Source organism: Salmo trutta, chromosome 40 (genome assembly GCF_901001165.1).
Source record: "Salmo trutta chromosome 40, fSalTru1.1, whole genome shotgun sequence".
NCBI lineage: Eukaryota > Metazoa > Chordata > Actinopteri > Salmoniformes > Salmonidae > Salmo > Salmo trutta.
In genome coordinates, this window is record NC_042996.1 from 3442229 (window position 1) to 3586407 (window position 144179).

The 144179-nt window shown below is 44.4% G+C and overlaps 2 protein-coding genes and 1 long non-coding RNA gene across 8 annotated transcripts in view; 1 reads left to right on the forward strand and 2 right to left on the reverse strand.

Annotated features, from left to right (window-relative positions):
• Positions 1-13274: 13274 nt before the first annotated feature.
• Positions 13275-117375, reverse strand: chchd3a (coiled-coil-helix-coiled-coil-helix domain containing 3a). 6 transcript variants are annotated; one of them, XM_029742561.1, is made up of 10 exons: positions 117133-117375; positions 115412-115654; positions 114577-114700; positions 106410-106503; positions 83695-83875; positions 57922-57936; positions 57129-57212; positions 41504-41574; positions 20893-21028; positions 13275-14544 (listed from the first exon to the last, which is right to left on the reverse strand). In XM_029742561.1, exons 1-10 carry the CDS (start codon positions 117211-117213, stop codon positions 14521-14523), a joined length of 1053 nt encoding a protein of 350 aa, XP_029598421.1. In that variant the 5' UTR covers positions 117214-117375; the 3' UTR covers positions 13275-14520. The 6 variants fall into 6 exon arrangements, with proteins under 6 accessions (XP_029598421.1, XP_029598419.1, XP_029598418.1 ...); XM_029742559.1 differs by having other exon boundaries at positions 114577-114787; XM_029742558.1 differs by having other exon boundaries at positions 115313-115654.
• Positions 98635-100246, reverse strand: LOC115180459 (uncharacterized). Its single transcript, XR_003873079.1, has 2 exons — positions 99777-100246; positions 98635-99683 (listed from the first exon to the last, which is right to left on the reverse strand). It is a non-coding gene; the product is annotated as an uncharacterized LOC115180459 (long non-coding RNA).
• A 7318-nt stretch (positions 117376-124693) lies between the features above and the next one.
• exoc4 (exocyst complex component 4) overlaps positions 124694-144179 on the forward strand; it is a 283169-nt gene continuing 263683 nt past the window's right edge. Inside the window, 3 exon segments of the mRNA XM_029742408.1 lie at positions 124694-124815; positions 133352-133541; positions 137559-137753. Of these exon segments, the coding sequence (XP_029598268.1) occupies positions 124736-124815; positions 133352-133541; positions 137559-137753 (465 nt within the window). The 5' untranslated portion in view covers positions 124694-124735.

The following is a 144179-nucleotide window of genomic DNA, read 5'->3' on the forward strand; positions in this document are numbered from 1 at the left end:
AGTGATGTACTGGGCCGTACACACTACCCTCTGTAGCGCCTTACGGTCAGATGCCGAGCAGTTGCCATACCAGGCATTGATGAAACCGGTCAGGATGCTCTCAATGGTGCAGCTGTAGAACCTTTTGAGGATCTGGAGACCCATGCCAAATCTTTTCAGTCTCCTGAGGTGTTGTTGTGCCCTCTTCACAACTGTCTTGGTGTGTTTGGACCATGAGCATTTGTTGGTGATGTGGACACCAAGGAACTTGAAACTCTCGACCCGCTCCACTACAGCCCCGTCGATGTTAATGGGGCCTGTTCACCCTCCTTTTCCTGTAGTCTACGATCAGCTCCTTTGTCTTGCTCACATTTAGAGGTTGTTGTCCTGGCACCACACTTCCAGGTCTTTGGTTTCTAGGGGAAGTAGAGGAAGTAGGGGACACTGCCTTGGTTGGGTAATTGATTCAGGACCGGCCCTAGCCTTTTGGGGGCCCAAAGCGACATTTATCCACCTCGCAGGCAAAACACTTTAGTCAACCCCCTCTTGACAGCATAGAGAAAGTTAATTTCTGGTAATTCGACACATTTTGCCATGGGACATAAAGAAAATGTTACCTTTTTAAAGCAAGTTTCTTTGCAATTCTACACATTTTGCCATGGGACATAAATGAAATGTTACTTTTTTAAAGCTAATTTTCTGCAACTCTACACATTTTGCCATGGGACGGACAGTAATTGTTGCTTTTTTAGAGCTAACTACCTGCAACTCTACAAACAGCTGTAAAAAAAACAAAGCCTCGAAGCCTATGATTTGTTAATCCAGCCCTGTTACCATCTCACAGTCTCTGAAAGGAATTGTGTAGCTCAACTAATCAGTTTGAAGTTACTTTGAGATGATTTGGATATTACATTTTAAACATGCTAATATCAGGAGTATTCACTGTAGCAGCAATATTAAAAGCTAAAGCCAGATACAATGTTTGGGGCTGGTTTAGACTAGTCAAGGAAATGATCTTTCTGTCATTCATATTGGTGTAGCACAGATCCTCCAAACCCACTCATACACCCATTAGTTTGGTGAGTGGTACTTCCAGTCAGCAGGGTAATCCTCCTCCACATCCTCCTCCTCTCCTTATCCTCCTCTCCCATCATCCTCCTCCACCTCCTCTCCTCTCCCATCATCCTCCTCCACCTCCTCCTCCTCTCCTTATCCTCCTCTCCCATCATCCTCCTCCACCTCGTCTCCTCTCCCATCATCCTCCTCCACCTCCTCTCCTCTCCCATCATCCTCCACCTCCTCTCCTCTCCCATCATCATCCTCCACCTCCTCTCCTCTCCCATCATCCTCCTCCTCCACCTCTCCTTTCCCCTTATCATCCTCTCCTTTCCCCCCTCTCTTCTCCCCTCCTCTCCTTTCCCCTTATCCTCCTCTCTTCTTCCCTCCTCTCCTTTCCCCTTATCCTCCTCTCTTCTCTTCTCTTCTCCCCTCCTCTCCTTTCCCCTTATCCTCCTCTCTTCTCTTCTCCCCTTATCCTCCTCTCCTTTCCCCCTCTCTTCTCCCCTCCTTTCCCCTTATCCTCCTCTCTTCTCCCCTCCTCTCCTTTCCCCTTATCCTCCTCTCTTCTCCCCTCCTCTCCCTTATCCCCCTATCCTCTCCCCTCCCCTCCCCTTCCCTCAATCTCATAAGGAAGAGAGTGTGTTGAAGGTAACCTTGTCACGCCCTTATCTGTTTCGCATGTCCTTGTGCTTGTCTTCACCCCCCTCCAGTTGTTGCCCATCTTCCCCACTTATCTCCTGCGTATTTATACCTGTGTTTTCTGTCTGTCTGTGCCAGTTTGTCTTGTTTGGTCAAGTCAACCAGCGTTTTCTCAGCTCCTGTTTTTCCCCCAGTCTCTCTTTTCCTTGTCCTCCTCGTTTTGACCCTTGCCTGTCCTGACTCTGAGCCCGCCTGCCTGACCACTCTGCCTGCCCCTGTCCCTGAGTCTGCCTGCTGTCTTGTACCTTTGCCCCTACTCTGAATTACTGACCTCTACCTGACCTGACGCTGGGCCTGCCTGCCGTCCTGTACCATGGCCGCACTACTCTGGTTTATCGAGCCCTGCCTGCCTTGACCTGTCGTTTGCCTGCTCCTGTTGTTACAATAAACATTGCTACTTCAACACAGTCTGCACTTGGGTCTTACCTGAAACCTGATAACCTTGGCTTTGGGTAAATAAGCCATGCACGCCACACACATGCGCACACACCTTTAATCAATTCAAATTGTATTTGTCACATGCGCCGAATACAACAGTGAATACAACCGAATACGCCGAATACAACATTTCACCTTACAATGAAATGCTTACTAACAAGCCCTTAAAGCCCTTAACCAACAGAGTAGTTTTAAGAAAAATAAGTGTAAGTAAAAAATAGATAAGTTAAACATCTAAAATAACAGTATCAAATAATTAAAGAGCAGCAGTAAAAGAACAATAGCGAGGCTGTACAGGGGGTACCGGTACAGAGTCAATGTGTGTGGGGGGGGGGGGGGGGGTGTTCAGGAAAAAGGAAGGAAGGTGGCTGATAAATAATATTGGTGGTGATGTAGTGTGGTGATGTAGTGTGGTGATAAATAATATTGGTAGGGATGTAGAGTGGTGATGTAGTGTGGTGATGTAGAGTGGTGATGTAGTGTGGTGATGTAGTGTGGTGATAAATAATATTGGTAGGGATGTAGAGTGGTGATGTAGTGTGGTGATGTAGAGTGGTGATGTAGTGTGGTGATAAATCATATTGGTAGGGATGTAGAGTGGTGATGTAGTGTGGTGATAAATAATATTGATGGGGATGTAGAGTGGTGATGTAGTGTGGTGATAAATAATATTGGTAGGGATGTAGAGTGGTGATGTAGTGTGGTGATGTAGTGTGGTGATGTAGAGTGGTGATGTAGCGTGGTGATAAATAATATTGATGGGATGTAGAGTGGTGATGTAGTGTGGTGATAAATAATATTGGTGGGGATGTTGATGGGGATGTAGAGTGGTGACGTAGTGTGGTGATGTAGAGTGGTGATAAATAATATTGGTGGTGATGTAGAGTGGTGATGTAGAGTGGTGATAAATATTATTGATGGGGATGTAGAGTGGTGATGTAGTGTGGTGATAAATAATATTGGTGGGGATGTTGATGGGGATGTAGAGTGGTGATGTAGAGTGGCGATAAATAATATTGGTAGGGATATAGAGTGGTGATGAATAATATTGGTAGGGATGTAGAGTGGTCATGAATAATATTGGTAGGGATGTAGAGTGGTGATGTAGTGTGGTGATGAATAATATTGGTAGGGATGTAGAGTGGGGATGTAGAGTGGTGATAAATAATATTTGTAGGGATATAGAGTGGTGATAAATAATGTTGGTAGGGATGTAGAGTGGTGATTAATAATATTGGTTGGGATGTAGAGTGGTGATGCAGTGTGGTGATAAATAGTTTTGGTGGGGATGTAGAGGGGTGATGTAGAGTGGTGATAAATAATATTGGTGGTGATGTAGAGTGGTGATGTAGAGAGGTGATGTAGAGTGGTGATGTAGAGTGGTGATAAATAATATAGGTGCGGATGTAGAGTGGTGATGTAGAATGGTGATGTAGAGTGGTGATAAATAATGTTGGTCGGGATGTAGAGTGGTGATGTTGAGTGGTGATAAACAATATTGGTAGGGATGTAGAGTGGTGATAAATAATATTGGTAGGGATTTAGAGTGGTGATGAATAATATTGGTGGGGATGTAGAGAGGTGATGTAGAGTGGTGATGTAGAGTGGTGATAAATAATATTTGTGGGGATGTAGAGAGGTGATGTAGAGTGGTGATGTAGAGTGGTGATAAATAATATTGGTGGGGATGTAGAGCGGTGATGTAGAGTGGTGATGAATAATATTGGTAGGGGTGTAGAGTGGTGATGAATAATATTGATGGGGATGTAGAGTGGTGATGTAGTGTGGTGATGAATAATATTGGTAGGGATGTATAGTGGTGATAAATAATATTGGTAGGGATGTAGAGTGGTGATGTAGAGTGGTGATGAATAATATTGGTAGGGATGTAGAGTGGTGATGTAGAGTGGTGATAAATAATATTGGTGGGGATGTAGAGTGGTGATGTAGAGTGGTGATGTAGTGTGGTGATAAATAGTATTGGTGGGGATGTAGAGTGGTGATGAATAATATTGGTAGGGATTTAGAGTGGTGATGTAGAGTGGTGATGAATAATATTGGTGGGGATGTAGAGTGGTGATGTAGATTGGTGATGAATAATATTGGTGGGGATGTAGAAAGGTGATGTAGAGTGGTGATGTAGTGGTGATAAATAATATTGGTGGGGATGTAGAGCGGTGATGTAGAGTGGTGACAAATAATATTGGTGGGGATGTAGAGTGGTGATGTAGTGTGGTGATAAATAATATTGGTAGGGATATAGAGTGGTGATAAATAATATTGGAAGGGATGTAGAGTGGTAATAAATAATATTGGTGGGGATTAAGAGTGGTGATGTAGAGTGGTGATTAATAACATTGTTAGGGATGTAGAGTGGTGATGTAGAGTGGTGATGAATAACATTGGTGGGGATGTAGAGTGGTGATGTAGAGTGGTGATGAATAACATTGGTGGGGATGTAGAGTGGTGATGCAGAGTGGTGATGAATAATATTGGTAGGGATGTAGTGTGGTGATGTAGTGTGGTGATGTAGAGTGGGGATGTAGAGTGGTGATGTAGTGTGGTGATGTAGAGTGGTGATGTAGAGTGGTGATTAATAACATTGTTAGGGATGTAGAGTGGTGATGTAGAGTGGTGATGAATAACATTGGTGGGGATGTAGAGTGGTGATGAATAACATTGGTGGGGATGTAGAGTGGTGATGAATAACATTGGTGGGGATGTAGAGTGGTGATGTAGAGTGGTGATGTAGTGTGGTGATGTAGTGTGGTGATGTAGAGTGGGGATGTAGAGTGGTGATGTAGAGCGGTGATGTAGAGTGGTGATGAATAATATTTGTAGGGATGTAGAGTGGTGATGTAGTGTGGTGATGTAGTGTGGTGATGTAGTGTGGTGATATAGAGTGGGGATGTAGAGTGGTGATGCAGACTGGTGATGAATAATATTTGTAGGGATGTAGAGTGGTGATGTAGAGTGGTGATGTAGTGTGGTGATGTAGTGTGGTGATGTAGTGTGGTGATGTAGAGAGGTGATGTAGAGTGGTGATGTAGTGTCGTGATAAATAATATTGATAGGGATGTAGAGTGGTGATGTAGTGTGGTGATGTAGAGTGGGGATGAAGAGTGGTGATGTAGTGTGGTGACAAATAATATTGGTAGGAACGTAGAGTGGTGATGTAGTGTGGTGATAAATAATATTCGTAGGGATGTAGAGTGGTGATGTAGAGTGGTGATAAATAATTTTGGTAGGAACGTAGAGTGGTGATGTAGTGTGGTGATAAATAATATTGGTAGGGATGTTGGTGGGATGTTGTAATAAATAATATTGGTGGGGATGTAGAGTGGTGATGTAGTGTGGTGACAAATAATATTTGTAGGGATGTAGAGTGGTGATAAATAATATTGGTAGGGATGTAGAGTGGTGATAAATAATATTGGTAGGGACGTGGAGTGGTGATGTAGTGTGGTGATAAATAATATTGGTAGGGATGTAGAGTGGTGATGTAGAGTGGTGATGAATAATATTGGTAGGGATGTAGAGTGGTGATAAATAATATTGGTCGGGACGTGGAGTGGTGATGTAGTGTGGTGATAAATAATATTGGTAGGGATGTAGAGTGGTGATGTAGAGTGGTGATGAATAATATTGGTAGGGATGTAGAGTGGTGATAAATAGTATTGGTAGGGATGTAGAGTGGTGATAAATAATATTGGTAGGGACGTGGAGTGGTGATGTAGTGTGGTGATAAATAATATTGGTAGGGATGTAGAGTGGTGATGTAGAGTGGTGGTAAATAATATTGGTAGGGATGTAGAGTGGTGATAAATAATATTGGTAGGGATTTACAGTGGTGATGTAGAGTGAATATGAATAATATTGGTGGGGATGTAGAGTGGTGATGTAGAGTGGTGATGAATAATATTGGTGGGGATGTAGAGAGGTGATGTAGAGTGGTGATGTAGAGTGGTGATAAATAATATTGGTGGGGATGTAGAAAGGTGATGTAGAGTGGTGATGTAGTGTGGTGATACATAATATTTAGTAGGGATGTAGAGTGGTGATAAATAATATTGGTGGGGATGTAGAGTGGTGATGTCGAGTGGTGATGAATAATATTGGTAGGGATGTAGAGTGGTGATACATGTTATTGATGGGGATGTAGAGTGGTGATGTAGAGTGGTGATAAATAATATTGGTGGGGATGTAGAGTGGTGATGTAGTGTGGTGATAAATAATATTGGTAGGGATGTAGAGTGGTGATGTAGTGTGGTGATAAATAATATTGGTAGGGATGTAGAGTGGTGATAAATAATGTTGGTAGGGATGTAGAGTGGTGATGTAGAGTGGTGATAAATAATATTGATGGGGATGTAGAGTGGTGATGTAGAGTGGTGATGAATAATATTGGTAGGGATGTAGAGTGGTGATAAATAATATTGGTGGGGATGTAGAGTGGTGATGTAGTGTGGTAATAAATAATATTGGTAGGAATGTAGAGTGGTGATGTAGTGTGGTGATAAATAATATTGTTAGGGATGTAGAGTGGTGATAATATTGGTAGGGATGTAGAGTGGTGATAAATAATATTGGTGAGGATGTAGAGTGGTGATGTAGTGTGGTGATAAATAATATTGGTAGGAATGTAGAGTGGTGATGTAGTGTGGTGATAAATAATATTGGTGGGGATGTAGAGTGGTGATGTAGTGTGGTGATAAATAATATTCGTAGGGATGTAGAGTGGTGATTTAGAGTGGTGATTAATAGTATTGGTGGGGATGTAGAGTGGTGATGTAGTGTGGTGATAAATAATATTGGTGGGGATGTAGAGTGGTGATGTAGAGTGGTGATAAATAATATTGGTAGGGATGTAGAATGGTGATTTAGAGTGGTGATGAATAATATTGGTGGCGATGTAGAGTGGTGATGTAGAGTGGTGATAAATAATATTGGTAGGGATGTAGAGTGGTGATGTAGAGTGGTGATAAATAATATTGGTAGGGATGTTGGTGGGATGTTGTAATAAATAATATTGGTGGGGATGTAGAGTGGTGATGTAGTGTGGTGACAAATAATATTGGTTGGGATGTAGAGTGGTGATAAATAATATTGGTAGGGATGTAGAGTGGTGATAAATAATATTGGTAGGGACGTGGAGTGGTGATGTAGTGTGGTGATAAATAATATTGGTAGGGATGTAGAGTGGTGATGTAGAGTGGTGATGAATAATATTAGTAGGGATGTAGAGTGGTGATAAATAATATTGGTAGGGACGTGGAGTGGTGATGTAGTGTGGTGATAAATAATATTGGTAGGGATGTAGAGTGGTGATGTAGAGTGGTGATGAATAATATTGGTAGGGATGTAGAGTGGTGATAAATAGTATTGGTAGGGATGTAGAGTTGTGATAAATAATATTGGTAGGGACGTGGAGTGGTGATGTAGTGTGGTGATAAATAATATTGGTGGGGATGTAGAGTGGTGATGTAGTGTGGTGATAAATAATATTCGTAGGGATGTAGAGTGGTGATGTAGAGTGGTGATGAATATTATTGGTGGCGATGTAGAGTGGTGATGTAGTGTGGTGATAAATAATATTGGTGGGGATGTAGAGTGGTGATGTAGTGTGGTGATAAATAATATTCGTAGGGATGTAGAGTGGTGATGTAGAGTGGTGATGAATATTATTGGTGGCGATGTAGAGTGGTGATGTAGTGTGGTGATAAATAATATTGGTAGGGATGTTGGTGGGATGTTGTAATAAATAATATTGGTGGGGATGTAGAGTGGTGATGTAGTGTGGTGACAAATAATATTGGTAGGGATGTAGAGTGGTGATAAATAATATTGGTAGGGATGTAGAGTGGTGATAAATAATATTTGTAGGGACGTGGAGTGGTGATGTAGTGTAGTGATAAATAATATTGGTAGGGATGTAGAGTGGTGATGTAGAGTGGTGATGAATAATATTAGTAGGGATGTAGAGTGGTGATAAATAATATTGGTAGGGACGTGGAGTGGTGATGTAGTGTGGTGATAAATAATATTGGTAGGGATGTAGAGTTGTGATAAATAATATTGGTAGGGACGTGGAGTGGTGATGTAGTGTGGTGATAAATAATATTGGTAGGGATGTAGAGTGGTGATGTAGTGTGGTGATAAATAATATTGGTAGGGATGTAGAGTGGTGATAAATAATGTTGGTAGGGATGTAGAGTGGTGATGTAGAGTGGTGATAAATAATATTGGTGGGGATGTAGAGTGGTGATGTAGAGTGGTGATGTAGAGTGGTGATGAATAATATTGGTGGGGATGTAGAGTGGTGATGAATAATATTGATGGGGATGTAGAGTGGTGATGTAGTGTGGTAATAAATAATATTGGTAGGGATGTAGAGTGGTGATAATATTGGTAGGGATGTAGAGTGGTGATAAATAATATTGGTGAGGATGTAGAGTGGTGATGTAGTGTGGTGATAAATAATATTGGTGGGGATGTAGAGTGGTGATGAATAATATTGGTAGGGATGTAGAGTGGTGATGAATAATATTGGTAGGGATGTAGAGTGGTGATAAATAATATTGGTGGGGATGTAGAGTGGTGATGTAGTGTGGTAATAAATAATATAGGTAGGAATGTAGAGTGGTGATGTAGTGTGGTGATAAATAATATTGGTGGGGATGTAGAGTGGTGATGTAGTGTGGTGATAAATAATATTGGTGGGGATGTAGAGTGGTGATGTAGTGTGGTGATAAATAATATTGGTGGGGATGTAGAGTGGTGATGTAGAGTGGTGATAAATAATATTGGTAGGGATGTAGAGTGGTGATAATATTGGTAGGGATGTAGAGTGGTGATAAATAATATTGGTGAGGATGTAGAGTGGTGATGTAGTGTGGTGATAAATAATATTGGTAGGAATGTAGAGTGGTGATGCAGTGTGGTGATAAATAATATTGGTGGGGATGTAGAGTGGTGATGTAGTGTGGTGATAAATAATATTCGTAGGGATGTAGAGTGGTGATGTAGAGTGGTGATTAATAATATTGGTGGGGATGTAGAGTGGTGATGTAGTGTGGTGATAAATAATATTGGTGGGGATGTAGAGTGGTGATGTAGAGTGGTGATAAATAATATTGGTAGGGATGTAGAGTGGTGATGTAGAGTGGTGATAAATAATATTGGTAAGGATGTAGAGTGGTGATGTAGTGTGGTGATAAATAATATTGGTAGGGACGTGGAGTGGTGATGTAGTGTGGTGATGAATAATATTAGTAGGGATGTAGAGTGGTGATAAATAATATTGGTAGGGACGTGGAGTGGTGATGTAGTGTGGTGATAAATAATATTGGTAGGGATGTAGAGTGGTGATGTAGAGTGGTGATGAATAATATTGGTAGGGATGTAGAGTGGTGATAAATAGTATTGGTAGGGATGTAGAGTTGTGATAAATAATATTGGTAGGGACGTGGAGTGGTGATGTAGTGTGGTGATAAATAATATTGGTAGGGATGTAGAGTGGTGATGTAGAGTGGTGATGAATAATATTGGTAGGGATGTAGAGTGGTGATGTAGATTGGTGATGAATAATATTGATAGGGATGTAGAGTGGTGATAAATAATATTGGTAGGGATGTAGAGTGGTGATGTAGAGTGGTGATGAATAATATTGGTAGGGATGTAGAGTGGTGATAAATAGTATTGGTAGGGATGTAGAGTGGTGATGTAGAGTGGTGATGAATAATATTGGTAGGGACGTGGAGTGGTGATGTAGTGTGGTGATAAATAATATTGGTAGGGATGTTGGTGGGATGTTGTAATAAATAATATTGGTAGGGATGTAGAGTGGTGATGAATATAACCATCAGGCTAAAAGAGCCTTCAGAGCAGGCTGCCATCTGCCTGCCATTACAATAATGAACTGGCTACCTCTCTCTCTGCCACTGCCTGAAGCCCCAAAACTCAAGGAGCCATCGGCACAGCCTGCCACACCAGAACAGCCTTTCTTAAGTTTGTGTGTGAGTGAGAGAGAGTGAGAGAGTGAGAGAGTGAGAGTGAGAGAGAGAGAGAGAGAGAGAGAGAGAGAGAGAGAGAGAGAGAGAGAGAGAGAGAGAGAGAGAGAGAGAGAGAGAGAGAGAGAGAGAGTGTGTGTAACAGAGATGAAGCTACCCCTCCGAGCAGAGGTACGGCGGCGCAGTGGCAGACGCGTTACACATCATTGGCTTGCGAGGAGCGCCAATCACCACCCACCGGTCCGCCCCTCAGCCTCCCAGCCAGCCGGCCACTCAAAACCCTGAGCAGTGATTTAGAGAACAGGAGAGAGGGGGAAAGAGAGAGAGTGAGAGAAGCAGGAAGAAAGAGAGAGTTGGCAGCTGGGGAGGGTTAAAGGGAAAACTAACAGCAGGACATTCACTAATGGAAATGTGATTGGTGAGTCATTTTTGAGGATGCTGTTGCTTTCTGTTTGGCGGCTCTGCAAAGTGCTGCTCTGGATCTGAACCAACTTAAACTAGCACTGAAGTTGGCTAGCCGCAGGTTAGTGTCAATAGGCAATAGGCTAATGCCACCGCTATTGAGCTAAAGCGTGCGGCAGATCGTAGGGCAGTGAACATACAGCCAAGTGTAGGGAAAGACAGCAACCTCACAGAAGAGAGGTGGCCAAACTAAAAATGTGTGAAAGAAAGATCTAACATGACCAAGAGTACACTGACTCTCAAAAGCTGCCAGCTTCCCATTTGATCACAGAATAAAGACTGAAGATTGATTGATGGAAAAAGCTACACAGAGAGAGAGAGACATGGAGCAAGAGACGAAGAGAGAGGGAGAAACAAAGAGAGACAGATAGAACAAGAGTTGAGAAAGACAGATGGGAGAGAGAGAGAGAGAAAAGGAGAGAGAGAGAAAGAGCGAGAGAAAAAGAGAGCCAAAAATAATCAAATCAAAATTGTATTTGTGACATGCGTCGAATACAACAGGTGTAGACCTTACAGTGAAATGCTTACTTACAAGCCCTTTAACCAACAATGCTTTAAGTTAAGAAAAATTAAATAAGTGTGAAGTAAAAAATGTAAAATAGATAATTAAACAGCAGCAGTAAAATAACAAGCGAGGCTATATACAGGGGGTACCGGTAGAGATTCAATGTGCGGGGGCACTCTGTCGTGCCTAGTCAAGGTAATTGAGGTAATATGTACATGTAGGTAGAGTTAAAGTGACTATGCGTAGATGATAAACAGAGTAGCAGCAGCGTAAAAGAGGGGTCTGGTTAGCCCTTTGATTAGCTGTTCAGGAGTCTTAAGGCTTGGGGGTAGAAGCTGTTTAGAAGCCTCTTGGACCTCGACTTGGCGCTCCGGTACCACTTGCCGTGCGGTAGCCGAGACAACAGTCTATGACTAGGGTGGCTGGAGTCTTTGACAATTTTTAGGGCCTTCCTGTGACACCGCCTGATATAGAGGTCCTGGATGTCAGGAAGCTTGGCCCCAGTGATGTACTGTACACACTACCCTCTGTAGTGCCTTGCGGTCGGAGGCCGAGCAGTTGCCATACCAGGCAGTGATGCAACCAGTCAGGATGCTCTCGATGGTACAGCTGTAAAACCTTTTGAGGATCTGAGGACCCATGCCAAATCTTTTCAGTTTCCTGAGGGGGAATAGGCTTTGTCGTGCCTTCTTCACGACTGTCTTAGTGTGTTTGGACCATGATATTTGTTGGTGATGTGGACAGCAAGGAACTTGAAGGTCTCAACCTGTTCCACTACAGCCAAGAATTTCAACGCTCCCGGGTTAACACAACAGTTTCCCGTGTGTATCAAGAATGGTCCACCACCCAACTCAATATGAGGAAGGTGTTGGGTATACTCAGTGTAGAACCCTGGTACATTTAACCTGATATAGTGTCTATGATTAAGACAGGGAGAGTGAGGAGATGGAAGCCTAGAGGTCTAGAGGCCGGGTAACACCTGCTCTGGCCTGAACTCCCACCCCCTCTGAACCCCAGTCACCCCACCCCTTTGGTTCCCGCACCCCAAAAGTTACTCAGCCCTAACCCCCAAGTCAAACAGTGACTGACATGGAGGGATCAGACACAGAGACTTACTAATGCACGCACACTGCATTCATTCTCCATTCCACTGCAAATCTACCATTCCAGTGTTTTACTTGCTATATTGTATGAACTTCGCCACCATGGCCTTTTTTGCCTTTATCTCCCTTATCTCACCTCATTTGCTCACATTGTATATAGACTTATTTTTCTACTGTATTATTGACTGTATGTTTGTTTATTCCATGTGTAACTCTGTGTTGTTGTATGTGTCGAACTGCTTTGCTTTATCTTGGCCAGGTCGCAACTGTAAATGAGAACTTGTTCTCAACTTGCCTACCTGGTTAAATAAAGGTGAAATAAAAAACAAAATACAAAATTCTGTAGACTCTGTGTATGTGTACGTCTGTGTGTGTGTCTGACACGGAGTTGAGATAAGGTTCTTCTTAACATCTCCAGCTGGGATAATGAACCTGACATCCCAACAGACCAGTGGATCTCACACACACGCACACACCACACACAGGCACGCAAACACAGACGACACACACACACACGAACACAAACGACACACACACGAACACAAACGACACACACACACAGTGTCTGGTATAGAGTGCAGACGGCATTGTGAAGCAGTCTTGTCGCTGGTAGTATTAGTTTGTGTGTGGGGAAAGAGAGAGTGAGAGGAGCGGTAAAGAGATTTGTAGTCCTCCACTGAACTGGAGCAGCACAGAGGACTGATGAGATGTCTGAGAGGAAGGGAAGAGAGGAAGATACAAGTGTGAGGAGTGTTCCCTCTCTTCCTTCCCATCTCTCTCTCTCTGGGTGGGTTTCGCCATCTCTTCGTCTGCCAGGTGCGTTGTCGCCAGGCAGACAAGACGACTGCGGCTCCGTCGCTGAAGAACAGTCGTCCTTCTGATGTCACTTTCATAGAAATACACAACACAGAGACTACACAATAGGGAGTCTCTTTCACATTTAACATTGAAAGGAGTAATAAGCACACACACCCTCTCTTTCACATGTAATACTGAGAGACACATTCAACGACAACAAGGTCAATTCCGGTATCATTCTTTAATTTCCTCTGTCAGACGTGATTGTGACACGGTTGGGATGAAAACAAAACAAGCAGATGCATTATTAACACACTGAAACACACACACCGCTCAGACACAACGGTGTGTGTGCAGGACAGTGCACAGATATACAGTAGGGTGAAGCCTGGTGGATAGAAGTCATGTGATCATGTAGGTTTATATAGTGGATAGAGGGATACAGTAGGGTGAAGCCTGGTGGATAGAAGTCATGTGATCATGTAGGTTTATATAGTGGATAGAGGGATACAGTAGGGTGAAGCCTGGTGGATAGAAGTCATGTGATCATGTAGGTTTATATAGTGGATAGAGGGATACAGTAGGGTGAAGCCTGGTGGCTAGAAGTCATGTGATCATGTAGGTTTATATAGTGGATAGAGGGATACAGTAGGGTGAAGCCTGGTGGATAGAAGTCATGTGATCATGTAGGTTTATATAGTGGATAGAGGGATACAGTAGGGTGAAGCCTGGTGGATAGAAGTCATGTGATCATGTAGGTTTATATAGTGGATAGAGGGATACAGTAGGGTGAAGCCTGGTGGATAGAAGTCATGTGATCATGTAGGTTTATATAGTGGATAGAGGGATACAGTAGGGTGAAGCCTGGTGGATAGAAGTCATGTGATCATGTAGGTTTATATAGTGGATAGAGGGATACAGTAGGGTGAAGCCTGGTGGATAGAAGTCATGTGATCATGTAGGTTTATGATAGAGGGTGTGGTGATGGGGCGGACTAGTGGCTTTGTAAGAGGGGTGAGCTGGTTGGGTGGTGGTGCGTGTTGGTAATGATAGTGGTTCAGTCCGTGAGGATATCTTCAGCGCTGGGCCTGCATTGGTTCTGGTGGACTCCGCCTAGGCTTAAACTCTCCGCCTCTGCATGTATTCATGCGTCTCCAACATGGCGGACAGTTGCACTTCTCCTACTGCTGCTGGGTCATGGAGCTACTGCGCTGTACTCTTTAGGAAGTGCTACCGTTGTCCTCCTCCCTCTTGGTAGTAGAGATAGACATGCAGTGGAGTGGGGTGGGGAGGAAGGGGTGTAGGTACTGTAGGTGGGATCTTACGAAGGAGTAAAGGGTTTGGGGCTCAGTGGGGGTGTTGGGCTAAGGGGTGTCCATCTCTCTCTCAGGGTTGTCTGGTTGTCTTGTGTTCCTGGTTCAGGTCAGGTTGCGGTTCTGTTTCTACCTCGACTCGGGGTTGTGATCTCTTAGCCCCCAGTCCTCAACTTGTTCTGGAACAACAGAATAAAAAAAGAGAGACTGTAAGAGAGTGGATGAGGGAGGTAGAGAGAGGGAAAGAGGGGATTCCCCAACATCACCCTCCCTGTCAATCCCCAACACATCACCCTCCCTGTCAATCCCAACACATCACCCTCCCTGTCAATCCCCAACACATCACCCTCCCTGTCAATCCCCAACACATCACCCTCCTGTCAATCCCCAACACATCACCCTCCCTGTCAATCCCCAACACATCACCCTCCCTGTCAATCCCCCAACACATCACCCTCCCTGTCAATCCCCAACACATCACCCTCCCTGTCAATCCCCAACACATCACCCTCCCTGTCAATCCCCAACACATCACCCTCCCTGTCAATCCCCAACACATCACCCTCCCTGTCAATCCCCAACACATCACCCTCCCTGTCAATCCCCAACACATCACCCTCCCTGTCAATCCCCAACACATCACCCTCCCTGTCAATCCCCAACACATCACCCTCACTGTCAATCCCCAACACATCACCCTCCCTGTCAATCCCCAACACATCACCCTCCCTGTCAATCCCCAACACATCACCCTCCCTGTCAATCCCCAACACATCACCCTCCCTGTCAATCCCCAACACATCACCCTCCCTGTCAATCCCCAACACATCACCCTCCCTGTCAATCCCCAACACATCACCCTCCCTGTCAATCCCCAACACATCACCCTTCCTGTCAATCCCCAACACATCACCCTTCCTGTCAAGCCCCAACACATCACCCTCCCTGTCAATCCCCAACACATCACCCTCCCTGTCAATCCCAACACATCACCCTCCCTGTCAATCCCAACACATCACCCTCCCTGTCAAGCCCCAACACATCACCCTCCCTGTCAATCCCCAACACATCACCCTCCCTGTCAATCCCCAACACATCACCCTCCCTGTCAATCCCCAACACATCACCCTCCCTGTCAATCCCCAACACATCACCCTCCCTGTCAATCCCCAACACATCACCCTCCCTGTCAATCCCCAACACATCACCCTCCCTGTCAAGCCCCAACACATCACCCTCCCTGTCAATCCCCAACACATCACCCTCCCTGTCAATCCCCAACACATCACCCTCCCTGTCAATCCCCAACACATCACCCTCCCTGTCAAGCCCCAACACATCACCCTCCCTGTCAATCCCCAACACATCACCCTCCCTGTCAATCCCCAACACATCACCCTCCCTGTCAATCCCCAACACATCACCTCCCTGTCAATCCCAACACATCACCCTCCCTGTCAATCCCCAACACATCACCCTCCCTGTCAATCCCCAACACATCACCCTCCCTGTCAATCCCCAACACATCACCCTCCCTGTCAATCCCCATTTCATACAGGCTATAGCATTTGATGCCTCACAATGAAACATTCCAGAAGTGTGGTGAGAACAAATAGAGAGATGGGGAGGAGAGAGGAAAACAATGTGGGGAAGGGGAACACAGAACAGTGGCCCCAAAAATGTTTTACTTAAAAGAGGGAGAACAAAGGAGAAAAACACAAAGCGACTGAATACAGATAGAGGGAGAGAGAGGGAGGGGCAGTAGATAGATTTTTGTGTTCTAGATTAGATTCCTCCATGTCGATGCCTCCCTATAGCTGTCCAACACCAAGCGGATCAATTCATTCTACCCACTAGACTACACTCTATACTACCATGACACCAGTCATTACAGATGAACAACATTTACTCTGTCCAACCTAACAGGCAACAACAAGCAATGAGGGCTACAACAAGTCACATTTCTGAAGGCTGGGGCCTTATATAATGCTGTGATGTGACAGAACGGAGGTAGCCGAACTGAATAGATATGGTCAGAGAGCATGCTAACTGGTTTACAGCAGGATCACGTCAAACATAGAACAAGCTGTTTTAAACCCTGTTTAAACTCGGTGCAAAGACAGACAACAAAGAAGATTTATTTGAGATTTTTACATCCCAAAAAAGCTATAGCAGCTAGTAAGACCTCTGAGATCCAAGATGACTGGGGGAGGCAGCAAGGCAAGAAGTGGGCATGCGGCGAGAATATGCAATGAAGAGAGAGAGCGAGAGAGATCGGCCCCCATGATAAACGTTCTATTCATGGGCCTCTCAAAACAGTCTTCTTCCTCTTTATCTGTCCTTTCAGTTTGCCTCTATTCCCCCTCTTTCTATATAATAACCCCAGTCAGTCGCTATCTGGACCCGTTTAGCATTGTGTGTATTATAAAGTGACAGGGAGTGTGTGTGTGTGTGTGTGTGTGTGTGTGTGTGTGTGTGTGTGTAAGAGAGGCTATCAAGGTCTAAATATTATCGTGGGCCGATGATAAGGAATACTAGTAATTATCAGTCACAAAGGCCTGTCTGATGACAACCCTATAGTCTTTCCCCTCTCTTGGACCAGTCAATATTCAGACTGAGATTATGTCATGTCATGTTATTATGTGTTCAATGGTGATGGAGTGGACAATCCTATCTGGGGGTAATTCATTACGGGTCTGTTTAGTGGTTTAGTGGGCCGTTTGAAGCTTGAAGGGTGCTGGGGTTTTGTGTGGAGTGTGGAGTGTATCAGGGCTTGTGGAGGGCAAGTTTGTCTTTTATAGCTAAACTGGGGCTCCTTCTCAATTCATCATCTTCCGTCGATAAGCCTACTCCCTCTCCTTGCCTCCTTCCCAAAACACGTTGGAGAAGGTCAGAGGGGAGGGACATTGGGCTTTCTCCTTCAAGACGATTGAGAAGGATGCAAGGAATCACAGAAAGATGAATTGAGACACAGCAAAGAGTAGGAGCGAAGGTTGAGAGGCAGAGATTTAACCCCATCTAGGTCTTATCTGGTGCTTGATAAATGTGACCTTTTGACCCCTCCACATAGCTTCCTGCTCGGTTACTGTGTAACTACTCTACCGCATCTGCTATAATAATAATAATAATAATAATAAACTATTACGACCCCGCTTTCATTATTTGTATCACCTCTTCTCCTATTCTTTTAACTAGGTTATATTGTCCCTCTGCAGTGGGCTGTATCACCTCTTCTCCTATTCTTTTAACTAGGTTATATTGTCCCTCTGCAGTGGGTCACCAGCTGTAGAGCTCTATCAGGGCTCTGTTTTATCTCTCACCTGATGATTGTAACAGCTTTCTTACACAGATAACACTCTCTACTACGAGTGTATTTTGATTGCGGGAACCTGATCAACTCTGTGGATTACCATAATATTCCAGGCTGATTTCCACATTTACAAGATCAGAGCAGTGAATGTGTGCGGCAGGGAACACACAGCCTTGTGGGATTCCAAAGAGGCTACAGGTAGGTAGCACTCGTACAAATGAATAATACATCGTGTTATTTACATGATGTATAGCTTAAAACCTAGCCGCACCCAGCAGCCCTAGACGTATTACTAATACCCGGGGGAGAGCGGCGGAACACAGTTCTCTAGAAACTGTCAAATTGTAAAAGAAAAAATATAATAGAAAACCTATCTGAATATAAATTGGGTTTTGTCTGACTCCACTACTGTATATTGAAAAGTGCCAGAGGAGAGAGTGTGTGTGTGTTTACGTCTATCCTTGTGTGTTTTGTGTGTGTGTGCCATTAATATCAACGTTGAGACAATACCATTACCATATGCGTTTCTTAGAGGGCCTAAAACACGTCCACTTTCCAATGACTTGAGAAAAATAAAGAAGAACGAGAGGACAATGGTATCAGAACGGCACCGTCTGACCTGGTCGTCTGGCCTGGACCTTATTAAATTAAACACACACTTAAGCAGTGAAAGAAACCAGCCAGCGTCAGCAGGTATTATGGAAATAGATCTTTCCTCTGAACCTACAGTTTAGAGTGAGTTTTAGCAAGCGAGAAACACTATGGTCTCAAACGCAGGGGCAGCCAAGAGTGTTTGTTAGTGTGTGTGTGTGTGTGTGTGTGTGTGTGTGTGTGTGTGTGTGTGTGTGTGACCAGTCGAGCTATGAGAGTATGCATTTATTGACAGTGCTTTAAGATGTACATTTTTCAATGAGAGGGGTGAAGAGAGAAAGACGTGTATGTTTGGCCGGCAACAAACATGAACCTCTCTTGGGTAGGGGGCAGTATTTTGGCGTTCGGATGAAGAAGGTGCCCAGAGTAAACTGCCTGCTACTCAGTCCCAGAAGGTAAGATATGCATATTAGGATAGAAAACACTCTGAAGTTTCTAAAGCTGTTTGAATGATGTCTGTGAGTATAACAGAACTCATATGGCAGGCAAAAACCTGAGAAAAAATCCAATCAGGAAGTGTGGAAATCTGAGGTTTGTAGTTTTTCAAGTGATTCCCTATCCAGTATACAGTGTCTGTGGGGTCATTTTGCACTTCCTAAGGCTTCCACTAGATATCAACAGTCTTTAGAACGTTGTTTCATGCTTCTACTGTGAATGGGGAGAGAATAAGAGCCATTGGAATCAGATGACTGAGAAAATGACATGAGCTCAGTGGCGCGTGCTCCCGTGAGAGTTAGCTGTGTTCTTTTCTTTTTTGAAGACAAAGGAATCGTCTGGTTGGAATATTATGAAAGATTTATGATAAAAACATCCTAAAGATTGATTCTATACATCGTTTGACATGTTTCTACGAACTGTAATATAACTTTTTTGACTATTCGTCTGAACTAACTGCGCGAGCACAGTGGATTTGGATTACTTGACTGAACGCGCAAACAAAAAGGAGGTATTTGGACATAAAGGATGGACTTTATCGAAACAAATGAACATTTATTGTGGAACTGGGATTCCTGGGAGTGCATTCCGATGAAGATCATCAAAGGTAAGGGAATATTTATAATGTTATTTCTGAGTTTTGTTGACTCCACAAAATGGCGGGTTTGGTTTTGTGACTGAGCGCCGTACTCAGATTATTGCAAAGTGTGCTTTCGCTGTAAAGCTTTTTTGAAATCTGACACAGCGGTTGCATTAAGGAGAAGTGTATCTATAATTCTTTGAATAACAGTTGAATATTTTATCAACGTTTATGTTGAGTATTTCTGTAAATTGATGTGCTCATTCACCGGAAGTTTTGGGAGGCAAAACATTTCTGAACATTACCCGCCAATGTAAAATGTTTAAAAAATATATATAAATATGACCTTTATCGAGCAAAACATACATGTATTGTGTAACATGAAGTCCTATGAGTGCCATCTGATGAAGATCATCAAAGGTTAGTGATTCATTTTAGCTGTATTTCTGGTTTTTGTGACGCCTCTCCTTGCTTGGAAAATGGCTGTGTGGTTTTTCTTGTCTAGGTGCTGTCCTAACATAATCTAATGCTATGCTTTCGCCGTAAAGCCATGCTTTCGCCGTAAAGCCTTTTTGAAATCGGACAGTGTGGTTGGATTAATGAGAAGATTATCTTTAAAATGGTGTATAATACTTGTGTGTGTGAGAAATTTGAATTATGAGATTTTTGTTGTTTTGAATTTGGCGCTCTGCTATTTCACTGGCTGTTGGCAAGGTGGGACGCTACCGTCCCACATACCCTAGAGAAGTTAAGTCATGTAGGAAGGAAATTAACTGTTCTAGTGGTACTACACACAGTTACCTAAGTACACCTGGGGTTTGATGAAGCTACATGTCTAGACAACACTGAGCTACTCTACTGGGAGAGACAGATCCTGGAACAGTACAACTTACTTTCTAATGTCTGTAGCGGTTGCCCATAGCTACTCTACTGGGAGAGACAGATCCTGGAACAGTACAACTTACTTTCTAATGTCTGTAGCGGTTGCCCATAGCTACTCTACTGGGAGAGACAGATCCTGGAACAGTACAACTTACTTTCTAATGTCTGTAGCGGTTGCCCATAGCTACTCTACTGGGAGACAGATCCTGGAACAGTACAACTTACTTTCTAATGTCTGTAGCGGTTGCCCATAGCTACTCTACTGGTAGAGACAGATCCTGGAACAGTACAACTTACTTTCTAATGTCTGTAGCGGTTGCCCATAGCTACTCTACTGGGAGACAGATCCTGGAACAGTACAACTTACTTTCTAATGTCTGTAGCGGTTGCCCATAGCGGGGCAAGATCATTATTGCCATTCTTTTCAGACAACAAAATCATGCAGCAATATGGGAATAAACAGAAGCTTTCATTAGATGTAGAACTCATTCATGTTTCACTTTTGAGACAGTAGAGATTTGTAAACAAAACAACATGTCTTATAAATTACAGTAGATGGGGATAGACACCAACAAAAGTTATTCATACGTATCCCAAGGTATGCACACACACACACACACACACACACACACACACACACACACACACACACCCTCCCCGTGGGCCCACCTGTTTAGCTTGGTTGACACACTGCAGGTAGCGGGAGGCGATGGTGGAGCAGAGCAGCGTCTTCCCACTGTGTTCCTGGTAGCACTTCAGGATCTGCCCCTGCAGATCAGCACACACTGGACTCGCCTCAAACCGCCTGGAGGAGAGAGACTTTACTATTTAGAACCAATATCATACACTACACACATTAAAAACAATCACATCAGCCCTCACATACACACCTGCAAAACAAGCAATTACTAACATTCCCCATTTACTGACAGGAGGAGAGAGAAGAGAGCGAGAGACACACAAAAACATGAAATTGTCCTCCTCATTCTGCCCATTCCCCATCCCACAGCAGTGGTTCATCTGGGATCAGTCAGACTGTAGAAGAGATGGGGCCAAAGGTTGATCCAGCCAATGGAAGCAACCGTCAGCGCAACAGTGACGGGCATGCCAATCCATTCATTAGAGGCTCCCCACGTCAATGGAAGGGCCAGAGGACGTGTGAATATTGGCAAGCCGTGCTATTCTGTCACCAGGAGAAAGGTTCTATACCTGTCCCTCTGGAAACAGGAGATCTATCCAGGGTTTATTTTCTATGGCTAATTGTGTTCTCTTTTCTCCTCAGAAAACACACTGGCCAATCAAAGTCTAATACGGACACACCCAGAAAATAAACAGAGGAGAAAAAAAAAGGATAAAGAAAAAGAAAATGAACAACAATAAAAAGTTGTTGTACTGAGATAGGAAACCCCTCATCATAGTGATGAAGATGATGAAGACTCTCGTGGGTTTATTGACGACAGAACTGAGTATTGAATCAGTATTGATTGATAGAGCCTGCATGATTATAGGTTTCTGACTGTATTGACCCACCCTCTCCTATAGCTAGCTGTCCCATTGGTCGTGCTAAGTGGACATTTTTTGACTGATGATTGATTATTGTACTGCAATGTTAAAGGGAACTGGCACACAAGCATTTTCACTGCTCATTTTACACCTGTAAACCGTGTACTTGACAAATAAACATTTATTTGAGGAATACAGCACCCAAAGGGCTAGTCTTTACTTCTGACACCAAATAGCCATTGACACCGCGGCAACAACTACTGACACCGCGGCAACAACTACTGACACCGCGGCAACAACTACTGACACTGAGGTGTCAGTGTGTCAAACATCACAAGTGCGCTAATGCTAACCAAAACTGTCTGCATAGTTCAGTACTGTGGAGCCACCAAATTGTTCCACTTTCGTGCTAGCTGTACATCGCAATGCTTATCTTATGCTAAAGGATATCTTCAGTCCACAAATGGTCTTTCATCACCACTGCAATGCCATATGGGTCCCAAAGCTTTAGGGCCTTTTCGCTAACCTCAGCAGCAAGGACTATCAACTGCACCAATGATCTCATGCTAACAGCTAGCAGGATCTGTCTCTTGACAGTTAGCACACCCCATAAACCACCCATACTTAAAAAGATACACCTGCACATGTTAGGGCCATTATGCTAATGTTGGCATCATCCTTTAGCAGTTAGCACACAGAAGTGCTGATTTCGCCTGTCAGCACCTTTCTGATCCTTGGAGAGGCATTAGGGGCACAGCTGAGCCCCTCCAGTTCCAATCAGGTGTTGGATTTACTGTCTGTAGTGAGAATTCACCCTCCTGTTGTGTTTGGAAGGACACAACGGCCACATGGTTCATTACCCAGGGTGCAATGCAGGGGGGCTGGATGCATGGGACTTCTGAGTATGGCCGCCAACACAAGGCCACAGTACTATGGCCAAAGGGATGTCAGTCAATAATCCATCCTCCTCACATCTCTTGTCACCAGCCGCCACTGCATTTAACAGCATGTAGGCGAGTAAGGCACCTATTGCTACAAAGCAGCAAGTACTGGATGATCAGAAATAAATTCCTAACATTGTTAACCTTCCATTTAATGGATATTTCTGATGATACTGTAGGTTGTCACTATTCCTCACATTTGAGCAGCGATCGAACATAACGCACCATCTCATATACATAGAAGCTCTTCAAGCACCAAGAGAATCCACTCACTGCCTTCAGAGTGACATGCCCATTTCTCTAAGTCTCAGCGGTGAAGGACGACAGTGTGTCTCACACACACAGCAGAATTCTTCTCCTGCTGCTCCTATACCGTAGCATTCATTCCACTGCCTTTGGGCATCTTCAGGGACCAGGCAGCCACGTACACCCGCTAATTATTTTCTTAAGCGTTTGCGTTAATGCCAGGTGCAGCCTGCTGATACAACACAACTGTTTGTTTCTCTTAGAAACCATTACAGATGACACAGAGAGAGAGAGAGAGAGAGAGAGAGAGAGAGAGAGAGAGAGAGAGAGAGAGAGAGAGAGAGAGAGAGAGAGAGAGAGAGAGAGAGAGAGAGAGAGAGAGAGAGAGAGAGAGAGAGAGAGACCTTGAAGAGCAACTGGGAGATAAACCTCTGTTTTCTCGTTCCTTCCTTCTCTTTCCCTACTCCATAGAGAAACCTGAGAAAGTGTTTAGTTAATCAGGACAATAACATTGTCACACACACACACACACGGTCATTCATCATCAATCATTAAGATTAATATTAACTCCTTCTCACAGCCACGGGTAGAGGAGAGAAGAGAAAGAGACCGAGAAAGAGAATTTCTGCCTTCTCAATATTACATTAGGCTCTCCCTCATCAGTTACTATCACCTGTAATACAGTCAGCCTGTGTGCTACATAGCCACAGCACAGCAACCAATACAACCTCAGAGAAAGGTTTTGTAGTTTTGTTAGTACAGTAGTCAAGGGGAAGGTACTGTAGCACCACATAGACAGTTCCCTGGGAATGGTATTCACTATGATATACACTGCTCAAAAAAATAAAGGGAACACTTAAACAACACAATGTAACTCCAAGTCAATCACACTTCTGTGAAATCAAACTGTCCACTTAGGAAGCAACACTGATTGAGAATAAATGTCACATGCTGTTGTGCAAATGGAATAGACAACAGGTGGAAATTATAGGCAATTAGCAAGACACCCCCAATAAAGGAGTGGTTCTGCAGGTGGGGACCACAGACCACTTCTCAGTTCCTATGCTTCCTGGCTGATGTTTTGGTCACTTTTGAATGCTGGCGGTGCTTTCACTCTAGTGGTAGCATGAGACGGAGTCTACAACCCACACAAGTGGCTCAGGTAGTGCAGCTCATCCAGGATGGCACATCAATGCGAGCTGTGGAAAGAAGGTTTGCTGTGTCTGTCAGCGTAGTGTCCAGAGCATGGATGTGCTACCAGGAGACAGGCCAGTACATCAGGAGACGTGGAGGAGGCCGTAGGAGGGCAACAACCCAGCAGCAGGACCACTACCACCGCCTTTGTGCAAGGAGGAGCAGGAGAAGCACTGCAAAATGACATCCAGCAAGCCATGTGTCTGCTCAAACGGTCAGAAACAGACTCCATGAGGGTGGTATGAGGGCCCGACGTCCACAGGTGGGGGTTGTGTTTACAGCCCAACACCGTGCAGGAAGTTTGGCATTTGCCAGAGAACACCAAGATTGGCAAATTCGCCACTGGCGCCCTGTGCTCTTCACAGATGAAAGCAGGTTCACACTGAGCACATGTGACAGACGTGACAGAGTCTGGAGACGCCGTGGAGAACGTTCTGCTGCCTGCAACATCCTCCAGCATGACCGGTTTGGCGGTGGGTCAGTCATGGTGTGGGGTGGCATTTCTTTGGGGGGGCCGCACAGCCCTCCATGTGCTCGCCAGAGGTAGCCTGACTGCCATTAGGTACCGAGATGAGATCCTCAGACCCCTTGTGAGACCATATGCTGGTGCGGTTGGCCCTGGGTTCCTCCTAATGCAAGACAATGCTAGACCTCATGTGGCTGGAGTGTGTCAGCAGTTCCTGCAAGAGGAAGGCATTGATGCTATGGACTGGCCCGCCCGTTCCCCAGACCTGAATCCAATTGAGCACATCTGGGACATCATGTCTCGCTCCATCCACCAACGCCACGTTGCACCACAGACTGTCCAGGAGTTGGCGGATGCTTTAGTCCAGGTCTGGGAGGAGATCCCTCAGGAGACCATCTGCCACCTCATCAGGAGCATGCCCAGGCGTTGTAGGGAGGTCATACAGGCACGTGGAGGCCACACACACTACTGAGCCTCATTTTGACTTGTTTTAAGGACATTATGTCAAAGTTGGATCAGCCTGTAGTGTGGTTTTCCACTTTAATTTTGAGTGTGACTCCAAATCCAGACCTCCATGGGTTGATAAATTGGATTTCCATTGATTATTTTTGTGTGATTTTGTTGTCAGCACATTCAACTATGTAAAGAAAAAAGTATTTCATAAGATTATTTCTTTCATTCAGATCTAGGATGTGTTATTTTAGTGTTCCCTTTATTTTTTGAGCAGTATATTTACATGTAGTCAGAAACAGCAGTGATTCATCCTGTTCCCATGAAACCTGAACACTGGGGCATCCGTAAACATCCCCCCCCCCTCTCTCCCACCCCTCTATCGGTTTCTCGACCCCACAGGAATCAAAAGCACAAAAACGTTTCAATGCTGTGACCTTTGAGGAGGAAACAGTTGGTTGTGGTCTAAGATCAGACTTGTAGCTAATATGTTCTGATGTAATGGGTCAGAAATCTGAGGGGGACCATGGTTCATATTTGTTTTACAATGCTCTTTGTTCAGGGTTGGGAAGAGACCGAAAGGCTCCTCTGACCTGTCAGTCATATAGATTTGTCTGATCTCTCCCTCTCTCGGTTTCTCTCCTTCTCGGTTTCTCTCTCCCTTTCCGTTTTTCTCTCTTTGTCTCGCAGTTTCTATCCCTCTTTCTCCCTGTCTAACACAGACAACCAGATGATTCAGTCGCAGGTCAAATCCATCCGCTGTCAATCAAAAATCCCCTCTCACTGCATGGCCATCCCACCACCCTCCGAGGCGCCTGGGATATTTAATAAAACTTCAGAGAGGGAGAGATTGAAACAAATGGAGACGTGTAGCTGAGCGAGGTGAGAGAGGGAGGTGTGTGTGTACTGTACCTACGGAGTGGGGGGACAATACATCTCTCTGCTTATATAGGAGGCCATCAGTAAAGGTCTCCATGCCAACACAGCTCTATTCATACGAGATAAGTCTCTCTCTCTCTCTCTCTCTCTCTCTCTCGATCCATAGATAGAGCAGGAGAGAGGTGACGCTTAGGGTTTGTTTCATATAGCTACAGTATGGTTTATACACCACAGCCACATAAATCAAGCTGGAGAGGGGAGACATATGACAGACGGCAGGGAGCCGCATTGAGATGAGATGCTTTATCAGAGACGGGGAGAAAGAGAGAGAGGGGTGGGCAAGAGAGAGGCTGAAGAATATGAACATGTAAAAAGCGAAAGCACACAGAAGAGGGTGGCCGGAGAGGAGGGGGCAGGGGAGAGAGATACACAAAATAAAGCCAGTAGAAGATAAAGCATGGGAAAGAGGGTGAAGGAGGAGGGAGATAAAAAAGGATAATGAAGCACGTAGGTTTGAGGGATGAACAGAAAGTCGAAGGAAAAGAGAAAACAAAAAAGAGGAGGAAGAGAAGAGATTCTATTCTAAGCGACTAGTTGGTTAGCTATGCTGTGTTACTTCTAGAAACAGACTAACTAGATATGTCCCTCTATAGGGCGTAGAAACATAAACAGTCAGCTCAAAGAAAACCATCCTTTCGTCTCTCCTTCCCCTACACCAGTCAGCTCATTGAAAAAGCATAGCTATTCCACTGTACTATGAGTACGGTAGTCTCTCTAGCCAGACAAAAACTATCTTGACCAAATCGTACTAATGTATTGTATAAATATGCATGGACAGCAGTAATAGCAAATCATTGCTTCATTTTTCAAGAAAATAAAAGAGGCATACTGATATCTGACTTTCTCACTGTACAGTATTGTGTCACACATATAGGAGCAATACGTCTCCATCCATTTATCCAAAACCATATGTTGACCATAAACTGACACCCACAGTAGGATCTATCTTCCCTACATCCATGAGTATGGATTACAAGGCCCAGATTGAGTTCTCAAAAGGCACAAGGTCCATTTATCATCATTTACAAGCACTTGGGCTATAATAGGGTTAGGAGGTGAAGCTGGGGCCTCTTAAAAAGCCTTCATGTTCTCTCTGGTTAAGACCGGCTCTGTGACAGAGTCAGGCAAATAAATACAAATGATCCATTTAGAGAGAAAAATGACACACTTAACTCTCATCGCTTTTTACAGAAGACCTGGCTGACCCCCTATGGTGATACCCATCGGGGGGGGGGGGGGGGGGGGGGGTAGAAGAGAGATACTAAAAGTAGAGATTGAGAAAGAGTGAGACAATGAAAGGAGAGAAAAAGATAAATAAATGAGCACCAGGAGAAATAAATAAGAGAGTGAGATAATGAGAAGGAACAGAAGAAAGGAGGCCTGGGCCCCCCCACTGACACTCGTCCCAGGGGACATCTCCTGAGAGCGCTTGGAATGGAGTTTTGCTGTTTTTACCATTCACTATCACTTCTATACTATGGCTCTACCTTTGTCATCCCTTGCCAACGCACACTAACTAACTAATGTTTGGTATGACAATCAACACGACAGAGAAGGCTGCATTGTAGTTTAGTTCTCTCGACTACTCAGACCACTCATAGCACAGGAAAGGGCTTTATGTCATGTGAATTTCATTCACTTCACGCACAGAAGATTAACTGTCAGAAAATAGACTCTACGATTGTTCCTACTCTCTCGCTGCTCAGGGGATGGGTTGTTGAGGGAAAACTGAAACGTAGTCAAGATGTCCAGCCCTGTCCAAACCAGTGAAGACGAAACTGTACAGAACATCAGCAACAAAACAGAACTCTTAACCATGGCATCGAAGAACAACAAAGTACAACTATTGTATTCCTATGATACATTACTGTTAAAGTAGAACTATTGTATTCCTAAGAGAATTTACTGTTAAAACATCATTTGTAGTCCACACAGAAATCTACAGATTTTATGATGTGCCACAGTCTGCCCAACAGTCCTTTTACAATGTGTTCAAGTCAGTTATTCAGTCACTAAAAGGAGTGTGAGATCAGAGAGCAGAGAGGGAGGCTTTACAGCCAGTACTTAGGCTTTTAAATGTGGTTAAATGAGAGTGTGTGTGTGTCCGAGCAAGGACCATTTTACAGCCAGTACATAAAGGCTTTTAAGTGTGTGTGTGTGTGTGGGGGGGGGGGGGTTATTGACTGATGTCTGACTGCATTGACCACCATCTTGTACTGGGGGTCCAAGTTGCCTAGTTACGGACCTACGGTCTCCTGTAATGGCAGCGGGTTGATGTGCACTCGTCAGGCGGGTCAAGTCTTACCTCAGCGAGACTGCACACACGCTTACACACACGCTTACACACACCCCTCTGTGCCGCACAGATAACAGAGCCTTTAAATACAGACAGGTCAGCTTTCTCTCCCCATCACACATATCTGTGTTGTTAGGGGTGGCTGGAAGAAGATTCAATAGACTCTCAGGTTTGTTCTGTTCCCATTTCCTCATTTAATGACTATCAAAATGCAGAGTTGTGTTAGGCTTAATCACCCAGGCCAAAACTCTGCTCTAGGACTGTTTGGCTGTTGAATATGTATGTGGGGATAGAGGGACGGAGGGAGGGATGAGTGTGTCTCTTTCTCCAGCAGGGATGGGAGGAGTAGATGGAGAGGTGAAAGTCGACCTGTTGACCTGACTGCAAGGAGCTGAACATTATAAACAGTATACACATAGCTTAAAATGAAACCCGTTTTACACACACACACCTGTCATTCAGCTGTAACCAGCACAGTGCAACATTGTGCCCAGACACTAAGAGCCAGTGTGTTGGTAAAGGTTTCACGTACTGGACCAGACCGGACGACAGTCCATCTGGACCGGACGACAGTCCATCTGGACCGGACCGGACGACAGTCCATCTGGACCGGACGACAGTCCATCTGGACCGGACCGGACGACAGTCCATCTGGACCGGACCGTGTGACAGTCCATCTGGACCGGACCGGACGACAGTCCATCTGGACCGGACCGGACGACAGTCCATCTGGACCGGACGACAGTCCATCTGGACCGGACCGGACGACAGTCCATCTGGACCGGACCGTGTGACAGTCCATCTGGACCGGACCGGACGACAGTCCATCTGGACCGGACCGGACGACAGTCCATCTGGACCGGACGACAGTCCATCTGGACCGGACCGGACGACAGTCCATCTGGACCGGACCGTGTGACAGTCCATCTGGACCGGACCGGACGACAGTCCATCTGGACCGGACGACAGTCCATCTGGACCGGACGACAGTCCATCTGGTCTGGACCGGACGACAGTCCATCTGGACCGGACCGGACGACAGTCCATCTGGACCGGACCGTGTGACAGTCCATCTGGACCGGACCGTGTGACAGTCCATCTGGACCGGACCGGACGACAGTCCATCTGGACCGGACCGGACGACAGTCCATCTGGACCGGACCGGACGACAGTCCATCTGGACCGGACCGGACGACAGTCCATCTGGACCGGACCGTGTGACAGTCCATCTGGACCGGACCGTGTGACAGTCCATCTGGACCGGACCGTGTGATAGTCCATCTAGACTGTGTTGGATAAGTGGTTAGAGGGACGGCACACAGAGCAGTTAGGAGAAAAGACAGTCCTCTAGGGCCTTGATAACTACAGGTAGAGAAGACACAGTCCTCTAGGGTATTGATAATTACAGGTAGAGAAGACACAGTCCTCTAGGGTACTGATAACTACAGGTAGAGAAGACACAGTCCTCTAGGGTACTGATAACTACAGGTAGAGAAGACACAGTCCTCTAGGGTACTGATAACTACAGGTAGAGAAGACACAGTCCTCTAGGGTACTGATAACTACAGGTAGAGAAGACACAGTCCTCTAGGGTACTGATAACTACAGGTAGAGAAGACACAGTCCTCTAGGGTACTGATAACTACAGGTAGAGAAGACACAGTCCTCTAGGGTACTGATAACTACAGGTAGAGAAGACACAGTCCTCTAGGGTACTGATAACTACAGGTAGAGAAGACACAGTCCTCTAGGGTACTGATAACTACAGGTAGAGAAGACACAGTCCTCTAGGGTACTGATAACTACAGGTAGAGAAGACACAGTCCTCTAGGGTACTGATAACTACAGGTAGAGAAGACACAGTCCTCTAGGGTATTGATAATTACAGGTTGAATGTCAACAAGGAAAGCTCGTCAGAATTAATTCAAATACATACTCAGCATTATTGTTGTCTCTTCTCAACCTCTAACGGCTGTCTCAACCTCTGAATGCTCCGCTATGAAAAGCCAACTGACATTTACTCCTGAGGTGCTGACCTGTTGTACCCTCTACAACCACTGTGATTATTATTTGACCCTGCTGGTAATCTATGAACGTTTGAACATCTTGAAGAAAAATCTGGATTTAATGGCCATGTACTCTTATAATCTCCACCCCGCACAGCCAGAAGAGGACTGGCCACCCCTCATAGCCTGGTTCCTCTCTAGGTTTCTTCCTAGGTTTTGGCCTTTCTAGGGAGTTTTTCCTAGCCACTGTGCTTCTACATCTGCATTGCTTGCTGTTTGGGGTTTTAGGCAGGGTTTCTGTATAGCACTTTGTGACATCTTCTGATGTAAAAAAGGGATTTATAAATACATTTGATTCGGTTTTTGATTCGTATGATACTTGTGTGTGTGTGTGATTCATTATGTGTTTACCACAGGCAAGGGCTATTAACATGAATTGTGATGATGTGTGTCAGGACCTCAGGGCAGATTCATAGAAGCTGGGGAGAGGATGATGAAAACTGAGAAAGTATTAGTGGGAGCCAGGTGTGTGTGCGCAAAATGAGGTCACTCTTAGGTAGCGGCGTTCCGGTTGGGAGAGCTCCATCATGCTCTGCCAGGAATACAGCTGGAACTGCAGGAAACAGCTGCACTACCCCTGGACACACACACACACACACCTCTCTACAGGCATGTGTGCATAAACCACACAAACAAAAATTTTTACCCCTGCAGTGTCACTGGACTTACTACTACTACTACTACTACTACTACCACCAACACTACTACCACGAATACTACTATTACCACAACAAATACTGCTATTACCACTACTACTACCAACACTACTACCACGAATACTACTATTACCACTACAAATACTGCTATTACCACTACTACTACTACTAGCCTACTATTACTTCTACTACCAATACTACTATTACCACTACGAATACTACTATTACCACTAATACCAGCCTACTACTACTTCTACTACCACTACTAGCCTACTACTACTATTAGCCTACTATTACTTAGTCTACTACCACTACTACTTCTGGCCAATTACTACCCTACTATTACTTATACAACCCTACTACCACTACGAATACTACAATTACCACTATTACTAGCCTACTACTACTTCTACTACTATTACTTAGTCTACTACCACTACTACTTCTGGCCAATTACTACCCTACTATTACTTATACAACCCTACTACCACTACGAATACTACTATTACCACTACATATCTACTACTACTACAAGCCTACTATTACTTCTACTACCACAAATACTACTATTACCACTACTACTACAAGCCAACTACTAGCCTACCATTACTACTTCTTCTACTAGCACTACTTCTTCTACTAGCACTACTACTTCTACTTCGAGCCAACTACTACTACTACCCTACTACCACAAATACTACTATTACCACCACGAATACTACTAGCCTACTACTACTACTAGCCTACTAGTACTACTTCTTCTAGTCTACTATTACTTCTACCACAAATACTACTAGTACCACTACTAATATTACTAATAGCCAACTACTACTACTTCTACTAGCCTACTAGTACTACTTCTTCTACTAGCCTACTAGTACTACTTCTTCTACTAGCCTACTAGCCTACCAATACTACTTCTTCTACTAGCCTACTATTCCGACTTATACTAGTCTACTATATTACTACTACTTCTACTAGCCTACTATATTACTACTACTTTTACTAGCCTAATATATTACTACTACTTTTACTAGCCTAATATATTACTACTTCTACTAGCCTACTAGTACTACTTCTACTAGCACTACTTATTCTACTAGCCTACTACTACTTCTAGCCAACTACTACTACTGCTACTACTACTACTACCCTACTACCACAAATACTACATTTACCACCACGAATACTACTAGCCTACTACTACTACTAGCCTAGTATTACTACTTCTTCTACTAGCCTACTACTACTTCTAGTCTACTATTACTTCTACCACAAATACTACTATTACCACTACGAATACTACTACCAGCCTACTACTACTACTACTAGCCTACTATTACTACTTCTTAAATGTACCTACTAGTACTACTTCTTCTACTAGCCTACTATTACTACTTATTCTACTAGTCTACTATTACTGCTACTACTACTAGCCAACTATTAATGCTACTACTACTAGCCTACTATTACTACTACTAGCCTACTACTACTACTAGCCTACTATTACTACTAGCCTACTATTACTACTACTAGCCTACTATTACGGATACTTCATCTAGCCTAATATTACTACTAGCCTACTACTACCCTACTATTACGGATACTTCTACTAGTCTACTATTCCTATACCTACTACTACTAGCCTACTATTATTGCTATGAGTCTACTAATACTGCTACCAGCCTACTAGTACTGGTACTACTACTAGCTTACTATTACTGCTACTACTAACCTACTATTACTGGTACTAATACTAGCCTACTATTACTAATGTTTCTACTACTACTACTACTACTTCTACTACTACCCTAGTATTACTAATGTTTCTACAACTATTGTTACTGTTTCTACTACTACCCTAGTATTATTACTGTTTCTACTACTACCACCGTTTCTACTACTAATACTACTACCACCACCGTTTCTACTACTACTACTACTACTACTACTACTACTACTACTACTACTACTACCACCACTTCTACTACTACTACTAGCCTACTATTACTAATGTTTCTACTACTACTACTAGCCTACTATTACTAATGTTTCAACTACTACTACTAGGCTACTGTTAACAATGTTTCTACTACTACTACCACCACCACCGTTTCTTCTACTACTACTACTACTACTACTACTACTACCACCGCTTCTACTACTACTACTACTACTACTACCACCGCTTCTACTACTAATGTTTCTACTACTACTACTAGCCTACCATTACTAATGTTTCAACTACTACTACTAGCCTACTGTTAACAATGTTTCTATTACTACTAGCCTACGGTTACTAATATTTCTACTACTACCACCATTTCTACTACTACTACCACCGTTTCTACTACTACTACTGTTTTTTCTACTACCCTACTATTACTAATGTTTCTACTACTACTACTACCCTACTATTACTAATGTTTCTACTACTACTAGCAACAAATGTTTCTATTACTACTAGCCTACGGTTACTAATGTTTCTACTACTACCACCACCACCGTTTCTACTACTACTACTACTACTACCACCGTTTCTACTACTACTATTAGCCTACTAGATCCAAGATGGCATAGCAGTCAGACGTCCTTTGTCCTCGTCTTGTCGTGTCCCGTGTATGTATGTATGTATGTATGTATGTATGTATGTATGTATATATGTATATATATATATATATATATATATATATATATATATATATATACATACATATTTTCTTCGCATATCTACTAGCTATACATTTGTTTCTTCTTCTAAAAACTCAACTTCAAAACAGTCTCCTGCAACCCGCCTCACCAATTTAAAAAAAAAGTATTATTTGCCTCAAATCTGAAATCCACAAGAGAAGCTAGCCAGAAGTTAGCTAGAAGTTAGCCAGCTCACTAGCTAACGTTAGAATTTAGCTAACCACGGTTGGCAGTCATCAGCTATCCCTTAGCTCGAAAAGCTAATCGCCAGTTTTGTACAACTCGACTCAGACCAGAACATACCGGACCTATTTTCTCTCCATATCCCTGGATTACTACCGCAAGCTCTGGACATTTACACCTGGATCTTGCAGCTAGCTAGCTGCTATCCGAGTGACTATTGGCTAACGTCGGTCCCGGAGCTAATATCAATTGTTCCGGAGCTAGCCAGCTGAAGAGTTCCATCAGCCACTCCTGGGCTACAATCACCTATCCGGACCCGTTTTACTGCCGATGCAGAGCCCTATCGGGCCTTCACGACTGGACTACCGACGTTATCTGCCCGAGGGAGTTATCCAACTGGCCCCTCCATCGCGACGTAACCTGAACGCCCATCTGCGGCCAGCTAATCGTTAGCTGTCTTATCGGCTGCTATCTGATTAGGTCTAACGGCCAATTTTCTTGGGCCACTATAACTATAACACCAATTGGATTGGTCCCCTCTACCACACGGAACCCCACTAATCTATCGACGGAAACGCACGAGGTGGCTAATGACAGACCATCTTCTGCCAACTTGCTACCCATGGCCCGGCTAGCTGTCTGAATCGCCGTGACCGCAACCGACCTCACTACTCACTGGACCCCTTTGATCACTTGGCTAAGCATGCCTCTCCTTAATGTCAATATGCCTTGTCCATTGCTGTTCTGGTTAGTGTTTATTGGCTTATTTCACTGTAGAGCCTCTAGCCCTGCTCATTATACCTTATCCAACCTCTCAGTTCCACCACCCACACATGCGATATCATCACCTGGTTTCAATTATGTTTCTAGAGACAATATCTCTCTCATCATCACTCAATGCCTAGGTTTACCTCCACTGTATTCACATCCTACCATACCTTTGTCTGTACAGTATACCTTGAAGCTATTTTATCGCCCCCAGAAACCTGCTCCTTTTACTCTCTGTTCCGGATGCCCTTGACGACCAATTCTCATAGCTTTTAGCCGTACCCTTATCCTACTCCTCCTCTGTTCCTCTGGCGATGTGGAGGTGAATCCAGGCCCTGCAGTGCCTAGCTCCACTCCTATTCCCCAGGCGCTCTCTTTTGATGACTTCTGTAACCGTAATAGCCTTGGTTTCATGCATGTTAACCTAAATTTGTTTTATTCACTGCTTTAGAACACTCTGCCAACCCGGATGTCCTAGCCGTGTCTGAATCCTGGCTTAGGAAGACCACCAAAACCTCTGAAATCTCCATCCCTAACTACAACATTTTCAGACAAGATAGAACGGCCAAAGTGGGCGGTGTTGCAATCTACTGCAGAGATAGCCTGCAGAGTTCTATCCTACTATCCAGGTCTGTACCCAAACAATTTGAACTTCTTCTTTTAAAAATCCACCTCTCTAAAAACAAGTCTCTCACAGTTGCCGCCTGCTATAGACCACCCTCTGCCCCCAGCTGTGCTCTGGACACCATATGTGAACTGATTGCCCCCCATCTATCTTCAGAGCTCGTCCTGCAAGGTGACCTAAACTGGGACATGCTTAACACCCCAGCCATCCTACAATCTAAGCTTGATGCCCTCAATCTCACACAAATTATCAATGAACCTACCAGGTACCACCCCAAAGCCGTAAACACGGGCACCCTCATAGATATCATCCTAACCAACTTGCCCTCTAAATACACCTCTGCTGTTTTCAACCAAGATGTCAGCGATCACTGCCTCATTGCTTGCATTCGTAATGGGTCAGCGGTCAAACGACCAACCCTCATCACTGTCAAACGCTCCCTGAAACACTTCAGCGAGCAGGCCTTTCTAATCGACCTGGCCCGGGTATGCTGGAAGGATATTGACCTCATTCCGTCAGTAGAGGATGCCTGGTTATTTTTTTTAAATGCCTTCCTCACCGTCTTAAATAAGCATGCCCCATTCAAGAAATGTAGAACCAGGAACAGATATAGCCCTTGGTTCTCTCCAGAGCTGACTGCCCTTAACCAACACAAAAACATCCTGTGGCATTCTGCATTAGCATCGAAAAGCCCCCGTGATATGCAACTTTTCAGGGAAGTTAGAAACCAACATACACAGGCAGTTAGAAAAGCCAAGGCTAGCTTTTTCAAGCAGAAATTTGCTTCCTACAACACAAACTCAAAAAAGTTCTGGGACACTGTAAAGTCCTTGGAGAATAAGAGCACCTCCTCCCAGCTGCCCACTGCCCTGAGGATAGGGAACTCTGTCACCACCGATAAATCCACTATGATTGAGAATTTCAATAAGCATTTTTCTACGGCTGGCCATGCTTTCCACCTGGCCACCCCTACCCCGGTCAACAGCACTGCACCCCCTACAGCAACTCGCCCAAGCCTTCCCCATTTCTCCTTGTCCCAAATCCAGTCAGCTGATGTTCTGAAAGAGCTGCAAAGTCTGGATCCCTACAAATCAGCCGGTCTAGACAATCTGGACCCTTTCTTTCTAAAATGATCTGTCGAAATTGTTGCAACCCCTATTACTATCCTGTTCAACCTCTCTTTCGTGTCGTCTGAGATTCCCAAAGATTGTAAAGCAGCTGCAGTCATCCCCCTCTTCAAAGGGGGGGACACTCTTGACCCAAACTGCTACAGACCTATATCTATCCTACCCTACCTCTCTAAAGTCTTCGAAAGCCAAGTCAACAAACAGATTACCGACCATTTCGAATCCCACCGCACCTTCTCCGCTATGCAATCTGATTTCAGAGCTGGTCATGGGTGCACCTCAGCCACGCTCAAGGTCCTAAACGATATCTTAACCGCCATCCATAAGAAACAATACTGTGCTGCCGTATTCATTGACCTGGCCAAGGCTTTCGACTCTGTCAATCGCCACATCCTCATCGGCAGACTAAACAGCCTTGGTTTCTCAAATGATTGCCTCGCCTGGTTCACCAACTGCTTCTCTGATAGAGTTCAGTGTGTCAAATCGGAGGGCCTGTTGTCCGGGCCTCTGGCAGTCTCTATGGGGGTGCCACAGGGTTCAATTCTTGGGGCGATTCTTTTCTCTGTATACATCAATGATGTCGCTCTTGCTGCTGGTGAGTCTCTGATCCACCTCTACTCAGACGACACCATTCTGTATACTTCTGGCCCTTCTTTGGACACTGTGTTAACCTGTTGAGGACAGACGTTCCTGCGGAACCCCTAGCCATTGGCATCGCACGGCGCAAAATACAAAACCAACTAAAATACCACAATTACATTTTCTCAAACCATCAACTATTTTACACCATTTTAAAGATAAGACTCTCGTTAATCTAACCACATTGTCCGCTTTCAAAAAGGCTTTACAGCGAAAGCAAAACATTAGATTATGTTAGGAGAGTACATAGACAAATAATCACACAGCCATTTTCCAAGCAAGCATATGTGTCACATAAACCCAAACCACAGCTAAATGCAGCACTAACCTTTGATGATCTTCATCAGATGACACTCCTAGGACATTATGTTATACAATACATGCATGTTTTGTTCAATCAAGTTCATATTTATATCAGAAAAACAGCTTTTTACATTAGCATGTGATGTTCAGAACTAGCATACCCACCGAAAACTTCCGGTGAATTTACTAAATTACTCACGATAAACGTTTACAAAAAACATAACAATTATTTTAAGAATTATAGATACAGAACTCCTTTATGCAATCGCTATGTCCAATTTTAAAATAGCTTTTCGGCGAAAGCACATTTTGCAATATTCTGAGTACATAGCTCGGCCATCACGGCTAGTTATTTTGACATCCGCCAACTTCGGGGTCACCTAAACTCAGAATTACTATTAGAAAAATTGGATTACCTTTGCTGTTCTTCGTCAGAATGCACTCCCAGGACTTCTATTTCAACAACAAATGTTGTTTTGGTTCCAAATAATCCATAGTTATATCCAAATACCTCCGTTTTGTTCGTGCATTCATTTCACTATTCGAAGGGTAACGCGCGAGCGCATTTCGTGACAAAAAAATTCAAAATATTCCATTACCGTACTTAGAAGCATGTCAAATGCTGTTTAAATACATTTTTATGCTATTTTTCTCGTAAAATAGCGATAATATTCCAAACGGGCAACGTATTCATTCAAAGAGAGAAAGAAAAACATGGCAAGTTCTCGTGATCGCCCATCTCCAGTCTCACTGTCCTCAGGCTGACCACTTACAAACTCTGCTCCTATACTTTGCCCAGACAGCAGACACCCCATTCCACTTTCTGGCGGCTTTAGAGAGCCAATGGAAGCCTTAGAAAGTGTCACGTTACAGGACAGATGCTGTAATTTCGATAGAGATGTAACAGAAGGACAACAAATTGTCAGACAGGGCATTTCCTGCATGGAACCTCCTCAGGTTTTGGCCTGCCATATGAGTTCTGTTATACTCACAGACACCATTCAAACAGTTTTAGAAACTTTAGAGTGTTTTCTTTCCAAATCTACTAATTATATGCATATTCTAGCTCCTGGGCAGGAGTAGTAACCAGATTAAATCGGGTACGTTTTTTACCCGGCCGTGAAAATACTGCCCCCTATCCCAAAGAAGTTAACTACCCTCCAGACGAGCTTTAATGCCATACAACTCTCCTTCCGTGGCCTCCAACTGCTCTTAAATACAAGTAAAACTAAATGCATGCTCTTCAACCGATTGCTGCCTGCACCTGCCCGCCCGTCCAGCATCACTACTCTGGACAGTTTTGACTTAGAATATGTGGACAACTACAAATACCTAGGTGTCTGGTTAGACTGTAAACTCTCCTTCCAGACTCACATCAAAACATCTCCAATCCAAAATTAAATCTAGAATTGGCTTCCTATTTCGCAACAAAGCATCTTTCACTCATGCTGCCAAACATACCCTCGTAAAACTGACCATCCTACCTAACCTCGACTTCGTTGATATCATTTACAAAATAGTCTCCAATACCCTACTCAATAAACTGGATGCAGTCTATCACAGTGCCATCCGTTTTGTCACCAAAGCCCCATATACAACCCACCACTGCGACCTGTACGCTCTCGTTGGCTGGCCCTCGCTTCATACTCGTCGCCAATCCCACTGGCTCCAGGTCATCTACAAAACCCTGCTAGGTAAAGTTCCCCCTTATCTCAGCTCGCTGGTCACCATAGCGGCATGCCCTTCAGCAGGTACATCTCTCTGGTCACCCCCAAAGCCAATTCCTCCTTCGGCCGCCTCTCCTTCCAGTTCTCTGCTGCCAATGACTGGAACGAACTACAAAAATCTCTAAAACTGGAAGCACCCATCTCCCTTTTTGGTTCAAATACCCCAAAAGTGACATCCAAGCCTTCAGGCACTATCATGTACATCTCCAGTGATAACTGTGACAGTCTTGATTACATCATGTCAATTAATTTGATACCAATAGAGGCCAAACGCTTTCATGCAGGAGGCAACAGTGCTAGGCTATCAGTACAGTATCTATAGGGAAATACATTACTACAGTATTAGCAGGATATCAAACTACTGTTGACCAGAGCCTCAAATGTTATCAAACATTCTATTAATAAAGTCTGTGGGACCAGCGGGGAAATTAAGACGTTGGGCAGAAAGACATTTCTAACTTCATAAGCCCGATTATCATATCAAACCCATGTTAATTCAATCAATTATGTATATTCCTACTCTTTCCCATTTATCTCCAGGGCAGTTTCAACTTTCAGGAAATCAAAAGGCTCTGAGACTAAACATCTGAACGCCAGATACCATCTTATCTCTCTCGTTCATTCACCCTCTCTGTCGTATCGCAATAACGTCCATAGGGACAACTCAGAGACCTCCGTACGCTGCGCTGCACAATACTAAACAATGTCTTTTCACACTAATACAGATCATGTACACACACACACACGCACGCACGCACACACACACACACACGCGTGCGCGATGGCACCAAACACACCCAATGAAACCTGATTAGTGTCTACTAGCAGTAACCCTGTCCTCTCTCTCCCTGTCCTCCTGTAACACCAGACCCTCCCGCCATTTCATTAAACCACACACGCACTCACATCCTCCCTCCCCAGCCCCTCTAATCCAATCACAGCCCTGGTAATGCACCTCCCGTAATCCAATCAACCAATCAGGGCGCTTGCCACCGAGACTCCACCATCACGTGACCGCGCTAGACATGTGTTAGCAGTTAGCGCGCTTTGTCGCTCTAATGATATTCCAGCAATGCATTTCCTTAATGCGATTTGGGAAGCCTCAACCCCAGCTCTACCCTTAGCTAAAGCTAACCCCAGCGGATGGCTAATCAGTTTCTAGCATTTTGCAGGGAGACAATGATCCTGGCGTTAGCGCCGGCTAATGACAGGCTAACACGATTAGCGCCCCCTTCCCAGACAGAGCCATGGACTCTGGGCCCCGTTCGCCCCACCTCCTGTGGACTCCTCATCCACTTTGTTACATTACTATGGAGCCTAATGGTCCCTTATTAGGAGTTATGGAACAGCGATGGACTGGAAATGAGATGTTCTTTAGTTACATGTACGTGATGGTTAATAGGGCCTCTGTAAATCTCACGGACAACCTAACATACAGGGGGGCAAATTGCTAATAGCATTGATGGACAAAGTTGTCTGACACATACAAAGGCATGCTTGTTGAAATATTTTAAAGGATTAGATGCTAGCAAAAAGCATAAGCTGACGCACACCCAAAATATGTTGTGGAGGTGCTGACTAACAGAGTAAACTATAAAAAGAAAGTCGCACACTAATTATACCCCCAAACATTTAATGGGTATAGCAACCAACGTTTCAGGACGCAGCGCCTTCCTCAGGGTGCTGAAAGCACCTTTGTTGTTGGAATGACTAAGCTGGTTATAGTCTGATAAAGTAGGTGCTCACATAGACACACACCATGGCCGTCACTGCAGCCATTACACATCAGTGTACACCAGAGAGGGCTCCATTTGACCTGTAACTATCAGTGAGCCACATCATCAACATGAGCTAATAGGGTAGGCTAATCTGGAGCTGATTGAAAGACATGGGTTAGTTAGAATGTGGCTAACGGCAGTACTCTCAGTGGACTGATGAAGCTTTTAATGGTCACTAACAACACTGAAGGGTCGTGTACGGAGAAGAAAAAAAACAGGGAGGGACAACTTGAACTTATCCAATTGGAACGGCTTATTGTAGTTTTCTGATGCAAAACATTCCGTTAAGTTATGCTCTAATGAACAGGACCCGAATATCCAAACCGTACACTAGGTTGACCAACATCCTCTGGACACATCACAAATACAATTCTTAGAATTCTGTGGTGTTCTGTGGACCCCTTTGGAAGTTGGTTAGATGTGCTTGCAGTGTGGCCTACTTTTAAACTGACAGAGTAACCTTGGAAGAAAAGCGATACACTGTTAAAACTTTCATAGCCAACATCAGGTATTGAGCTCTTCATTGCCAACATTGGCCTTGAGGAGGAAGCATTTGAGATGAAAGCCTGTTCATTCTGCAGTGAATGGAGATATTGTCGATGGGGGGGTGTCTACATTCCTTTATTCAGGATAACTTGATACACTTCTGGTAATTAAACACAACGACGTGATTTTAACTTACTTGAACTTTGCGTTGATTCCGTCGGCAGCCTTGTGGTAGTTCTCTGTGGTCATCTTGTAGAACTGAGCACTCTGGAGGGAGGGAGAGACAGAGATATAAAGAGAAAATGTGAGGAAGAGAGAGATGGGAAGAGAGAGAATGAGAGACAGACAAATAAATGCCAAGTCAGAATCAGATTGGGCCACTTACATAAAACTGTTTATTCCCATCGTCCCTGGGCCTTTCAGGTGGCCTTTATTTGGCAAAAGGAAACACTCCAGCTGAGACAAGCCTTTTCCCCCTCACACACGCTTCCCAAATGGCACCCTACTCCACAGATTGTGCCCCTGATACACGCTGGTGAAATTTAGCACCCTATATAGGAAATAGGGTGGTATTTGTGACACACATCTGATAGGCATGTACCCTCCACTACTACACTAGCCCATTAAAACTTGATGGATGGGGATATTGAGGGGAGGAACACCATTAAGTAGTTGTGCAGGGGTTTATTTTTTTTAATCTGGCTGTATTTGAGGGAGTAAGCTGTGTGATCGTTCAGTTTGACGTGTGTGTTCGAGTGTGTCTGTACAGTACCAGTCAAAAGTTTCTTTATTTTTACTATTTTCTACATTGTAAAAAGTGTTAAACAAATTCAAATATTTTTTATTTGAGATTCTTCAAAGTAGCCACCCTTTGCCTTGACAGCTTTGCACACTCCTGGCATTCTCACAAGCAGCTTCATGAGGAAGTCACCTAGAATGCATTTCAATTAAACAGGTATGCCTTGTTTATTTGTGGAATTTCTATATTAATGCGTTATAGCCAATCAGTTGTGTTGTGACAAGGTGGGGTTGGTATACAGAAGATAGCCCTATTTGGTAAAAGCCCACGTCCATATTAAGGCAAGAACAGCTCAAATAATCAAAGAGAAATGTCCATCATTACTTTAAGACATGAAGGTCAGTCAATATGGAACATTTTAAGAACTTTGAAAGTTTCTTCAAGTGTAGTCGCAAAAACCATCAAGCGCTATGATGAAACTGGCTCTCATGAGGACCGCCACAGGAAAGGAAGACCCAGAGTTACCTCTGCTGTAGAAGTTCATTAGTTACCAGCCTCAGAAACTGCAGCCCAGATAATTTCTTCAGAGTTCAAGCAACAGACATCTCAACATCAACTGTTCAGAGGAGACCTATATGGTTGAATTTCGGCAAAGAAACCATTACTAAAGGAAACCAATAAGAAGAAGAGACATGATTGGGCCAAGAAACACAAGCAATGGATATTAGACTGGTGGAAACCGCTGTGTCTTTGTGAGACGCAGAGTAGGTGAACGGATGATCTCTGCATGTGGGGTTCCCACCATGAAGCATGGAGATGGTGTGGGGGTGCTTTGCTGGTGACACTGTCAGTGATTTATTTAGAATTTAAGGCACACTTAACCAGCATGGCTACCACAGCATTCTTCAGCCATACGCCATCCCATCTGGTTTGCGCTTAGTGGGACTATCATTTATTTTTCAACAGAACAATGACCCAAACCACACCTCCAGGCTGTGTAAGGGCTATTTTCCCAAGAAGGAGAGGGATGGACTGCTGCATCAGATCACCCAACCTCAACCCAATTGAGCTTGTTTGGGATGAGTTGGACCGCAGAGAAGGAAAAGCAGCCAACAAGTGCTCAGCATATGTGGGAAGTCCTTCAAAACTGTTAGAAAAGCATTCCAGGTGAAGCTGGTTGAGAGAATGCCAAGAGTGCGTAAAGCTGTCATCAAGGCAAAGGGTGGCTACTTTGAAGAATCTAAAATATATTTTGATTTGTTAAACCATTTTTTTTGGTTACTACATAATTCCCAATATGTGTTATTTCACAGTTTTGATGTTTTCATTATTATTCTACAATAGTAAAAACAAAAGAAAAACCCTTGAATTAGTAGGTGAGTGCAAACTTTTGACTGGTACTGTATGTGTAAAGTGCCCTCCACTAATACTGGCAAACTTGGTAAATATGAGAAAAACGGCTGTGAAAATTAAGTCTTTTATTCAAAATATTCACAAAAATGTAATCTTTAATTAAAGTAAAATAATTACAATAAAAAATTAATTCTTATCATAAAACAAATATTTTCCAAAAATATACACTACCGTTCAAAAGTTTGGGGTCACTAAGAAATGTCCTTGTTTTCCAAGGAGAGATGACTGAAGATAAACGTTCTAGAACACTAGTGGAGCAAGAGAGAAAAACACTTTTAAAAACATACATGAAATGAGTTGCAAAATGAAAAGGAAAAATAGTCAAGAAGTTGATAAGGTTATAAATAATGATTTATAATTGAAATAATAATTGTGTCCTTCAAACTTTGCTTTCGTCAAAGAAACCTACATTTGCAGCAATTACAGCCTTGCAGACCTTTGGCATTTTAGTTGTCAATTTGTTGAGGTAATCTGAAGAGATTTCACCCCATGCTTCCTGAACCACCTCCCACAAGGTTGATAAGCACCTATGTACCATATTTTTTATTTAACAAGGCAAGTCAGTTAAGAACAAATTCTTATTTACAATGAAGGCCTAGGAACAGTGGATTAATTGCCTTGTTCAGGGGCAGAACGACAGATTTTTACCTCGTCAGCTCAGGGATTCGATCTTGCAACCTTTCGGTTACTTGCCCAACACTCTAATCACAAGGCTACCTGCCGCCCCATATGGTCAACCTGCTCCTACAACAGCTCAATAGGGTTAAGATCCGGTGACTGTGCTGGCCACCCAATTATAGACAGAATACCAGCTGACTGCTTCTTCCCTAAATAGTAATTGCATAGTTTGGAGCTGTGCTTTGGGTCATTGTCCTGTTGTAGGAGGAAATTGGCTCCAATTAAGCGCCATCCACAGGGTATGGCATGGAGTTGCAAAATGGAGTGATAGCCTTACTACTTCCAAGATCCCTTTTACCCTGTACAAATCTCCCACTTTACCACCACCAAAGCACCCCCAGACCATCACATTGCCTCCACCATGCTTGACAGATGGCGTCAAGCACTCCTCCAGCATCTTTTCACTTTTGCTGCGTGCCACAAATGTTATTCCTTGCGATCAGAACACCTCAAACTTAGATTCTCCTGTCCATAACACTTTTTTCCAATCTTCCTCTGTCCAGTGTCCGTTCTTTGCCCATCTTAATCTTTTATTTTTATTGGCCAGTCAGAGATATGTCTCTTTCTTTGCAACTCTGCCTAGAATGCCAGCATCCCGGAGTATCCTCTTCACTTTTGACGTTGAGACTGGTGTTTTGCAGGTACTATTTAATGAAGCTGCCAGTTGAGGACAGGTGAGGCGTAAGTTTCTCAAACTAGACACGTCCAACCACCTCTCCATTTACTGAGGCCCCGTCCAACCACCTCTCCATTTACTGAGGCCCCGTCCAACCACCTCTCCATTTACTGAGGCCCCGTCCAACCACCTCTCCATTTACTGACGCCCCGTCCAACCACCTCTCACCAATAATCTCTCACTTCACTAGCAAATCTTCCAATTAAAAAGTAACTGAGTTGTCAGACCGGCTAAGAGTTCTATGTGAATGGCATGACTAGAACTTAACCAGTGTGTTTGAGATTTAACCAACGTTAGTGCAGACTATCCAGTCAGGGAACCATCAGTGGCAGTTTCCTCAATGTCACTGACATTAAGACTAGGATTTAACCAGTGTATTTGTCTGTGTGTGTGTGTAACAGCGGTTGCTAGAATGTGGTGTTGGTCTCTGTGTTGAATACTAAGTGACTAATAATAATAATAATAATAATAATAATAATAATAATAATAACAACAACAACTGGATAAATCATAGCGCTGCCACTAATCAGAACCCTAATCCATCAGGAAGCACAAACGGCCAGTGATTGCAGGGCCAGCTGGTGCACACAAACAAACACACACACACACACACACACACACACACACACACACACAAAGGCAGAAAAAAAGCAGACACACGCCTACAGCCTGTGCAAGGAGACAGAGTGGGAGACAGAGTAGCAGACAGTGTAATTTGTGAGGCTGTTGTGTGTGATTAACGAGTGGGGCTCAAATTGTGATTTCCTGCTGTCCTCCTAACTGATTTAGAGGGCAGCAGAGCCCCTCAATCAGTAGGAACGATAGGACATGACCACCCTCGGGTTGATTTGGGTGTAACACTTCACCAACTCCAAAATCGACTATTTTGGGAGAAAAATACCTCTATTATGATTCAGAACCAATTGGGCCTGATTGGTGTAACAGTAAACAGAAATAAGCAGTCTATTTTAGAATAGCCTGCTTCTTGTGGTTTCTAAGCTATAAATCGGTCCTTTTTGGTCTGCAAAACAGACTTCCTGGACTGTTCAAAGACCACCCTCATCCTTTTGATTTCTATTTACATCCCTGGGAGAGCTTTACCTTGTCTGGTGGTAAATAAGGCCGGTGGGGGTGTCATAGACAAATGAAGTCATTATGGCTAATGCACTCGGGTGATACAGAGAGGATAGAGAAGAGTAAGGAACAGAACCGGTGTGTCCAATTAAAAAGCCCTCTCCACCATTTTTAATGAGCAAAACAAAAGAACTTTGTTAATGGTTATCTGTTCCCTGGCAGGGAGGCGAGGTGAAGACCCCACTGCTTTGGACGGCCCAGCGGCTTGTTACTAAAGGAATGACTAGAGGGAGCGCCACCATATAAAACCCTGAGACTGGCAAACATGGGGAAACAGGGGGATGGCGGCCTGTTGAGTCCATCCCTCTAACATCCTAGGGACAGCGGGAGGCACCGCGGAGACATGATAGACGGCTAGCTCTGCTATGGTGAATTAAGGACTCCGATGAGCTTGTAACACCGCCAGCCGTTGTAACACCGCCAGCCGTTGTAACTTTTCCTAGCCACGTGCTTCTACATATGCATTGCTTGCTGTTTGTAGTTTTGGCTGGGTTTCTGTATAAGCACTTTGTGACATCAGCTGATGTAAAAAGGGCTTTATAAATACATTTGATTGACTGATTGTTACACTGTTAGCCATTGTTACACTGTTAGCCATTGTTACACTGTTAGCCATTTCACTTCAAAGGGGATACATCAGGGACATGTGTATGGAAGTTGGCTCCTAGGATGATCTGAATGCAGAACTTTTCTCTGTCAGGTTAGGCCCTTTGCATGTGTGTGTAGGCATGCATGTGTTCGACTACAGTACTTGCATCTCACACACTCTGAGGGTCAGTGTGTGTGTGTGTGTGAGAGAGAGTGGGGACAGCTCCTGCTGTGTTGTCCTATCTGCTGACAATGCTACAGTAATTAAATGAGAGAGAAAGGAGAGAGCGAGAGACACACACACACACACACACACACACACACACACACACACACACACACACACACACACACACACACACACACACACACACACACACGTCTGGCTCCCGCTGCTACACACCGTGACTGAAGGACCTGACTGATAATGTCCCCACTACACTTCTACTGCAGAGTCCTAATAATGTCACTTCTCTCACTGTGACTTATGGCTGCCAACACCCCATCAACTGGAGCTGGCCTACTGTGTGTACTTGTTGACTTGACCGGTTAAGGGAACATCCTGCCTGGCCTACTGTGTGAACTTGTTGACTTGACCGGTTAAGGGAACGTCCTGCCTGGCCTACTGTGTGTACTTGTTGACTTGACCTGTTAAGGGAACGTCCTGGCCTACTGTGTGAACTTGTTGACTTGACCGGTTAAGGGAACATCCTGCCTGGCCTACTGTGTGTACTTGTTGACTTGACCGGTTAAGGGAACATCCTGCCTGGCCTACTGTGTGTACTTGTTGACTTGACCTGTTAAGGGAACGTCCTGGCCTACTGTGTGAACTTGTTGACTTGACCGGTTAAGGGAACATCCTGCCTGGCCTACTGTGTGTACTTGTTGACTTGACCGGTTAAGGGAACATCCTGCCTGGCCTACTGTGTGAACTTGTTGACTTGACCGGTTAAGGGAACGTCCTGGCCTACTGTGTGAACTTGTTGACTTGACCGGTTAAGGGAACGTCCTGGCCTACTGTGTGTACTTGTTGACTTGACCGGTTAAGGGAACGTCCTGGCCTACTGTGTGTACTTGTTGACTTGACCGGTTAAGGGAACGTCCTGGCCTACTGTGTGTACTTGTTGACTTGACCGGTTAAGGGAACATCCTGCCTGGCCTACTGTGTGAACTTGTTGACTTGACCGGTTAAGGGAACGTCCTGCCTGGCCTACTGTGTGAACTTGTTGACTTGACCGGTTAAGGGAACGTCCTGGCCTACTGTGTGAACTTGTTGACTTGACCGGTTAAGGGAACATCCTGCCTGGCCTACTGTGTGAACTTGTTGACTTGACCGGTTAAGGGAACGTCCTGGCCTACTGTGTGTACTTGTTGACTTGACCGGAACGTCCTGGCCTACTGTGTGTACTTGTTGACTTGACCGGTTAAGGGAACGTCCTGCCTGGCCTACTGTGTGTACTTGTTGACTTGACCGGTTAAGGGAACGTCCTGGCCTACTGTGTGTACTTGTTGACTTGACCGGTTAAGGGAACATCCTGCCTGGCCTACTGTGTGTACTTGTTGACTTGACTGGTTAAGGGAACGTCCTGCCTGGCCTACTGTGTGTACTTGTTGACTTGACTGGTTAAGGGAACGTCCTGGCCTACTGTGTGTACTTGTTGACTTGACCTGTTAAGGGAACGTCCTGCCTGGCCTACTGTGTGTACTTGTTGACTTGACCAGTTAAGGGAACGTCCTGGCCTACTGTGTGTACTTGTTGACTTGACCGGTTAAGGGAAAATCCTGCCTGGCCTACTGTGTGTACTTGTTGACTTGACCGGTTAAGGGAACGTCCTGGCCTACTGTGTGAACTTGTTGACTTGACCGGTTAAGGGAACGTCCTGGCCTACTGTGTGAACTTGTTGACTTGACCAGTTAAGGGAACGTCCTGCCTGGCCTACTGTGTGAACTTGTTGACTTGACCGGTTAAGGGAACGTCCTGCCTGGCCTACTGTGTGAACTTGTTGACTTGACCTGTTAAGGGAACGTCCTGGCCTACTGTGTGAACTTGTTGACTTGAGCTGTTAAGGGAACATCCTGCCTGGCCTACTGTGTGAACTTGACCGGTTAAGGGAACTGGGATTGATACAAACTTGTTTTGAAGTTCCTATTATGTGATGGTTTTAGACAAGTTATTCAGATCCACTGGATCAGAGCGGCTGCTATTTAACTAATATGTCATGTGTTCACATCTAAAATGGTTTAGTTAGGGGAATGGGGAGATCATACATTTGGCTTTGGAGGGTAAAAAGTATCTAGAGCTCCTGTTACTGAGAAGGACCAGCCAACGCTTCTATACTGTGACAGTATGTTTAAGACCACACCAGCGATTCCAGCAGGTAACACGTTGTTGCTCTGTTGTCGTTCGTTCCACATACATTTTAAAAGTCCTTTAAAAAATTTGGTCTAGTCTCTACACTGCCTGAGTCTCAGTATGATGCAGACTCATAGAAGGCTGGGAGTCATTGAAAAGTAAAAGACACATTGTCATGCTACGAGTACAGATACTTCTGCTCCCAGTTAGAAAAAGTATTGATCAGCCGGAGAATAGGAGCTATTACTGAGACTAAACACTCCATCTCTGTATCTCTTTCACATAGGAGTTTTACTTTACTTGAAGGACTGTGAGGCGGCAATTGTAACGGTGATTGTCCCCCCAACGCGGGGCGAGAGGAAAATCCAATTCCATCAATAGAGATGGACTAGAGCGAGCAAAAGAGATGAACATGAAGAAAAAAAAAACGTGAGAAGAGCGAGAGAGAGAGAGAGAGAGAAAGAAAAAGGAATGAGAGGCTCATTCTCAACACGGGGAACAAAACTGAAAAACAGGGAAAGAAAAAGAGAAAAAAAACGCATGAAGTGCAGATTGTTAAATATGAGATTGTTTTACAGCAGATATTGAGTGAAAATGTAATCTATATATATATTGTTTTCAGAGTAAATTTGGCCGCTGTGGCCAATGAGCACAGCCATGGTGCGCTGAGCTGTCCAGGCCCTGGTGATGGCCTGTCACTAGGAACCCTCTGATGAATGGCTGTGTTGAATTGAAAGAGACATGTAATATATATCAGACTTTTATTCTCTCTGTGTGTGTTTGGTTCGGAGGGTGTGTGTGTGTGTGTGTGTGTTTGGTTCGGAGGGTGTGTGTGTGTACACGGGAGAGAGAAAGAGAGATGCTGTGAGCAGCCAGGAGAGAAAGAGAGAGAGAAAGAGAGCAAGAGAGAGATAGAAGGGTATAGTGAGAGAGGGCTAAAGGTTATGACAGAAGAATATGAGCGAGTGGCAAAGACAGCAGGAGAGAGGGAGATGAAAGAGGTAGGAGACCAAGACAGAGAAAAGGACAGAGCTGGACAGAGGTGGGAAAAGAAGAAGAGGCTGTTAATTAGATTCTAACCAACAGCAATTCCAGCAGTTTGCCTGAGCGATTCACAGCAAGACAACATGCAATACGCCCGCCATTGAGCCACAAGTCACACACAGAATAACACAAACTCTCATAACGACACACACAAACACACAATAGACTCACCTTTGTTTTTCTGACAGTTCCAGTCTAGTGTGCCACCATTTCAATGACTTTTAAATAAAAGACCCCCCAATGAAGCTATCCAATAAAGAGGATTGATGAACCAAAACAAGCATGTATGCTGCTTGTGCAGTGCCTCTGGAAGTATTCACACCCCTTGACTTCTCCCACATTCTGTTGTGTTACAGCACGTATTTAAAATTGATTAGATTCAGATTTTTTCCACACAGTACCCCATAATGTCAAAGTAGAAATATGCTTTTTGAATTTTTTTTACAAATTAATAAAAAAAGGTGAAATGTCTTGAGTCAATAAGTATTCAACCCCTTTGTTATGGCAAGGAGCCTCAATAAGTTCAGGAGTAAAAATGTGCTTAACAAGTCACATAATAAGCTGCATGGAATCACTGTGTGTGCAAAAATAGTGTTTATCATGATTTTTGAATGACTTCCTCATCTCTGTACCTCAGTCGAGCAGTGAATTTCAAACACCGATTCAACCACAAACACTTGGGAGGTTTTCCAATGCCTCGCAAATATGGTCACCTATTGGGAGATGGGTAAAAAAATATATCTAATAATAATCAGACATTGAATATCCCTTTGAGCATGGTGAAGTTATTAATTACACTTTGAATGGTGTATCAATACACCCTTCCGGAAAGGAAGGAAACTACACAGGGATTTCACCACGAAGCCAATGGTGACTTTAAACCAGTTACAGAGTTTAATGACTGTGATAGGAGAAAACTGAGGATGGATCAACATTGTAGTTACTCCACAATACTAACCTAAATGACAGAGTGAGAAGAAGGAAGCCTGTACAGAATAAAACATATTCCAAAACATGCATCCTGTTCACAATAAGGCACTAAAGTAAAACTAAAGAAATGAACTTCATGTCCTGAATACAAAGCGTTATGTTTGGGGCAAATCCAACACATCACTGAGTACCACTCTTCATATTTTCAAGCATGGTGGTGACGGCATCATATTATGGGTATGCTTGTCATCGGCAAGGACTAGGGAGTTTCCCAACAGACACTGGGAGACAAATTCACCTTTCAGCAAGACAATAACCTAAAACACAAGGCCAAATATACACTAGAGTTGCTTACCAAGACGACATTGAATGTTCCTGAGTGGCCTAGTTACAGTTTTAGCTTAAATCAGCTTGAAAATCTATGGCAAGACTTGAAAATGGCTCAGCTGGTAGAGCATGGCATTTACAACGCCAGGTGTGGATTTGATTCCCACGGGGGACCAGTATGAAAAAGGAAGGAAATGTCTGCACACAATGTAAGTCACTCTGGGACAGACCGTCTGCTAAAGCGACTAAAATGTAAACAACCAACTTGACAGAGCTTGAAGAATTTTTTAAAAGAACAAATGTGAAAATATTGTACAATCAAGGTGTGCAAAGCTGTTAGACATACCCAGCAAGACTCACAGCTGTAATCACTGCCAAAGGTGATCATAGCATGTATTGATTCAGGGGGTTGAATACTTATCTATTTAAAAAAAAAGTTTTACCTTTATTTAACAAGGCAAGTCAGTTATGAACAAATTCTTATTTTCAATGACGGCCTAGGAACAGTGGGTTAAATGCCTTGTTCAAGGGCAAGACGATTTTTACCTTGTCAGCTCGGGCATTCGATCTTGCAACCTTTCGGATACTGGTCCAACGCTCTAACCACTAGGCTACCTGCTGCCCCAGGATAGCCTAGTGGTTAGAGCATTAAATAAAGATGGTGTTGAATTTTTCATAAATGTTTTACAAATGTTAGAATTATTCTTCCACTTCAACATTGCAGACTATTGTTTGTAGAATGTTGAAAAGAAAAAGCCAATTAAATCCCACTTTGTAACAACAAGACGTAGGAAAAGTCAAGGGGTGTGAATACTTTGAAGGCTCTGTATGTGACAGGTCCGTTAAATGGAAGCAAGCATTTGGGGCCGGTGACATTTATCATATCTATCATATTAATACTGTTCTATAAATGTATAGGACCGAAGCTCACTGGTGTTCAGCACATCCACTCCCCTGTCCCCTCTTCTCCCTCCAGCCCCCTTTCACTCTCTATCCATCCCTCCCTCTCTCCTCCCTCTCCCTTTCTCCTCCCTCCCCTCTCCCTACCTCTCTCCCCCTCCTTCTCCTCTCCCTGTCTCCCTCTCCTCATGATGTGTGAAAGTGATTTGTTGTCACAGTGTGGGGATATTGAGCTGGGACCATATAGCTGATGGATGGCCACCTGTTGGGTCAATAAGAGCTTACATTAGCAGTAGCACTAGTCTCAGATCAGTTCTATGATCACAGCTCCCACTGGATCCTACACATAGCAGCATGGCACCAACTGTTCTCCAGCCAGCTGTATTTCTCATGACTTTCATCAACTCATCTCTGCTCATGTCTTTGTGCCATCAGCATTGCAAACCTTTACTGTGTACTAGTTTTATAGTAATCCAACAACCAATCGAACCAACATTATTCCAATGTTTTCAATCAAACATTGTACCAGATAAGGATAGTCCAAAATGGCCTTGTGGCCTTAAAATAAAGCTAAAACCATTTCTTCTGTGGTCACTGTGAGAAAATGTCTTCCTCCCTAACAGCTTAATTATGTTTTCTCTTATTCCTGTACCATCACATGGATATGGGCCTATAGTATTTCTAACTGCTGGTTTATTATTCTGTTGCTATAGTATTTCTATCTAGTGGTTTATTATTCTGTTGCTATAGTATTTCTAACTGCTGGTTTATTATTCTGTTGCTATAGTATTTCTAACTGCTGGTTTATTATTTTGTTGCTATAGTATTTCTATCTAGTGGTTTATTATTCTGTTGCTATAGTATTTCTAACTGCTGGTTTATTATTTTGTTGCTATAGTATTTCTATCTAGTGGTTTATTATTCTGTTGCTATAGTATTTCTATCTAGTGGTTTATTATTCTGTTGCTATAGTATTTCTAACTGCTGGTTTATTATTTTGTTGCTATAGTATTTCTAACTGCTGGTTTATTATTCTGTTGCTATAGTATTTCTAACTGCTGGTTTATTATTTTGTTGCTATAGTATTTCTATCTAGTGGTTTATTATTCTGTTGCTATAGTATTTCTAACTGCTGGTTTATTATTTTGTTGCTATAGTATTTCTAACTGCTGGTTTATTATTCTGTTGCTATAGTATTTCTAACTGCTGGTTTATTATTTTGTTGCTATAGTATTTCTATCTAGTGGTTTATTATTCTGTTGCTATAGTATTTCTAACTGCTGGTTTATTATTTTGTTGCTATAGTATTTCTAACTGCTGGTTTATTATTCTGTTGCTATAGTATTTCTAACTGCTGGTTTATTATTTTGTTGCTATAGTATTTCTATCTAGTGGTTTATTATTCTGTTGCTATAGTATTTCTAACTGCTGGTTTATTATTTTGTTGCTATAGTATTTCTAACTGCTGGTTTATTATTCTGTTGCTATAGTATTTCTAACTGCTGGTTTATTATTTTGTTGCTATAGTATTTCTATCTAGTGGTTTATTATTCTGTTGCTATAGTATTTCTAACTGCTGGTTTATTATTTTGTTGCTATAGTATTTCTAACTGCTGGTTTATTATTCTGTTGCTATAGTATTTCTAACTGCTGGTTTATTATTTTGTTGCTATAGTATTTCTATCTAGTGGTTTATTATTCTGTTGCTATAGTATTTCTAACTGCTGGTTTATTATTTTGTTGCTATAGTATTTCTAACTGCTGGTTTATTATTTTGTTGCTATAGTATTTCTAACTACTGGTTTATTATTCTGTTGCTATAGTATTTCTATCTAGTGGGAGAGAGGTTACAGGTGAAAACAGTGTTGATATTGATCTGCTATTCTTTGTTAATGATTTATTGATGGCCAGACTTGTCAAGCATCATTAAATAAGACCTCTCCACTCTACTACTTCACAGAGACACTACCATACTCCAAGTAACTGTCAACTGTCCCAACTGTCCATAGGACCAGGACTTTTCATATGTACGTGAAGGGACCAGGAACAACACCTGGCATTTGGTAAACAAATAGTTTGACCACCACCTCCTTTAGGGTTGTCCTTGGGTGCTGTGAGGGTGTTGGTACATCCATTGTTGCGCTATTCTTACCCAGCTTGAAGAGATGTCTTATGCAGTAGAGTGAGCTTGTCGGTAGGCAGGCAAATCTTTTTGCAGACAAAGTGTTTGATCCCTGTTCCCACCACTACGATGCAGATTATGTGTGTGCGTGCATGTGTGGGCTTTCTTATTCATTAGAGTGCATATCTGACTTAAATCAGTATGACACTGTACATAAGGAGACAAACAGTTTGGACCCCTATACCCTTCATTACGACACTAACCCAACTGGGAACAGTGTGAAGACTAATTGTCAGATTATTTTAGGGGACAAACTTATACAAAGCAAAGTATCAGACCTCTCCTCCCTATCTAAAGGGGACAACACATTGGGAAACAGCTTGGGGGTGTCAGTTTAAGTGCACTAAACAAGGTATTTGACCCCTCGTACCCTCCCTAGGGGACATATCTGACTGAGAACAGCAGCATGGTCTGTCTGTACGGGCCAGATCTCACACTGTGTTTACGGTGGGTCTCTCTCTGTGTGTGTGTGTGTGTGTGTGTGTGTGTGTGTGTAAGAGAGAGATTTGACCTCTCATCTTTAGCTGGAGGGGGAGAAGAGAGCGCGAGAGATCACACTGGCAGCAGCATGAGGTTTTCACTTTGAGGACGGATACCAAGGCCAGTTGGACAGCAGTGGCAGAGAAAAAGGGAGAGAAAGTGTTGATGTTTCCCCTCATCTTTAGTCTGATAACACCGTAGGGGCTTATGGTGTAGAGCGAGAGGGGGGAGCGAGCGAGGAGGGAGGGAACGAGGACGCAGAGCTGCAGAGAAAACAGTTTCTCGATCAAATGTTCCCCTCAGGCAGCAGAGATGGTGTGAGGTGTGATGCAGACTCCGTATGGTGTAGTGGTGTTACAGTGTAATGCTGAGTGGTGTGAAACAAGCTGTTTTAAGTAGGGTGTATGCTGATGAGATATAATGTGCTGTCTAGAGCACTACTGGATAATGTGCTGTATAGAGCACTACTGGATAATGTGCTGTGTAGTGGGCTGTATAGAGCACTACTGGATAATGTGCTGTCTAGAGCACTACTGGATAATGTGCTGTGTAGTGGGCTGTATAGAGCACTACTTGATAATGTGCTGTGTAGTGGGCTGTATAGAGCACTACTTGATAATGTGCTGTGCAGAGCACTACTGGATAATGTGCTGTCCAGAGCACTACTGGATAATGTGCTGTGTAGTGGGCTGTATAGAGCACTACTTGATAATGTGCTGTGTAGTGGGCTGTATAGAGCACTACTGGATAATGTGCTGTGTAGTGGGCTGTACAGAGCACTACTGGATAATGTGCTGTGTAGTGGGCTGTACAGAGCACTACTGGATAATGTGCTGTCCAGAGCACTACTGGATAATGTGCTGTGTAGTGGGCTGTATAGAGCACTACTGGATAATGTGCCGTTTAGTGGGCTGTATAGAGCACTACTGGATAATGTGCTGTGTAGTGGGCTGTACAGAGCACTACTGGATAATGTGCTGTATAGAGCACTACTGGATAATGTGCTGTGTAGTGGGCTGTACAGAGCACAGAGCACAGTGGGCTGTATAGAGCACGACTGGATAATGTGCTGTCTAGAGCACTACTGGATAACATGCTGTGTAGTGGGCTGTACAGAGCACTACTTGATAATGTGCTGTGTAGTGGGCTGTCTAGAGCACTACTGGATAATGTGCTGTGTAGTGGGCTGCACAGAGCACTACTGGATAACGTGCTGTGTAGTGGGCTGCACAGAGCACTACTGGATAATGCGCTGTGTTGTGGGCTGTACAGAGCACTACTGGATAATGTGCTGTATAGAGCACTACTGGATAATGTGCTGTGTAGTGGGCTGTACAGAGCACTACTGGATAATGTGCTGTGTAGTGGGCTGTATAGAGCACTACTGGATAATGTGCTGTATAGTGGGCTGTACGGAGCACTACTGGATAATGTGCTGTGTAGTGGGCTGTACAGAGCACTACTGGATAATGTGCTGTGTAGTGGGCTGTACAGAGCACTACTGGATAATGTGCTGTGTTGTGGGCTGTACAGAGCACTACTGGATAATGTGCTGTGTAGTGGGCTGTATAGAGCACTACTGGATAATGTGCTGTGTAGTGGGCTGTACAGAGCACTACTGGATAATGTGCTGTGTAGTGGGCTGTATAGAGCACTACTGGATAATGTGCTGTATAGAGCACTACTGGATAATGTGCTGTGTAGTGGGCTGTACAGAGCACTACTGGATAATGTGCTGTGTAGTGGGCTGTATAGAGCACTACTGGATAATGTGCTGTGTAGTGGGCTGTACAGAGCACTACTGGATAATGTGCTGTGTAGTGGGCTGTACAGAGCACTACTGGATAATGTGCTGTCTAGAGCACTACTGGATAATGTGCTGTGTAGTGGGCTGTACAGAGCACTACTTGATAATGTGCTGTGTAGTGGGCTGTCTAGAGCACTACTGGATAATGTGCTGTATAGAGCACTACTGGATAATGTGCTGTGTAGTGGGCTGTACGGAGCACTACTGGATAATGTGCTGTGTAGTGGGCTGGTCGGAGCACTACTGGATAATGTGCTGTGTAGTGGGCTGTATAGAGCACTACTGGATAATGGCTGTGTAGTGGGCTGTATAGAGCACTACTGGATAATGGCTGTGTAGTGGGCTGTATAGAGCACTACTGGATAATGTGCTGTGTAGTGGGCTGTATAGAGCACTACTGGATAATGGCTGTGTAGTGGGCTGTATAGAGCACTACTGGATAATGGCTGTGTAGTGGGCTGTATAGAGCACTACTGGATAATGTGCTGTGTAGTGGGCTGTATAGAGCACTACTGGATAATGTGCTGTGTAGTGTACTAAGTAGTACGCTGGGTGATAGCGTTCCATTACCCTGTCCTCCAGCCTGGCAACCTGTTCCCTGTAGAAGGCATCCTGTTTCTTCAGTTCCTGGTCTCTGAGCTCCAGCTGCTTGGCCTACACACACAAAAGAGAGAGGAGAGGGGAGAGAAGAGAGATCAGAGGAGAGGGAGGCGAAAGAAGAGAGGAGAGAGAAAAGGGGAGAGAGAGAGGGGAGACATTACAAGAGCATTCAGTCAACCATAGACAAGGGACACACTCGGGATAACTCAGTCAACAGCAGTTACAGAACACAAAAAATGGACAACACACTTTACATTACCAGAGCCATGAGTGGATGTGGACGTGGGGTATTGGGGCATGGGTTATTGGGAAGTGATGGGGGATGCGGGAAGAGACAGCCCTCTCCCTCATTGCCTTCTGCTACTTTCAAGGATATCGGTGTGTGTGTGTGTGTGTGTGTGTGTGTGTGTGTGTGTGTGTGTGTGTGTGTGTGTGTGTGTGTGTGTGTGTGTAGCCACACTACAGTCTGACAGGGGAGATAGCATCAGACCAGGACAATGGAAGGCCTGCTCTCTTTATTTATGACCCTGTGATACCAGTACTGCTCTTTTCTACAGTGACCTTCAATAAACACCCATCTGATCTCCCCTATGATACCAGACTGTCAGCTCTGAGGAAATCAACCTCCCAGCCTACACAAGACCCTATACACTAAACTGCCAGAGGAATATGAGAGAGAGAGAGATGGGGTGCAAGAGAGAAAGAGATGGGGAGCGAGAGGGAAGGAGAGAAAGAGATGGGGAGCTCCGCGCTCCAGTCTTACCTTCCGTGTAATCTCCTGAAGACAGGAAGCATTTAAAGAGAACAAGAGGGAGAAAGAAAGGCAGAGAGCAGAGTGCTGATAAAACGTTGAACATCTCCAAAATGACATTTCAATTGGTTTAGTATTCAAAAGCTGGGAGTGACTGACCACCACAACGCTTTATGCTTGAGCAAACACAAACTCATGTTTACTCCCTCTCTCTCTATCTTTCACACATACAGATGTAGGATCTTAATTTGATCTATAGTCACAGCTAAAATAATCCAGCAGCAACATGATTTGAACGTTTAGTCCATAATGTTGCTTGATCGGTGGTTAGGCTATTAGCTGGACAAAAGTTGGCTACATAAAAAGTGCAATACTGTTAATATAACCGTGTGTTAGCGTGGGTTTTCAGTTAAAGCTGCAATAAGTAACTTTTCCTGTCTACACCAGGGGTATTCAACACTTACCCTACGAGGTTTGGAGCCTGCTGGTTTTCTATTCTATCTGGTCATTAATTTCACACTACTGGTGTCCCAGGTCTAAAATCAGTCCCTGATCAGAGGGAAACAATTAAAAAATGCAATGGAACGGACTTCCAGAGTTGAGTTTGAGAGCTCTATAGTATACTTGCTCGTTTTGTCACATAAACTGAACTTAGGCGTACTATGAGAATTATAGCAACCAGGAAATAGTGGAGCAATGTCTGCATAGAGCATCTTTAATTTATGGAAATCACAAAACTCATCTGCATTTCCTGCAAATTCTCAGCAACAAAAGAGTGATTCAATTAAGATCCTACATCTATATACGCATTCAAATCCACATTCAAAATAACACACACACACACACACACACACACATTCCTCCTTCACAATTCTCCACTGTAACCATCACCAGCCCTTAGGTCAAGTCAAAGCCAATATAACCACTGTACCTATTGAGTCCTGTTGTGAAGGTGAGAGCTACTATTCTACTGAGGGCCGTTGTGAAGGCGACAGCTACTATTCTACTGAGGGCCGTTGTGAAGGTGACAGGTACTATTCTACTGAGGGCCGTTGTGAAGGTGAGAGCTACTATTCTACTGAGTGCCGTTGTGAAGGTGACAGCTACTATTCTACTGAGGGCCGTTGTGAAGGTGACAGCTACTATTCTACTGAGGGCCGTTGTGAAGGAGACTGCTACTATTCTACTGAGGGCCGTTGTAAAGGCGACAGCTACTATTCTACTGAGGGCCGTTGTAAAGGGGACAGCTACTATTCTACTGAGGGCCGTTGTGAAGGTGACAGCTACTATTCTACTGAGGGCCGTTGTGAAGGTGACAGCTACTATTCTACTGAGGGCCGTTGTAAAGGTGACAGCTACTATTCTACTGAGGGCCGTTGTAAAGGTGACAGCTACTATTCTACTGAGGGCCGTTGTGAAGGTGACAGCTACTATTCTACTGAGGGCCGTTGTAAAGGTAACAGCTACTATTCTACTGAGGGCCGTTGTAAAGGGGACAGCTACTATTCTACTGAGGGCCGTTGTGAAGGTGACAGCTACTATTCTACTGAGGGCCGTTGTGAAGGTGACAGCTACTATTCTACTGAGGGCCGTTGTGAAGGTAACAGCTACTATTCTACTGAGGGCCGTTGTAAAGGTAACAGCTACTATTCTACTGAGGGCCGTTGTAAAGGGGACAGCTACTATTCTACTGAGGGCCGTTGTGAAGGTGACAGCTACTATTCTACTGAGGGCCGTTGTGAAGGTGACAGCTACTATTCTACTGAGGGCCGTTGTGAAGGCGACAGCTACTATTCTACTGAGGGCCGTTGTGAAGGCGACAGCTACTATTCTACTGAGGGCCGTTGTGAAGGCGACAGCTACTGAGGGCCGTTGTAAAGGTGACAGCTACTATTCTACTGAGGGCCGTTGTGAAGGTAACAGCTACTATTCTACTGAGGGCCGTTGTAAAGGTGACAGCTACTATTCTACTGAGGGCCGTTGTGAAGGTGACAGCTACTATTCTACTGAGGGCCGTTGTGAAGGCGACTGCTACTATTCTACTGAGGGCCGTTGTGAAGGTGACAGCTTCTATTCTACTGAGGGCCGTTGTAAAGGTGACAGCTACTATTCTACTGAGGGCCGTTGTGAAGCTCAGGGTCAGTCAGAATTCCACTGCATATAATAGTGAAGCCACAGTCTCAATAGCCTATAGGGGACCTATTCTGAATGACTAAAATACAGAGTGACTTTACTGACTGACTTTACTGACTGACGGACTTGACTGACAGACTAGCAGACGCGACTGACTAACTGACTTGAAAGACATACAGACTAACTGAACTAAATTGACTGACTGAGCTGTGCTATGCGTGACTGTTAGAAGACACGCGCCATGAAATCTAACAGTGTACTGGGCAGCCCAAACGGTGACCCTGTGTGCCAAAAAACTGTCTCCCTTCCACAGCTCAATCAAGCTTGAAACAGAACATCTCTGAGAGGGGCGGGTAGGACTTTGTATCACCATGATTACAGATGGAGAAAGACAAAAGAAACACACACGCCCAGACACAAACATGGCTCAGACACGTCAACACACACACACACTGATCCCAAACACACACACAGCACACACACCCGGCAGAGCAGCTGTACTCACAGAGGAGGTAGAGAGAAATGCGTAGTAAAAGGGAAACTAAAGGGACATTAAAAAAGGGAAGCAGCGACAGAAATGTGTCCAGGGACTTTGATTTTCTTCTCTGTGTGTCTGATTGTGTAGCAGGTGTTAAGAGTTTCTCTTTGGACTACAGTAGTTCATATGGCCTAATTCAGACAACACACACACACACTGCACGCTGTCAGGATTACTTCCCACTGATTAACCCCATTCAGTGGCCCTAAAGATAATCTAATCATACCAAAGCCCAAACAATGGGACAGACTTCCATGACCACCGATATACTTTTGTTCCCTAATAAAAAGGTTGTAGGGGGAGGGGGGGTGAAGTGGAGAAAAAAAGAAAATGGAAGCGAACTCGAAAAAGGGAAGAGAGAGGGAGAATGAAATGGGTGGATAAAAGGTGATTTATCACAGTGAGCCGTCAGGCTGGCCAACGCTTCTCTGACATGTGGCCCTCATAGTGAGCCGTCAGGCTGGCCAATGCTCCTGACATGTGGCCCTCATAGTGAGCCGTCAGGCTGGCCAACGCTCCTGACATGTGGCCCTCATAGTGAGCCGTCAGGCTGGCCAACGCTTCTCTGACATGTGGCCCTCATAGTGAGCCGTCAGGCTGGCCAATGCTCCTGACATGTGGCCCTCATAGTGAGCCGTCAGGCTGGCCAACGCTCCTGACATGTGGCCCTCATAGTGAGCCGTCAGGCTGGCCACCGCTTCTCTGACATGTGGCCCTCATAGTGAGCCGTCAGGCTGGCCAACGCTCCTGACATGTGGCCCTCATAGTGAGCCGTCAGGCTGGCCACCGCTCCTCTGACATGTGGCCCTCATAGTGAGCCGTCAGGCTGGCCACAGTTCCTCTGACACGTGGCCCTCATAGTGAGACGTCAGGCTGGCCACTGCTCCTGACATGTGGCCCTCATAGTGAGCCGTCAGGCTGGCCAACGCTCCTGACATGTGGCCCTCATAGTGAGCCGTCAGGCTGGCCACCGCTCCTCTGACATGTGGCCCTCATAGTGAGCCGTCAGGCTGGCCACCGCTCCTCTGACATGTGGCCCACATAGTGAGCCATCAGGCTGGCCACCGCTCCTCTGACATGTGGCCCACATAGTGAGCCATCAGGCTGGCCACAGTTCCTCTGACATGTGGCCCTCATAGTGAGCCGTCAGGCTGGCCACTGCTCCTCTGACATGTGGCCCTCATAGTGAGCCGTCAGGCTGGCCACAGTTCCTCTGACATGTGGCCCTCATAGTGAGCCGTCAGGCTGGCCACCGCTCCTCTGACATGTGGCCCTCATAGTGAGCCGTCAGGCTGGCCACAGTTCCTCTGACATGTGGCCCTCATAGTGAGCCGTCAGGCTGGCCACAGTTCCTCTGACATGTGGCCCTCGTGAGGAACAGAGAAAGGGGGGAAGTTGTGAGAACAAAGAGAGCAAGAGAGAGAGAAAGAAATAAAGAGAGAAAAGTAAAGACCAAGAGGCACTAAAAGAGACATATCCTCTCATGTTTGGGACCATGTCCAGGGCTGGTTTCCCAAAAGCATCGTAGCACTAAGATCATCTTAATTACAACTAAACTAAATGGACGAAAGGTGATCTTAGTGCTACGATGTGTTTGGGAAACCAGCCATGGACATTACACCAAAGGTACTGTAGTTACACAAACTTTTCTCATAACGTCTCCATACTGTCTGCATCTGGCTGACAGAGCAGGCCTTAAGAGACCCTATCGTCAGATTAAACACATCGTTTAGGGGGCTGAACGTCTCGCTGAATATCAATTAGCTGCTGGCGAATAAATAAGAGGCAGCCATGTTTTTTAATTAGCAGAGTGCTGCAGTTTGGCTGCTGTGTGAAGGGGGCAAAAATGCAAACAGTGTGTGTGTGTGTGTGTGTGTGTGTGTGTGTGTGTGTGTGTGTGTGTGTGTGTGTGTGTGTGGCACAGGCACAATGTGCTGTGTCAGGAGCCGACTTTCATTCCAACTCCCTCACTCTTTAAAGACTTCTAAAGGAAGGTAAAGAGTGGGAATAAAAATAACTGCCGCATTGAGAGAGCTTAGAGCGTTAGCGAACGTGATGATGGAGAACTGCATTACCTCATAAGCATGTACACACAATTTCTAGTCAGGATTCATACGCTCTCCCAACTTTTGCACACCCTGAAAGATAACTCACTCGGTTTAGTTACAATTACAGAACTAATTAACACATGGCTTTGATGACATCCTTGTATATGATGGCATTGCAAACAAAGCACACTAAATTGGAACCACTTCTTCCACAACCTTCTCTCAGTCTTTGACCACTGCTGAGCCTGTCTATGACTGGCCCCATCCCTCACTACTGAGCCTGTCTATGACTGGCTCCATCCCTCACTACTGAGCCTGTCTATGACTGGCTCCATCCCTCACTACTGAGCCTGTCTATGACTGGCCCCATCCCTCACTACATCATAATCAATGCTCTCTCACTCAGGCAGCCCATCTAAATGACCGGTACAACACACAGGTCAGAGTTGCACGGTGGGGCCCATACATCACGGAGCTGCTTGACAGGGCCCGGTGACAAACTAATTCTGATGCGGTACCCTGTCCGCTCCAGCAGGAAAAGGGTCAGGGGTCAGGCCAATGTGACCGCTGGCTGGTGTCAATTGGCTGAGGAACAGAGGTGGTGTGTGGGAAGTGAGAGATGGAGGGAGGAGAGGGACAGAGAGAGATTAAGGGAGAGAGAAAAAGAGGGTGTCCAGTGCAGGTCAATGAATATGGATGAACATGGTGGAAAGAGAGGTGAATTTGAGTTGTCAAATTTGGACGAGGTGAATATTTGAAGACTAGTCAATCAATAACAAACGAGCAGTGCCGGCAAACAACTTCACTACCACACACACACTTCATTCACCATGCACAGATATGCATATATACACACACACACACACACACACACACACACACACACACACACACTTCATTCACCATGCACAGATATGCATATACACACACACACACACACACACACACACACACACACTTCATTCACCATGCACAGATATGCATATATACACACACACACACACACACTTTCCCACACTCCATTCACTAGACATACACCCACCCACCCATACACACAAACCCCCTCCTAAACCCAATACACCACATCATCCACCACTATCTTTAATGGTATCATCCACAGATCAAATCAAAATGATGGCAGAGGATACGATGTCTCTCTTACTGGCAGCATTACAGCAACATATTACACTAAGAGTGGCTCTTAAACATCAGGAGAGAGCAGCCCTTCTGTTAGGAGTCCATTGGCTCTCCCCACTAAAGTCATTCCACCACCTTGCTAATTAGACTTAAGAGGCAGAGTTCTACAGAGGAGCGGTGAAGTTCATCACCAGCTATTACTCTCTCTAGGACAGGTTCTATAGGACACCTATAATGATGGCAGATATACGATGGCCGGTAATCAACGGAAACTCCCTTTGCCCCTCACCCCACACACACAAAGGAGAGTTACATTTAATTCATTCAACTTTCCCGACATATGCAAGCACGCCACGGATGCTGCACGCACACACACTTGAACGTCATCGAGGTGTGGCTGAAACCCACAGGCCTAAGTGTCTGTCCCACCGTGTGTGTGTCTGGAGCAGTGAGTAATGGATAAGGATGCCTCTGGAGGTCAAAGGGCAGACCTGGGCAGGACAGAGGGCGTTTGTGCTTTTGTGTGTGTGCTTGTTTAAGGACAGTGAATAAAAATGAACAGTCACTAGCTCAATGGCAGTGAGTAGAGCTCACATTAGGCCTGGTCTACAGCAGCTGTCCTTAAATCACTGACGGGGGCTGATAGAGAGATGTTACACCCCGCCCCTGCTCCCTGGTCTCTCACCTACACCCTGCTGCCCCTAGTGTCTCACTATGTGACATTAAGATCAATACAGACCACAGGAGGTTGCGGAGGGGAAAACGGATCATAATAAAAGATAGCAATGGAGCAAATGGAATGTGTTTGATATACAGTAACAGTCAAAAGTTTGGACACACTTACTCTTTCAACGTTTTTTTTTAAACTATTTTCTACATTGGAGAATATTAGTTAAGACAAAGCTGTCAAGGCAAAGGGTGGCTACTTTGAAGTAGTAAAATATATTTGGATTTGTTTAACACTTTTTTTGGTTACTACATGATTCTAAGTGTTATTTGATAGTGTTGATGTCTTCACTATTATTCTACAATGCAGAAAATAGTAAAAATAAAGACATTTTTAAAAGAGAAATATGTACCTTGGTATTGACAGAGGACTACTTTAGGGTGCTTTTCAGCAAGATGCCGTGTTCCTAATGAACACCATAACTAAAACATTCCACTAAAACGTCTAGGCTAGTTAGGAACATAACTCAATTCATTTCCATCCATTTGGAATCATTTAAGGAATATCACTGAACTGCTCATGCTTGGTAAAATGATCAATATTACATTGATTCATTAGCTGATCAGCCGCTCGTGTTGTAAACCCACTGATTGATAATCCTGACTGATTGATAATCCTGCGTTTGAGTTGCCTTCATCTCGGCTCCCCTGGGGCTTGTGAAATGTTGGGGGGGGGACTTCAGGAGGATCCCACCCATCTGTCACTTTCAGCAGGCGCTAGTGTCTGAGGAGGCCCTGGTTGTTCATTACCTCCATGGTCCTGAAGTGTGGACAACAACCACACACAGACCAAACTAGGGCCAGGGCTACATGGAGCCATCCACAACAACGGGGAGAAAAAGACACTAGGGATACAGAGTGGTGGGGAGGCAGAAAACTCCCCGGTTGCGTCTCAAATGGCAGCTCATCCATGAAAAAGTACACTACTTTGGACCTGAGCCCTAGTGCAAAATGTAGGGAATAGGGTGCCATTTGGGACGCAGACCTTGACCTGAGTGTAGAGGACACACTGTGTGACGTGAAGGAACAGGCTTACTGCCTTCAGAGGAGAGATTCCCCAGGGGGACTGGGAACAACAGAAGGAAAGAGGGGGAAAACAATCCGGAGAGGGTCAAAGTGATGCAGTGAGGGAAGACAATGGAAGGGGTTGACAGAGAAAGAAAGAGAGAAAGACATAAGCAAATGCCAAAAGAGATGGATGCCCTCAGGATGTGCTGGTGACATTGGCCTTGTCTTCGGACGGTAAGTTGGTGGTTGGAGACATCCCTCGAGTGGTGTGGGGGCTGTGCTTTGGCAAAGTGGGTGGGGTTATATCCTGCCTGTTTGGCCCTGTCCGGGGGTATCATCGGATGGGGCCACAGTGTCTTCTGATCCCTCCTGTCTCAGCCTCCAGTATTTATGCTGCAGTAGTTTATGTGCCGGGGGGCTAGGGTCAGTCTGTTTCATCTGGAGTATTCTCTTGTCTTATCCGGTGTCCTGTGTGAATTTAAATATGCTCTCTCTAATTCTCTCCTTCTCTCTTTCTTTCTTTCTCTCGGAGGACCTGAGCCCTAGGACCATGCCTCGGGACTACCTGGCATGATGACTCCTTGCTGTCCCCAGTCCACCTGGCCATGCTGCTGCTCCGGTTTCAACTGTTCTGCCTGCGGCTACGGAACCCTGACCTGTTCACCGGACGTGCTTGTTGCACCCTCGACAACTACAATGATTATTATTATTTGACCATGCTGGTCCTTTATGAACATTTTAACATCTTGACCATGTTCTGTTATAATATCCACCCGGCACAGCCAGAAGAGGACTGGCCACCCCTCATAGCCTGGTTCCTCTCTAGGTTTCTTCCTAGGTTTTTGGCCTTTCTAGGGAGTTTTTCCTTGGGAGTTTTTCCTAGCCACCGTGCCTCTTTCACATGCATTGCTTGCTGTTTGGGGTTTTAGGCTGGGTTTCTGTACAGCACTTTGAGATTTCAGCTGATATACGAAGGGCTATATAAATAAATTTGATTTGATTTGATTTGATTGGGACCTCACGCTGGTGCTGCCGACGCAGCGGCTGGCCGGCTGCTACAATAGACCTCGCTGGCTGGCCGGCTGTTACAATAGACCTCCGCTGGCTGGCCGACTGCTACAATAGACCTCCGCTGGCTGGCCGACCGCTACAATAGACCTCCGCTGGCTGGCCGACCGCTACAATAGACCTCCGCTGGCTGGCCGACCGCTACAATAGACCTCCGCTGGCTGGCCGACCGCTACAATAGACCTCCGCTGGCTGGCCGACCGCTACAATAGACCTCCGCTGGCTGGCCGACCGCTACAATAGACCTCCGCTGGCTGGCCGACCGCTACAATAGACCTCCGCTGGCTGGCCGACCGCTACAATAGACCTCCGCTGGCTGGCCGACCGCTACAATAGACCTCCGCTGGCTGGCCGACCGCTACAATAGACCTCCGCTGGCTGGCCGACCGCTACAATAGACCTCCGCTGGCTGGCCGACCGCTACAATAGACCTCCGCTGGCTGGCCGACCGCTACAATAGACCTCCGCTGGCTGGCCGACCGCTACAATAGACCTCCGCTGGCTGGCCGACCGCTACAATAGACCTCCGCTGGCTGGCCGACCGCTACAATAGACCTCCGCTGGCTGGCCGACCGCTACAATAGACCTCCGCTGGCTGGCCGACCGCTACAATAGACCTCCGCTGGCTGGCCGACCGCTACAATAGACCTCCGCTGGCTGGCCGACCGCTACAATAGACCTCCGCTGGCTGACTGACCGCTTCAATAGACCTCCGCTGGCTGACTGACCGCTACAATAGACCTCCGCTGGCTGCCCGGCCGCTTCAATAGACCTCCGCTGGCTGACTGACCGCTACGATAGACCTCCGCTGGCTGACTGACCGCTACGATAGACCTCCGCTGGCTGACTGACCGCTACGATAGACCTCCGCTGGCTGACTGACTGCTACGATAGATCTCCGCTGGCTGACCGCTACAATAGACCTCCGCTGGCTGCCCGGCCGCTTCAATAGACCTCCGCTGGCTGACCGCTAGAATAGACCTCCGCTGGCTGACTGACCGCTACAATAGACCTCCGCTGGCTGACCGACCGCTACAATAGACCTCCGCTGGCTGGCCGACCGCTACAATAGACCTCCGCTGGCTGGCCGACCGCTACAATAGACCTCCGCTGGCTGGCCGACCGCTACAATAGACCTCCGCTGGCTGGCCGACCGCTACAATAGACCTCCGCTGGCTGGCCGACTGCTACAATAGACCTCCGCTGGCTGACTGACCGCTACAATAGACCTCCGCTGGCTGACTGACCGCTACAATAGACCTCGCTGGCTGACTGACCGCTACAATAGACCTCCGCTGGCTGACTGACCGCTACAATAGACCTCCGCTGGCTGACTGACCGCTACAATAGACCTCCGCTGGCTGCCCGGCCGCTTCAATAGACCTCCGCTGGCTGACTGACCGCTACAATAGACCTCCGCTGGCTGACTGACCGCTACAATAGACCTCCGCTGGCTGACTGACTGCTACGATAGACCTCCGCTGGCTGACTGACCGCTACAATAGACCTCCGCTGGCTGCCCGGCCGCTTCAATAGACCTCCGCTGGCTGACCGCTAGAATAGACCTCCGCTGGCTGGCCGACCGCTACAATAGACCTCCGCTGGCTGGCCGACCGCTACAATAGACCTCCGCTGGCTGGCCGACCGCTACAATAGACCTCCGTTGGCTGGCCAGCTGCTACAATAGACCTCCGCTGGCTGGCCAGCTGCTACAATAGACCTCCGCTGGCTGGCCGACCGCTACAATAGACCTCCGCTGGCTGGCCGACCGCTACAATAGACCTCCGCTGGCTGACTGACCGCTTCAATAGACCTCCGCTGGCTGACTGACCGCTACAATAGACCTCCGCTGGCTGCCCGGCCGCTTCAATAGACCTCCGCTGGCTGACTGACCGCTACGATAGACCTCCGCTGGCTGACTGACCGCTACGATAGACCTCCGCTGGCTGACTGACCGCTACGATAGACCTCCGCTGGCTGACCGCTACAATAGACCTCCGCTGGCTGCCCGGCCGCTTCAATAGACCTCCGCTGGCTGACCGCTAGAATAGACCTCCGCTGGCTGACTGACCGCTACAATAGACCTCCGCTGGCTGACCGACCGCTACAATAGACCTCCGCTGGCTGGCCGACCGCTACAATAGACCTCCGCTGGCTGGCCGACCGCTACAATAGACCTCCGCTGGCTGGCCGACCGCTACAATAGACCTCCGCTGGCTGACTGACCGCTACAATAGACCTCCGCTGGCTGGCCGACCGCTACAATAGACCTCCGCTGGCTGGCCGACCGCTACAATAGACCTCCGCTGGCTGGCCGACTGCTACAATAGACCTCCGCTGGCTGACTGACCGCTACAATAGACCTCCGCTGGCTGACTGACCGCTACAATAGACCTCCGCTGGCTGACTGACCGCTACAATAGACCTCCGCTGGCTGACTGACCGCTACAATAGACCTCGCTGGCTGACTGACCGCTACAATAGACCTCCGCTGGCTGACTGACCGCTACAATAGACCTCCGCTGGCTGACTGACCGCTACAATAGACCTCCGCTGGCTGCCCGGCCGCTTCAATAGACCTCCGCTGGCTGACTGACCGCTACAATAGACCTCCGCTGGCTGACTGGCCGCTACAATAGACCTCCGCTGGCTGACTGACTGCTACGATAGACCTCCGCTGGCTGACTGACCGCTACAATAGACCTCCGCTGGCTGCCCGGCCGCTTCAATAGACCTCCGCTGGCTGACTGACCGCTACAATAGACCTCCGCTGGCTGACCGACCGCTACAATAGACCTCCGCTGGCTGGCCGACCGCTACAATAGACCTCCGCTGGCTGGCCGACCGCTACAATAGACCTCCGCTGGCTGGCCGACCGCTACAATAGACCTCCGCTGGCTGGCCGACCGCTACAATAGACCTCCGCTGGCTGGCCGACCGCTACAATAGACCTCCGCTGGCTGGCCGACCGCTACAATAGACCTCCGCTGGCTGACTGACCGCTTCAATAGACCTCCGCTGGCTGACTGACCGCTACAATAGACCTCCGCTGGCTGACTGACCGCTACAATAGACCTCCGCTGGCTGACTGACCGCTACAATAGACCTCCGCTGGCTGACCGACCGCTACAATAGACCTCCGCTGGCTGGCCGACCGCTACAATAGACCTCCGCTGGCTGGCCGACCGCTACAATAGACCTCCGCTGGCTGACCGCTAGAATAGACCTCCGCTGGCTGACCGCTAGAATAGACCTCCGCTGGCTGACTGACCGCTACAATAGACCTCCGCTGGCTGACTGACCACTACAATAGACCTCCGCTGGCTGACTGACCGCTACAATAGACCTCCGCTGGCTGACTGACCGCTACAATAGACCTCCGCTGGCTGACTGACCTGCTAAAATAGACCTCCACTTTATTATTACTCGCTTGCTGTGTGTTCATCCACGTTACTTATTCATCTCTGGTTTCCCTCTCTTCTACATCAGTCCATTCTTCTCCCATCCATCACTCAATACCTCAGCACTTCCTCACCCTCTCCATATGGTTCCAATACCTCTGGTATACACCCTGCAACCTCCACATAACTCTCTCCCTCTCTCCCCTTAAAAAGATCTAGTGTCATTAGCTAGGCCAACTGTTCACTTCCAAACAGACTCATTAATATGATTTATCCTGCAGTTAAACCATGAGGGAGAAGTGAGAAGGAAAAAACAAGCTAACAAACAAGCCCGGAGAGTGCGGAGCGAACGCTGGTCGCCTGGGTGTACGAGGGAGTTCACTGCGCAACACACACACACACACACACACACACACTTAACACTAACAGAACAGTGACCCATCTGGCCCACTAGACTTCTCACTCCTGCTCGCTTCCCTAACTTTCGGACACTCAATAGCTAGACAATTAAGGAGCGGCGGGCAATGTCTCATGGGGCTTGCAGCAATTATCAGAGCAGTTTAATAACCACGCTGTTACTCTGTGCCATTACTCTGCCAAGAGAATTCTACATTCTTCTAATGTAAAAAAAAAGACAACGTATAACAAAACAAAAAGGTGAGGAAAAATATTCATACACCATCTGTTTCTAGATCCCTCTTGAGCAAGGCTGATTCTGATTCCATCCCAGCTTCAGAAACTTTTACAATAACTAGCGTTTCGAAAATACTTCAACATCACCCGCACCGCAGCCGCCCGTTGCTTCCGAGGCTGTAAATTGACTTTACAAGCTCTCTGTCAGAAAGCAGCTTTCCTGACACCTGCATTCATCCATCAATCCAAGCCAGCCATAGATCAGCTGCCCGCTTCTGGCAGCCAGCCATGCCAATTAGCTGCTGGGGTGAGGCAGCCGCGCCCACCACAGCCCGTGCCAGCCACAGGTCCTGCCAATTAGGTCTGACCTCTGTCTGACCAAATACTGGCGCTGACACATTGGCACCGCGTGTGGGCATCACAGGCTGGATGTCTGGATGGACCAGGGGAGAGTGGGCAGTAAGTAATGGCTAGTTATCAGGCACTCCCAGAAAGAGAATGTGGCGCACACACACACACACACACACACACACACACACACACACACACACACACACACACACACACACACACACACACACACACACGGGATTCATATCCTTTGATTGGATGTCAGCTGCCTAATAGCGCTGACACACACTTTCGGACTCCAACACATAAAGCCCTTGTGAGTCCCCCAGATAAAGAGAGGCAGGTTAGCAGAAAGAGCAACACCTCCAGTGGCAGGGGAATGAGACAAACTGACTGACCGCTAAGCCAAGGACACACTGCTAACATGACTGACCACTAAAACCAAGGACACACTGCTAACATGACTGACCGCTAAAACCAAGGACACACTGTTAACATGACTGACCGCTAAAACCAAGGACACACTGTTAACATGACTGACCGCTAAAACCAAGGACACACTGCTAACATGACTGACCGCTAAAACCAAGGACACACTGTTAACATGACTGACCGCTAAAACCAAGGACACACTGTTAACATGACTGACCGCTAAAACCAAGGACACACTGTTAACATGACTGACTAATCCTAACTCCAGATGTTACATATGCTCCACCATAGCTCACAAGGTTAAGGAATATACAGTTGAAGAGGTTTCTGAAAGAAACATATATTCTCATCTGGGAACACAGAACTAACTCTAGCATAGAACCAAATCTAGCATATCCCTTTCCATTTATTGTGACAGTCTGTCAGTCACAAGACAGACTACATACTATTGGATGCAAGCCGAGCAGATTTGCCTCTCGTATTAAACCATGTAGTAGTAGTCTTCTTCCCCTGCTTATCTGACTCCAAACTAAAGACATGGAGCTGGTATCTTCCCCTGTTTACCTGAGTCCAAACTAAAGACATGGAGCTGGTATCTTCCCATGTTTACCTGACTCTAAACTAAAGACATGGAGCTGGTATCTTCCCATGTTTACCTGACTCTAAACTAAAGACATGGAGGTGGATTCTTCCCCTGTTTACCTGACTCCAAACTAAAGACATGGAGGTGGATTCTTCCCATGTTTACCTGACTCTAAACTAAAGACATGGAGGTGGATTCTTCCCCTGTTTACCTGACTCTAAACTAAAGACATGGAGGTGGATTCTTCCCCTGTTTACCTGACTCCAAACTAAAGACATGGAGGTGGATTCTTCCCCTGTTTACCTGACTCTAAACTAAAGACATGGAGGTGGATTCTTCCCCTGTTTACCTGACTCTAAACTAAAGACATGGAGGTGGATTCTTCCCCTGTTTACCTGACTCTAAACTAAAGACATGGAGGTGGATTCTTCCCCTGTTTACCTGACTCCAAACTAAAGACATGGAGGTGGATTCTTCCCCTGTTTACCTGACTCCAAACTAAAGACATGGAGGTGGATTCTTCCCCTGTTTACCTGACTCTAAACTAAAGACATGGAGGTGGATTCTTCCCCTGTTTACCTGACTCTAAACTAAAGACATGGAGGTGGATTCTTCCCCTGTTTACCTGACTCCAAACTAAAGACATGGAGGTGGATTCTTCCCATGTTTACCTGACTCCAAACTAAAGACATGGAGGTGGATTCTTCCCATGTTTACCTGACTCTAAACTGAAGACATGGAGGTGGATTCTTCCCCTGTTTACCTGACTCTAAACTAAAAGACATGGAGGTGGATTCTTCCCCTGTTTACCTGACTCTAAACTAAAGACATGGAGGTGGATTCTTCCCCTGTTTACCTGACTCCAAACTAAAGACATGGAGGTGGATTCTTCCCATGTTTACCTGACTCTAAACTGAAGACATGGAGGTGGATTCTTCCCCTGTTTACCTGACTCTAAACTAAAAGACATGGAGGTGGATTCTTCCCCTGTTTACCTGACTCTAAACTAAAGACATGGAGGTGGATTCTTCCCCTGTTTACCTGACTCCAAACTAAAGACATGGAGGTGGATTCTTCCCCTGTTTACCTGACTCTAAACTAAAGACATGGAGGTGGATTCTTCCCCTGTTTATCTGACTCTAAACTAAAGACATGGAGGTGGATTCGCTCCATGGATTTCTCTTGCTCCCTGGTGGAATCTTTTTTTTTTAAATGGAAAAAAAGGGAACGCTGTTTTTCAAATGCCACCTACAAGTCCAATCAATTCAAAACCCAGCAAGTCTCCTCTAATACCTGGGAAATTAAATTGTGGTCCATTATCAGCAGGGCCCAGTAGGCTGTATGTAAAACGCAACAGCATTTGAAGTACATGTTTGTGCAAATGGGACATTTGCTGGAGACGGCACTTTTTCTAAGGAAGAGAGGGAAGGAGAGAAAGAGAGAAGAGTGGGAGGGTTGTTTAAGCTTAACGGAAGTCATTTTCAGGCCAGCCGAGCATCAAATGAAGCCAGTTTAACTGGAGCATAGGTAGATTTTACGCTGGCAGGGAGAGAAGATGGGCTTGAGGGAGACAGCGGGAGAGCAGTCGTCACGGGTTACATTAAACCCCACTGTTAGCTAGAAAGAAAGGACTTCATGCCAACTCACATTAAAGCCTGGTTATATTGATAGGGCAGACAAACAAAGACAGAGATATAACCTGGCTACCGCTTCAGACTGCCATTATATCATCAGACTGCCATTATCAAGATAATAAGATACTGATAACTATGACAACAGTAATCGTGGTCCATTCAGTTATAGTGGGAGGATAAATAACAGGAGTGTATAATTGGATGCAACATATGAGATGGGATAACAATCCACAGGCTTGGTGGTCCATTCTATATTTCTGTTCAGAGGAGCCTTCAAATAACTGTCTAGAAATCAACCAGCGTTTGTTCTTCACGTCACATAAAAGCAATGTGACTGGTACCGGCATTATGAAAAAAGCAAACACCTGCTGCTATTCCACCGACTTCTTAACGGAAGTGAAGAAAGGGCGGCCATTTTACACTTTCTTAAGCGTATATTTTAAAAGGAGGGCTTCTGTGAGGGGGACTCTTTGACAAATCACAAATCCGCCACTGTGGACCGTGGAGCTCAAGATGGATGACTCTGGGTTTGATTGAAATGTCTGCCTCAGGGTTGAGCCTGTGACTGGACTGGAATGGTGTGGTTCATGATTGATTGGCTGTTCTGAGAGTTTTTGACTCCGGAGGGCAAGAATCGTTGAAAAGCACAAAGGGATGGCGAAGTCTATGATTTCATTGAAGAGCAGACACACGGACGGACATGCAGACTGTGAACCCGTTTTGTCTGGTGGCGTATGTCATACGTCAATGTCCTTTTCTCTTCCTCATTGGTTACCATTCACAGCATGATTAGACTACACTGAAGTGGATTAGCCTAATATTTATACTGCTACTGGTCAGGAAGTACTGTGCTGGTTTGCTTAAAGCTTACACAGGCATTACACATATTCAAATCAGCGAGATTAATAATGATGTGTTTTTTGTGTGGAACTTAACTCATCATTCCTTCAGGACTGAGATACTAACCAGCAAATGGCTGCAACATACTCCACTTGAATAACATACTGTTTACTCATCAACAACAACAAAACGGGACTGTTTGACGTGCTTTTGTTATGAAGTATTCATTTCTACGAGAGAAAGAAATCCCATCAAAAAACGCACGTCCTTTCAACCACTCCATTGCGTCCGGTTATAAAAGACTGTACTACAGTTTAAGTGTTTTTTCTATATTGAAACCCCTTCTATCCATGTTGCCTCCAACCTTAACACACACATCCGCCTGAGTGGCAGAACACATGTGAGCCTTCACACAGTGTCATGTTCCCCAGCTATAGGACTGGTACATACGGCTGCTGCCTGCTGAGAGAACAACAAACAATGCCTGGCGCTTCCTAGTTTAAATTACCGTGGCGGCAGTACACCTTAGGGCAGGGGTGTCAAACTCCTTCCATGGGGGAGTATCTGCTGCTTTAAGTTTTTTCCCTTTAAATTTGTGTCCAATTAAAGACCTAGACAACCAGGCGAGAGGGCTTCCTAACTAATCAGTGACCTTAACAGATCAATCAAAGACAAGAGAGGAGTAAAAACCTGCAGACACTCGGCTCTCCGTGGAATGACTTTGACACCTGTTCCTTAGGGGAATACAGTTACACAAGGGAAGCAGAGAGACGTGGGAAGTCATGGGGAAACGTCTTATTAACGTCGTAGGAGGAATGGGTTTTATTAACGTCGTAGGAGCAGGGGGAATGGGTTTTATTAACGTCGTAGGAGGAATGGGTTTTATTAACGTCGTAGGAGGAATGGGTTTTATTAACGTCGTAGGAGGAATGGGTTTTATTAACGTCGTAGGAGCAGGGGGAATGGGTTTTATTAACGTCGTAGGAGGAATGGGTTTTATTAACGTCGTAGGAGCAGGGGGAATGGGTTTTATTAACGTCGTAGGAGCAGGAGGAACGGGTTTTATTAATGTCGTAGGAGGAATGGGTTTTATTAACGTCGTAGGAGGAATGGGTTTTATTAACGTCGTAGGAGGAATGGGTTTTATTAACATCGTAGGAGCAGGGGGAATGGGTTTTATTAACGTCGTAGGAGGAATGGGTTTTATTAACGTCGTAGGAGGAATGGGTTTTATTAACATCGTAGGAGCAGGGGGAATGGGTTTTATTAACGTCGTAGGAGGAATGGGTTTTATTAACGTCGTAGGAGCAGGGGGAATGGGTTTTATTAACGTCGTAGGAGGAATGGGTTTTATTAACGTCGTAGGAGCAGGGGGAATGGGTTTTATTACCGTCGTAGGAGCAGGGGGAATGGGTTTTATTACCGTCGTAGGAGCAGGGGGAATGGGTTTTATTAACGTCGTAGGAGGAATGGGTTTTATTAACGTCGTAGGAGCAGGGGGAACGGGTTTTATTAACGTCGTAGGAGCAGGGGGAATGGGTTTTATTAATGTCGTAGGAGCAGGGGGAATGGGTTTTATTAACGTCGTAGGAGCAGGGGGAATGGGTTTTATTAACGTCGTAGGAGGAATGGGTTTTATTAACGTCGTAGGAGCAGGGGGAATGGGTTTTATTAACGTCGTAGGAGCAGGGGGAACGGGTTTTATTAACGTCGTAGGAGCAGGGGGAATGGGTTTTATTAACGTCGTAGGAGGAATGGGTTTTATTAACGTCGTAGGAGCAGGGGGAATGGGTTTTATTAACGTCGTAGGAGGAATGGGTTTTATTAACGTCGTAGGAGCAGGAGGAATGGGTTTTATTAACGTCGTAGGAGCAGGAGGAATGGGTTTTATTAACGTCGTAGGAGCAGGGGGAATGGGTTTTATTAACGTCGTAGGAGCAGGGGGAATGGGTTTTATTAACGTCGTAGGAGGAATGGGTTTTATTAACGTCGTAGGAGCAGGGGGAATGGGTTTTATTAACGTCGTAGGAGCAGGGGGAACGGGTTTTATTAACGTCGTAGTAGCAGGGGGAATGGGTTTTATTAACGTCGTAGGAGCAGGGGGAACGGGTTTTATTAACGTCGTAGGAGCAGGAGGAACGGGTTTTATTAACGTCGTAGGAGCAGGGGGAACGGGTTTTATTAACGTCGTAGGAGCAGGGGGAATGGGTTTTATTAACGTCGTAGGAGCAGGGGGAACGGGTTTTATTAACGTCGTAGGAGCAGGAGGAACGGGTTTTATTAACGTCGTAGGAGCAGGGGGAATGGGTTTTATTAACGTCGTAGTAGCAGGGGGAATGGGTTTTATTAACGTCGTAGGAGCAGGAGGAATGGGTTTTATTAACGTCGTAGGAGGAATGGGTTTTATTAACGTCGTAGGGGGAACGGGTTTTATTAACGTCGTAGGAGCAGGGGGAACGGGTTTTATTAACGTCGTAGGAGGAATGGGTTTTATTAACGTCGTAGGAGGAATGGGTTTTATTAACGTCGTAGGAGGAATGGGTTTTATTAACGTCGTAGGAGGAATGGGTTTTATTAACGTCGTAGGAGCAGGGGGAATGGGTTTTATTAACGTCGTAGGAGGAATGGGTTTTATTAACGTCGTAGGAGGAATGGGTTTTATTAACGTCGTAGGAGCAGGGGGAATGGGTTTTATTAACGTCGTAGGAGCAGGGGGAATGGGTTTTATTAACGTCGTAGGAGGAATGGGTTTTATTAACGTCGTAGGAGGAATGGGTTTTATTAACGTCGTAGGAGCAGGGGGAACGGGTTTTATTAACGTCGTAGGAGCAGGGGGAATGGGTTTTATTAACGTCGTAGGAGCAGGAGGAACGGGTTTTATTAACGTCGTAGGAGCAGGGGGAATGGGTTTTATTAACGTCGTAGGAGCAGGGGGAATGGGTTTTATTAACGTCGTAGGAGCAGGGGGAATGGGTTTTATTAACGTCGTAGGAGCAGGGGGAATGGGTTTTATTAACGTCGTAGGAGCAGGGGGAATGGGTTTTATTAACGTCGCAGGAGCAGGGGGAATGGGTTTTATTAACGTCGTAGGAGCAGGGGGAATGGGTTTTATTAACGTCGTAGGAGCAGGGGGAATGGGTTTTATTAACGTCGTAGGAGCAGGGGGAATGGGTTTTATTAACGTCGTAGGAGGAATGGGTTTTATTAACGTCGTAGGAGCAGGGGGAACGGGTTTCATTAACGTCGTAGGAGGAATGGGTCTTATTAACGTCGTAGGAGCAGGGGGAATGGGTTTTATTAATGTCGTAGGAGCAGGAGGAATGGGTTTTATTAACGTCGTAGTAGCAGGGGGAATGGGTTTTATTAACGTCGTAGGAGCAGGGGGAATGGGTTTTATTAACGTCGTAGGAGCAGGGGGAATGGGTTTTATTAACGTCGTAGTAGCAGGGGGAATGGGTTTTATTAACGTCGTAGGAGCAGGGGGAATGGGTTTTATTACCGTCGTAGGAGCAGGGGGAATGGGTTTTATTAACGTCGTAGGAGCAGGGGGAATGGGTTTTATTAACGTCGTAGGAGGAATGGGTTTTATTAACGTCGTAGGAGCAGGGGGAATGGGTTTTATTAACGTCGTAGGAGCAGGGGGAATGGGTTTTATTAACGTCGTAGGAGCAGGAGGAATGGGTTTTATTAACGTCGTAGGAGGAATGGGTTTTATTAACGTCGTAGGAGCAGGAGGAACGGGTTTTATTAACGTCGTAGGAGCAGGAGGAATGGGTTTTATTAACGTCGTAGGAGCAGGGGGAACGGGTTTTATTACCGTCGTAGGAGCAGGGGGAATGGGTTTTATTAACGTCGTAGGAGCAGGGGGAACGGGTTTTATTACCGTCGTAGGAGCAGGGGGAATGGGTTTTATTAACGTCGTAGGAGCAGGGGGAACGGGTTTTATTAACGTCGCAGGGGGAACGGGTTTTATTAACGTCGTCGTAGAAGCGGGGGGGGAGGGGGTAATTGAAATGTTCTGAAGAGACTAGTGGGACTAGTATAGGTGTGTGATAATGAGCTGACGCAGATCCTCAAGTCTGTACTGGACTACGTAGAGATACTGTGGGTTGAACGTATAAGGGTCTAAGGAAAAACACAACAAATGCTTTGAGTTTGGAAGTCAACCTCCAGTCAATCTCCAAATCACAGAAAGCTATAGCTTAGTCACAAGGCATATGGCTATCAAATGTTAGAAATAAAACATCCAGGCTACTAGCCTATACAGCCTTGTGTGTGTGTGTGTGTGTGTGTCCCCACTCAGGCTTAAATGGCCACCGAGGCAATTCTCCTGGAAGGCTGCGTAATTGGTGGCTAATGCCATGGCGGTGTGGTCATTACAGGAAGGCGTGGGGAGCATTCAAGCACAGTACACCTCTACCACTGTGTGTGATGTACCGGGGGTTCTATAGGGCCCTGCTGCCGTGGCGACGTGACATGCATCCTGATGAGAAGACCAGTCAAAACCTTGTTGGATCAGGAGACTGAGGACAGAAAACACAACAACTAGCGCTTTCCTCTACCGCTCCAGCCTGACTTATGTAGAGCTTATGTAGGCTAGCCTCTATACCCTGTCCTTACTTCTTCACCTGCTCTCCTCTTCCCATCCCCTCTATCACCTAGTATTCCAATCACTCCCCTTACAACCAGTTTCACTGACATTCCTCCATGGAATAAATCCAGCCTCTCTCTCTGATTATATGCTGTAACGGTGTAGCACAGTATTTTCTTCCCAAGATTTAACAATAAAACCAAGGTGTTTCTTTATAATTGGGAAAAAAATACACTTGCTATAATAGCAAAGCAGCACTTTTTGTAGATCCAGGGACAGGCTTGCTAAGAACCAAATCCCACAATAGCGTAAGGGTTGCAGCCCTGCAGTGGTGTGGGCTTATAGAGAAGACATTTAAAGCTTCTCTAACTGGTAATGTAGCACAGTTTCCTTTAGCTCAGTGGTTCCCAACCTTTTCCTTTCCAGGGACCACCAAATCACCATCAAAAGCTCGAGGACCACCAATCACAGAGTGTCTCAATTGTTTTACATAAAATATCTTAGCGGTCAAATTTATGTTATCAGTGAATGTAGCAGATTAAATATATTACAGATGGATGTTTGTTAAAACAATTTGTATTGTGAAATGTAATGTAAAACTGTTTATAACAGGTTGAAAACCACTGCTCTAGCTGAATGTAAAATGGTGGTTCTGAAAGCACCATCTAGGCCGCACTGTGTGCTTAGAACAGCAACCATGCTACTCCCAAGGGCCCGTTTTCAAATCCTTTACCACAGTTCTTTATTTCCCATTACAAACGCGTTATGTAGTGTCCGTGTCGTGCGATGTAAAAGGTAACACACTGATTGACCCATGTTGGAACGGTACATACACACAGTTAGGGGTCATCACCAAAGCATTTCACGTGCTCCATGTGGAAATGTAGCTTGTATCTACACCAACCTCATATTTAAAAAGTCTACAGGGAAATACATTATTCAGAGTGTCTGTACATTATTCTGAATATCAATCATGAAGTCTGAGTGAACATACTTCTGTAATGAAACTGCTTATTTTTTCCCCATTTTAAAGCACTGTGCTACTTCAAAGACAGTTGGGGAAGTGTCTTGGCGGCTGAAGAGAGACTGGTAGATTCCCAAATGACACCCTATTCCCTTTATACTGCACTACTTGTGACAAAAGCAGTGCACTAGAAAGGGAATATGGTGCCAATTGGGACGTAGCCACTGAGGAGAGAGAGACAGCCGTCCCAGAGTTAACACCGAAAAATAACAATGAGGGAAGAAGGTGGGCGACTAGGTTGTCTTTTAAAGGGAAAAGTCCATTTCCAGTTGAAAAGAACAGTGGGCATATGAGAGGACTGACAGCCTTGACAATTACATGTGTAAAATAGGCTCGGTGATAACCCCTCGGATTCTATTAAACTCCAGAACTCTAAATCAATTCTCAAACAGGGAAATCATCACACACACTTTCTGCTAAAAGAACAGACTGTCCATCCTCTTCTGCTCTTTGCTCCAGTGTGAGAGAGAGACAGAAACAGAAGTGTAAAAAATTATGTTGTCTGTGTGCAAATATCTGTGAGAGAGTGTGTGTGCTCAATTTGCATGTACCGACTCATTTTAACACCCGGCTCCAGTCCCTTGGGGCTCCCGGCTCCAGTCCCTTGGGGCACCCGGCTCCAGTCCCTTGGGGCACCCGGCTCCAGTCCCTTGGGGCACCCGGCTCCAGTCCCTTGGGGCACCCGGCTCCAGTCCCTTGGGGCACCCGGCTCCAGTCCCTTGGGGCACCCGGCTCCAGTCCCTTGGGGCACCCGGCTCCAGTCCCTTGGGGCACCCGGCTCCAGTCCCTTGGGGCACCCGGCTCCAGTCCCTTGGGGCACCCGGCTCCAGTCTCTTGGGGCACCCGGCTCCAGTCCCTTGGGACACCCGGCTCCAGTCCCTTGGGACACCCGGCTCCAGTCCCTTGGGACACCCGGCTCCAGTCTCTTGGGGGGCGTGTTAAAAGATGGTAAAGGCCCAGGGTTAACCTTGGAGCCAGGAATAGAGTTTTAAACTCTCTCTCTGTATTACTGCCACTGCTGTGACGTGTAATTAGAGGACAGCCGCCACTGTGACGTGTAATTAGAGGACAGCCGCCGCTGTGACCTTGTAGTACAGGGACTGCCGCCGCTGTGACCTGTACTACAAAGACTGCCGCCGCTGTGACCTTGTAGTACAGGGACTGCCGAAGCTGTGACCTGTACTACAGGGACTGCCGCCGCTGTGACCTGTACTACAGTAATATTACTGCTGTATACTGGTAGTTCTCTCTGCTGGACAGAAGCATGTAACAGTACTGGTAACTTAACGTCTGTCAGACGTGATGTCTCATCTTGAACCTTATCCCAGAGCGCAGGTTTTTCCTCACTGATCATCTGGACAAATCACTATTTCGCAGGTGTTCACATCTTGCAAACTTCAGAAGGGGAGGGGACATTTGGCCCACAGACCTGCCCAGAACTCGCAGAGAGAGGGAGGTGGAGCTACCGCCCTGCTTCCGTTCCCCGTTGTCGTATCTTTTGGAACACGTTGGCCCCCAGAACTGGAGCACTGCCAACTTGTTGTTGTAAACACATACCAACTTGTTGTTGGCAGGGCTACAGTCCATATGACTAAACTGAGCTACCCGGACATTATTTTAACAGCACCAAGAGAGGACAGACACTTACATGGAGATATATGGCTGGTCCTATCCCTCCCTCCCTCCCTCCCTCTCTCCAAAAAAATCATTAAATTAAAGATGACAAAGAACAAAACAGCTCTCTTCACAGATGCTGAAGGCGTATAGAGTCCCTGCTCTCCCTCCCCACCTCCCTCACTTTTAAATGTTTTCGATTGGATCGTCGTTCCGAGCGAGGGATCCCTGATACACTCATCCTGCGGCGTGGTGGAATCGTGGCACGCCATGGCGTCTCGGCCCCCCAAAATGATTCATTTTTCTATTACGGCGATGAGCGTGTGAAATGAGCTATATAATCAATAGCGTAGGTTTGTAAACAGGGCCCGTTCTCCGGGGAGCGTGTTGTTCTTGTGTGTGTGTGTGTGTGTGTGTGTGTGTGTGTGTGTGTGTGTGTGTGTGTGTGTGTGTGTGCGCCTGTTGTGAGAGAATTTGTTGGCTGTCAAGGCAATGCAGGGACGACGCTGGTCTTGCTATATGTTTACAAGGGCTATTTACAGCAAATAAAGCCATAACTCTCTAAAATGAGGGTGGCTTTCTCAGACACATCATCATAAGGGAAATAAGGGGACAGTGAAATACAAGAGGGCCCTGTAGGAAGATCAATTTCAGTTTAACCTAATCATATAGTGGTAATCATCACAATGATATGGTAGAAGTGAAACCCCTCATTTCTCAGGTCTCTGAGGGGCTAGCGCGTGTGTGTATGTAAGAATAATCAATAATTTGGCGGGTGCTTATATTTGTCCTGTTACACACTTGTATTAGTGTGTAATGCAAATGCTTTTATTGCGTGTGTGTGTGTAAGGGGTCACACAGGTCAGACGGCTCTATAGACTTCAGTTCACGGCTATGCTCACACACCCGACATGTGTCACCGCTCCAGTCGTGACCTGTCCATTACCACATATGGCTGTGTGTGTGTGTGTGTGTGTTTAACCAATGATGGAAGGGAGCAATATTTAATATGAAAGAAGTGTCATTTCTATGCATTCAAGCTAGAATACAAAAATACATGACTGGTTCCTGCTAAACTGCCCTAATAACAGTGCAGCCATTTAATTCTAACCTCCTGTATCTCTTGCTGTCCTCAGAAGAGTATTAACAGCACTGGAAGCCATTTGCTAAGTAGTTTCAACAGAAGTTATATGAAGGGCACAGCCCCAAGATCCAGACAAAATGTGAATATTATCTGCAGATCAAAAGCTAAAAAGTGGTAAAACTTGGAACTCTTCAAATGTAGCCGACTGGTCATGTTTCAGTGGAGTACGGTATAGCATTAGAAAGCCCAGCAATGGAGTACGGTATAGCATTAGAAAGCCCAGCAATGGAGTACGGTATAGCATTAGAAAGCCCAGCAATGGAGTACGGTATAGCATTAGAAAGCCCAGCAATGGAGTACGGTATAGCATTAGAAAGCCCAGCAATGGAGTACGGTATAGCATTAGAAAGCCCAGCAATGGAGTACGGTATAGCATTAGAAAGCCCAGCAATGGAGTACGGTATAGCATTAGAATGCCCAGCAATGGAGTACGGTATAGCATTAGAAAGCCCAGCAATGGAGTACGGTATAGCATTAGAAAGCCCAGCAATGGAGTACGGTATAGCATTAGAAAGCCCAGCAATGGAGTACGGTATAGCATTAGAAAGCCCAGCAATGGAGTACGGTATAGCATCAGAAAGCCTAAGATAATACTATATAGTCCTCCGTTTTGGTTATGGGAATGGTCCCACCTATGAGGAGCACAGTGATCATCACCCTGGTTACAGAGGGAAATGAGCTGCCATCAGGCCCATTACAGTCATCAACCCTTAGCTAATGGGTGTACAGGAATTTGTTCCAGCCCAGCACTAAAACACTTAATTCACCTAATCAACAGCTTGATGATTGTGAAAGTCAGTGTTAGTGCTGGGCTCAGACTGGAACAAAACCAATTACGAAGGGGGGGTTGAGAAACGGTTGAAGGGGGTTAGGGACTTACGTAAAGCTGGGTGCGTAGCCTCTCGTCCTCAGCGCTGACCTTCTCCCTCATGACAGCCTGCGTCAGGGTATTATGGGTCGTGGCTCTCTCCAGCTCCAGGATACGACCCACCTCATCCTTCACACTGGCCTGGGCCTCAGCCTCAGCAAAGGATGCAGCATGGACCTTCTCCTCCTCCAGCCTGACAGAGACAGACAGTTAACATTTACAATACTAGACAGACAAAGGACAGACGCACATAAGCATACGCAAGCAGACACGTACACAGACACACACGATGTACACACAAACATACACAGCTCAAGTTTCTGAAATCTGAAAAGTAGTGTGTGTAATTATTCATTATAATTTTGGTGAGTTTGATATTCACATTGTTTCTTGTAAGTGAATATCTCAGAAATAGTTAAATGAGTTGTCAGGACTATAATAAGCTCTTATTTAATGTGATAAAAATGATCAAGGAATGTCCTCTGTCGTGGCCACCCGGATGCCATAACTATGTTTTTCACCTACTGTACCCATTTACTAATGTACATGTTTTCATATGTACATCCTAATGACCATTACAGATGACAATTTTGCACATACAACAAAATAACACACAAAGGGGGGTTTTCCACCCCAAACACTTAGGTATGTAAAAGTATAATAACAAGGGGCAATCCAATGAGCAACACTGCAGCTGTTGATTTCACCGGTCATCAGTCATCAAGTATATTATACATAATCAATACGCGACATTCAAAGAGTAGGGTATTTGATGCAAACATAGGCTTTATTTCATAAATATTTACTTTATTGCCTAAATTATCTTGCTGACTGGAGGAAGGCAATTTGGCATTGGCTTGCAAATGAAATCCGCTGCATCATTTTTAAATGATTGTCATTATTCTACTGATAAAAAAAAAACCGTATATGTAGGCTAATAATACAATGTAATAATAGCATATTTGATTTAGCTCAATGAAAACTTGGACAGTGAGCGTAAATCGCATTTCGATAGATGCATGTGGTAGTACCTAGGCTATCTAGTAACGTTATATCTGCAACGGAAATTAATTTACAAGGATGTGTGTACTGGCTACTGTAGGAAAGTTACAAATCTAAATGAAACATTAGTTCCATAAATGAGCCTTTTAGTCCATACGTGTCATCCTATGACTTGGACGTTATGTTGAACACTCACTAGTCTTTCCCTCTCATTTTAGTAGATGTACTTTGCCGTAAAGATCTGATCACACCATTGGCAGGGATATCAGAAAAAAGGGCAACTTCATAACATAAAACACTATATGCCATATCAAATAATCGATTGGACTTCCCGAATGTAGTATTTGCGCTGTGACAGAAGGTCATTTTTTTGTAGATATGCGTTATTCCACAAAGTTCTATCTAGCGCTGCAGTGAGTGGGAGGGGTCTGTATAACCACGTGATGTAGCTCTACCTCGCTCTCCCTGAGTGAAAGAGGTGAGCACTTTGACAGACAGTCCAACGAGTCAGAGGGGTTTAGGAACAGACACATTTAGCCGTTATTCCCCTTGAAATCCACAAGCTGGTCTTGTGGTTCGCCAGCTGGCAGAAAGAGGGCGACATTGAAGACTTTACAGTTGAAAATGACAAAGGGTAAAAAGAAAGGTTATGTCAGTAGATGATCATTTGAAGTTTGAAAGCTATGACGCAGTTGGTTTTTCTAGTTAAAACAGATAAACCAAGTCTGGCTTTGCTTTGAAATGCCTCAAAGCCCTAAGTTTGGAGATTGATTTAGACGTGACACTTTCCTGTGAAAATACCCCCGGACATATTTACATAGGAAGAGTGCAGTGTTATTTTGAGCTGTTAAACCTGCACACACTTCCCACCAGGCAGTTGGAACGATGCAACTTTTTGAACCGTCACTCGGCATTAGATTCTCATAGTTGCCTAGCAACACGTTCATCGCTACACTGCGCTGGTGTGAGTGGTGAAGTAAAGGAAGGTCCCTGAACAGTGAGATCCAAACTGTTCCTCTGTTTAGAATCAAACACACCAGCCGAATATACAGTGCATTCATCAGACCCCTTGACTTTTTCCACTTTGTTAGGTAATAGCCTTATTTTAATATTGATTACACAATTTTTTTCCCCCTCATCATTCTACACACAATACCCCATAATGACAAAGTAAAACCTTTTTGGGGGATATTTATGCAAATCTATTCAAAAATAAACTATTTACATAAGTATTCTGACCCTTTACTCAGTACTTTGTTGAAGCACCTTTGGCAGCGATTACAGCATTGAGTCTTCTTGGGTATGAAGCTACAAGCTTGGTACACCTGTGTTTGGGGAGTTCCTTCCATTCTTCTCTGCAGATCCTCTCAAGCTCTGTCAGGTTGGATGGGGAGCGTCGCTGCACAGCTATTTTCAGGTCTCTCCAGAGATGTTAGATTGGTTTCAAGTCCAGGCTCTGGCTCGGCCACTCAAGGACATTCAGAGACTTGTCCTGAAGCCACTCCTGAGTTGTATTGGCTGTGTGCTTAAGGTCATTGTCCTGTTGGAAGGTGAACCTTTGCCCAAGTCTAAGGTCCTGAGCGCTCTGGAGCGGGCTGTCTCGTGCCTTTTTACTGAGGCGTTGCTTCCTTCTGGCAACTCTACCAAAAAGGCCTAATTGCTGGAGTGCTGCAGAGATGGTTGTCTTTCTGGAAGGTTCTGCCATCTCCACAGAGGAACTCTGAGCTCTGTCAGAGTGACCATTGGATTGTTGGTCTCCTCGCTGACCAAGGTCCTTCTCCCCTTATTGCTCAGTTTGGCCGGGCAGCCAGCTCAAGGAAGAGTCTTGGTGGTTCCAAAATTCTTCAACTTAAGAATGATGGAGGCCACTGTGTTCTTGGTGACCTTCAATAATGCAGAAATGTTTTGGTACCCTTCCCCAGATCTGTGCCTCGACACAATCCTATCTCGGAGCTCTACGGACAATTCCTTTGACCTCATGGCTGGGTTTTTGCTCTGACATGCACTGTCAACTGTGGGACCTTATATAGACAGATGTGTGCCTTTGCAAATCATGTCCAATCAAGGTTATTTACCAAAGGTGGACTCCAATCAAGTTGTAGAAACATCAAGGATGCTCAATGGAAACAGGATGCACCTGAGCTCAATTTCAAGTCTCATAGCAAAGGGTCTGAATACTTATGTAAATAAGGTACTTCTGTTTCAATACATTTGCAAACATTTTTTAAGACCGTTTTCACTTTATCATTATGGGGTATTGTGTGTAGATTGATTACATTATTTTTTCGCATCAATTTTAGAATAAGTCTGTAATGTAACAAAATGTGGAAAAAGTCAAGGGGTCTGAATACTTTCCGAATGCACTGGAAGTGAAGTAAAGACACACTGAACCACTGAGGAGGAATGTGGGTGTAATTAGCCTACAATACTGACTGAAGAAATATATAAAATCAACAATGTTGACCTACGCTCTAAAATAGAACTTAAACTATTCTATGGCTGAAACAGTAACAGGAAGGCTAGAAATCACAGATAGATGGGTAGTCCGATAGTGATCAACCAAAGTTAAAATAACATTCACTACAACCCACCATTAAACTGATAGACGAATCAAAAAGTCCATCATCCACCACAAAGACCTTCTATAGGTTGACTGACCCTGGGTGAAATGGTCCAATATACAGCTGATGTTTGGTCTGCTACCTCTGATGTCAGAGAGCAGGGGGGAACAGGGGTGACGTGCAATGTTTTTCAGAGTGAAGCAGAGCGAGAGGGGGAAGGAGAGAGTCTAGCCATGTCCAGTCTCGCAGTCCACTGAGCTGCACATGTCAGCACTCTCCATCCATCATGGGCTCACACACACAGCAGAATAACATTCCTTTTCAAAAGATAAAACCATTCAGTTATCCATCTCTCCAGTGTGAGTGAGCTTGCGGGTCTTCTGTGTGTGTGTGTTTACATGCCTGCCTGCCCGTGTGTTAGTGTCAGGTGTGTGTGTGTGCTCTGAGATCATCATTAATGGCCCCTTCCCTCCACCAGGTCCTACAGACCTTTAAAGACACTGAAGGAGCCCAGGGAGTCAGAGGAGATCGGGTTGAAGGCAGCTAAAGGAGCGGCCATTAGCCCTGGCCAACAACAGAGCAACTCAGACAATAGATAAGTCCACACCGCAACAATGAGAAGTAATGGGAGTGCCTTGCTGAGAAACAACAGCAAAGCAGAACCTTTAAAACCCACACACACCCTTAACAAGTGCAAACCCAAGCAAAACGGCTATCGCAGGGCAAGGTGCTATCTATCCACCTCACATCTATTCCTTTCCGATCATTATTGCCCGTCTAGGGATATTGGACACATTTTTCTTTCGCTGTGCAAGACCGGCAAGAGAGAAAGTGTGTGTGTGTGTGTGTGTGTGTGTGTGTGTGTGTGTGTGTGCGCGCGCGTACCTACTAGGGGGAAGAAATCATCTTCCTGGGAATAGGTGGATGCTTTCCCCCCTCCACATGTGGAGATAGAGAGACTATAATCTTTGGTTAAAGAACTGGGAGATTGGCTGTTTGGGGCTGGGTGTGTTTTTAGATGGCTCAGTGGTTTGAGACTTGAAAATAGGGCGAGGGTGTGTAAAAGAAGGTTATTGAGGGGTATCATCACTTTGGAGAGGACTGCATGTGCTCCTCTCCCCAGCCACTCCAGAGCGGCACCCAAAACACAACACTCTGCTTTCAGCACGTTGCAAGTGACCTTGAACAAGTAGAGACTTGAAAGTGCTTCACTTTTGGTGACACAGAGTGAAATGTAGGAAAAATAAACTGCTGTGTCACAAATGTTATGGCGAGTCCTTAAAAACAATTGACTGGGATGTTCAGTCAGTCTGAAGGTTGAGGGCATGTACATACAGTAGGTGTTGAGGTTAAGGCCAGGCAAACAGTGATCATGTTAGGTCAACATGTATACTAAGGTCACCACTATGTGGTAAGGTCAATTAACACACTCTTATTTGTAGGCGTTCCAAACCATTCTCAAACCAATATGCAGAAATAGTTTGTGATATATTGAAAACCAAATACGCTGACAGATCTTTTAAAGAGCAGGTTTAAACACACTCTTATGGACTTTACACCGATTTAACTTCCATTCATTATTATGTGTTATGTTGTGTCTCGTGTAACTATGAATGCTGCCAGCTTGGTCAGAGCTCACTGGGAAAAAAAACATGTCACTCTCAATGTGACTTCTCTGGTTAAAAGACACACACACACACACAACAACAAAAAAACCACACACACACACACACACACACACACACACACACACAAAAACATCTATCAAATAGGATCTGGGTCAACAAACTGTTGAATTCCAAAATACTGTACCTCAGATCTACTCAAAGACCCCTCTCCTACACCCATCCCCCTTAAAATCTCAAAAAGTCTCCCCGCTCGCAGAGTTGTAGATATGGATTGTGGCAGTCTTGTGTAACGGTGCTGAGGTGTGCCCAGGGCCCGAACCAAACGCCTCTGAACAAAGAGGTTTAAAAGGCACCATGCTATTTTAATGTGGGAATAATGTTGTTGAACGTTGGGGATGAATCATTTATGGGTTAGCCCCTCTCTGCTCCCCTCAACCCTGACTCCTAGGAGCAAAAGGGGCTATGGGGGGTAGAGGCTGGTATAACCAGAGGATGGAGGGTGGCTCTAGATACCTTTCAGTCAGTCAGTGAAGTAGTACCACCTTTCTATAGGAGTTGAGCCCTTCTTACACCTGGGCAATGAGGAAGCCTGGTGTGACCTGTACTGTACTAACGCTAAGCTGCTTCTCTCACTATGGAGACAGAAAAAGCAAATGTGAATTCTAACTATTATTATGGCTTTGTTTTCCGCTAAAGAATCAAACGCAAGAGACGATCAGGATGTGGAGAACATCATTTCTGGCAGAAAATGCTATTAATGGACTGTGTTAGCGGGAAGAGGACATCTTAACTAATTTGTATTGCTGTCTCCCCAGAGAGAGGCAGGCAACATGAGGAAATGTATCAGGTGTGAAATGATCTCCAGTGCTGGAGCCTGAGGGCATATAGGACCTGTGATGCGTCATCCTATTGGTGAGCTGCTCTAGAGATTATGTGTAGGCAAAGAAATATAGTTATTAGAATGGACATACCCATTCAAAGTCAACATTGTGTGATGAGTGGATTCCGTTTCTACGGTGACAGAAGGGAGGGACACACTCCATTAGTGCAACACATTCAATCACACAACCAGCCATGTGTCAAGTCATCTACATGTTGATAAGGCTACTAAGTTAATGGTGTGAATGCATCTCACCTCTGATAAAAGGGTAGTATTGAAAAGAAAGGAGAGAAGAGGCCTAGACAGCTGCTAGTGGGTGATACATCTTCACTTTCATCTAGGCGTAACGTACCCAGCCGGTAAAACACTGGTATCCCTCTGGGACCGGTTCGTACATAAAACATCCTCCATTCAGGCTGCAAAGGCATCCGTTTCCTCCTTAAGTAGGGGGGGGAGAATATGCGTACTGTCTTCTGCCTTAATAAAACAACATTTTCCACAGCCGTTGTCAGATATATTCCGGAAGATGCACACTGCAGCAGTCTGTTGTTTACCCCTGGCTGAGCACGGGCACAACATCAGGAAGTAGCAGTAGCCACTCTAGCATGGTGGTGGAAAATTAGGTTTATTTTCCCGTTTTTGGGGGAGGGAGCAAAGGAAATGAATAGAAGGAGGTGTGAGAGTGAGTGAGTGAGTGAGTGAGTGAGAGGCTCAGTTGGTAGAACATGGCGCTTGCAACGCCAGGGTTGTGGGTTCGATTCCCACAGGGAACAGTATGAAAAATGTAAGTCGCTCTGGATAAGAGCGTAAGCTAAATGACTAAAATGTAAATGGAGAGAGAGAGGAGTAAGCGAACAAAACAGATATGACCTCAATCATTAAGAGTGATCTAAAATAGAGAAAGAAGTCCAAATGTCAGGCTGGTTAAAGAGGAGAGACATGCTGGGAGAAAGTTAATGCCATCACTATATTATCAAGCAACAGTGGGAATATAAACCTCTGCCTTAGCAACACGCACCAATTACTAGCCAAACAAGGAGAGGGAGCCTAGCCAACAGGGTCATGGTACAACAATTATTTGTATTTATTATGGATCCCCATTAGCTGCTACCAGCAGCTACTCTTCCTGGGGTCCAGCAAAATTAAGGCAGTTTATACAATTTGAAAACAATACATTCACAGATTTCAGGCCTCTCAGGCCCCTTCTTCACCACTACCACATATCTACAGTACAAAATGTGTACATAGTGCGGCAGGTAGCCTAGTGGTTAGAGCGCTGGGCCAGTAACCGAAAGGTTGGTGGATCGAATCCCCAAGCTGACAAGGTAAAAATCTGTTGTTCTGCCCCTGGACAAGGCAGTTAACCCACTGTTCCTAGGCCGTCATTGTAAATAAGAATTTGCTCTTAACTGACTTGCCTAGTTAAATAAAGGTTAAACATATATATTTTTAATGTTATCGTGTGTTATCGTGTTTACGCATGCATGTGTCTGTGCCTATGTTTGTGTTGCTTCACAGTCCCCGCTGTTCCATAAGGTGTTTTTATTTGAGGGGAAAGTTCTGCTTTGAAGTGCCATTGTGGGACAAATGTGGCGTCTGTGATAGTACACACACACACACACACACACACACTCCACTTAACAGTAGAACCGCTGGGCCTCGAGGGACCCCTCTTCAAGCTAGTGAGTAGTCATTCTGACTGCAACATTCTAACACTGTAATTAATACATTTCATATAGGCGATCACAAAAATGTTAATTTGGTTGTGTTTATGATGGTCTCAGGTAACATGAGAACAATAGCATTTTCATTAGTTTATGTTACTGTAGACTATATGTAAAACATGTCAATAATAAAACAAAAAAATAATGAATCAAGTGTTCAATCAATTGTATTTTTGGAGGCTGTGTTACAACTATTAAACAGAAAGCATGTGTGCTGGATAGGGTTGCACATTTTGGGGAATATTCAGAGGTGGAAACTTTCCGTGGGAATTAACGGGAATATATGCAAATGAATATTAATACCATTTCAATTTAGATGTTTTTTTGCATTGTATATATTTACCATATCATAATGGAGACAGAAACATAAACCTTTTACCTTATCAAAAGTAGACATAAAGCCCTTGCTTGGAAGTGTACTTTGCCAGACTGCCAAGAACCTTGTCCTCATCCAGGCCAAGGTGTCGAGACACAGTAGTGACGACTCCATAGGCCTTGTTGATCTCTGCACCAGACAGGATGGGGGGTCCAACATGTACTCTGCAGTGTGAATGGGCTTCAGGTAGCAGTCTTCATGCTTTTTGATGTATTTCAGAACTGCAGTTTCCTCTGCTTGGCGCAACATTGAAGTGGGCAGGGCAGTACGGATTTATTCTCTTACATCTGCAAGCAGAGTCTGAACATCAGACAGGATGGCATTGTCTCCCTGAATCAGTGCAATGGCTACTGCTTTAGGTTTTAGGCTGCTTACCACTCTCTCCCAAAATACATTATCCAGGAAGATCCTCTTGATGGGGCTGTCCATATCGGCAGACTGTGATATGGCCATTTCTTGGAGAGACGCCTTCCCCTCCAGGAGGCTGTCAAACATGATGACAACACCACCCCAACGGGTGCTTGGAGGGAGAGATTACTGCTATAACTTGATGACTCTTCACATACCTAACTGTTTCCTTGGCTCTCTTGCAGAGTGTATCCATTGTTTTCAGTGCCATGATGTCCTTGAGGAGCAGATTCAATGCATGAGCAGCACAACCAATGGGTGTGATGTGAGGGTAGGACTGCTCCACTTTAGACCAAGCAGCCTTCATGTTCACAGCATTGTCTGTCACCAGTACAAATACTGGTGACAGACAATGGACGTGCTTGTTCACCGGACGTGCTTGTTGCACCCTCGACAACTACAATGATTATTATTATTTGACCATGCTGGTCATTTATGAACATTTTAACATCTTGACCATGTTCTGTTATAATATCCACCCGGCACAGCCAGAAGAGGACTGGCCACCCCTCATAGCCTGGTTCCTCTCTAGGTTTCTTCCTAGGTTTTTGGCCTTTCTCAGGAGTTTTTCCTAGGGAGTTTTTCCTAGCCACCGTGCTTCTTTCACATGCATTGCTTGCTGTTTGGGGTTTTAGGCTGGGTTTCTGTACAGCACTTTGAGATTTCAGCTGATATACGAAGGTCTATATAAATAAATTTGATTTGATTTGATTTACAAATACCTTCTGTGGTCCAAGGTCATTGCCTGTGAGCATCAGAGGTGAACCAGTTGCATACACAGCTCGAGCAAGACATTCATCAGCATTTCTCTGACTATGTTCCACCATTGAGTCAAAAAAACGTCCGATTCCAGGAGGACCATGAGCTGTTGCTATCGATAAGGTGTCTGATTCGTCATTTTCACCTCGAATAGAAGTAGAGTGACTTTTGTCAGAGCTTATTTGTTGTGAGCGCTGAGGGAACTTTATGCACTTGGCCAGATGGTTCTGCATCTTTGTTGCATTCTTCACATATTATTTGGCACAGTATTTGCAAATGTACACAGCTTTTCCTTCAACATTAGCTGCAGTGAAATGTCTCCACACATCAGATAGTGCTCATGGCATTTTCCTGTAAAGATTAGAAAAAAAATGAGTAAAAAAACCCAAATACAATTCCATGTACAGATAAATAGATAAGAAGTTAGATTAAACATGGGGCGCCAGGTAGCCTAGTGGTTAGAGCGTTGCGCCAGTTACTGAAAGGTTGCAATGTCGAATCCGAGCTGACAAGGTAATAAATCTGTTGTTCTGCCCCTGAACAAGGCACTGTTCCCAGGCCGTCATTGTAAATAAGAATTTGTTCTTAACTGACTTGCCTAGTTAAATAAAGGTAAAATTAAAACAAACATCTTTGTAAGATAAATGTTTTTCAAATGAAACATGTATGGAAATAGCAAGCTAAAACCCACCTGGTAGCAAAAACTAACTAGCAGAAACTGTTAACAAGTTAGAAATTATTTAAACACACTTTGCTGTTGGCTACTATTTACTAGTTAACAAAAAATGATGTGTGTCATATAAAATATATTCACCCCACCCAGTATTGTAATCAAAACTTACCAGAAAGCATGTAGCCCTTGGCTCAGACAGTGTAGTAGTGTGGGCTCAATAGCATCTCATTAGTATGCAAGATCTTGAGAATCAGCTGTACATGTGATGAAGAATGCACTGTGCATGCAGAGGGTTGCAATTCCATTGAATTGGGGATAGTTTAACCAAAATATGCCACAAGACCTAGAATTGCCTTATGTGTATCCCACAAAAAAAAGGTTCACTGTTATAAGCTAACTTTTTTGATTAATTTAAGCAAAATTCCCAAAATTCCCAGGCTTAACTTCCCATGGAAAATGTTCGGAAAAATTCCAGAAATTTACCGGAAAGTTTCCGACCCTTTGCAACCCTAGTGCTGGAACACCCTAACATATCATTTTTACAAGGGCAAAATAAAAATACCCCAACTTCCAAGATGCACAGTCAACAAGACCAACGGTCAAATTATGAAAACATCAGTAGCCACATTATAAAGCACAAAGTGGCCTTGATAAATAGTGAAAATCTGCACAAATTCAACAATGGTATTACAATGAATAGAAGTGTCGATTTGACAGCAGTCAAAAATAGTAAATTATTGTCAGCTTGTGCTTACATGGTGTGCATCTTCACGTAACGGCATCAGTTGGAGCGTGTCCATGTCACAAACAAGGAAAGCTGGTGAGTGTGTGTTGCTGAGATGTAGGGCCTGCTCTCTCAGTGATGACATTTTGTGCTGCTAATCGGCCCGTAGCATTGTCACCAGCTTGTTCTATCATTTCCTCTCTCCTGTCTCACCGTTTCATTTGGTGGAGGCGCAGGCACCTGCTCAGTGCATACTGTTACGGCTGAGGATCAGAATAAATCAGCAGAGATGCCAGGATATGCATTTCTTCCCCACCATCCGAGTCGTTTTCATTCAGATCTCGTAGCAGAGCTAACGCAGCATGTACATCCCATTCGTCTTGGTCTTCTTGCCATTGTAAATTACAGACGCTCACACTGTGTATTACAAGTAGACCAGAGTAGACTGATAAAAGTGCTTGGATTCAGTGGACTGATAGAGTATATAACATATAGAGATTGTAATTAGAATAGATCAATAGAATGACCCGCCCTGTTCTTCATTCACAATGATGATGACCTAGGCCTAATTATGCATCCTCTTCCCCTCACTCATCAACTCAACCTTTCTCCCTCATCATACTTTTACTTCATTTATTTAATCTGTTGTTGTATCTGTGAAATTAGTGTCGATATAGTTTAACCGGTTCAGTTTCGTGGAAATTATCAGCGTGATTATCAACGGACCACAGCACCTTCAATTCAACTGTCGGGAGGGGCAACGTAGGAAAACCTTTCAAAAAAATTACATTCCCTCCTAAAACAGATTAATATTAAGATTCTAAGAATGACAGTGTGTGATTGACTTATTTAGGAAAAGTCAAGCCGGAGGGGGTCAGGACATTAAAAATGGCAGAGTAATAAACTCAGCAAAAAAAGAAACATCCTCTCACTGTCAACTGCATTTATTTTCAGCAAACTTAACATGGTTAATATTTCTATGAACATAAAATTCAACAACAGACATACACTGAACAAATTCCGCCAGACATGTGACTAACAGAAATGGAATAATGTGTCCCTGAACAAAGGGGGGGGGGGTCAACACCAAAAGTAAGTCAGTATCTGTTGTGGCCACCAGCTGCATTAAGTACTGCAGTGCATCTCTTCCTCACGGACTGTACAAGATTTGCCAGTTCTTGCTGTGAGATGTTACCCCACTCTTCCACCAAGGCACCTGCAAGTTTCCGGATATTTCTGGGGGGGGGGGGGGGGGGGGGTGGCTCTAGCCCTCACCCTCCAATCCAACAGGTCCCAGAAATGAGATCCGAGCTCTTCGCTGGCCATGGCAGAACACTGACATTCCTGTCTTGCAGGAAATCACACACAGAACGAGCAGTATGGCTGGTGGCATTGTGATGCTGGAAGGCCATGTCAGGATGAGCCTGCAGGAAGGGTACCACATGAGGGAGGAGGATGTCTTCCCTGTAACGCACAGCGCTGAGATTGCCTGCAATGACTACAAGCTCAGTCCGATGATGCTGTGACACACTGCCCTAGACTATGATGGACCCTCCACCTCCAAATCGATCCTGCTCCAGAGTACAGGCCTCGGTGTAACGCTCATTCCTTCGACGATAAACGCAAATCCGACCATCACCCCTGGTGAGACAAAACCGCAACTCGTCAGTGAAGAGCACTTTTTGCCAGTCCTGTCTGGTCCAGCGATGGTGGTTTGTGCCCATAGGCGACATTGTTGCCGGTGATGTCTGGTGAGGACCTGCCTTACAACAGGCCTACAAGCCCTCAGTCCAGCCTCTCTCAGCCTATTGTGGACAGTCTGAGCACTGATGGAGGGATTGTGCGTTCCTGGTGTAACTCGGGCAGTTGTTGTTGCCATCCTGTACCTGTCCCACAGGTGTGATGTTCGGATGTACCGATCCTGTGCAGGTTTTGTTACAGCTGTCCGTCCTGTCTCCCTGTAGCGCGGTCTTAGGTGTCTCACAGTACGGACATTGCAATTTATTGCCCTGGACACATCTGCAGTCCTCATGCCTCCTTGCAGCATGCCTAAGGCACATTAACGCAGATGAGCAGGGACCCTGGGCATCTTTCTTTTGGTGTTTTTCAGGGTGAGTAGAAAGGCCTCTTTAGTGTCCTACATTTTCATAACTGTGACCTTAATTGCCTACCGTCTGTAAGCTGTTAGTGTCTTAAGGACTGTTGCACAGGTGCATGTTCATTAATTGTTTATGGTTCATTGAACAAGCATGGGAAACAAATGTTTAAACCCTTTACAATAAAGATTTGTGAAGTTATTTGAATTTTTACGAATTATATTTGAAAGACAGGGTCCTGAAAAAGGGACGTTTCTTTTTTTGCTGATCTTACATCTCAAGCAAAAAACATCTGCAACCCACTAACCAGCTTTCATTGTTTATGTGACATGGGCATGCCCCAACTGATGCCAATGCCTGAAGACTCATACCATGTAAGCACAAGCTGACAATAATTGACTATTTGATTGCTGTCATATCAACACTTATATTCAGTATAATACCATTGTTTAAGCAGTCCAAATGACTGCTCTAGTGGTTCTGGTGTTAAACACAGTGGCACTCAGACACACCTACTGCCACAGTCACCACACATCACAGTGACACCTGTGCTCACCCCTGTGTCCCACTTAATTCAACGTAAGCATGCCCGTTGGTGACAGGAACAACCTGAGAAGTGAGACCTGTGTCTGTCTGTCCCTGTCTGAGTATCAGTCTGAGTGGCATCCTCACTGAGCCTCTTTTTTCTCCCACAGTGCTTAGGGGCCACCACAGGTCAACCCCAATCAGAGGGCACAGCAGTGAGTGCTGACAAAGCAGAGGAGAAGAGGGACAGAGAGGAGAAAGAGATAAGAGCTGTGTGGTATTTGAGAGGAAGAGGAGAGTAGAGGTAAATAGAGGCTAGGAGGTCGAGAGAATAGAAGAGGTAAATATAGAGGATAGAAGTCAAGAGAGAGAATAGAAGAGGTAAATATAGAGGATAGAAGTCAAGAGAGAGAATAGAAGAGGTAAATATAGAGGATAGAAGTCAAGAGAGAGAATAGAAGAGGTAAATATAGAGGATAGAAGTCAAGAGAGAGAATAGAAGAGGTAAATATAGAGGATAGAAGTCAAGAGAGAATAAAAGAGGTAAATATAGAGGATAGAAGTCGAGAGAGAGAGAGAGAGAGAGAGAATATGAGGTCGAGAGCGAGATGAGTACTGCATATTTCTTTCACTCTGCAGCCTTTCTACTCTGACGCCTCTCAGAGGAGTCTTCAGAAAATCTGCTCCCTGCAGCCACCCCGCCTTAAATGAGATAGGGCCGCCCGCAAATGAACCCTCCACACATATTCTGTGTGTGTATTTGTGTGTGAGAATGAGAGAGGGACTGTGTGTGTGTGTGTGTGTGTGTGTGTGTGTGTGTGTGTGTGTGTGTGTGTGTGTGTGTGTGTGTGTGTGTGTGTGTGTGTGTGTGTGTGTGTGTGTGTGTGTGTGTGTGAGAGAGTTATTCCTGAAGCCAATTTTGGGGGTTCTTCTGTATTGGTTGTGTGTTCTAACAGAGGTTGTAAGCAGCAGTAGCAGTTTCACTGCAGATCTCTAAATTTAATGAAGCATGGCACCATCTGGCCAGCTCAGTGGTGACACCAAACACACACACTAGGCTTGGGCGATATACCGTATACAGTGGGTTTAAAAAAAAATGTATGACGGCATGATCTTCAATACAGTATCATTTTTTTGTTGTTGAGGCAACTCACAGGGGCTGTGGGGGTGCGTGCTACGCCACTGCTTATTTAAATAAAGGTTCAATAAAATAAATTAACTAGACAAGTCAGTTAAGAACAACTTCTAGTGACGGCCTACCCCGGCCAAACCCGAACGACGCTGGGCCAATTGTGCGCCGCCCTATGGGACTCCCAATCACGGACGGATGTGATACAGCCTGGATTCGAACCAGGGACTGTAGTGACGCCTCTTGCACTGAGACTAAGTGCCTTATACTTAACTTATAGTGATGCAGCGGACTAACTATAAGAAATCTTAAAGGTGTCAAATAAATGATGTCCAGCTCAGGACTCCAGCTATGGATTTAGTTTGCTAACTTGCTAGCTAAGTGGCTAGATGTCAAGATCAATGCTTCTTGGTTACAACAGAGACATTCAATCCCCTTCAGGATCAAGTTCCCTGTTGCCTAAATTGTTTTGTGCACTTCCGGTAATACTGTATACCCTGGTATGGTATGGACATCTGGATACAACCCTAACACACACACACACACACACACACACACACACACACACACACACACACACACACACACACACACACACACACACACGACAGGAATGATAGAGGAGGGAATGAGTGAACTACTGCAAAGTGAGACCCAGGTAAGTTCATAGGTCACTAAATGCCTGTGACAGCTTCACACTATGGTTTTGACCAACGGTCAATTCATTCATAACTCCACACCTTGACTCTTCAGTTTTTACTACAGTCAACACTACCAGTTAAGTTTAAAACAATCCAATCTTAGGCTAGCTGGTCATGACACCTCTATTACAGCACAGGTTCCTGATCACAAGTAGTCTGCTAAACACCATCGCAGTTCAATTACCTTTGATGGCGAACCTGTGAAAAAGCCTTCTGTGCCGTCATCTCTCTCTCAATTAAAAGATAACAGTGGACCTTTTCCCCAATAAATTCAAATGAATTGAGTTTTCTATGATAGAAAGAAGAAAAAAAAAGAAAAAACAGTCATGACATATTAAGGATGAAAAATTAGCAGAGAAGGAAGATTTGAAATCCTGGAGAGGAGAAAAGGCCAATGCCTCAGAGTAGAAAGTTAACCTACTGTACCATTCACCTTCCAACTCAGACCTTACAGAGTAGAGTTAACCTACTGTACCATTCACCTACCAACTCAGACCTTACAGAGTAGAGTTAACCTACTGTACCATTCACCTTCCAACTCAGACCGTACAGAGTAGACTTAACCTACGATTCACCTTCCAACTCAGACCGTACAGAGTAGACTTAACCTACGATTCACCTTCCAACTCAGACCGTACAGAGTAGAGTTAAACTACTGAACCATTCACCTTCCAACTCAGACCTTACAGAGTAGAGTTAACCTACTGTACCATTCACCTTCCAACTCAGACCGTACAGAGTAGAGTTAACCTACTGAACCATTCACCTTCCAACTCAGACCTTACAGAGTAGAGTTAACCTACTGTACCATTCACCTTCCAACTCAGACCTTACAGAGTAGAGTTAACCTACGATTCACCTACCAACTCAGACCTTAAAGGGGAGAGTTAACCTACTGTACCATTCACCTACCAACTCAGACCTTACAGAGTAGAGTTAACCTACTGTACCATTCACCTACCAACTCAGACCTTACAGAGTAGAGTTAACCTACTGTACCATTCACCTTCCAACTCAGACCTTACAGAGTAGAGTTAACCTACGATTCACCTACCAACTCAGACCTTAAAGGGGAGAGTTAACCTACTGTACCATTCACCTACCAACTCAGACCTTACAGAGTAGAGTTAACCTACTGTACCATTCACCTACCAACTCAGACCTTACAGAGTAGAGTTAACCTACTGTACCATTCACCTTCCAACTCAGACCGTACAGAGTAGAGTTAACCTACTGTACCATTCACCTACCAACTCAAAGACCTTAAATGCAGACCAAACCAGCTCTGCGCGTGCGTCTGCGAGTGCCACCGCACGTGTTAATTTTGTCTATCCCCACCAGACACCTTCATGACACGCAGGTTAAAAAAATATATACAGTGGGGGAAAAAAGTATTTGATCCCTTGCTGATTTTGTACGTTTGCCCACTTACAAAGAAATTATCAGTCTATAATTTTAATAGTAGGTTTATTTGAACAGTGAGAGACAGAATAACAACAAAAAAATCCAGAAAAACCATATCAAAAATGTTATAAAATGATATGCATTTTAATGAGGGACATAAGTATTTGACCCCTCTGCAAAACATGACTTAGTACTTGGTGGCAAAACCCTTGTTGGCAATCACAGAGGTCAGACGTTTCTTGTAGTTGGCCACCAGGTTTGCGCACATCTCAGGAGGGATTTTGTCCCACTCCTCTTTGCAGATCTTCTCCAAATCATTAAGGTTGAGGCTGACGTTTGGCAACTCGAACCTTCAGCTCCCTCCACAGATTTTCTATGGGATTAAGGTCTGGAGACTGGCAAGGCCACTCCAGGACCTTAATGTGCTTCTTCTTAAGCCACTCCTTTGTTGCCTTGGCCGTGTGTTTTGGGTCATTGTCATGCTGGAATACCCATCCACGACCCATTTTCAATGCCCTGGTTGAGGGAAGGAGGTTCTCACCCAAGATTTGACGGTACATGGCCCCGTCCATCGTCCCTTTGATGCGGTGAAGTTGTCCTGTCCCCTTAGCAGAAAAACACCCCCAAAGCATAATGTTGACACCTCCATGTTTGACGGTGGAGATGGTGTTCTTGGGGTCATAGGCAGCATTCCTCCTCCTCCAAACACGGCGCGTTGAGTTGATGTCAAAGAGCTCCATTTTGGTCTCATCTGACCACAACACTTTCACCAGTTGTCCTCTGAGTCATTCAGATGTTCATTGGCAAACTTCAGACGGGCATGTATATGTGCTTTCTTGAGCAGGGGGACCTTGCGGGCGCTGCAGGATTTCAGTCCTTCACGGCGTAGTGTGTTACCAATTGTTTTCTTGGTGACTATGGTCCCAGTTGCCTTGAGATCATTGACAAGATCCTCCCGTGTAGTTCTGGGCTGATTCCTCACCGTTCTCATGATCATTGCAACTCCACGAGGTGAGATCTTGCATGGAGCCCCAGGCCGAGGGATATTGACAGTTCTTTTGCGTTTCTTCCATTTGCGAATAATCGCACCAAATGTTGTCACCTTCTCACCAAGCTGCTTGGCAATGGTCTTGTAGCCCATTCCAGCCTTGTGTAGGTCTACAATCTTGTCCCTGACATCCTTGGAGAGCTCTTTGGTCTTGGCCATGGTGGAGAGTTTGGAATCTGATTGATTGATTGCTTCTGTGGACAGGTGTCTTTTTTACAGGTAATAAGCTGCGGTTAGGAGCACTCCCTTTAAGAGTGTGCTCCTAATCTCAGCTCGTTACCTGTATAAAAGACACCTAGGAGCCAGAAATCTTTCTGATTGAGAGGGGGTCAAATACTTATTTCCCTCATTAAAATGCAAATCAATTTATAACATTTCTGACATGCGTTTTTCTGGATATTTTTGTTGTTATTCTGTCTCTCACTGTTCAAATAAACCTACCATTAAAATTAGAGACTGATCCTTTCTTTGTCATGGGCAAACGTACAAAATCAGCAGGGGATCAAATACTTTTTTCCCCCACTGTATATATATATTAATTCGGGGAGAGGTCGAAACACATGAAACATTCATGGACATTTAGCTAGGTTGCTGTTGCTTGATAATCTGTCCTGGGAGATAAACGTCGGGTTGTTATTTTATTTCAAATGCACATGGTGCTTTTCTGTTTTTGCTGGATCTTTGCAGAAGTCTGACCCATGTTGAGTCAGTCACATAAAACCATGTGTTCTCTACTCTGACAATTATCTACAGATAAAAAGGGGAAACCTAGTTTGTTTATCTCCTTCATTCTTCTTCTATGGATTTTATATGGTGGTTGGCAACCAACTTTAAGGTGCATTACCACCGCCAAATGGACTGAGTGTGGACCATCTTTCAATCACTCACGTGTGTATATGCTCCTAAAAACCAATGAGGAGATGGGAGAGACGGGACTTGCAGCGTGTCACACGTCCAAATTAGAACCAAGTTCTATTTTAGTGCCTGGCTACGCACACGCTCGTTGGCGCTCGTGAGCAATTAGGATGAAATGATTGAATAACGTGTAAATGTATTTTGCAATGCAGGCGGTGTGGTCAGCATGTTAGGCCCATCTGTTAACAGCTACAGTTGCTGAAAATCCACATCCAACATCCTGGAGACACTCTGTTCCAAACTGTATGCTGGCCATTTGCATCAACCACCTCTTCCCCCTCCACCATTTTGAAAAGTGAACATTCACACAATGTCTTCAGGCCTAAACATGAGTGAGTCCCACATCAAAGTGAGTTAAACATCTTATAGGTCAAAAGTAGTGCACTATATAGGGAATAGGGTGCCACTTTGGACTCAGCCCTGGGAGATGTGGCAGGCCTAAGCATGAGCGAGTCACACAGCAAAGGGAGTTAAACATCTTATAGTGGATTATCTTCTCCAAGTCTCACTCCCACGACTCGTTGGCTCTACTAAAGCCAAATGAAAACACAAACATAAAAAAAGTCAGAGAGGAGAGAACTTGGTGGGGACACGACATTAAGGGAAATATTGATTCTGTCCATCCAAGCAGCACAGCATCATGGTCAATAAAGCCCCGTACTTTCCTTTAATGGTGTTGCTTCCCAAATGGCACCCTATTCCCTATATAGTGCACTAAATGTTACCAGAACCCTATGGGCCCTGGTCAAAAGAAGTGCACTATATACGGAATAGGGTGCCATTTGGGACTCAACCCTGGGAGATGCGACAGGCACTACCTCGTCCAATCCCTGTTGCTTCAGCCAACAAAGCCATATAAACCAAGACAGATGCTCGTTCTAAATTCTATTTTATTATGGCTGACAGGAAATACATTTCTTTATCAATAGCAATTTGTCCAGGTTAGTGCCTGGGCCCGACTGGAAAGATGACCCGTAAAGCTGTTTTACTAATGTTTACTCCACGATATTAAGAGGGACACACACACACACACACACATCGTTGGAGAGCATGCGTGCTGGCAAACAGCTTACAGATGATTGCTTTTTAATTTTGAATGACCGTTGTTCATAAAAAGTAACAAAAAGCACCTAATACAGTGAAGAAGTAAACCAAATAAGTGGAGGTCTTGAGGCAGTCTGAGCGAGCCCACAGCGACATCACCATCATAATGAACAGAATTAATTGCAGGCCACAATTTACACTCAAATTGGTACAGTACGTTTACTTCTCTGAATAGAGGTCCATACGCAACACACATTTACGTCAATAAAAGACAAAACAACTCAAAAACTAAACAATGATCTTTGTTCCTGTGAATAGCCTCCCTTAAACATACCTCAAAAAACCTTAATAGCCATAGCCTAATGCTAGCGCCTCCCATTCACTCCATAGGGGCATTTCCCATCCATACTGTAATAGCAGCTACATTAAGCGCTAGGCTAAACGACTTAGTCATTCACTGGTAGGTCTTTGGAGCCCATCCAGTACCATTAGAGGGGAATGATGTGTTTATCAGACTTGATGGGACATGCACCTGCTCCATTGTGGCGAAGAGGGGAGGAAAAGGGAGTTTTGCACCCCAAATGGCACCCTATTTCCTCCATAGTGCACTACTTTTGACCAGAGTGCAATGGCTACACCCATGGGTCCTGGTCAAAAGTAGTGCACTATATAGTGAATAGGGAGCCATTTGGGATGCAGACGAGAAGTGGGGAAGGCGCTGGGAAGGAAGCCACGATGCCTCATCAAGGCTGGCTAATAGATCACCCACTCAGCACCCAGGAAATTACATCTCGATGGCGCCCTCTCCCAGACATGATTAATTGAGCCCCAAAAAAAGGATAGGAGGTAAGGGGGACGAAATAAACGCTGATGTGCTTCGGAAGATAAATAGATTGAAAACATGTGGGAGAAGGGAGAAGGGATGAATCTGACCTTTTTTACTATTAATGGAATACAGAATTGGCAGGAGGTTTCTGCAAAAGTGTGCTTTCTCTCCCTTTCTTTTGGAATCAGGAAACTATACAGTATATTCAGAAAGTATTCACACCCAATGACTTTTTCCACAGTTTGTTGTGTTCCAAAGTGAGATTAAAATGGATTTAATTGCCATTTGTCGTCAATGATCTAGACCAAATACTCTAAAATCAAAGAAAAATTCTCACATTTGTAAAAAATAATAATAATTATATGAAAAGTAAAACACTAAAATACTGCATCTTGATTATATAAGTACTCAACCATGTTAGAATCACCTTTGGCAGCAATTACAGCTGTGAGTCTTTCTGGGTAAGTCTAAGAGCATGCCACACCTGGAATGTGCAACATTTTCCCATTATCATTTTCAAAATTCTTCAAGCTCTGTCAAATTGGTCAAAAAAAGTAAAAACTAACTCAGCCAATCAGGAACATTCACTGTCTTCTTGGTAAGCAACGTTAGCGCAGATTTGGACTTGTGTTTCAGGTTATTGTCCTGCTGAAAGGTGAATTCATCTCCCAGTGTCTGGTGAAAAACAAACTGAACTAGGTTACGTTTCTTTTTTATCCTGAAAAACTCTCCAGTCCCAAAAGAATACCCATAGCATGATGCAGCCACCACTATGCTTGAAAATATGGAGAGTGGTACTCAGTAATGTGTTATATTAGATTTGCCTCAAATATAACACTTTGTATTCAGGAAAACAATTGAATTGCTTTGCCACATTTATTGCAGTATTACTTCGGATGCATGTTTTGGAATATTTTTATTCTGTACAAGCTTCCTTCTTTTCACTCTGTCAATAAGGCTAGTCTTGTGGAGTAACTACAATGTTGTTGATCCAACCCCAGTTTTTATCACAGCCATTAAACTATGCAACTGTTTTAAAGTCACCATTGGCGTCATGGTGAAATCCCGGAGCGGTTTCCTTTCTGAGTTAGGAAGGAGTCTGTATCTTTGTTGTGACTTAGTGTATTGGCACAGCATCCAAAGTGTAATTAATAACTTCACCATGCTCAAAGGGATATTCAATGTCTAATTTGCTTATTTTACCCATTGACCAACAGGTGCCCTTCTTTGCAAGTCATTGGAAAACCTCCCTGGTCTTTGTGGCTGAATGTGTGTTTGTAATTCACTGCTCGACTGAGGGACCTTACAGATAATTGTGTGTGGGTTACAGAGATGAGGTAGTCATTCAAAAATCATGTTAAACAATATTATTACACACAGAGTGAGTCCATGCAACTTATTAGGTGAATTGTTAAACAAATGTATGCTACTGAACGTATTAAGGCCTGCCATAACAAAGGGGTTGAATACTTATTGACTCAAGACATGTCAGATTTTCATTTCTTATTAAATTTGTAAAATTCTCGAAAAACATAATTCCAATTTGAAATGGGGTATTATGTGTAGGCCAGTGACAACACATCTCAATTTAATCCATTTCAAAATCAGGCTCCAACACAACAAAATGTGGAAAAAGTCAAGGAGTGTGAATACTTTCTCAAGGCACTGCACAGCATGAAATACCCTTGATAAATATTTGACTAAGTCAATATGTATTCATTGACAATGTTTTGCTGTCAAACTGGTGGCAGTTGTGAAAACCGTCACTAGTTGGAAGAGTTGCAGTTGTAATTTAAAATAATGTCATTGTTGGTTATATGCGTTTTTCATTAATTAGGGGATTTTCTCTTGAGCCATACCCACTGGGAAAACACTGGTTGAATCAACGCTGTTTCCACATAGAAACTCATGGGCAATAGACAAAAAAATGAATACATTTCTTTATTATTCAAATATAAATTACCAAAAAGATGATGCGATTGCCATAGATTTTCTGTTAATGACCAAAATTACTGAAGATTCCAGTAACTTTGGTAAATTACCGTTCGCTTCACAACCCTTCAAAGAACGCAACAAACCAAAGGACCAATCAGAGAAGTAGAGGGTGTGGCTCAGTCCCATAGAGGTTAATGGAAGGGCTAAGGTCAGGGGTGGGGCTTAGACAGGATACATTCTAACACCTACTGCATTGCTTTGTATGAGGCTGTTCGAGGACAGTTACTGTACTACAGTGGACAGGTAAGGCTGATGTGGTGGTGTTTAACCATGGAGGTTCATAGGGACGTGTGTGTGTGTGTGTCTCACCATGCTTGCAGCTCCTGCTCAGCCTTCGCCCTCTCCTTCAACAGGCCTTTCTGCAGATCCTCTGTGATCTTCTTCCTCAGCTCCTCTTCATCAACTATAGGAGAGAGACAGACAGGCCAGGGTGAGGCACTGTGGACCAGTGTGTGTATGTGTGTGACATGTACTGTATGATGTGCCTGTTTACCATGCGTATGTTGACTAGCTGTGGGCAATAAAACTGGTCCCGTGTGGCTCAGTTGGTAGAGCATGGTGTTTGCAACGCCAGGGTTTGGGTTCGATTCCCACGGGGGACCAGTACGGAGGAAAAAAAATGTATGAAATGTATGCATTCACTACTGTAAGTCGCTCTGTTTAAGAGCGTCTGCTAAATGACTATAATGTAAAATGTAAAAAATGTAAAATGGTGTGTGTACTGTGAGGGTAGTGAGGTGGGACTGGCCTCTAGCCAGAAGATATTAGAGGAGAGCTATACAGCCAGAAGATATTAGCCAGAAGAGAGGAGGGCTACACAGCCAGAAGAGAGGAGGGCTACACAGCCAGAAGAGAGGAGGGCTACACAGCCAGAAGAGAGGGTTAGATCTGCCACGCAGGTGATTGGTGGTGCGCTATTAAAACCTCATCACATACTCACACACAACCTCCCCACACATTTTTTATAGCTTTACTTTTCCCCCAATCTCCTTGTATTTATGTTACTGGCGTCATGGCGTGTTTGACCGTGTGTCTTCTTGGTCCTATCTTGGCAGGTAATTAAGCATGAAAGTAAGACGTGGGGCGAGCTAAGAGGCCAAGACGTGCTCTGAAGGCAGAAGTGCCATGCGGTGTGTCGGTGCAGCAGCAACACTGCAGTGCTGGGAGAGAGAGAGAGGGGTGTGTGCGTACAGATGACTCAAGTGAGACTGACGCATTACAGAGAGATGGGATAATCGCCATTGTCAGAGAGCCTGTTATTACCAGGTAGACCCGGTCGCAGTGTAACGGTGAAGGACACACACACACACACACACACACACACACACACACACACACACACACACACACACACACACACACACACCGAATTTGGCTGGCTGGCTTACACTCCTTTGCTGAACAAGTGGAACACCTATAATCTCTAACACACTCTAGAGCAGAGCAGGAAAGCCCTTGGAGACGGTTTGTGACTGGAGCTTGTTACAGCCCAGCTTCTAGTCTGCTGGATACCCCCCCCCCCCCTTTGGTCCTGAGAAGGATAGGACGTAAAATAAAAATCCCCTCTAATGGGGGGATAGAGGAAAGAGAGAGGGAGGGGAACAGACAGGGATAGAGGGATGAGTGTAGGAGGGAGGAGGGAGGAAAATGAGGCATGAAGCCTCTCTCTTCAATTCCCTGGATCTGTGGTTCAGTCAGCTTCACTTGAGAGATGTCCTTGGCATGGCGCTTCCGTCTGTGTGTGTGTGTGTGTGTGTGTGTGTGTGTGTGTGTGTGTGTGTGTGCGCGCGCGCCCGGAGTACCCCCCTAGGAGTGCAGTAGTCTCAGTCTCTGAGTTAATTAAACTCTCAGGCTAACAGAGCCCAGGCAGGTGTCCTTCCCTGTGTTAGCTAAATAGTGCATAATAGTCAACCTGACTCATTACTATGACCCCTCCTTGCTTCAGGTGAGTCATTATCTCAGACCGGATTGACACATTAAAATAGACAAGCATGCCATTGCAGCTCTGTCACAATAATTCTAATGGGGCCTTAAGTCAATGGGAACTTTTATGTTCCCTTTGAGTATCAACGAAGGTGTCTACAGCCTCCCCTCCTGTCTTTCCTGTGCCCTCTACTGATTGTCGCATCAATAAAAACAGAGGCTAGAATCCTTCCAAAAGAAAGTGTCAAAAGGAGGAACTAAGTACCTTATACTGCCACTTCTCATCAAGGCCAAGAATAGATAGCTTCTTGTTACCGTGACGATGCCCGGGCTCAATACCATATTTCTCTGCGGGCAAGGCATTAATCAAACAGTGGGTTGAGGGTAATGGATGCCGGGGTTAGGGGCCCCTCCATGTATCATCTCTCCGGGAAGCTGATATTTGATAAGTGAATTAAAGATACGGTTCTTAAAACAGAAGAGAGCTCCACAGGTAGTACTCTGGAGTCCCAGCCTGCTGCAAGTAAGGTCAATCCTATTTCTCCCGCTCTCTCATTTTCTCCTTCTCTCTGCCTCTCTTTCTGTCTCTCCTTCCCCTTTGTTTCTCCTTACATCTCTTTCCCTTCCTCTCCCTCCTGTTCTCCCCCTCTCTCCAACCTAATTTCAGAGAACAGAATGAGAGCGTAAAGGCGGGTAGACAGAGAGCCGTCTGTAGAAACTTGGAGAGAGAATGCAAAGGGAATGTTGTCATGTTGTGCAAAAACCATGCGGCAAATAGTGCATTCCTCAGCGTACACATCACTGACCATCTGAAATGGTCAACTGCAGGGCTCTCTAGAGGATGGTGTGGTCTTCCCAACACATCACCGGGGGCAAACTACCTGCCCTCCAGGACACCTACAGCACCCAATGTCACAGGAAGGCAAAAAATATCATCAAGGACATCAACCACCCGAGCCACGGCCTGTTCACCCTGCTATCATCCAGAAGGCGAGGTCAGTACAGGTGCAAAGCTGGGACTGGGAGACAGAAGCTGTTTTTCCTATCTCAAGGCCATCAGACTGTTAAATAGCCACCACTAGCCGGCTACCACCTGGTTACTCAACCCTGCACCTTAGAGGCTGCTGCCCTATATACATAGAATCACTGGTCACTTAATAATGGAACACTAGTCTCTCGTTTACATACTGCTTTCCTCATCTCATATGTATATACTGTATTCTTTTCTACTGTATGTTAGTCAATGCCACTCCGACATTGCGCAATCTGATAAGCATATATTTCTTAATTCCATTCTTTTAGATGTGTGTATTGTTAGATATTACTGCATTGTTGTAGCTTGGAACACAAGCATTTCGCTACACCCGCAATAACATCTGCTAAATATGTTCTTGACCAATAAAATATCATTTGATTTTGATGATGCTAAATCAGTCGAGAAAGTTTGAAAACATGGTAAACAAATGACTGCAATCACTTCAATTGATCCTGAAAGTGAGTAGGCCCAGCACAACTGTCACCAAGAATACATCAGAAACACTAGCTGTAGAGCTAACTGCTGACAGCAACCAACACATTATCTGAAGCAGGCTGAGAGTGTTGGAAGACTACAGAGAAATAAACCTGTGTTATCGGTCTTGACTGGAATCCATTTTACAGCCTCCCCAGACTACACTTACATTATCATTGGATGTTATGTAGCGTTTGGCCTGACTCAACAGTTCTGGTGGTCTTACACAATTTTGTGAAGACCATGGACCAAACTGCGTAGGTCTGCGATTACAACCCTCATCATCATCATCATACTCCATGTTCTCCCCGTACTTCCCTACTCCGAGGAAAAGGGAGTCAGCCGTAGAATAGGTTCTGATAGGATAAACATGTCAAGGGTCCTTCGGGCACTCCATCGGCTAGGCAGGGGTGATTGACAATTCAAGATCAACAGAGCCCCCGTGTCAATCCTGAGTAGGACATGGAAATGTTAAAAGAGATTAAAAACTCATTTTTTAGATTTTTTCCCCATCACCCCCTAAACCCCGATGAGAAAAAAACCAACTAGAAAGGAGCTCTTTCTTGGCAAAGGGAGATAGACGGGAGGCAAACTGCGTTTCTCATCAGACGTTTCATTAACCCCGTGACCCGCATAGAGGGCATAATCTGCAACATTACCACTTCTGCACGCCTCACCACCACGTTGCAGACGCACTGTTTTCAACACCTTCAAAAAGAAAAACTACCCTCGTAGCCGCTGTCTCGTGCAAAACCTCCCCCACCTTCGCCTGTAATTTAATCCCAAGAATAACTGATCACTTCCCATTTGATGATGAAGACCAGGGAAGCCATTATGCGTTGGCAGGCGTTTTATACCGCTCCACTCATCTTACACCTCTCTCTCCCTAGTCATCTTTAAGCAGGCTATTAGGCCGGGCCAGCCAGTGTGTGGGCGCAGGAGTATGAATATTTATAACTTGCATAGAGCAGTGTAGGAGGCTCAACCTTGACCATACTGCAATCAGCACACACGCGACTAGGCCTTGATTTAGAGACAGCCAAGAGGTCTAACTCCATACCACCACTCGTGGGCACACAATCAACACTCCCCCCCTCATTAAATAAACGTTGCAACCTTTATGAAAGTGTGGTACTGGGCTCGAGCCTTGGTGACTGTTTAACAAGACTTACAGAGTTGCAAGATAGCAGAGTTATTCAAAAAGGTAAGACGCGATCGATACGCCAAGTTGACTTTTTCCTGTTGAGTGCATTTAAACAGTGTATAAAACATCAGGAGCACCTCTTCCCATGACTGACCAGCTGAAAGCTATGATACCTGTTAAATCCACTTCAATCAGTGTAGATGAAGGGGGAGACAGGTTAAAGAACATGGATTGTGGGGCTTCCCTGTAGCTCACTTGGTAGAGCATGGTGTTTGCAACACCAGGGTTGTGGGTTCGATTCCCACGTGGGTCCAGCACAAAAAAAAGTATGAAATGTATGCATTCACTACTGTAAGTCGCTCTGGATAAGAGCGTCTGCTAAATGACTAAAATGTAAATGTAAAATGATTGTGTATGTGTGCCATTCAGAGGGTGAATGGGCAAGACATAAGATTGAAGTGCTATTGAACGGGGTATGATAGTAGGTGCCAGGCGCACTGGTTTGAATGTGTCAACAACTGCAACGCTGCTGGGTTTGTCACGGCCAACAGTTTCCCTTGTGTATCAAGAATGGCCCACCACCCAAAGGACATCCAGACAATCACACACAACTGTAGGAAGCATTAGAGTCAAGATGGGCCAGCATCCCTGTGGAACGCTTTCGACACATTGTAGTCTATGCCTGACAAATTGAGGCTGTTCTGAGGGCAAATGGGGGTGCAACTCAATATTACGAAGGTGTTCTTAATGTTTTGTGTACTAAGTGTATAATGAACATGGGACAACCTTTAAAACATGTATCCTTTCTTTCAATGTCGACTTACATCACTGTGCTTGTAGGCCACACATGTTGAGAAGAATTTGAAGCCGTCACAAGAACACAACGAATGAAGGTTATAGCACTATAGAAAAGCTCCACCTGTGTACTGCAGTCATCTAGTAAGCAAACCACCATGCACCTGACAAACCGCTGACATAAAAAAAATTATAGTACTTTCTACCACACATACTGAGGGAAGGAAGAGGAGAGAGAGAAATCTTTCTCCTCCAACTCAAAGCTCATTAGTCAGATGTGAGTGTTATTACTGTCTGGTGACGTGGGCAGGAACAGAACACAACTCTTACTCTGATTGCAATGGTAACCTGTGTGGAAATTAATATGCAGCTCTGCATTACCTAACATACCAATTTAGGTAAGTTAGGAGAGAAACTTGTCAACTGACTGACTCACGCACCAAAACTTGCAACTTGACTTGTACTTGGTTAAACTGACTTATTGATGCGTCTGGGGTCTGTTACTTTCACCTAAATTCAAAAAGACACGTGGTCCAACCATGACCCGTATCGAAAGATGTGGAGCTCAATCAACGGTTAAAAACAAAACTACACTTGAACTGCCAAAAACACTAGCTGCAATTAGGGTAGCGTCGCTAGAGCTCCTTGGTGACCTTTGCCTCATCTCAAATGTCAAGTCTGGACATACTGTACTGGGGCAGCAGGTAGTCTAGTGGTTAGGGTGGCGAGCAAGCAACTAAAAGTTTGAAAGTTAGAATCCCGGGTCCAACTGGAAAACTCTGGCGGGAAGTGAGCTGGCAACCGGAGGGTTGCTGGTATCAAATCCTACATGCCATTTCCTGCCATTGCGCCCTTGAGCAAGGCACTTAACCCCCCACAACAAATCTCCCTGCGTGTCCAGTGTGGCATCCTACCGCACCTCTCCAAAACCTGTATTGGTATGTATGCATGTGTGTCTTAAAAAGCAGAAGTCAAATTTCAGTTGGACCTTCTGTGCAATTAACCAATAAAGTGATCTTAATATGATGATGAATAGGGTGAAAATGACACACAAGGCATAATAGACCTCTCATCAAGTTGGTACTATAAACAAGGATCATTTACTGACCGAAAAGGAGCAACATTTTTTTTTTTTTTTAAAGAGCATTACCTTTTGCAGACACAAAAGACAATTCTTAAAATGTTGCTTTTTCAGGGGAACTAGCTGCAATCCCCCAAAAAACAGTTCATACAAATCCCTGATTAAAAAAATGTAGTGAGACATTGCTGTGTTTACCTTTTAATCTGCAAAGCAATTAAACGTGGACAATAGGGAGTGATTTTTTGACAGACAGAATCGGAGAGCGATTGCGTGAATGGCCGGGCGCTAATGAAAACAGATTTATACAAAAGTGTTTTTGTTAAGAACGTGTGAGTAGCATGCTGTTACAAGACCAATTGTATTAACAATGTCCTCAAGTAGAGAGCCCAAACAGCATATTAAGATAAACCTGATAGCGTTAACTTACAGTACAGCATGTCTGACAGTTGATAAGTGGCTTGGGAGTTTTGCTAGGGAGATTTCTATTCCAGATGAACAGCAAACGCACGCCCACAGCCTTTTCATAATGATGCCGGTTTGTTGTGTGAAACTGAGGAGGCGTCGTTTTAATCACCAGAGGAAGTGCAGCGTGCCTTTAAGATGGCCACTTTTTAATTATCACACCCATTGTGTGCTGTCAAGGATGGGGAAACCTCTTCGCCCACCGTTGTCATCATCTGTGATGGAACCTCCCACGTCCCCATCGTTTCCTGCCTTACCTTCAACAGTCCTTTCCCTGTGGCGAAGACTTGATACACTCCGATACCAGTGTAAGGTGACCCTTAACACGCAAGATGCAAAGCAGCCCTAAGCAAATTGGCTAGTGGAGGGAAAGAATGCATCACATTTAACAGTGAAAAACAGTCAAAAATAAGTTAAAGTATTTCCGCAAAACAGAGGAGGAAAAAAGGGCAATGGTTTCAGCTGCCTAGTGGGCCAAAATATAGGAAATGGGCTTAAGTGCGGCATCAATTCATTAACTTTATTACAAGTAATAATTAATCGTTTCATTAGCGCTTTGGCGATGCCAATGAATCATAATACCAGAGGCCACTGTGAGCGGAATCCTGAGAACGAAGACTAATTACAATCAGAGGGGAGAGAACATTTGTGCTGTATGCGTGGGCTGACTTAAAAGTAAGGTCAAGATTCCCAAATGATGACCGAGTACAGATCCCAAAAGCTGGACTTCTAACCCACTGAACAGTGTGATGCCTGGGGTCATGACTGTGCCCTGCTGTGTGAACATGTCAATTTAAGCCAAATTGCTTTAGCTCATTTCAGAGGAAGTGGAGGAAGCAGTACGATTGACCACCTCTGAATTAGTTACGAGGTGGTCAAATACCAGCACACAGTGCAATAATCCAACTGAACCAGTAAATTAACTGACAATCTCATTGACAGGTTGAGTGGTGTGAATGAATGCATGCGTGTCAGGTAAGCATGGTGCCACCGAGACCCTTATGGCTGTACACTATAGACCCTTTTTCAGTACACGACACACTGACGTCACGCAAAGATGCGCGCAACTCTTGGCAGCAGTAAGAAAGCCATGACATCTGCGCACATTCAACATAGCCTAGATTAACATTTGTATTACTTCTAAACCAAAAAAAAATGCAAAGATGTTTTGATTATTTCTTGAACTGCCACTAAGATTATATTTGGTTGTGATCTTTACAAAATAATTATTTTGGATGCAGCAGTTGTTAGCTAGAATGCTAACACTCATTGATATAGGATGTAGCAAAAGCTAGCCAAATGTGTTTTTTTTAAGTATAATGCAGTTGATTTGCGATGATGACAAACATAGTAAGCAGGATATTCATATAAGCCTTAAAATTCAATTATAATCCAAAAGTAGTGTGAAATGCACTCAAGCAACATGTAAAGAGTTATTTTGCTGCCGTTCTATAACAACTCCCCCTTGTTCTGCCACCAACTTGTGCCGTCGCCCTCGTGCGGCAATGTTTGTAAACACATTAAGTAGACCCTTATGTCTGTACGCTATAGTAGAACTCACCTGCATGTGCTGCTGGAGGTGCTGCAGCCACTGGTTCTGGCTCTAGGGTGGGAGGAGGAAGAGGGGGGGCAACAACTTCCACTGGTTCTGGGGCAGGAGGAGGAGCAAAAGCTTCCACTGGGGGCTGAGGAGGAGGGGCAATGGGTTCACAAGGGGGAGGAGCAATGAATTCAGCTGGGGGAGGAGGCGGAGCGATGGGTTTGACTGCAGCCTGCAGGGAGAAAGCTTCCATTGGAGGAGCAGCAGACTCAACATCAGGGGAGGAGGAGATGGATGCCAATGAAGAGGAAAGGGGAGGAGGAGCAATGGGTTCAATTACGGGAGGGGGAGGAGGTGCAATAAGCTCAATTAAAGGAGGAGCTGCAGCAGCAGCGGGTTTGATTACAGAAGGATCAGCAATGGGTTTGAATACAGGAGGACCAGCAACAGGGTTGATTACAGGAGGAGAAGCAACAGGGTTGATTACAGGAATAGCAGCAATGGATTCGATTACAGGAGGAGAAGCAACAGGTTTGATTACAGGAGGATCAGCAACGGGTTCGATTACAGGAGGAGGAGCAACAGGTTTGATTACAGGAGGAGGAGCAACAGGTTTGATTACTGGAGGAGGAGCAACAGGTTTGATTACAGGAGGATCAGCAACGGGTTCGATTACAGGAGGAGGTGCAGGTATGGTATTGAGTTCCACAGCAACAGGAACAGGGGCCAGGGGTTCAACCTGCGGTGGGAGGGTTACCTGCTCAACAGATGCAGGTGGTGGAGGGGACGCCACAGGCTTTAAAGCAGCTAGGGTAGGAGGTGGGATCACCATGTCAATGATGGTTGGAGCTGCTACCTGTTCCATGGGCGGTGGAGGTGGAGGAGGGGCCACAACTTCAGTGACAGGTGCAGGAGGTTGAGGTGGTAGTGCGATGGATTCTATGGGTGGAAGCGAGGTGATGGGATCGAAGGAGGGTCTGAGGGGAGGCACTGGAATGAGGGGGGAGGGAGCAGCAACAGTGGGTGGGACCTGTGGAAGGGAGGGGGGAAGAAGGGGAGCTATAGGCTCCCTCATTCGGTTGATGACATTCTCAGAGAGCTGCAGAAGAGAGAGAAGAGCAATATGTGAGAGAAAACCAACAGGAGAGAAAAAAGCTCAAATAACAAGGATACCAGATCTGAGCAACACTAAACACTTCAACTGCACCACACTCAAGTCTAAAAGGCAAGTTCTCACAATCTACTTGACAAGCCAACTTAATCACACAAGGCTACAACTCTAGGTGCACTAGCTCTATTACAACAGCCTGCCCAGTGTTATCCCAATATGCATTTAGCAGTGGCACACACCGCTGCTAAAATGTGTCCACCCCCCTAAAAAATGAGTTAGGCCTAGGCTAGCCTTGATCATGACCCCCTGTTCCATTACATAACACATACGAGTGATCGGACGAAGACATCGGTCTGAACATTAACAGGCGTTGCTTGCAGTATGGTTTTGGAAGCATAAAGACCCATATCAGCGAGAAATCATTAAAAAATAAAAAAAGGTTCAATTGATACACACCTTGATAGGGTTAGTGTTCCCACACGGCCATATCTCCATGTTACAGCAATGGTTTACAGAAGACTAGAGGTAACCGACGACCTGTGTTAATTACCTATCTAGCAACTCTGGAAGTGTAGTGGAAGTGTAGTTTAGTCGAATGGCGCCACCCATAGCTGTATGGATCTGTGCAAACCTGCTACAATAAGTGTATATTTTACATTTAAAGGATTCTTCCTTGCTGATAAAAGGGCGTTTCAAAAGCGATGATTATTGACATTTCTAAACACAGAGTCTTGATTGTGGTTGGGTGAAAACTGTAGAACGAAGGCAGAATGCTGCCATTGTAAAACACTGGTTGTGATATGGGTGTACAATGTACAACCGTAAGGTATGTTTTGTTTATTGATGTGTACAAGCACGCGTGGCAAGAATGCAGAAGGAAAACACTGCCACACAACAGCTGATTACTCCATGTAAACAAACGTTGTCTAGAGTCTTCTAGCAACAAGGTGCTTCACAATAGGCATTTTCGTGCCAACTAGTCTTAACTTGAAACTAAACTAAAGCCTCTCAACATATATTTAACTTCAATAGGCACGCAGGGTCCACTGCAACAGTTAAACACTTAACAGCTTACACGTCAGAGAGCAAGTACACGACACGTGTTTTGCATGACATGGATTTAATGGTGCAACATGGACTAAACTAATGTTAATTACAATGTCATAAAAGTAGTATCTATTATAAACTAAATGTCATTACTAAGAACTAGGTCTAGCTGTATCCAGTCATGAATAATTTAGACAACGCGAGACCATTGCATAAACCCCAGTGTCAAACTGAGAGCAAGTTAGCTAGCCTAGCTACCATAACAAACGTTACTCTGGCATAACAGTGCCTATTTGTTTGGTAATAAGGATATAATAATGCAGTCAGTCGTTCCTATCATTTTTTTTAACGCGCTTCAATACTTCAGAGCAGCATTGGGTTATGCAGTACCTCATTGTTGTTATCCTTTCAGTACTCACCCTTATGCCCTTCACAACCGTGATGTTGTCATTTTCATCCGACTCAAACGAGACGCGGCGGGTGCTATTGTTCGCTCCCATCTCTGACTACAATCAGCGAAAGTGATACCTAACTGCATGCAATGCAAAGTGTTGTCATCCACCTGTTTTTAGCCAAAATTGTCAAGTCGTACACCGGGGACAGGGAGCTACAGGGCCGGACACACTTCCGTAGCATGCCAGCTGTCCAATAAAGGCTGCGTTTATTGGAGGTGCGAATACGTCTTGTGCAACAGAGGTGTCCATTGGTTGGGGAATATTTTAAGAGCCAAAAGGATCAGTATAGTGCACTTTCAATTGTGTATGCATACACATTAACCAACAAATAAATAGATAATTTGGTGGGGAGAAGAAAGAAGACATGATGTAACCCAAAGACAGAGGAGTTTGGACTATCTGTCATATTCACTGCTGTTCAATTATAATTTCAATTGGCCTAATGATTTTCGGAAAAATAAACGCATAAATAGCTTCATCAGCTAAAACTCCATCAAACCCAAGCTAAGGTTATTTTATTAAATTGTGTTATGTTTTTGTTGTCATTTGAATCTTTGTAAACAAACAATGTACAAATTCAAAATATGTTGAAAACTGTCAATGATGCATGGACAATCAGTCCTTGCACCTATAATCTAGGTCCATCTTTGAATTTGACAGTGGTAACATTTCTCCAGACCAATCCCTCAGCTTTATAGCAAAACACAGAGGTGAATTCCATATGGACTACTAGGCCTACGCATATAACTTTCAATGAGAGCGCAGCAAGGCAATCGGTGCATATGTGGGTTTGTAGTAACGTGTTTAGAATATTTGGAGCATATGGTTTTGTCGGGTATTAAACCGGGGATAGTGAAAAAATAGGGGATAGCATTTTCGCAGACCTTTTTGTTTACTAAATCTGTTTTTACTTTCGTTAAGCAGACAGCAGCAAAGCACAACCTTTCACAGCTGTGTGATCTAGAGGCAGACACACACACACACGCACACACACACACACACACACACACACACACACACACACACACACACACTTGTTTTACTGTCCCTGTGGGGACCAAACAATTGATTCCCATTCAAAATCCTATTTTCCCTAACCCCTAACCCTTCACACCTAACCCTAAACCTAACCCCTACTCTGATTCTAACCCTAACCCGTCACCCCTAAACCTAAACCTAACCCCTAACTCCTAAAAATAGTATTTTTCCTTGTGGGGACCAGCGAAATATCCCCACTTGTCTGAATTTCCCTTGTTTTTACTATCCTTGTGAGGACTTCTGGTCCTCACAAAGATAGTTAAACCAAACACACACACATACACACACAGAGCATCCCCATGTGTTTCTATTTCTCTGGATAATAGGTTTTTAAAGGTTTTTAATGAAGCCAACAGTGGGAGAAACATTTCCCCTGTTGATATTATCTTATCTCCAGACAGTGGCTTTGTGTGAACATATTACATAATAAACATTTACCCTGGGCAGCAATGCCCTCGGGAGCACATGGTTAGACATCCAAGAGACATATTGTATACAGATTGGATTGAACAACTGACTGCAACTATGATCCTATAGGTAGCATTGTGAGAACTTCATTATAAAGAGGATGAACAGTATAGTTATCTCTATTGCTGATGCTATGATATACATGGTTGGGTTACTTACAGTCCTTGTGGTGAAAGTGTTTGTAACGCCCTGGCCATAGAGAGGGGTTTTTGTTCTTTATTTTGGTTAGGCCAGGGTGTTACATTGGGTGGGCGTTCTATGTTCATTTTTCTATGTTTTTGTATTTCTTTGTTTTGGGCCGTGTGTGGCTCCCAATCAGGCACAGCTGAAGTTCGTTGTTACTGATTGGGAGTCACACATAAGTAGCCTATTTTTCCTTTGGGTTTTGTGGGTGATTGTTTCTGTTGTGTGGTTTGCACCGACAGAACTGTTGGCGGTCGTTTGTGTCTTATGTGCAAGTGTTTTCTATTATTAAAATTCAATATGAACACTCACCACGCTGCATCTTGGTCCCCTCTTTCAGATGATCGTTACAGAACTACCCAACAAAAAAACCGACCAAGCAGCGGAGGAAGGAGAAGAACCAGGAGAAGAGCTATCGGGAGTTGTGGACATGGGAGGAGATATTGGATGGTAAAGGACCATGGGCTCAAGCTGGGGAGTATCGTCGCCCGCAGTGGGAGATCGAGGCTGCGAGAGCGGAGAGGCGCTGGTATGAGGCAAGGGAGCGTGACGGACACGAGAGGCAGCCCCCCCAAAAAATGTGGGGGGGGCACACGGGGAGTGTGGCAGAGCCAGGATTTAATTTTGGGCCAACTCCCCATGCTTACAGGAGGCAGCGCAGTACTGGTCAGGCACCGTGTTATGCGGTAAAGCGCACGGTATCCCCAGTACGCGTTGATAGCCCGGAGCACTACATGCCAGCCCCCCGCAAGTGCCATGCGAGAGCAGGCATCGAGCCAGGACGAATTGTGCCAGCTCAGCGTGTCTGGTCTCCAGTGCGCCGTTTCGGTCCAGGCTATCCTGCGCCGGCTCTGCACACTGTGTCTCCAGGGCGCTGGGAGGGCTCAGTTCGCCCAACGCCTGCGCTCCGCCCGTGCCGGGCAAAAGTGGGCATTCAGCCTGGAGTTTGGGTGGCAAGCCTACGCACCAGAACTCCAGTGCTCCCCCACAGCCCGGTTTATCCTGTGCCTCCTCCTCGGACCAGGCCTCCAGTGGGTCGCTCCAGCCTGGTTTATCCTGTGCCTCCTCCCAGGACCAGGCCTCCATGTCTCCCCAGCCTGGTGAGTCCTGTGCCTGCGCCCAGGGCCAGGCCTCCATGTCTCCCCAGCCTGGTGAATCCTGGGCCAGGGCCGCCCGCCAGCCCGGAGCCGCAGGGCGCAGCCAGGGTCACCCGCCAGCCGGGCGCAGCCAGGGACGCCCGCCAGCCGGGCGCAGTCAGGGTCGTCCTCCGGCACGGCAAGGGGCACCACCTAAGTGGGCGACGCCGAGGGTGGAGCGGAGGCCACGTCCCGCACCTGAGCCGCCGCCGTAAGAAGGCTCACCCGGACCCTCCCCTTCAGAGTCAGGTTTTGCGGCCGGAGTCCGCACCTTTGGGGGGGGGGGGGTACTGTAACGCCCTGGCCATAGAGGGGTTTTTGTTCTTTATTTTTGGTTAGGCCAGGGTGTTACATTGGGTGGGCGTTCTATGTTCCTTTTTCTATGTTTTTGTATTTCTTTGTTTTGGGCCGTGTGTGGCTCCCAATCAGGCACAGCTGAAGCTCGTTGTTGCTGATTGGGAGTCACACATAAGGAGCCTATTTTTCCTTTGGGTTTTGTGGGTGATTGTTTCTGTTGTGTGGTTTGCACCGACAGAACTGTTGGCGTTCGTTTGTCTTATGTTCAAGTGTTTTGTATTATTAAAATTCAATATGAACACTCACCACGCTGCATCTTGGTCCCCTCTTTCAGATGATCGTTAGTGTTTTTTTTTTTCTGGAATGTTCTACAGTTGGGGGGTTGGTGCACAGCAAATTCTCTAGTGTTAAATCAACACAGTGTTAAATTTAACACAGTTCCAGTGTCTATACGGGTCCACAATTTTCAGTGTTAAATTAAGTATTTTTAGTGTAAAGCCTTATTTGCATATTTCCCCGTGTGCCTTGCCTTTCGAGTGAATTGTAGAATTACCACCAAGACTGAATTTGTAAGTGACAGACATGGTTGCATTCATTCATTTTCAGTCATATGGCATTCACCAAGTGAGATCCTAAGCGAATATGTTGTCATTGAAATAAAATTCTTAAAGACAATACAATATGCTTTATTTTGAGGGCCTAGTTTTATCCTAATACAGTGGCCTGAAACTCATGGTTTTACAGGCCACATCAGGCCTGCAAGTCACATTTTGCTGGCTTGCAAAGTGATGTGTAATTCCTATTAGAATCCTGCCAGAGTTTGGGATATCCCCCAAAAATTATTCACCCGCAACCTGCATTCAGAGTGACTGCCAGGGCTTGGAAGACTAAAATATGAGACTACCTAAAGCATCTAAACTGGAACAACCATTTCAATAACGGGTGCAATAAGTCCAAGTAACAGATTGGATTAGTTTAGAAAAACACATGTCAATCAATGTACATGCAAAAACAATGAAACAAACAATTCTAAAAATCAACCCGCTATAGTGCATGCTGGGAAATATTACATTGATGGGTGTGGTTTTGGTTCAACTCAGGTCCACGTACAGTTGCCAAACATTGTTGAACATTGCAGATAGAAATGCCATGAATAGAGCTGACGTGATTCCCTATCCTACATGTCAAGAGAGGCATGTTTGTTCTACATATTTCTATCTGAAAGTTCCAAAATGTCGCATCCTGCATCCAATACTAGGGTTCTTTATTTACACCAATGAGTGTTAATTGAACACTAACAGAGCTAATTTAACTCCTGAATCAACACTACAAATGGCACACTGAAAAATCTACACTACTGTCGGTATCACTCGCCAATTTGCTGTGTGTGTGGATGATTAAACCTAATTAAAAAAATTAACATAACCAAGTTTACATTGAAATGTGACAGAAAGAACAAAAGTCACATTGTCTATTCTACAGTAGGCTATGTAATACGCACACATATGCCGTTGCCTTAGAAACAACATTTTACTGCTCTATACAAACAGATACAGATGTAGGATCTTAATTTGAGCCAGTTTGCTACAGCAGGAAAAGAATCCTGCAGGAACAGGAAATGTGAATTATTATGTGGTTTATAATTCATGAAAAACAAAAGGAGAGCAGCACACTCTTGGAGTTCAGATGCAATAATTTAATACTAACGTTTTGACAGCCAAGCTGTCTTCATCAGGGTATAGACAGCTTGGCTGTCTATACTCCGCTAGCCAGCACCTCGCCTAACCAGATTATAATTAACTGACATTTTTCATTAGGGAAAATCAAGACAGAAATTTCAAAGTGGAAATTACAAACTTCAGAAGCCTTTTAAATACACTACAAGTTATCCTGCAACAGGGTGATCCTATACCTGTATCACATCTCACACATTGTCCTAAAAACAGAAAGCATGCATGCGCACACTATCTCTCTCTTCCTTTTTCTTTCCCCCTGGCTCTCTCTTTCACTGTAGCCTACCGTGAGGGCTAGACTGTAAATCAAAGGGTGTGCTTCAGTACTTTTACTGTAATTGCATTTAGATTTTCTTCAAGACATTATGCAAGATATCAGAAGTGTTGTTGCTGAAGCAAGCACGATAAGAGTATGCAACACAACAGAAGGGTTCTTGCAGAAACAAGCACACCAATGAAAGACATTTGCAATAGAACAGTAGTATAAATGCAACATGCAATGGTTTGTATGTAAATGGTGTTTTCAGTGGCGACCCGTCATATGAGCCCCACGTGTTTAACAAAAAAAATGTAATAATTGTTGCCTGTTTTGCATGATATTTTGGCATTAATCCATGTCACGTTTCAGTTTGCAAACAATGTAAAAAATAAAGCTGCATACAAGCATGGTCTCTTTTTTGCTTTCTTGAGAAAGGCAGTTCTAAAATGCAGGCTTCAGCCGAGCTCAGTGCTTTCTGTGGTGGTGGGGCAGCCAGCAGAAAATACAGAGCATAGGAGTTGGTCATGTTCTCTATCTGCGCCGTGATTGGCTCAGTGTTTTGTCACTCATGGGGACACTACGTCACTTCAAAATCTATGGGGAGAGCTCGAAATTCAAGCCCCTTAGGTGCTGCCATAGAGTTACATTAGAATTGCCCATCCAAGAAACTTCATGGTCATTGGTCACAGATAAAATGATGTCAAATCACGTTATTTCTACCGAAGCTTTGATTGGACTGATCATGTCAACATCATACTTTCAAAATCTTAGCTAGAAAGATAGACAAGCAGTCATCATCATGAATCACGTTGACAATGTACTGGCAAATCCTTTTCAATCCTTGTCATATGAAGAGAAATTATAGATAAAATGTATCGGTGATCCTCGGGCCTTTGGACTTAAACATTACACAACAAGTTGAAAATCGCAAACTCAACAATGAGTGATTTGGAAGGAATCAGTGACTAACTGCAAGTGTTGCAAAGCAATAACTAGCCTGCTATTGAGTGGAGTGGGTATGTGGTCCAAGTCTGGTTTTAAGGGTCTCTTTTCCAAGCTTAAAATTATTAACGTTCAACACCATGGCCCAGAAAAGGTTGAATACATTGGCCATGCTGTCAATCCAGCATCACTTTGGCCGCATTCAAAACAACTGGTAACTCGGAACTGGGAAATCTCAGACTTCATTGATATCAAGACAAATGGGAACTCGGAAAAGAAATCTCAGACTGGGAAAATACGCTTTGAACGATCATCCAACTCAGAATTCCATGTCGGGAACTCGGGCCTCTTCTAGAGTTCCAAACTGAAGATCACTCACGTCATGATTCAACCTTGTTTTTTCCCTGAGTTCCCAGTTGTCTTGAAAGCACCAAAAAATCCAGAGAATGCCATACTTTGATGACAAAATTTGCCCACAAGAAGGACCACTGCACCACCTTCCTATTCAAGTGAGTACAGCAGAACAAGGTGAGTGCAAAAATGTCTTGTATACTGCTGCATAAATGATGTAATATGCCAGGGAGATATGTATACTGTAGCTAAGAAAGTAATACTAAGTGTATGTTGTGTAGTAAGTTAGTAGCCCATGTGCCTCACCCTAATAATTTGGTCCCTTTGCCCCTCATAACTGAGCCTGCTGTTCTGACTTGGTGGTGCACATGTAGCCTATAGCCTGTTTTAGAGAAATGTAATAATTGAATATTGTAAGAGCTTTCATTGTCTGCTAATATGCCCTGTTTATTTATCCTACAGTTTTGTCTTGGTGTACAGGGAGAACACTGTAAGAAAGAATCCATAACATGGGCCTGTCACAGTACATTTCAATCTCAAAAGTGCTAAACAAATTGTTACATTGAGTACATCCGCCCTAGCTCTCTCATTAATGTCTTAATCGAAATTACAGATTGCCTCTTATCTGCTTGTCGTCCCCTTATGCCTTAGTTTGTACAACTCAATTATCAATAGAAACCACATTTGTTTAAGCAAGTCAGCCATATCAGCCCAAAAGAATGTAAAGGCAGTAAATGAGGCTGAATTAATTTTTTCGCTGCCAGACAAGGCTCCGCTGATAGCCAGGTGTAGCAGTGGTCAGGATTCACTCCATGGTGCTGCAAAGAACGCTCTGCTGTTGGGACAGTTTATGTAGGCCCTAACAGTTTGTCATAGTTATAGTGCAATTGATGTAGTGTTGTAATGTGGCTTTGATGGCATGCATCTAACATTTTAGTTTTTTTGTTTGCCCCACCAAGATTTACATGCTAAAATCGCCAATAGGCGTTTTGTAAGCATAGAGGATTTGTATAAAAATACTACAAAGAACAACATCAACAAATCGAGACAGATTTTGGACTACAACTCCCAGCTTTCTCAGCCACACTACCGAAGTTGAACAATTTTCCTCGTCTCTCATTGGTAGGTTGTCATTCTGTTTGGGTGCAGTAGCTGGAAAAATGGCAACTGATACAGGGAGATACCGGAGTGCTGTTAGCAAAAGCAAAGACCCTTCAGGCTTACTTATTTCCGTTATAAGGTAAGCCCTCTCAAATTGACGGTTGAATTATCCTGTTGACATAAGACGCCAGTGGGCACTACTGTTTTCATTAACTAGGCCTGTCATTTCAGGCCGTGGACAAGGAGAAACAGCCTTCCTGTTGTTAGCTTCCTACCTGTTAGCTAGCTAGTTTTATGTCAAGTGAGTTTTGAGGAAATGTTAGTCAGCTACGCAAGCTAATGTTTGTCATCGCGACCTGTTCGCATAATTTAGCAGTGTTTATCATCATTGTGAGTCAAATAACACTCTTCTTCAAAAGTCACAAGGAAGGCGTGAGGAAGAAGCCACTTGCTAGCTAGCTGACAGTTAGCTAGCTGACAGCTGCCCTCCCCTGCTCATACAACAAGCTCGCGACTTGGTTCCGACACTGAGTTATGAACAGAGACAAGATAACTTATTAGCTAGCTAAGACCAAATATGCAATGCATGCTTGTTGTTCAGCATCAGCACCCATTTATAGCCTCCTTTGCTGACAGGGTGCCATGATCATCATGGGTTGGTCTTGGCTTGAACAGTGTCGTTTATGTCATGACATGTCGTTTACTGTGTGTTTCCACGCCATTGCCGTAACTTAGTAGAGTAGCTCTCTTTACCCCTTTTTTCTCTAGATTAAACTGAGCTGTAGTCTACTGGGTTTGACAGATATCAGTGTGCATGGAGCGAGGGTGCAGCATTTTGCAGCCGGTGGCAACTTGACACTGACTGTTGAGACCCCACATTGATGCACTTTGAGGAAAAATCCCATTCTGCATGCAATTGTTGTCTGCAACAAAGATTATCTTCCCTTTCTTATGTACCTTTCCTTATGGCCACCCTCTGCCCCCAGCTGTGCTCTGGATACCATATGTGAACTGATTGCCCCCCATCTATCTTCAGAGCTCGTGCTGCTAGGTGACCTAAACTGGGACATGCTTAACACCCCGGCCATCCTACAATCTTGATGCCCTCAATCTCACACAAATTATCAATGAACCTACCAGGTACAACCCCAATGCCGTGAACACGGGCACCCTCATAGATATCATCCTAACCAACTTGCCCTCTAAATACACCTCTGCTGTTTTCAACCAAGATCTCAGCGATCACTGCCTCATTGCCTGCATCCGTAATGGGTCAGTGGTCAAACGACCTCCACTCATCACTATCAAGCGCTCCCTGAAACACTTCAGCGAGCAGGCCTTTCTAATCAACCTGGCCTGGGTATCCTGGAAGGATATCGACCTCATCCCGTCAGTAGAGGATGCCTGGTTATTTAAAAAAAAAAGCCTTCCTCACCATCTTAAATAAGCATGCTCCATTCAAGAAATGTAGAACCAGGAACAGATATAGCCCTTGGTTCTCTCCAGACCTGACTGCCCTTAACCAACACAAAAACATCCTGTGGCGTTCTGCATTAGCATCGAACAGCCCCCGTGAAATGCAACATTTTAGGGAAGTTAGAAACCAATATACACAGGCAGTTAGCTTGCTTTTTCAAGCAGAAATTTGCTTCCTACAACACAAACTCAAAAAAGTTCTGGGACATTGTAAAGTCCATGGAGAATAAGAGCACCTCCTCCCAGCTGCCACTGCACCGAGGATAGGAAACTCTGTCACCATTGATAAATCCACTATAATTGAGAATTTCAATAAGTATTTTACTACGGCTGGCCATGCTTTCCACCTGGCTACCCCTACCCCGGTCAACAGCACTGCACCCCTCACAGCAACTCGCCCAAGCCTTCCCCATTTCTCCTTCTCCCAAATCCAGTCAGCTGATGTTCTGAAAGAGCTGTAAAATCTGGACACCCACAAATCAGCCGACAATCTGGACACTTTCTTTCTAAAATGATCTGCCGAAATTGTTGCAACCCATATTACTAGCCTGTTCAACCTCTTTCGTGTTGTATGAGATTCCCAAAGATTGTAAAGCAGCTGCGGTCATCCCCCTCTTCAAAGGGGGGATACTCTAGACCCAAACTGCTACAGACCTATATCTATCCTACCCTGCCTTTGTAAGGTCTTCGAAAGCCAAGTTAACAAACAGATCACCAACCATTTCAAATCCCACCGTACCTTCTCCGCTATGCAATCTGGTTTCAGAGCTGGTCATGGGTGCACCTCAGCCACGCTCAAGGTCCTAAACGATATCTTAACCTCTCTGGGAAATGTGGGAGCGTCCCACACTATTCAACAGCCAGTGAAATAGCAGGGCGCCAAATTCAAAACAACAAAAATCTCAATTCAAATTTCTCAAACATACAACTATTTTACACCATTTTAAAGATGAACTTCTCGTTAATCCAACCACATTGTCTGATTTCAAAAAGGCTCTACGGCGAAAGCATAGCATTAGATTATGTTAGGACAGCGTCGAGACAAGAAAAACCACACAGCCATTTTCCAAGCAAGGAGAGGCGTCACAAAAACCAGAAATGCAGCTAAAATTAATCACTAACCTTTGATGATCTTCATCAGATGGTACTCTTAGGACTTCATGTTACACAATACATGTATGTTTTGCTCGATAAAGTTCATATTTATATCCAAAAACCCCATTTTACATTGGCGTGTAATGTTCAGAAATTTTTTGCCTCCCAAAATGTCCGGTGAATGAGCACATCAATTTACAGAAATACTCATCATAAACATTGATAAAATATTAAACTGTTATTCAAAGAATTATAGATACACCTCAATGCAACTGCTGTGTCAGATTTCAAAAAAACTTTACAGCGAAAGCACACTTTGCAATAATCTGAGTACAGCGCTCAGAGACGAAACCAAACCCGCCATTTTGTGGAGTCAACAAAACTCAGAAATAACATTATAAATATTCACTTACCTTTGATGATCTTCGTCGGAATGCACTCCCAGGAATCCCAGTTCCCCAATAAATGTTCATTTGTTTTGATAAAGTCCATATATATGTCCAAATACCTCCTTTTTGTTCGCTCATTCGGTAGAGTACTCCAAATGCACTGTGCTCGCGCAGTTAACCTGTCTGGGCTAGGGGGCAGTATTGAGAATTTTGGAAAAAATATGTTCCCATTTTTAACTGCCTCCTACACCAACTCAGAAGCTAGAATATGCATATTATTGTTCAGGTTTGGATAGAAAACACTCTGAATTTTCTAAAACTGTTTGAATGGTGTCTGTGAGTATAACAGAACTCCTATGGCAGGCAAAAACCTGACAAGGTTTCAAGCAGGAAGTACCCTGTCTGACAAGGAGTCGTGCGTCTTGCATCTTTTTATTGAAAAGTAAGGATCTTAGCTGTAACGTGACAATTCCCAGGGCTCCAATAGGCTCTCAGAGCCCGCGAAAAACCTGAAGGTTTACGAGGGAGCCTCAGGTTGAAACAGATTATCGCCTTTTGTAAGTGGATGCTCAGAGGACCTTTGAATGAGGCGCGTGCACGAGTCGCTCCCGAGGAGAAATTTTATTCGGCTGTTTAGGCTCAATGCATACTCCCGGTCGGAATATTATCACTTCTCTACGACATAAATGGCATAAAAATTGGTTTTAAACAGTGGTTGACATGCTTCGAAGTACGGTAATGGAATATTTAGACATTTTTGACATGCCAATGCGCCATGCGCGGGACCGTGAAGAAGCATTCTAGTACTCACGAACAAAACGTCGCTGTTTGGATATAACGATGGATTATTTGGGACCAAACCAACATTTGTTATTGAAGTAGAAGTCCTGGCAGTGTATTCTGATGAAGAACAAGCAAGGTAAGAACATTTTTCTTATAGGAAATGTGATTTTGGTGGAGGCTGACCTGGGTGGGTATCTAAATAGCTAGCCCTGTAATGCCGGGCTATGTACTTAGATTATTGCAAAATGTGCTTCATCCGAAAAGCTATTTTAAAATCGGACATATCGAGTGCATAGAGGAGTAATGTATCTATAATTCTTAAAATAATTGTTATGCTTTTTGTGAACGTTTATCGTGAGTAATTTAGCAAACTGTTAGTAAATTCAACGGAAGTTTGCCGGGGGTTATGCGTTTTCTGAACGTCACATGCTAATGCAAAAAGCTGTTTTTTGATATAAATATGAACTTGATTGAACAGACATGCATGTATTGTATAACACAATGTCCTAGGTGTGTCATCTGATGAAGATCATCAAAGGTTAGTGCTGCATTTAGCTGTGGTTTGGGTTTGTGTGACATTATATGCTAGCTTGAAAAATGTCTGTCTGATTTTTTCTGGCTGGGCACTCTGCTGACATAATCTAATGTTTTGCTTTCGTTGTAAAGCCTTTTTGAAATCGGACAGTGGGGTTAGATTAACGAGATTCTTGTCTTTAAGTAGCTGTAAAATAGTCATATGTTTGAGAAATTGAAGTAATAGTATTTCTAACGATTCAAAAATCGCGCCACTGGAATTTCAGTAGCTGTTACGTAGGTGGGACGAAATCGTCCCACATACCCCAGAGAGGTTAAGTTCAGACAAAAAGTCAAAAAAGTTATATTCCAGACGATGTATAGCATGTCAAACGATGTATAGAATCAATCTTTAGGATGTTTTTATCATAAATCTTCCATAATATTCCAACTGGACGATTCCTTTGTCTTCAAAAAAGAAAAGGAACTCAGCTAACTCTCACGGGAGTGCGCGCCACTGAGCTCATGTCATTCTCTCAGTCAACAACTTCCAGGAGCTCATATTCTCTCCTTATTCACAGTAGAAGCATGAAACAATGTTCTAAAGACTGTTGACATCTAGTGGAAGCCTTAGGAAGTGCAAAATGAACCCAATAATTCACTGTATACTGGATAGGGAATCACTTGAAAAACTACAAACCTCAGATTTCCACACTTCCTGGTTGGATTTTTCTCAGGATTTTGCCTGCCATATGAGTTCTGTTATACTCAGACATCATTCAAACAGTTTCAGAAACTTCAGAGTGTTTTCTATCCTAATCTACTAATATGCATATCCTACCTTCTGGGCCCGAGTAGCAGACAGTTTAATTTTGGCACGTCATTCATCTGAATTTCCGAATAATGCCCCGTCACTAAAAAGTTAACCGCCATCGATAAGAAACAGTACAGTGCAGCCGTATTCATTGACCTGGCCAAGGCTTTCGTCTCTGTCAATCACCACATCCTCATCGGCAGACTCAACAGCCTTGGTTTCTCAAATGATTGCCTCAACTGGTTCACCAACTACTTCTCCGACAGAGTTCAGTGTGTCAAATCTGAGGGCCTGTTGTCCGGGCCTCTGGCAGTCTCTATGGGGGTGCCACAGGGTTCAATTCTTGGGCCGACTCTCTTCTCTGTATATATCAACGATGTCGCTCTTGCTGCTGGTTATTCTCTTATTCACCTCTACGCAGACGACACCATTCTGTATACTTCTTGCCCATCTTTGGACACTGTGTTAACAACCCTCCAGACGAGCTTCAATGCCATACAACTCTCCTTCCGTGGCCTCAAACTGCTCTTAATTACAAGTAAAACTAAATGCATGCTCTTCAACCGATCAAATATGTGGACAACTACAAATACCTAGGTGTCTGGTTAGACTGTACACTCTCCTTCCAGACTCACATAAAACATCTCCAATCCAAAGTTAAATCTAGAATTGGCTTCCTATTTCGCAACAAAGCATCCTTCACTCATGCCGCCAAACATACCCTCGTAAAACTGACCATCTTACCGATCCTCGACTTTGGCGATGTCATTTACAAAATAGCCTCCAACACCCTACTCAACAAATTGGATGCAGTCTATCACAGTGCCATTCGTTTTGTCACCAAAGCCCCATATACTACCCACCACTGCGACCTGTACGCTCTCGTTGGCTGGCCCTCGGCTTCATACTCGTCGCCAAACCCACTGGCTCCAGGTCATCTACAAGACCCTGCTAGGTAAAGTCCCGCCTTATCTCTGCTCACTGGTCACCATAGCTGCACCCACCCGTAGCACGCGCTCCAGCAGGTATATCTCACTTGTCACCCCCAAAGCCATTTCCTCCTTTGGCCGTCTCTCCTTACAGTTCTCTGCTGCCAATGACTGGTCCGAACTACAAAAATCTCTGAAGCTGGAAACACTTATCTCCCTCACTAGCTTTAAGCACCAGCTGTCAGAGCAGCTCACAGATCACTGCACCTGTACATAGCCCATCTATAAATAGCCCAAACAACTACCCCTTCCCCTACTGTATTTATTTATTTTGCTCCTTTGCACCCCAGTATTTCTACTTTGCACACTCATCTACTGTCAAATCTACCATTCCAGTGTTTTAATTGCTATATTGTATTTACTTCGCCACCATGGCCTATTTATTGCCTTTACCTCCCTTATCTCACCTCATTTGCTCACATTGGATATAGACTTATTTTTCTACTGTATTATTGACTGTATGTTTGTTTATTCCATGTGTAACTCTGTGTTGTTGTATGTTGTCGAACTGCTTTGCTTTGTCTTGGCCAGGTCGCAGTTGTAAATGAGAACTTGTTCTCAACTTGCCTGCCTGGTTAAATAAAGGTGAAATAAAATAAATGTAAAAAAATGGCTACTGCTTGCGTAATACGCCAGACTGTTACCATGGTTACCCCATGCCACTTTCGGATTCTAAAAGGGACTAGGCGACTAAGTCTAGTGTTTGAATTAGTCATGGGTGATGGTGCATGTCAGAGCTAAGGATTCAGGTTTGATAAGTTTAGGTTAGGTTATATGAAGTATGGTAACTCGTTAGGTTGGAAATGATGGCATGGTAAATAATTAGTTATATTTCATTAACAGAGAATGAACAAGATCACTTGCTTTGTGTTTCAGCTCTGACTTGTGTCAAGTAGGCATCTCAAGCCACAAGGGGGATGCCGCTGAGAATCCTCTCCCCCTTCCAGCTTTCAGCTGTGTGTGAAGAGCGAGGACGCTTTAATGAGCTCTTGAGGGAGACTTTTACCTCTCCCCTTATTTTATGTGTGGTTTGGAGTTTGATGAAATACAGGGCTAAAACAAGTGTTGTCACGTCTATTACTCAACATTGTCCATCCCCTGGGTCTATGACATACAAGACTGGCATGGTTTTCAGGATATAAAACCTGGCACTTTTATGTTAAGCCAATTTTGTTTGATTATTCTTTACTGTAGGACAGGGCTATTCAACTGGTCGCCCGTCAGCCAGATCCGGCCCGTTTATTATTTAAGACGGGCCCTTTCATCAATTCCTTAACATTAATCAAATATCTGCAACAAAATCTCTGCCAACATTCAGAGCCAAAATGACAAACACTATTGTGGTTGTCTAGTGTGGTTTCTAGAGCCTGTTGATTTTATGACATTTTTTTCTTCATATGAATTTGACTCCAGCGTTTGAATGGTTTAAGCTACAAAATATTATGAACCCATTCCTGAAAGCTACGACTCTCAGGAACACGTACACTATGACTCAGGAACACAAACATCTTTCCCTTTCTGATGCTCACAATGACTCGTTACAAGGCTGTGTGACAAAAAAACACCTAATGACCGAGGGAAATTAATTCAAAGCATATTTTCTACAGACTGGAATTTGGCATTACCTGATTTGACATATCTTTGTGTTGCTTAGTTTTCACATTCTAAAATACCCAAGTTAATTTTAAGAACCTTTTTAATAGGTGAGCGAGTGTTGTGCCTTTTTCCTTTTCAATAATGATAATTTTTTTGGGTTACCTTGATTCACATTGGTTGAGCACCCTCCACTTCTTTTGTAATTACTTTTAGCAACATTTAATTTGAAGAAAAGTGCTTTATTGGTGTGTGTGCATTGCTTTTTTTTATATAATTCTTCTGAAGAGTAATCGCATGTGGAAATTGTCCGGCACACCTGTAATTAACAGTTCTTTACACCTGGCCCTTGTAAGAGTATAGTTGAATAGCCTGCAGTAGGGTAATGCCTGACTTCTGGAAGATCGCAACATAATGTGAAAGGGATGCATATGTTTACTAGAGGTCCCTGGGTCAAATGTGTTTCAAGTATTTGAAGTGATTCAGGCCGGAGTTTGCTCTTCTAGGACTATTCCATCGGTTGCATTTTGTACCAGAAAAATGAAATCAAGCTCAGCCCAATTAGGCCCCTAACTGGAAATATTTGACATAGCCAATTTAATAATTTGGTGGGTGCTTATATTTGTCCTATTTCACACATGTACAATTGTGTATTAATACTCATGTGCAAATTGGAAATGTTTTTTTGGGTTTTATAGACGTCCTCAGAGAGTGGGGTCACGGCCGTGGTCTGTTATTATCAACGGCGACCCTGGACCAATTAGGGTTAAGTGCCTTGCTCAAGGATACATCAACATATTTTTCATCTTGTCAGCTCAGGAATTCGAACTAGTGACCTCTCGCTTATTGGCCCAGCACTCTAACTGCTAGGCTACTTGCTGCCTGTATTTTACCCAGATCTAGTGAATAGAAAAAATGATTAACTAGAAGTTAGGCCTACACAAGATTACGAAAAGGACCACAAGGTGACACCTTGACAGACAACTGATGAGCCTTGGCCTGCTTCCCCCTGTGTCTGTGTAGGACCCTGTCCAGCAGCGATGACAAGCAGGACAGAGAGACGGAGAAGGGCCGCCTGGAGGAGGCGTTTGAGAAGTGCGACCGGGACCTGGATGAGCAGATCGTCCAACACTACGCTGAGCTGACCACCGCCATCCGGACCTACCAGAGCATCACAGAGAGAATCACCAGCTCCCGTAACAAGATCAAAGGGGTGAGAGGGAACACACACACAATGTTTCAAATCGAATTGAATTTGTCACCTGATGTGCCAAATACATCAAGTGTAGACCTTACTGTGAAATGCTTACTTATGTGCCCTTTCCCACAACGCAGAGTTAAAAAGTAAAAACATTTGCAACAAACCATTCAGAACATGTGCATGGCCTGTGAATAACAGTGTGAAGGCAGAGTGATGGTCCCAGGGAGTTGTACATCAAGGACATAAGCAGCAGGCAGTGTGCGGGCCTGGCTGATTTCTCTAGAGTTCCTGTGTGTGTGTGTGTGTGTGTGTGTGTGTGGCTCTGACACCTGCGTCACTGTTAGAGCCTCTGGGATAGTCCGCCAGTGTTCCACAACAGTGTGATGTCATTCCCATCTCTCCAGGCTGTGTGTCTGTGTGTCTGGATGTACAGTTGAAGTCGGAAGTTTTTATTGTTTTATTTTACCTTTATTTAACCAGGTAAGCTAGTTGAGAACAAGTTCTCATTTACAACTGCGACCTGGCCAAGATAAAGAAAGCAAAGCAGTGCGACACAAACAACAACACAGAGTTATACATGGAGTAAAACAAACATACAGACACAATACAAAAAATGAGTCTATATACGGTGTGGGCAAATAGCGTGAGGAGGTAAGGCAATCAATAGGCCATTGTAGCGAAGTAATTACAGTTTAGCAAATTAACACTGGAGTGATAGATGAGCAGATGATGATGTGCAAGTAGAAATGCTGGTGTGCAAAAGAGCGGAAATGTAAATAAAAACAATATGGGGATGAGGTAGGTAGAGTGGGTGGGCTATTTACAGATGGGCTATGTACAGGTGCAGCGATCGGTAAGCTGTTCAGATAGCTGATGTTTAAAGTTAGTGACAGAAATATAAGTCTCCAGCTTCAGTGATTTTTGCAATTCGTTCCAGTCATTGGCAGCAGAGAACTGGAAGGAAAGGCGGCTAAAGCAGGTATATGGTGTTTTGGTGACAAAACGGATGGCACTCTGTAGACTGCATCCAGTTTGCTGAGTAGAGTATTGGAAGCTATTTTGTAAATGACATCGCCGAAGTCGCTGATCGGTAGGATGGTCAGTTTTACGAGGGTATGTTTGGCAGCATGAGTGAAGGAGGCTTTGTTGCGAAATAGGAAGCCAATTCTAGATTGGAGATGTTTAATATGAGTCTGGAAGGAGAGTTTACAGTCTAGCCAGACACCAAGATATTTGTAGTTGTCCACATATTCTAAGTCCGAACCGTCCAGTAGTGATGCTAGTCGGGCGGGCAGATGCGGGCAGCGAACGATTGAAAAGCATGCATTTTTTATTTTACTAGCGTTTAAGAGCAGTTGGAGGTCACGGAAGGAGTGTTGTATGGCATTGAAGCTCGTTTGGAGGTTAGTTAACACAGTGTCCAAAGAAGGGCCAGATGTATACAGAATGGTGTCATCTGCATACAGAATGGTGTCATCTGCGTGATGGTGGATCAGGGAATTACCCGCAGCAAGAGCGGCATCGTTGATATATACAGAGAAAAGAGTCGGCCCGAGAATTGAAGCCTGTGGTACCCCCATAGAGACTGTCAGGGGTCCGGACAACAGGCCCTCCGATTTGACACACTGAACTCTATCTGAGAAGTAGTTGGTGAACCAGGCGAGGCAGTCATTTGAGAAACCAAGGCTCTTGAGTCTGCCGATAAGGATATGGTGATTGACAGAGTTGAAAGCCTTGTCCAGGTTGATGAAGACGTCGCACAGTACTGTCTTTTATCGATGGCGATTATGATATCGTTTAGTACCTTGTGCGTGGCTAAGGTGCACCCGAGTTTACATACATTAAAACTCGTTTTTCAACCACTCCACACATTTCTTGTTAACAAAATATAATTTTGGCAAGTCGGTTAGGACATCTACTTTGTGCATGACACAAGTCATTTTTCCAGCAATTGTTTACAGACATTATTTCACTTATAATTCACTGTATCACAATTCCAGTGGGTCAGAAGTTTACATACACTAAGTTGACTGTGCCTTTAAACAGCTTGGAAAATTCCAGAAAATTATGCCATGGCTTTAGAAGCTTTCGATAGGCTAATTGACATAATTTGAGTCAATTGGAGGTGTACCTGTGGATATATTTCAAGGCCCACCTTCAAACTCAGTGCCTCTTTGCTTGACATCATGGGAAAATCAAAAGAAATTAGCCAAGACCTCAGAAAAGAAATTGTAGACTTCCTCAAGTCTGGATCATCCTTGGGAGCAATTTCCAAATGCCTGAAGGTACTACGGTCATCTGTACAAACAATAGTACGCAAGTATAAACACCATGGGATCACGCAGCCGTCATACTGCTCAGGAAGGACACACATCCTAGAGATGAACGTACTTTGGTGCGAAAAGTGCAAATCAATCCCAGAACAACAGCAAAGGACCTAGTGAAGATGCTGTAGGAAACAGGTACAAAAGTATCTATATCCACAGTAAAACAAGTCCTATATCGACATAACCTGAAAGGCCGCTCAGCAAGGTAGAAGCCACTGCTCCAAAACCGCCATAAAAAAGCCAGACTATGGTTTGCAACTGCACATGTGGACAAAGATTGTACTTTTTGGAGAAATGTCCTCTCGTCTGATGAAACAAAAATAGAACTGTTTGGCCATAATGACCATTGTTATGTTTGGAGGATAAAGGGGGAGGCTTGCGAGCCGAAGAACACCATCCCAACCGTGAAGCACAGGGGTGGCAGCATCATGTTGTGGGGGTGCTTTGCTGCAGGAGGGACTGGTGCACTTCACAAAATAGATGGCATCATGAGGGTGGAAAATTGTGGCTATATTGAGGCAACATCTCAAGACCTCAGTCAGGAAGTTAAAGCTTGGTCGCAAATGGGTCTTCCAAATGGACAATGACCCCAAGCATACTTCCAAAGTTGTGGCAAAATAGCTTAAGGACAACAAAGTCAAGGTATTGGAGTGGCTGTCACGAAGCCCTGACCTCAATCATATAGAAAATTTGTGGGCAGAACTGAAAAAGTGTGTGCGAGCAAGGAGGCCTACAAACCTGACTCAGTTACACCAGCTCTGTCAGGTGGAATGGACCAAAATTCACCCAACTTATTGTGGAAAGCTTGTGGAAGGCTACCCGAAACGTTTGACCCAAGTTAAACAATTTAAAGGCAATGCTACCAAATACTAATTGAGTGTATGTAAACTTCTAAACCACTGGGAATGTGATGCAAGAAATAAAAGCTGAAATAAATCATTCTCTCTACTATTATTCTGACATTTCACATTCTTAAAATAAAGTGGTGATCTTAACTGAACTATGACATGGAATTTTTACTAGGATTAAATGGCATGAATTGTGAAACTGAGTTTAAATGTATTTGGCTAAGCTGTATGTAAACTTCTGACTTCAACTGTATGTGACACTGTTACTAAGAGAACCTTGAAAGGTTTCCTAAGACTTGTGTGTGATGGTACTTTTGTGCCACATTAAGTGCCCATTGATTCAGGCAGGATACTGAGCTTTGAAACTGAAAGGAGAGTGTCCATGTGTCCCTGAAACTATTCAGAACGTTCCAGATAGAAATGTAATGAATAGAGTTGACATAACTCCCTGTTCTACCTGACAAATAATCACGTCTGTTCTGCGCAATACATTTCTATCTGATCATTCTAAACGCTTGCCCCTCTTGTCTCTGAATGGACCCATGGGTCATGTTCATTAGGGCACACAACAGAAAACGTTTAAAAACGCTTTGCAGCAGAGATAAAAAAGTGTTTCTTATTGATTAGTAGTCCCTCCCTGTTTCCGTCAACTTTCTTTAGTTTGGTGCCTAATGAACACAACCCTGGTTCCTCACCTGTCTGACCCTGGGGGTGGGATTGATTCATTAGCACACACAGAACACTGTTTTATATCAGTCCAAGTACTCTGTCCCTGTTTCAGTCCATTTTTTTTCCCTTTATCGCCTGATGAACACCCTGGTGTCTGACCTGTGTGATGTCCCATTGTATCCCAGGTGAAGGAGAACCTGCTGTCCTGTAAGATGCTGCTCCACTGCAAGAGGGATGAACTGAGGAAGCTGTGGATCGAAGGCATCGAGCACAAACACGTCCTCAACCTGCTGGACGAGATCGAGAGTATCAAGCAGGTCCCACAGAGACTGGAAGCCTGCATGGCCAGCAAGCACTACCTGCATGCCACCGACATGCTGGTAAGATTGATTGAGTGAGTGAGTGAGTGAGTGAGTGAGTGAGTGAGTGAGTGAGTGCGTATGCATGTGGAGGTGGGGTGGTAGGTGAGGATGTGGTAAGGTTTGTATGAAAGTGTGTTAAGTTTGATGTTTGGGGTATGGTGGGGCATGCGTGCGAGAAAATGGGATTCGTATGATTAACACCGGGATATGGCAATCCAGACATCCCAGCTAGATTTTGAATTCTTGACGTTGACCTGACACTTGACTATTACATGATTCCTGTCCTCCTTGGTTACAGAAATGGACTGGCATTTCAGCTAATTGGCTGGACTGTCAGTTTTCTTCCATTTGGTGCCTAATGAACACGACCCACTTGTACATCTCCCTTCCAGCCGGTCAGCTTCGTGAAAGCGGCCCATGGGCCACCACAGGCGTGTGGGTTGAGTTTGATGTGTGTTTTGTGGCACGCTCTGCGGGGGCCAAAGCACTAAATGGCTGGTATAACTCTGTGGTCTCTCCTTTCCCTTCTTCCTCCATTCACTCCTACACTCTTCTTCCAAACTCAGGTAATTAGGGCCTAGTCAGTTCATCTCTGCTCCAGAACGGGCAGATTTGAGAGGGAGGACGAGGGATGTCTGGCCCCCTGAGGCCCCTGAAGACCTTCTGTCTCTTTGTCTCCCACTCGCAGTCCTTTGTGGGGGCCGCAAACCTAAAGCACTTTTTACATGGTGTGGTGAAGTTGATGGAAGCTGGTGACACTATTTAGGAAAATCACTCCCATCTGAGCTAAATATATGAACTGTTATGTATGTAGTGGTTCTTCCTTTAAACCTTCTGATCTTTATGCCACGACCGTTTGTGGTAGATGGTGGCAGATTGTGGTAAATTGCGTCATTCTGTCATTGCACCACACTATCACAAGGGGGAGATAAAACGCTGATCTATCGGTAGTCCAAACTGTGGCACAAATTGACTATCTTTTCCTAAATGATGGAGGTGTGAATGTTTCAGTCCGAGAGTCTCTGGCTCTAGAGTCCTGCATCAGGCGGGTGGTCCTGGAGTTGAGAACTTGGATAAATACAATGGCGCAATTACACTTGACATGTGGACTGACGATTTTCAAAAAATTGGCACAGTGGGCTTTTGGATTCTCTCCCTCTAAAAACAGAAATATATAATTCAAAATAACAAATGGTCTTTTACCACAGTGTGAAAGAGTGACAGCCCCTCTATAGAATGTGAGTTCGTGAAACACGGAGTCCTTCTTTGCTAATATGAAGAAGAAACTGAATGAAAGAAAGTCCAGCGAGGATAGGGAGTTGCCCACATTTTCAAGACCTGAGCTACTTCATTTATTTATGAAATATACTTGTTTATTTAGGCAATTTAATATATTAGTTTAGACTTGGCCTATTTAGTAGGATTTCTTCAAATTGCTGTGCAGGAAAAGGATGTCATCCACCGTGCCTGGTCGCAGGCTAACGGCTAGCTTCTCTCTGAAACCACAAATCCATCTGAAGGTGACGCTTTATCCACCGTGCCTGGTCGCAGGCTAACGGTTAGCTTCTCTCTGAAACCACACATCCATCTGAAGGTGACGCTTTATCCACCGTGCCTGGTCGCAGGCTAACGGTTAGCTTCTCTCTGAAACCACAAATCCATCTGAAGGTGACGCTTTATCCACCGTGCCTGGTCGCAGGCTAACAGCTAACTTCTCTCTGAAACCACACATCCATCTGAAGGTGATGCTTTATCCTTTGGAACCACACAATTACCAGGTGGACAGTAGGCCTCTTGAAGCAATAGAGGATAGAGCTGATTTTATTTTGCCTGATGCAGGACTGTGATAGCAGAGAGACTGACTGAAACATTCACACCTCCATTAAAATACAAAAGGATAGTCTAATAGCTCAGCTAGTTGTGAAAAATACCCCAATTTGTGCCATAGTTTTAATTACTGATAGTTGCTGCAGTCATTCAGAGTTGAGTCCTATTGTAAAGTGTAGCCTAATGGCCAAAAAGGGGCAAACTTGCAATGTATTCGATGTTTAAGTAATATAAAGTTTAATTTCTAACTCCTAACTCCATATCTAACTCCATATCAAAGAATATGAAATAAAGTGTCTTAAACCCTGCATTATAATATAACTTATTTTGAACGAAAGCCAGGAATGAGTGAGTCACTCAGCCCAATGCTGTTCGTGCTTCTGTTTCCTAATTTGAGTGTTTATTTAATATCCTATGGAGTCTGTCATCACCAAACCTCATGCAACCACAAAATGCTGTGGGAGTGACAAAATGTATTACAATTGAATTTAAATGAACTGAATAATGAGGATGAAGAAGAAGAGAGTGATTGTATTTAAAGCAATAGTGTAAGAATTGCTCTTCCTCTGTCTCGTGCGCACACTAAAAAAAAGACCCCATTTTGTTTCTAGTTTGTCAGAAGACCATGTAACACGCATATAGACACATATACATTATTTGTTCATCAACATCTTTATGCTTTCGTTAATAAAATAATGATAAAGACTCTTTCAAAATACAGATGTTTATTTCAACTACATCTCCGCTACATTTTAGTTGCACTTCCCCCCAGCTCCACAACCATGGGTAAAACCTTGCTGAGAAGATCAATGTGTTGTTGTATCGTCAGTTTCTTAACAAAAAAAAGGTTTAACATATTTTGAATGAATTCCTGAATTCAATTGCTTTAGCTGACATTTTGCAGTTTATTTACTGTTTAATTGTTCAAGTCTCTTTTTTTGGTTGGAATAGAAACACACTTCTCTGTGCTGGAGATATTTTTAAGAATATAAAAGAAGCCAGCCACCCTTGATGGGCTATCAGCAGGACAATAGACTCTTGCCAAGTTTAGAGACTTTAAATGTTTGCGAGGCATGTCACTACTCTCATCTCTTTGCATAGCCCACCAAATGCACAGTTTAACTAAATTGATTCATATTATGGTGTTTCTATTCCAAGAAAAATGTAAATGCATTTTACAGTAGCCTATCTAGGCCTTAGGGTTTCCGTTAGGAAAATATGGCGCTGTACAACGTGACCAGTCGGGAGTAGGCCTAGGCTACTAAGTGATTGCGAGTTAAGAGCAAAATCATCCTAACATTTCCACACCCTAATTGTATGCTGACCAATATCCAAACGGAGATTCAGTGAAAATAAAAAATCTGATTGATTTATCAAGATCAGTCCCCATGCTTGTCTCAAAGCAGCGCAAAACGGTGCTGAAATAGTTGACCACACGCGGGTAGGCTACTGCTTCAAATCCTATTATAACAATTGGATGACTTTGGGTGTTTGTCAGCAACAATTTGTTGCCTTCATTAGCCTACTTTATTCTAATATTTATGTCATTCAGTGATATTTATTCTCATAGTAATTTGTTATGGGTCAATCCAGAAGTGGTTAACCTCTATGGGATCGGTCCCCCCCCCCCCCCACAGGACGGTTGAGCTAACGTAGGCTGTGATTCGCATGAGGTTGTAAGTAACAAAAAAAATCCCAGGACACAGACATGGGCAGAAAGCTTAAATTCTTGTTAATCGAACTGCACTGTCCAATTTACAGTAGCTATTACAGTGAAAGAATACCATGCTATTGTTTGAGGAGAGTTCACAATTATGAACTTGAAAATGTATTAATAAACCAATTATGCACATTTGAGCAGTCTTGATACATTTTCAATAGATATGCAATGGTTCATTGGATGAGTCTAAAACTTTGCACATACACTGCTGCCACCTAGTGGCCAAAATCAAAATTGCGCTTTGGCTGGAATAATACATTATGGCCTTTCTCTTGCATTTCAAAGATGGTGGTACACAACCCCCCCCACACACACAAAAAAACGCATGTTTTTTCTTTGTATTATCTTTTACCAGATCTAATGTGTTATATTCTCCTACATTAATTTCACATTTTCACAAACTTCAAAGTGTTTCCTTTCAAATGGTATCAAGAATATGCATATCCTTGCTTCAGGTCCTGAGCTACAGGCAGTTCGATTTGGGTATGTGATTTTAGGCGAAAAAAATAAAAATAAAAAATTGATTGGATCCTTATTAAGCTACATTTCTAAAAGTATAAACTGCACAACAAATACTATAATAATTAAAAAGCAAATTATGATCAATCCCACATATTCTGTTCTAACAAAAAATGTTTTAAGTCTCTAGTACAGCCAATATTAAAAACAGTCAAATGCATAGGGGCAGCACGTAGCCTAGTGGTTAGAGCATTGGGCCAGTAACCGAAAGAAGCTGACAAGGTAAAAATCTTTCATTGTGCACCTGAGCAAGGTAGTTAACCCACTGTTCCCCGGGTGCCGAAGATGTAGTTTAGATTATGGCAGCCTCCCGCACCTTTCTGATTCTGAGGGGTTGGGTTAAATGCAGAAGACACATTTCAGTTGAATACATTCAATTGGACAACTGACTAGGTATCCCCCTTTCCCATTTGTGAATTCACTCACATTAGCCGACATGTTGCGGTTTATTCATTGTTTCATTATTCAAGGCACCCTTCATTTTATATCTAAAATGCTTGACTGTATTTAAAGACATGGATGACTTGAATGGTTGTTTGATATACTGTATCCTTTATGCCAAAAAGTAAGTTAGGCTAAACCAGCTACAGTAAACAGGACTATTAGGCCTACAGCTCCATGTCATTTCAGTAACTTACCTTCTCAAAGACGCCCTCTGGTGGTCAAACTAGCGTTATTGGCAACAAAATAATATGATGTCATGCACTCTCATGTGCCATACAAACGCAGCACACTGCAAGCGGTGCTGCAGTAGGACGCAACTTTTAAAGGAAGAACCACTGTAGTGGTAGGCTTGGCGGTATACTCGGGTATTTGGAAAAAGCCACAGGTGGTTGTTCAATACCGTCAAAACAAGTTTTTAAAAAAAGTGTATTATTTTACATTATGAAGATTACCGTAATTCCCCAGAAAAGTTGAGCAAGTCTCTTGTTTGTAACAGCACAACAGGAGAAAACAGGAGCTGGTCAGTATATAACAGGAGAAAACAGGAGCTGGTCAGTATATAACAGGAGAAAACAGGAGCTGGTCAGTATATAACAGGATAAAACAACAGGAGCCGGTCAGTATATAACAGGAGAAAACAACAGGAGCCGGTCAGTATATAACAGGAGAAAACAACAGGAGCTGGTCAGTATATAACAGGAGAAAACAACAGGAGCCGGTCAGTATATAACAGGAGAAAACAACAGGAGCGGTCAGTATATAACAGGAGAAAACAACAGGAGCCGGTCAGTATATACAGGAGAAAACAACAGGAGCCGTCAGTATATAACAGGAGAAAACAACAGGAGCCGTCAGTATATAACAGGAGAAACAACAGGAGCCGGTCAGTATATAACAGGAGAAAACAACAGGAGCCGGTCAGTATATAACAGGAGAAAACAACAGGAGCCTGGTCATATATAACAGGAGAAAAACAACAGGAGCCGGTCAGTATATAACAGGAGAAAACAACAGGAGCTGGTCAGTATATAACAGGAGAAAACAACAGGAGCCGGTCAGTATATAAGCAGGAGAAAACAACAGGAGCTGGTCAGTATATAACAGGAGAAAACAACAGGAGCCGGTCAGAAATATAACAGGAGAAAACAACAGGAGCTGGTCAGTATATAACAGGAGAAAACAACAGGAGCCGGTCAGTATATAACAGGAGAAAACAACAGGAGCTGGTCAGTATATAACAGGAGAAAACAACAGGAGCCGGTCAGTATATAACAGGAGAAAACAACAGGAGCTGGTCAGTATATAACAGGAGAAAACAACAGGAGCCGGTCAGTATATAACAGGAGAAAACAACAGGAGCTGGTCAGTATATAACAGGAGAAAACAACAGGAGCCGGTCAGTATATAACAGGAGAAAACAACAGGAGCTGGTCAGTATATAACAGGAGAAAACAACAGGAGCTGGTCAGTATATAACAGGAGAAACAACAGGAGCCGGTCAGTATATAACAGGAGAAAACAACAGGAGCCGGTCAGTATATAACAGGAGAAAACAACAGGAGCTGGTCAGTATATAACAGGAGAAAACAACAGGAGCCTGTCAGTATATAACAGGAGAAAACAACAGGAGCTGGTCAGTATATAACAGGAGAAAACAACAGGAGCCGGTCAGTATATAACAGGAGAAAACAACAGGAGCTGGTCAGTATATAACAGGAGAAAACAACAGGAGCCGGTCAGTATATAACAGGAGAAAACAACAGGAGCCGGTCAGTATATAACAGGAGAAAACAACAGGAGCCGGTCAGTATATAACAGGAGAAAACAACAGGAGCCGGTCAGTATATAACAGGAGAAAACAACAGGAGCTGGTCAGTATATAACAGGATAAAACAACAGGAGCCGGTCAGTATATAACAGGAGAAAACAACAGG

What these genes read in the sequence shown, in the direction of transcription:
- chchd3a (XM_029742555.1), bottom strand. Translation starts at nt 117,213, where the DNA reads ATGGGAGCGAACAATAGCACCCGCCGCGTCTCGTTTGAGTCGGATGAA. An exon ending in GAGCAGGAGCTGCAAGCATG is followed by an intron (nt 83,876 to 106,409) that starts GTGAGACACACA and finishes TGTCTCTGTCAG; the next exon opens with GCTGGAGGAGGAGAAGGTCC. An exon ending in GTGTCAACCAAGCTAAACAG is followed by an intron (nt 14,545 to 20,892) that starts GTGGGCCCACGG and finishes CTGTTGTTCCAG; the next exon opens with AACAAGTTGAGGACTGGGGG.